The sequence below is a fragment of the Lutjanus erythropterus genome, chromosome 7 (assembly GCF_056507025.1).
Source record: "Lutjanus erythropterus isolate fLutEry1 chromosome 7, fLutEry1.hap2, whole genome shotgun sequence".
NCBI classification, from domain to species: Eukaryota; Metazoa; Chordata; class Actinopteri; order Lutjaniformes; family Lutjanidae; genus Lutjanus; species Lutjanus erythropterus.
Window position 1 is genome coordinate 38,488,047 of NC_139323.1, and position 112,098 is coordinate 38,600,144.

General features: G+C 39.9%; 3 protein-coding genes across 5 annotated transcripts; 1 reads left to right on the forward strand and 2 right to left on the reverse strand.

Annotated features, from left to right (window-relative positions):
* Positions 1-2,316: 2,316 nt before the first annotated feature.
* On the reverse strand, positions 2,317-47,275 carry ap1m3 (adaptor related protein complex 1 subunit mu 3). The gene is made up of 12 exons (XM_084723711.1): positions 47,026-47,275; positions 35,185-35,341; positions 34,480-34,547; positions 33,225-33,355; positions 26,209-26,356; positions 22,988-23,114; positions 15,372-15,514; positions 12,175-12,246; positions 11,712-11,870; positions 8,917-9,042; positions 7,361-7,436; positions 2,317-3,251 (listed from the first exon to the last, which is right to left on the reverse strand). The coding sequence occupies exons 1-12, from the start codon at positions 47,065-47,067 to the stop codon at positions 3,229-3,231; spliced, it is 1,272 nt and encodes a 423-aa protein (XP_084579837.1). The 5' UTR covers positions 47,068-47,275; the 3' UTR covers positions 2,317-3,228.
* Positions 47,276-50,090: 2,815 nt separating this feature from the next.
* Positions 50,091-59,880, reverse strand: c7h1orf210 (chromosome 7 C1orf210 homolog). Of its 2 annotated transcripts, none has more exons than XM_084723712.1 (4): positions 59,735-59,880; positions 52,858-53,463; positions 51,603-51,797; positions 50,091-50,739 (listed from the first exon to the last, which is right to left on the reverse strand). In XM_084723712.1, exons 2-4 carry the CDS (start codon positions 52,913-52,915, stop codon positions 50,537-50,539), a joined length of 456 nt encoding a protein of 151 aa, XP_084579838.1. In that variant the 5' UTR covers positions 52,916-53,463; positions 59,735-59,880; the 3' UTR covers positions 50,091-50,536. The 2 variants fall into 2 exon arrangements, with proteins under 2 accessions (XP_084579838.1, XP_084579839.1); XM_084723713.1 differs by having other exon boundaries at positions 59,724-59,872.
* A 17,797-nt stretch (positions 59,881-77,677) lies between these two features.
* On the forward strand, positions 77,678-110,147 carry tie1 (tyrosine kinase with immunoglobulin-like and EGF-like domains 1). Of its 2 annotated transcripts, XM_084723714.1 has the most exons (24): positions 77,678-77,996; positions 79,869-80,162; positions 80,342-80,452; positions 80,617-80,772; positions 81,952-82,083; positions 83,180-83,356; positions 83,482-83,610; positions 83,838-83,983; positions 86,317-86,461; positions 86,575-86,733; positions 87,241-87,381; positions 89,244-89,546; positions 91,366-91,656; positions 92,676-92,869; positions 93,039-93,185; positions 93,276-93,339; positions 93,532-93,642; positions 103,419-103,609; positions 104,867-104,980; positions 105,304-105,374; positions 108,046-108,086; positions 108,303-108,399; positions 108,494-108,593; positions 109,174-110,147. In XM_084723714.1, exons 1-24 carry the CDS (start codon positions 77,933-77,935, stop codon positions 109,243-109,245), a joined length of 3,450 nt encoding a protein of 1,149 aa, XP_084579840.1. In that variant the 5' UTR covers positions 77,678-77,932; the 3' UTR covers positions 109,246-110,147. The 2 variants fall into 2 exon arrangements, with proteins under 2 accessions (XP_084579840.1, XP_084579841.1); XM_084723715.1 differs by lacking the exon at positions 89,244-89,546 and having other exon boundaries at positions 77,679-77,996.
* Positions 110,148-112,098: the final 1,951 nt, after the last annotated feature.

The following is a 112,098-nucleotide window of genomic DNA, read 5'->3' on the forward strand; positions in this document are numbered from 1 at the left end:
ATTAAGTAAAAATGCATTTCCTGCTAACCATTACTAGCTAACTTCCAGGAAAACGCAGGATGTGCTGGATACGTCAGAGAGAAATTCCCACGATCCGACACTACAACACAACATCCTCAAATCACATCTTTTGTTCTTGTTTTAATGTGAGGGAGACCCATAGCAAAATAATTTACATGTTGTGTGTTTAAGACCTTGAAATAACTTTGATAGTTTTTGTTTTTCATCAAGCTAAACATGTTTCAGTGTGTGATATCTGGGGTTAAATTCTGATATTATGAGAGCTCAAAATAGATCAGTCCACTAATAAGTCAATTTTATGATATATCATATGTCAGAACTGCAATTCATTATATTACGGATTAATCATAATTTGTTGAAAGTCTAGTTAGGAACTATGTACAAAAATCATCTTGCAAACAAAAGGCAACAGTCTTCCAAAACATGGTACAAAATTGTTTATTTCCAAATATATCCCTTTACATCCTATCGACAAATAGTAGTTGATAAATTAAAGACAACACATGATAACACACACTTATTAACAATCCTCATTGGTGTCTGAGAAATGTCCCCACACAAGATAATGGAATGATTGTAAGAGAAGGTTTTGTACTGAACAGCAGAGATGCAATAAATCGACGCAGGACTCTGTTCTTTGCTGTTGGCAGTGCAGCTGAACTGATGTGCTGCAGTGCATGCACAACAGAGGGAGTGAATTACACCACAAACTGCTTTGAAGACATACAGAGGCCCGCAGAGGTCGACACAGGAAAAAAAAATAATAAAGGAGTCATGGAGAAACAATTACTTCAACATATTGTCAATATTCCCAGATTCTTGCAAAGAAATCCCTTCAGGTTATTTTACCTTTGTCCTGCCCCCTCCTCCTCAACCCCCTGCTTTGTCCTCCAGATATTTTCCACGGGGGACTAACTACTACCGTATAAACAACAGATACAAATGTGACAAAAAATATTCTGCATCATGCTCGTTCCTTCAGCCTCTGCCTCAAAGCTGCGAGCTGATTTCGAGCACAAGGACAAGGTTACAGGCCCCACGGGAGTGCGTCGCTGGTATTATGTTACACTGCCAACGCCTCTGACAATATTGTGCCTTATTAATCATTGATCTGGTCGCTGGTGTTGGTTTCCGTGCACTGGCGATTATATTCACAGTGCTAAAGGTGAGGATACACAGGCAATTTTTTAAGGCAATGAACACATAATAAAGAGGTTCAGGCGAAGCATATGCCTTCGAGAGGGGTGAGGATTAACAGCCAAATTAAAATGAACTCTATATGGATAATAAAGTTGACATTAGGGACAAAAAAAAATATGAGGAATAAAAACCTGCACAGATAAAGATGCTGGCAATGCCAAGATGTGGTGTAGTGATTAAAGGGATAGTTTGGATTATTTGAAATGAGGTTGTATAAAGTACTTATCCATAGTGAGTGTAATTATCTACAGTGGATGGTGGCTGACAGTTTGGAGGAGTACTGGTGTAAGAAACTAAGCAATGTATTTCTGTGAGCAGGATCAGCAGCAAAAAAAAATCAATATCAGTTTAAGTGTTAAAGTTTAGAATACTTTCATGGCTTTGCTTTGCCCTCAGACAGCCTTTTCCATCAGGAAACTGTGGTTATATAAGTCAAACATCATTCTCTTCAAAGAAACTAGACTACATTGGCAGAATATGGGAGTTTCTGGTCCACCGCTGCCTTGATCTGTTTGTTTGTTTGTGTTACTGCGTGACTTTGGTGTTTTAAAAGTTAGTTTGGACTCACCAAATTCACAACGTAACACAAATAAAGTAAGAAAACAAGGCAGTGATACGCCAGCAGCTCCCACGTTCTGCAAGGTAAAATGGTAATAAAATCTGGTTGGCAAGAGAGAGCAATACACTGTCAAAAGAAAGTTGAGGCAACTCAAAATTTTAGGGCAACTTCATCCAATAGAGAATTTTAAGTCCAGCTCAAAATGTTAAGTTTTGAAATAAAATAATAAAAAAAAAAAGGTTTGCTGACCTGTAAATGTTGAGATAATTTACTTTTGTATTTCAAATGGATTTGAAATGTATTTTATTTGTCATTAAGTGCCTGAAAAATCAATTAATTGAAAAATATTAAAACATTAACCATTATTCACATTCATAATTTTTGAGGGTTTCTAAAATTCGAAGTTCATCTACAGAAGAAAAGTAAATGATCTCAACAAAAGATGAGTATTTGGTAAAAATTTTTCAAAACTTTTGAGTTTGAGTCGGGCTCAAAAATCAAAAATCTATGGCAGTAAGTTGCCTTGAAATTTGGAGTTTTCTCAACTTTTTCGCTTATAAAATGAAGAGGGTGTCTCATGCCAAGGTGAAGCAGTGAAAGTATTCTAAATATAGCGTACACTTAAATGAATAAGTGAGCCTTTTTTGGGCGGGGATAAAATATGTACATTGCTCTGCTTCCTACACTGACTATTAATAAGTACTTCACACAACCCCGCTTCAAATAATCCAAACTATCCCTTTAAAATCCTGCATGGAGCAACATGTAACTCTCTAAAGAAAATAAAGCGTCTGATGGTGCACATGACAAACTTTTGATTTAGAAAAATCACCCATCTGAAATATTATGGCCCTTTGAGACATAAAAATTGACAACGGTCCGTCACAGTCAGTGTATATTGGCACTACATAATCTGTTGGTTTACATGTTACACAGTAGAAAGCTACACGTCCTGCTGGACAAGCCAAGCACCCAAAAAAAGATAATGCTTCAAATTCAAATAACATTTCAAAGTTTTCTCTTTCTGAGGAAAATGTGGTTTAAAAAAAATGTCTTGTTCTCAAAATTCTGCTCTAAATTAACCTCGAGGGACATCACATTAAAAACGAGGGAAATGGGAGCTTGCCAGAACCAGACGGTGTCACAAAGTCATCAGTTCATTATTCACATATTAAAACGTTTTACTCTAGTCCTGAGAAACCCTTCCAAAAAAAAGTCACAGGTCAGAGGTGGTGCAACAGCCTTTCCCGTCTGAGTTGAGAACAGAGGAAGAGATGATGTCTTTCTTCCATTCAGAGTGGAGGAGGGGGGGGGATTTGTCCTCCTGCGCTTGTCCTTTACTGTCCAATGCAGACAGGGAGCCGGAGAAACAGAGAGAGGAGAGGAGAGGATAGAGGAAGACAGACAGAGAGAGAAAATATCCATTCGTCTAGCAGCATCTGTGCCCTTTAGTTTGTCCGGAGCTGGTAATCTGCCAAGAAATGTAACAGCAGAGCATTAACACAGCTTTCTTCCCCTCATCACCTCTGCACATCACATCACTGCCAATATGAGTCCTGCTAAATCCCCAAACAAGATCTGCACCAATACTAGCTGTCGTAGCACACAACTAAATCATATTACCAATATTTAACACCCTCCTTTCTTAGATAGACACTTAATTCTTTGTCAGTTAAGATTTTGTCTAGTCAAATAAAGTGGCAAATTCTAAGAATTACACTTATTGCTACTAGTATTAGCATCATCTCCCTCTTTAATGGGAAAAATCCCAAGACCAAACTACTGTGAGAATAAATCGTCATAACAAAGTGTTTATTTATTTCTTATAATAACATTTTTATCATCATCATCATGTAATCATTAGTGTGTGTTTGTGTATGACCACCTGGGTCACAGCTTGTCCACAGCTAATCTCACATACTACTGGACCACTGAGCCTAAACTTTTTTGTGCACATTAATTACTGCATGCTGAAGGACCTCTCATGGTTGCCATGATACACAATTTTATATTTATATATGACCTAAGCCGACTGCTGAGTCCTCGCTCCCTTTAACCATCTGGTAACGGCTGAAAATCTGCAAGGTTTTAACAAGGATTGCACCCCCCTATTAGTGTGGGATTCTCTAAATTAGGAAATATGGAAAACATGAACTTAAGCATTAAATAGTTCCATCTATAACTACTGCATAAGGGATATTATTACTTTCCTAAAAAGCCGTAATTGAAATGCAACAGAAAACAATAATACAAGGTCATTAGGAACAAATTTATTGACAAAGTCATGAAAACTTGGAATGACAGAATAAATCACATGTGAGATATAAGAAAAGTGTACCTCTGGAGTCTGTGGGACCTTCAGATGGTAGGACTAAGGTGAAGTATACAGGTCATTGAACGCATCACTATTTTAATGCGCTCTATATAAGCACTCCACATAAGGTTTATAGCTCAACAGCCCCTTAATAACAACCGAGTTATCAGATTATGATTCTTTCTGTGGCTTTCATTGTCCTTTAATAGGGTTTTAATAAGGAAGTAGCAATCTGTGAAACACGGCTGAACGGTCAACAGCACTCTCATTCACCAGTGAGAGAAGATTCACTGCTGACAGTGGTTCCTTATGGCCAATGCACTTTAAAAAGTCACTGATAAAGATTAATTTGCACATATACTGAACAGCCTAAAGCCCCACGTCATCACCCAACAACCTGCGCCAGACTTTTAACCAGAAGAAAGAGAGAGCACCTCACCCCTGTAGCTAACCTGCTCCAGCTCTCAGGATCTTTTAGGATTGATTTTAAAGTTCAATTATTTGTTTACAACCAGACCCTTGATGGTTTGGGACCGCTCAACATGACCAGTTCTTTGTTTCATAATCGTTCACAGTCTCTCAGGACCTCTGCTGCTGTTTTTTTTAATGCAAACTGTGACACAAATAAGAAAATCTGCAGCTCAGCCTTTTTTTTTTTTAACTGTGCACCAAAACTATTGAATACACTGCCCACGGCTACAAGAGATGCAAGCTCTGTGAATATTCTTAAACGACAGTTGAAAAAATATTTATTCAGCACCGCCTTTAACTAACTGCTGCTCTTATATTTAACATTTTATTGTTCTTATGTCTTCCTTGGTTTTAATTATATTTTTTAAATATCTTACAGCTATTAGCATAGCCACTTTTGGTTTTTGCTTGCTCTTTTATTTTCTGTTATCAATTTGATTACTTTGTTTTATTGTGCAGTATTTGCACTTATTTTAATTAGCTTGTTTTCATTTATTCTCTTATTATCTATTCGGTTTATGACAAGGTCCTGTGAACTACACTCCTGTATGACAGGTGCTAATTTGTTGTAGTAGTAGCATTAACATCAGTGACCAACTTCACTAATGCTCTTGTGGTATAATCGAAAATTTTGCAAAAATTCCTCCCAGAAGAAAAGAGGCTGCTACTACAGCGTATTTGGAGCAACAAATGCTGCCATCCAGACGACGTCTTTTTCAGAGACGTCCCTTTTCAGCAAGGCGATGCTAAGACACATTCTGCACGTGTTATAACAGTGTGGCTTTGTAGTAAAAGAGTTCAGGTAGTAGACTGACCTGCCTGCAGTCGACACCTGTCTGCATCTAAGCATACAGCATGTGGAGCGTTATGATGTGCAAAATACAACAGGGACAACATAACTTCAACAATTAGTGTCCTCAGTTCCCTTACTGAGTGTTGTTAAAACCAAAGATGATGCATCACAGTGGTAAACATGCAACATGTTGCAGACATCCCAGCTTTTTTGGAATTGGATTTGTGCTGCTGACAGTGTGCTGAACCATACAACTTAATGCAGATCGATACTTGCAAACTTCGCATTTAAACATTTTAACACATTAAGGACGTCACCTCAAAGATGCTGCTGCAGAGCGATGCCGCCTGATCACACTCTGACCACTGACAGTCTATAATAATATTCCGCTGTACAGCACGGCCGCTAAATGCCTGTTCATCACTCATTAATAAGTCAGCACAGTCAGTCTACAGTATCAGGATATTGTTTAATCAGTGTGAGTGTGTCTGAGTGAAACGTGATCGTCACCGTCTCCTCTCCCTCTTCCCTCCCCATGTTGCTGATGATAAGAGAAAGGTGATACAGGCCTTCTCTCCAGTCTCCCTAACTTCATCACTCCTCTTCCTCACTCATACTCCTCTTTTCTATCCCTCCTGCTCTCCTTTGCTTCCTTGCTGATGTTACAGCAAGGCGATAGTAACCTTGGCGCTCGGTGAGTGCCACCCTGGGAGCCTCCTGGCAATCTGTGGCATCATTCAACCTCCCCAGCCCCTGACTCGTACCTGACACATCCAGGTAATGGATATGATGGATGTTATAGAGTCAGGTTCATTCCTAGGGCGGACGGAAGGTATGAAACTTAAGGATTTCTGGCCGTGGTCCAGTGGAGGTACTGGGCTTCCATCTCCATGTCATTTCCATTTGCCTGCCACTGAAACTAGTGAGCTAGTAAGGAGGATTTTGCTGCAGTCTCATCAATGCAAGGTAGCTTTAATGTGGCAATATGCAATGATGTGTGATCTGTCCAACAATCTAGCGTATGTTTAAGGTAGAGATGACATTATTCCAGGTAAAATCTCTGGTTAGCAGGTTGATAAAAGTTCAAAGCTCACAAACGCTGAAACATTTCTTGAGGTTTGTCTCCCTTTAGTAAGACAGATGCGATGCAGGGAGGTTCATTCCCAGGGCAGTGATTTAATCTACAGATCCCAGGTGCCAGCTTTGCAAAAACAAGTTTGACTGCATTCTCTCAGCTTTACAGTAGCCCCGTCCAAATTTGGACAACTGAGACACAAACAGTTCTTACACCGCAAGCTAGCAGGCTTGTAAAGTTTCTATCCTCGGCATCCTGTGTGGTGTCAGTGTAAGCCCCCCCGAGGCCATGACTCACGGTGATAGAGCCAGGTAATGGATATGATGGATGTTTTACAGCTGGGTTCACTCTGAGGCCACACACTGAATATTGTTGCACAGAGGCTGATCCTGACACTCGCGCTCGCAAGGAAAATATCATATTTAACCTCGTGGTAACCTCCGACTTGCTAATGGGTTTGGACTTTAGACAGAAAAAAGCAAGAGCCAAACTGGAGTTCATAAATCCTACACAACGTGGGCACTGGATGTTCCTTATTAACATTCATCAATCATATCTTTTATAATGTCTTGTTTTTAAATGTGCTTTAATCAGGGGGAAAGCTCACTCACACAGTCCTAATGAGGCACACTGGTTGATTTTTTTGTTTTTGAGTGTTGAACTCTTATTAAATAATATCTGATGGTATTCTTTTCTGAATTTGAATTTTGATCGTTGATTATTAAATTATTTTTTCGATAAATATTAATTTCAAAGCAGGTTTAAACCTACAATTTAGTTTTAGCACCTCAATCCCTGACCTTTACATCTTAACGAGTTCAGCATGGTCAGATATGCTGAGAAAAAGAGAGTAGAGCTATCACAATAGGTACGCTGTGTGTGTGTGTGTGTGTGTGTGTGTGTGTGTTTCAGCATGTTTGTTCTCACCTCCACTTTGTGTGATGTAGCGCACCCATGGTAACGCCTGGTAACCGCTCTTCTCGATGATCTTAAGGTAACGCACCTGGGGAACACACACAGGTTAAAGATAGTTGCTTCATTTATTCACACACAAACACACACTTACATCTACTGTATATAGTGAGCACGCTCCAGTGTGTTTGATTTGACGGACCAGCGTTAATTCTTCTATTTCTAAAGCTAAGTTAACTGTTTAAAACATCTGAGATTATCTGGGAAATTAGTTTTTACAAAGCTGAAATGCATATGCCATTTTTCTGAGCACATGAAAGTTTTGTTTTGCGTGGTAGAACTTTATGTGAAGTTTAACGGACTGGTTGAACAGCAGACACTTTAACTTGTCAGAGCAGGAAAGACACGGGTTGGTCTTAATAACAGTGATTACAGCTCGGTTGCATAAAGTGTCCCAGTGACAGTGACAGTGAACCAGCGTGCACGATAGCAGGACTTCTCCTAAGTGGAATGCAACAATCATTGGTATGACATACGTCCACATATATGTTCAGGAACATTGGCATTATCTGTAGAGACGGGCAGATTTAATGCTGCTCCAGAGGAGGAAAGGGTTCGATGTGCAGACTAGGTGAAACTGAAAATATGGTTCATTTTTATGTTGTGCTGTCCTGCTAAAGAAAAAAAAAAAAAATCTCTTACACCCTGTAAGAGATTTTTTTTTTTGTTTGGTTTGGGGTTTGGTTGGATGATTATGAAAAACCAAAGTTTAGTTTAGTAACTGAATTTATTTGCCAAGCTTGGGAGAGAAGGAAAAAATATTCTGTTTAAGACTGAGTTGTAAAGTTAACTGTGATTTTTGTAATGAAAGGAAATATAATGAATTATTTTAACACTGCAACTGTATTTCTGGTGTCTTGGACGTCCATGAGGGTCATTCAGAGTAAAACAGAAAAACTGAAACACCTTAAGCTTGTTAAATCCAGGAAGAGATAATATTTATTTCATATATTTATTTGTCATGATCATTTTCAGGCACCGCTGTAAGTAGAGAATGAGCTGTCTGAGAATATTTGATTTGAAAATACTGGAACGTCCCAGACTGTGAGGACTGAGCAACTTATTTATTTAGTCTGTTTCCTTTTGCAATTACTCTGCAGTGCGACCATGTGTGAATGTCAAGCGGTGCATTGTCAAAACTACAGATAAAGGGAGACTATGCGGGTTTCGTCAGCTGATGTTTTGCGATCGTACAATTCAGAGTCGCCCCCTCTTCTCGGCTCAACCAGTGAGCAAGGCAAGGCAGAGCGATTTGAATCAAGAGAGGGAGCTCCACACCACTGCCCAAAGGTTGATACTCAGAATGTCCCAAATACAGTAAAATAAGAATTTAGAGGCAGAGGACAGGGTCACCGCAGATACAGAGGCCACCACACATTTCACAAGTGATGAACAAGACCAATTTCTTTGGTATGAGTCTACATGTTTTTTAGGAAAACACAGCATAGTGTACCTTTAAAAACGTAGGACTAAGGACAGATTGTGTAATGGGTGTTAATAAATGGTCCAACCTGAATCCCAGACACAGTGAAATAGGGGATCTCAAAGTTAACTGTGATCGGTCTCTTTGCATCCAACTCTTCACTCTCCACACTGGGAAGCCCGAAGTGCGCCCTCATCATGTACTCCTTACCACCCTACACGTGCAAAAACAGAAAGGAGAAGAGGCCACAAAGCTGTTAGTGCGTCTGGTAAAACATTACACTCAGAGTGACGCTGTTCACAAAAACCTTCTGATAAAACACTTAAGTCTGTCTGATGAGTTCTGGTCCCACCCGTCTCACTCCAATTAATACAAGGTTGTTTTGTCCAAAAGCAAAACAAACTTTGTATTCCTGGCAACGTGAGACAACTCCCATGTCGTAACAAGGTGAGTTAGATATCAATTTATGGGGTTTAACATCTGGCAAACTTACTTAGGCTGTAAAAACAAAAACAACACGTTAATCATTCTTTATGCCAGCAATTCTGTAACATCATCTGAGCACGTGTACAAGTTCCTTAGTCTGAACTGTGGATTTACTTGCTGCAAATCAGTTACAATTTTAACTTTAAAGTCCCTGAAATTTAGTATTTTTACTGTAGCATTTAATTTGTTTGACAAAAACTTTTTTTTTTTTTTATCAGGACTGTATAGGTGTGGTTTTATTGGTTTTTATTGACAGTCAAGTGTTGGTCAAAGTTTGTACTTTGCACCCCGCTCAGCTCAGAGAAAAAAACGGAAACTTTCTGCTGCTGTAACTGGCAGATACAACAACTGTGTGTTCATGTAAGACCCCATCTGTCATACTAAGAAGCTGATTTGGAAAATGTGTTTTCAGAAAGTTTTATAAATGAAAGAATATGAAAACTTTGAGCTGATCTATCTTAGTCTATCACAGCTATATCCACTTATATCAGCATCATTGTTTTTCTTTGTTGGGCATTCAATGTTTATTTGATACTTTTTCTTAATATATTCTATAATTTATTTCACTCTGTTTGTGTTTGTTTTTGTTTTTTAGCTTTTAATGATGGGACATCTTTTAGACAGACAGGAAATGGAAACGCAGGCTGGAATCAAACCCACAGCCGCTGTTCATGTGCATGATGCTCCACCAGCTGAGCTACTAGGGCAGCTAATTTGTGTTTCTATTTATTTATAATTATTAAAAAATACCAGTTAAGGTTTACTGTGTCAGTGTCCTGATATCATTATGGACAATAAAGTTGTTGCTGTTATTGTTAAACTGTAAAATATCCTGCCTTCATTAAATATATTTGTCACAAAGACTTTTGAGGGATTATTGCAAAAAAAAAAAAAAAAAGTGTTTACGTTCTACATTCTCTCCAAAGAAAATCAGCCATCTGAATAATTTACTTCCTGATACTGGCCCAGGCACCAGAAATCCTGTATCAGTCAGGCCCTAATAAAAACATGATTTTTTCCCCTTAGCATTACACAGCTGCTGTGAAAACTTTATCCTCGCCTACAGATGATGAGAACACCAGGAATCTGTAAAAGACGTACACAATCATGCTTATAAAATGGACTAAAATCCTTTACATACTGTTGATGTTACAGGAGGACGGTGTTTGAGTATCAGGGCGGACTGTGGATGAGTGTGTTTATCGCTCTCTTATCACAACAAGCCACTGTGTCATCTTTGTTTCCTCGAAGCTCCATCAAACATTACAAGTTAAGTATGGCTTCCTGTGAGAATGTGCACTTTTATGGCGTCCAAAGGTTGACAGTGACAGAGAAAAATGCACCGCAGAGTCACACACGAGCTGGATAACAATACGTCACCGCCGACGGCAATTCTTAACCCTCCCTGACAGGCTGAAGGTGTAATGAATTACTGAGGGGATATCAGAACTTGACAGATAAAAGGGACCTCGGCTGAATTAATGCTCTACCAGTTTTTTAAATTTCCCTTTGAAGAGTTTATAGTTTGGTGACAGCAGAGACTGCCGACAAAAATGTGAAAGGAGCAGCAGAAAATGGAGAGATAAAATGTGATCGTGTGTGTGTGTTTTTTTTTGTGTGTGTGTGTGTGTGGGGGGGGGGGGGGGGGCTGATCATAATGTGATAAATAGCTGCTGTCTAATACCTGTCAGAGTCAAAATATGATTTCATTTTCTGACACTGGGGCTGGTTCAAGTTTATATAGACATCAGGAATCATCAGTGGTGGAAGAAATACTTTGAAGTAACAGTCGCGATACCACAGTGTGGAGATACTCTGTTCTATATTCCACTTTTTATAACATATATTACTGGATTATAATTATTCATGCAGTCATGTGTACCAGGGCTGTCCTGACCTGAACATTATTTTTGGGCCTTCAAAGATTCAGTGAGAGATATCACAGAATCATTATTCACAAATATCGGAAGGCAACACAAACTATCATAAGTTCCACAAATCTATTTACTTATATACTTTGCTATTATTGTGATTATGAATGCACATGAGTTTAAAGTTATTTAGATTGAAATTAGTTAAAAAGTAACCAACTTTGAGTAGTTTATTAGAAGAAAACTTTAAATTTATACTTAGGTTTTTTTTTAACACTAATAGATTTACTTGAAGTTGAGAAATATTTCAGTAAGTACACATTTTCAGAACTCTTTTCACCACTGGCAAAAATATTACGTAGCCAAATATGAAAATACCTGAGTACAAGTACCTCAAACTTGCGGAGTACTTGAGTAAAAGCACTAAGTGCAACAAAGTAAGTGCAGCGAGACAGTATTCTTCAGCAGCATCAAAGTGTACTAAAAGTATTTTTAGGTCATAAACTGTGATATTTTGTGGACTAACAGGGAAAGACTTGATGTTCCACTGCACCACGTTCTTCTCAGGCACCCACTTGGTGCTGCCTGTGCTGGTCTTGAACTTGGGTGAGTCAGCATCGCTGGGCACTGGCACCAGAATGGACACATTGTTGGCAGTGGAGCGGCTCTTAAACTGACTGCGAGCCTGCGGAAGGTGACAGAGGACAGAGTTCAAATGTCACAGATGACCTTCATGAAAAAAAAAAAAAAACAGCATGCACATCCAAATTCAAATCAACGAGGTCTTCATGATTATGCACAGTGCGGCTTGTTATTTTGAGTCTGTGCGGACGTCACTGCCTCAAAACAGATGGTAAGCGGTAATCCACCTGAGAAGCATGTGTCATAAATAGTAAATAAGTTTCAGAGAAGGAACTGGATGAGCGGATAAGGACATGGTGTGTGTTTGTGTGTGTGTGTGCTTGTGTTTGTGTGTCAGTCATCATTACCTTCACCTTGATCTCCACACGGCTGTGAGAGAACTTCTCAATCACGCTCTCGATCCATATGAGAGGCTTCACCTGTCAGACAGAGAGCCGGAGCGGACAAGGTCAGAGGGGCGAGCACTGAGCTGGACTGCATCACTCCGACACTCATCACCAGAGCGACACAGTGGAAAGGACACAGAGAGATTGTGTTTGTACAAGGGAGACAATAACTGTTAAGACAGCTCGCAGTTCACATAGATTTCAGTCACAGCAGCCCGACTCAAGTATCTCTGGACAGCATGTATGTCAGGAGCAGTAGGATAACTGAACCACTATTTATCATGAAACACATAAGATATCGTTAAAACGGTGAATTGACATACATATCCCCAATTCCAAAAAGGTTAATAGACAAAAACACAATGCAATGATTTGCAAAAACTTTATGCAACTACATACACTACAAAGATGAGATATTTAATGTTCAAACTGATTCAATTTATTGTTCTTTGTAAATATGCACTCATTCTGAATTTGATGCCTGCAACACGTTCTTTTCTCTTTGCATGGTAGAGTCTTAACTTGCATTTGTAGATGGAGCAGCAAACTGTGTTTACTGACACTGGTTTTCCAAAGTGTTCCCAAACACACGTTGTATCCTTCATACAATTATTGTGGGTTTTTAATGCGGTGCGATCTGAGTGGTAAAAAGTCACAGGCATTATCTGAATCTTTTAATGATGTTATGGGTTGTAGATGTTGAAATCCTTGAATTCTTTACAGTTCTGTGCTGGACTATTTGCCCACGCAGTTTTTCACAAAGTGGTGAACCTCACCGCCCATTTCACACCTGTGAATGACTGAGTCTGTCAAGGATGCCGCTTTATCTTTAGGTTATGTTCTTAAGGTTGACTTTATTGTCACCTCAGGGAAGATTGTTCCAGCAAGCATTTACATCAAAAGAACAGTACAAAAGGGCAACATATCATCCACAACGACAGCGAATAGAAAACACTAGATAAAAAACAAAAACTAAAGTCCACATGTGCAAAATGTGCCAGAGTAGTGCAAGGACTGCAGTCAAGTTGGTAGTTATATATATATATATATATATATAGTAGTCTATAGAACTTGGAATGAAAGAGGCATTGAGTCTTTTAGACAACACAGAAAGTTAAAACAGATTCAATGAAACTTCTGTAAAAGAGCATCATCATCTCAGTGCAAACGTCAAAGGAGTCTCTGTTTGTCTGCATGAGATTCAAAAGTCAAATATTTGTAGGACCAGATCGAAACACACCACATGAGGACAAAAAGTATGTTTGTGTGGGACACTGTGAGACACTGGGACACTGTGGGACACGTTATTAGCCTAAAATTTTGATATTAAAAAAACAAACATTTCTCTTCTGCTCCTGAGCCTGTAACATCTCTATGCTTCGCCCTCTGGTTGATTCAGTAGAACACAATAGAGAACAGATAAGTAGTTTTCGAGTCTTTGATGTAGCTGCATTTCATTTTCTTTGTGGTAGTTTCCGTCACATTCTGCCTAAATCTGCATTGCATGTGACTTTGTGGGGACTTGCAGTTTTCCCGTTGGGCGTAGGGTAGCAAAGACAGTGACAGATTAACCTGCAGTTCACCCACGTGTGTGCAGTTTGACATCACACACAGTCCGTGATGACAGTCTTCCCCGCTGTCTTCACAGCTGTTGGATAAAATCCAGATTTTTTAGAGAAAGTGTCCTACAGTGGTTTGACTTTTGAAAACCAGGGCCAATCAAAACGTGGGGCGTTGTCTCAATATGTGGGTCGCAGGATGAGGAATAAAAGTAAAAAAAAAAAAACCTGACAGACTTGTTTAGTCTGATTTCACAGAGAATCTGACCCGGTGCCCGACACTAAGGATAAGAAATAGCTGATTTTCTTGCGGTCTTCTTAACTTATGTAGGTCATATAGAGATAACCAATAAAAAACTAGTAGCTTAAGTAGACTTTTTTTCTTCTTTTTAGTTTTTTATTTTTTTTGTTTTGTTTACTTGGACATATGGGGGCGGAGTAAAGGGACGGGGGATATGATGATACTCAGTGTACTCTGTTGCTAGATACTTCACACTGATGTAAAAATATGTAGAATAAAGTAGGCAATATATTTTGCAGCAACAAGTCTGGGATTGTTCTCTGTTTAAGATTTTTTTTTTTTTTTCATTTTTTTGCAGATTTTTATTCATAGGACAGCTGAAGATATGACAGGAAATGGGGGAAGTGAAAGAGAGAGAGAGAGAGAGGATGACATGCAGCAAACTGGCCACAGGCAGGAGTCGAACCAGTGGCCGCTGTGGAGGACCGACAGCCTTGGTACATAGGGCGCACGCTCTACCAGCTGAGCTGCAGGGGCGTCCTGTGTGTGCCTTTTTACTTAGGTCATGCTATCTGCAGGCTGTCTAAAGGTGGAGTGGAGAGGGAAATGATGTGTTGCACCTGCACCGGCTGGCCCACCTGTATTTAAGACAGCTGAGGGCCGTGCTCTGATTCTCTCTTTCACCACAGGTACATGCCGGGGACACACTCCAAGTGTTATTTTTTGATCCTTACTTTTACACACACCCCATGATGTACTCACCCATACACCCCTAGCACTGCTGATCTTACTGATTTCCATGTTTTTTTTGTTGATGTTAATTTGTAGTGTGAGCTTTATCTTCTGTTGCAAGAAAGAGACAACTTTTAACAAAGACTATACTTTGTTTTTATCATAAACTTGACCAGAAGTTAATTAAATACATTAAACAAAAACAAAATGCAAAATATTTTAAACCTAAAATAAGAAAAAAAGGGGTTCAAAACACATCATATAAAATATTTCCATATTGCAAATTATAAATTACATATTGTCCACTCCTACTTATATAATTGATAAGTGGTTTGTGTGTCCCACCATTCCTCCAATCTGCATTTTTACAATCTGCTCCAAAAGATGTTCAGGGTGCAGACCTCTGCATATAATTTTTTTTATTTCATTGTTTTTTTCTCATTTCATTACTCTGAAGTTTTATTATTTACTTTTGAATCCTTTATTTTGAAATCCAGAATCTTTTACTTTGAAATCCATAACTATGTAGGTGGTGTGTGTGTGTGTGTGTGTGTGTGTGTGTGTGTGTGTGTGTGTGTGTGTGTGTGTGTGTTAACAGGAAACATTTGTCTGCGTGTCCTACTCACTGTAGTGTTGAGGCGGTAGGACATGAGCTCGCTCTCGCCGTCGGGGGGGATGAAAGAGATGGTGCGATCGTTCTCGAAGCGTGACAGACGGACACACTGATGAAACTTCACATCCTCCAGCTCCACCGTCTTACTCTTCTCTCCTGACACACACACACACACACACACACACACACACACACACACACACACACACACACAAACAATACACACAGAGAAATACACAAAAAAAGATTTAGAGCTTTCCACGCAGCCTTGGGGAAATCAAGGTCAAGGTAATGATGACTGACAAACATTCACTCTGTCTTTCTCACGCACACACACACACACACACACACACACTGTACGCGCAGTGTGCCAGTGAGCTACCAAATCCATCTGCCCTGTTCTTGTCCCCCACTGAACAGTTATTTAGCTGCCACATACACACACACACACACGTACAAACACACACACATACACACACACACACACACACACACACACACACGCGCTAGCTGCCTTCAAAACCTGCTGCCATCATCTTCTCTCCCACCGAAGCCCATTCAGCTGCTGCACAAACACATCCACACCTGCACCAACACAAAAGAGCAGATAAATATTAAACTATCAGCCGGTCTGACAAAAACACGCATCTGTCACTGAAATCATTACTCCGCCAAGAAAAACACCACTTTGTTTGTTATCAAGTGAATGATTTGTTTTTTTCCGTGAATTTAATCCACCTACTACACTAATATTCAATTGTTATGGTCTTATTTAATGTGATACACCTACAAGGAAGTCATTATGTCAGTGGGAGACGGTTTTTCTCACTACATCATTAGTAACATGACTGCTAAAGTGCACAAGAATTTGTTAGCTGAGGTGTTTCGAACCTGCCAGACACAATGAGATGAGATGTTAATCTCATTAACCTACAGTCAATGAAATCACAGAATATTAAAAAACAATCCTTAAATTTTGAGGATGATTAAAAGATGTTGCCAGGAAACCTGTAAAAGTGACATATGTTCACATATTAAGTTGGCCAATGTTAGCTAAACGCGAGCTAGCTGGCGAGACAATCTACATCAACCATTAGCTAGCAATTTAGCTGCCGTCAGCAAACTTAAGATGTGACCCTATATGTTGTTTTTACAGGAAAAGGAGAAAGCTCCTCCCTGGAGCAGGACTTGGTCCATTTCCCAGTGCACAAGGTGAAACCTAAAAATGGCTTGTTTTTAGTTATTAATAAAATGCAAAAAGACGTTTTCTGCACTTGCCAATTATTAATGATGTTTCTGTGCGATAACCTTCATCAGGCTACACCAAATACATAAAAAAGTTCTGTCCAAAGGCATTTATTAGTTTCTGAACAATTCTTTTTTTTTTTTTTTTTTACTGTACAGTAAAATTCTCCGCTAATGTATCTCTGAACTGTCTCGTTAAAAGAGCAATGTGTAGCGATTTCGCCTCCAAAAATGAGTACGGCAGTCCAAATTCTGAGCCGGAGCCATAGACTGCACATTGAAATCCTATTTAATATACAATCAAACGAGCTGTTTTCTCCTGCCCTATCCTCCACAAATTTGAGGAAGCTCAGGCAGGCTGCAGGAACACTGCAGGAGTGCAAGACAAGTGCAACACTGTAATTTAACAATAACAAGTGACAGTGAGTCCTACGCTGTAAGATGACAAGATGTTTATAACTGTCAGTTGTCTGTCGATGATATCCTGAAAATAAAGGAGTGCTGCTCTGAAAATAAACACTCTGGAGTTGGAGTTCAGTAACTGTCTGTCTCACTTCCTGCCAGCATAATGCTCGATTTAACCATTAAAAACATCATCCCCCTCTAAAAGTGATTTCTCACAACTCATAAACAGACACTTCCTCATTCAGCGAACATTCGGGATTAATCTGAACTCTAATTAAAGTGAATCAGGCAGACAGCAGTCATTCCATCTCCAAATACAAACTTCAAAGGAGAACATGAGGCTTTCAACTTGGCACATTTCCTTAACCTCTGATGACAGTAAATATATGACAGATTTCTCCTTTACCCAAATCAAACACATTTAGGTTACTCTTTGTGAGCTCCCTTTGATAACTAATGTAATATTTTTTCACCTCAGTTCCACTGAGCCTCTACTAAAACTGTTTGGACCCCTGGGGAGGCCCAGCTCTGCATGAGAGTTACTAATACAGCTAACAGAATACAGCTGGTGCTCTACCTGACTATCTAACCTGTGTTTATTAACCTCTGCTGGAGTCCTACGGAGGCTGCTATAGACAAAAATCAGCAGATTGTGTCGGCCAGACCGCTTTCTCTGTGAGCAAAATTAGATTTCCACCCAGTCCAGACAATTCCTCTCAAGGGTGGAGCAAGAGTGCAGCGCTGTTGCAATGGGCAGTTGAAGGTGCGACCTCCTTAATGGTTGCATCTGTAGTGTGCTGGAGAACGGGCGATGTTCTCCTCCTCTGCGGTTAATGGAGGGTGCTGAGCGGTGGAAAACTGCTGTAATGACTGTGGGCCTGTGGGCCTTCAACTAAATCCCCCATTCAACCGTCAACTAAAGTCTGCTTCACCTGCTCTGAATGCAGCCCCCGGACCAACACTCAGGCCTGCTGGAGAGGATATGTGTGTGCACTTGTGTGTAGTTGTGTGTGTTTGTGCGTATGCAACTTCCTTGTCATTGTTCTCTCTCTTGAGTGTGAGTACGTGCACAGGTTTATGCATGTTGGCTTGCAGCTTGCTGGTTTCTCTATTGATTTTGCTTTTATGTGTGTGTGTGTGTGTGTGTATGTGTGTGTGTGTGTGTGTGTGTGTGTGTGTGTGTGTGTGTGCATGTGTGTGTGTGACATTTCCTCATAAGTGTCGACCGGCTGAGGTGAAGTCTCACACTCTTAGAAATAAGGGTTGCAAAAAGGTTCTGCTGGAAAGGCTGGGGTTCTACCAAGAACTATTTTGCTTCCGAAGAACCCTTTTTTGAAGAAAGGGCTCGTCATGGGTGTTTGAAGTCTGTGGGTTCCATCAAAAACATTTTCATCACAAGAACCCTTTTTGGAAGGAAGGATTTCTTCAAGGATTGTTGAAAGCCTTGAAGAACTCTTTCAAGAGTTCAAAGAGTTCTTTAATGTAGAAGGGTTCTAGATAAAATTCTTAGAATATAAAAGGGTTCTCAGTACCCAGTACCCTGGGTGGGTTCAGGAAGGGACTCTGGACAGGTTCAAACCTTTATACAAGGTTCTACCGGAAACCAAAAGGGTTCTCCTGTGGGGACAAGCTGAGGAACCACCTTTATGTCTAAGAGTGAGGAGAACAACACTCCTGGACAAGTGAGGCAGGGAAGCCCTTTGAAACGTCTTGTCTCTATATTTGTGTTTGTTTTTATGTCAGTAACACACACACACACACACACATACACACACACACACACACACACACACACACACACATACACACACACACACACACACACACACACACACACACACGCACACACTTGCATGCAACATTATCAAGTAGACAAGAAGGAAAGGTCAGGTGGGACACTCTCTGTCATTGCTGGGACCTCTGGGGCCGGAAGAAGAGACAGGTGTGTGTGTGTTCCTGTCAGGTGAGGATTGAAGATGCAGCAGTGTCTGTCCCTGGTGATTCACCTTTAAAGCTGCTCTCACCTGTTTCTGTGCTTTTAATGCACAGCAGCAGACAGGAGGAAGCTAATCTGTTTTCTGTCTGCTGTTGCACAGTAAAAAAAACAAAAAAACAAAAAGAGAGACAAAGGGAACACGAGGAAACGTTTTATAATGACATTTGGAAAATGTTTCTGTCCAAAGCGTCTTACAGTGCTGTGATAGCACTGAGAGCGGCGGCCAAAGACACAATTTAACAAAGACGTTTTAGCATTTAAATTTTAAGGGACAGGGTGAAACTTATTTTACCTCATTTTCTAAATATATAAGGCTGAACAATGTATTCTTGTTTATACCTTGAAAAAATTTGGTGTACTGTGGACAATTTCCACCCCAAGTTTCTTAAGGTATGATTTATTGAACATATAAGAAGGGGGAGGTGTCAAAAAGATGTCCAAGGCTCAACATTGAGGACTGCCAATCATTTAAGTATCAGGCAAAACTGCTTGGTAATTATTGGTCACACCTTCTCAAATGACATGATACGATAGTACAAATATAAATATCTGCATTTTGGACTGTCTGTTGGACAAACAAAAGTAATCAGCTCATTAACTGATGGTGTAAATTGTTGTTAATAGTCATTAAATGTCCTTATACAGACTACAAACCTTTCAAAAATCATCATAAAATAAGACTAAACACTCACTTCCAAAAGATTCAAACAAATGAACAACTCTGCTAAGGAAATTAGGATTCATCTTAAGGACGTGTGAAACACTAGAACTGCAAATAGTTTGACAAATATTGTGACTGCAATATAATTTTCTACTTTAATTTTCACAGGGAAAAGAAAATATCAAAATTATGATATTGTGAAATTTGTTGGGGTCTGTATCAAACGAACACGTGTGACCAGGGCCTCCCTGCAGCACTTCATTATCATGCTGTTTAGTCACACATTTCACCTTAATCAAAAAAATGCAGCTCCTGTAATTTGGCCTGAAATTAAATTACATTTGGCCTTAATGTGATTTAGGTAATATTTAAATTAATTGTGCAGCCCTCGCAGACACTCAGGGGTTACAAATGACCAGAAAATTTCAATAAAAGGCCATTTGTAAGCAAAATAAACAAAACATTTAAAAAAAAATGTTTGGATACAGAACTGCTCTTAAAACCATCTCATTATATATTATGAATATTTTCAGAGGATACGGATGATAACGAGTCTTTTTTCTAACCGCCAAGAGGACGATCACAGTCTCTTGGCCTAGGCTGCAGCTCCTCACGCTGACACAATGGAGGGAGGAGGCTCAGGATGTTTATTAAATGGAAAACATAACTGCAAAGCTACAGTTGAAAACAGACATAATCTTAACTAAGTGATCCCTGATAAATTTATGCGAGCTAAGAGACAGTGGAACAGTTCATTCAGATTTATTTTCTCTGAACACCTCTTCACTTTTTCTTCCTTTTTTTTAATATTGTATATTTATCCATTTTCTCTGGGTTCATGGACAAAAGTAACAATTCATCTCAGTTCATGGGGACTAAGTATGGACTGTATCTGATGTATACTGACCTTCACCTTGTGCCTTCATCTGCACCATATTTATTTATATTCTCATTTGGGTGTATTTTAACTGTGTATTTAGACCACTATTGTCAGTTTTTGTGTATTGTAGCGCAGTCTTTTATTGCATTTTAATGTACGTGGCTGTTACGACAATTTAAAGTCCCTCTGGAGATTAATTAAGTAATTCATCTGTCTTGTCTGTCTGATAAGAAAATACCATGAACTTGGGTGATAATTCTCTCTGTTCCCTGTAGTGATCATTCTGGACTTCTGCCAGCAGAGGGCAGTGTTAAATGATTTATACTCAGCCTCACGGTTTGGCTGCCTCCAGCTGTGATAAAATGTGCAGATCAGGCAAATATGATAAACACCAAAATGACTGCCAAATGATATGTAAAAAAGTGCAACTGCTGAGGATGAGAGTGCAAAACCCATTTTAATATTTGTATAAACATGGAGTGGGTGTGTGCTGCTTCTATCTGTCAGGGCGTTTGTTTGATCATTATTTCTGATCATTTTTTTTTTTTTCTGCGGATATGTTATTTTCCCAGACTGCAACACACAGCGGGGGGATAGTGGGGCTGCATATACAGGATATCCACAGACCCTCACCTTTCATCTGCAGGGCTGTAGCCTGGGGTGAGGATTAACTCTGAGGCAAAGAGGCGAGACAGTGACGGAGCCTCTCCCCTTCGGTGAGGAGCGGCAGGGGGGAGGAAATGTAGGCAAAGGAGACGGAGGAAAAGAGGGAGAAGGAGGAGAGGGTTGCGGAAACAGACAAGGGGAGATGAAGCAGTGGGAGACATTAATGGGAAAATTGGGAAAGTAGGAGGAGAGGAAAAGGAAGATGAGAAAGGATGAAAGCTAAGCTGAGAGTGGGATTTGCAGAAGTGAGGGGTTTAGACAGAAAGAGGAGGAGAAGGAGCAAGTGTGAGGGTGAAAAGTGCTCAACCATTAACTGGTAGCATATTCCCTCATAGTTTTTGTTATTCTGGCAAATTTCTGAGGCAAAAGTACATTTGGGTTGAACTGTTTATCCTTCAAGATACAATAAAACATCCCCTGTTGGCAGTTCACAAGTTCTCTATCAAAAATGTCAAATCTCGGCAGCTTGAGATAAAGAAAATTCACCGCAAATATTCCTCTCACGTGCCGCTTAACATAAGAGTCTGTTGCCGTCAGCTCACAGTGTGAAATAAAGTGCACCGAGTCAAAGTGAAAAGGAACACAGATAATGAGATGAACTTATGAACCCAACAAGCACACCGCTATATTAAAGCTACAAAATATTTCAGTTTTCAAGAAGCAGCCAAAACATGATGTTAAAATGAACTGTTGTGTGCTCTGCAGTGACTCCAGAACGAAGGGTACGTGTTCTCCAGGTGGTACGTTGACGGTTACCACATGGAGAGACTGCAGCTCAGCCAAAAATAGAGATTAGGATTTGATCATTCCAAAAGGGGAACACCATCTATGAAGGTCGTGTCTACAGAAGTTCCCAAACTTTCTCAGCTTAAAACCCAAAAGAGAAAGTTGGTACCTCCCTGGAACCCATACAAGTCAGCTGTCTATTCATATATAGGGATGCACCAAATGTTTGGAAGCTTTGTTCGTTGCCATGGTACTTGAACAGCAAAATTAATATTCAACTACAGGTCTACCACCTACGCTCTGCCTCTGCCGCTACTTCGAGGGAGCAGCTTCAGCACGAGCTGAACACAGAACGACAAAACATCGGCAGCACGAGAGACGAAGGATGGGACGCACAGCTTCTTTGCATCCAGCATGTGTGTATGTTCAAGAGAAAGACAGAGAGAGGGGAAGAGAAGGTGGAAGGTGGACCATCCCCTCCCCGGGAGAAGCTTCAAATATTCGCTGTTGATTACCGCCAAGACTTTAAACCCCAAAATATTTGATTCAAGACAAGAAATATACGAACGCAATGGTTGTGAGGGAAGCAGGGAGGGCTGTCATCATCACACGGCTGTGTTTGATGTCAATTAAATATTGCACATGTGGGTCAAGTGCAGGTTAACCTGTCACCGTCTTTGCTATCATATGACCTACGGGCAAAACTGCAAGTCACCACAACTTAACAAGCTCTGCAGATTTATGCAGTATAAGATTTAAACTACCACAAAGAAAAGGAAATGACCTTCAACGATGACTGACAATCTACTTATCTGTTGTCTATCATTGCTACTGAATCAGCCACAGAGCACAGCATGCAGATGTTAAGAGACAGACAGCAGAAAAGACATTTTGCGTCCTACATAAAGACACTCCCACATTTAGTTTGTTTGGATCAAGTCACCTTACGTCCATGGATTGCTTGGCTGTATCACTTCCTCATAAATGCTTTTACACATTTATGACATGTGAAGGCACAGACACTACAGACGCTGACTGACTGTTACTCACTGCCTGTGATTTCAAACAGAACTTTGTCGTTGAGGCCCAATCGGAGTTCAGGCATCCCTGACAGGACCACTTTGAGCTTGATGGTGCCCACTATTTCACTCCGCAGGACGCTGCCGTTGGCGCTCACCTGCAGACAGAAGAGAAAAGCATTACGTTAAACATGAGAATTATAAATTTAGATGCACACTGTGATCAATCAGAAATATTCTAAATGGTATGATATCAGCTTTGCACTCAAGGTTCAACTGAAAGTACACACATTTTACTGTTAGCAAATACAAATATGTACTCAAAGTTACTTTATTTACTCTACAGATCAGCAGTAAGACTCCTGCTCATAAACTGGGAGAAACAAATAAACCAACTGATACTCAGATCAGCCTTTCAACAGATGCAAACAGACCGAGGGACGAGCCTGAGAAACGCTCAGTGTGCAGCGTGAGAAATGTAAGCGAGGCGTTGATGTGAAAGAGGATGAAGAAACTCTGAAAACATAAAAAAAACAGTCCCTGGTCACAGAAAAGGAAGTGGCGACTGCAGCTCTGCAGCGGTGCTTCGGTTTCCCCTTGACTCATAAAAACCTGCTAACTGTCCTCGAGGTGTTGCTTCAAGGACGTGAAGCTTCGGGGGAAAGTCATGTCTCTTATTTTTTTTAGTGTAAAAGACATATACAAATCTGTTCTGTTGTTTTAGCTGCAGGAAATATGAGCTCTTGTCTTCCTCACTTAAAAATATGACATTTTCCTTTAAATCTCCTGATCACACTAAGATCAGGGGAGATAAATGTAACAACTAATTATTAGAAGAACAAAATAACTTATTATATTAATTTTTATTATATCATTAGTTAAAAATTCTGCTAAATTTATCAAGAAAAACATCTGTATTTATTATGAGAGCGTAATGTTTGTATTTTTACTAAATCAGAACATTTTACAGCACTTGCAACATTATGAGTGGGTGGAGATCTTATCAAAAGTTTCAGTTATTGTCTTGTCACATCACTTGTTGAGTATTCATTCTGACTTACAGTAAAAACCTGATGTGTCTTCATGTATTTTGTCTGCTCAAGTTGCTGACTAACTTTAAAATTTAGTACAACTGTTTGGTTAATCACACCTCGCTGCACACAATGAAGGAACATAAATATCACAAAATATTCTACTGAAAAAAGAACAGAGGGTTGTTTGTATTAGAGACCGCTTCCTTCTCGATTCAATTCAAGGAAAGAGGAAAACTGTTTGGAGGAGTCAAAACATGCCAGAGTTTTGAAGACAATTTTAGCTCTGACGCAGACGCTCAGCCTCAGGGAAACACTCCGACCATTTAATTTAAACAGAACTGTTAATGAAAACCTGCCACTAGTGAATGATGGATAAAACAATGGAGGGTGATGAATAAATAATGTAGAACTGTGAGTCAGTCACAGGAGTTCCTGATTAGTGTTTTCTGGGTGTCTGCAGCACACATCTGGGCATTTCTTGCTTGTTTTGATCTTATTAAAGATTGAAAAAACTGATTTGAAAACCAATAAATGCATTCAACGTTATATTTTGTTGACTTTGGAGGCCCCTATGAACAAAAGCAGTTGTTCTAACTACTGCCATAACTAAAAACTCATCCTCCTGCTTATTTTAACTGGGTAATGTACTACTTAATTAACCCAGGAAAATGTAAAGACAGGCTGTAATGTAATGCTGTTAATGGTTTTCATCTGATTTCAGAATCCGACCTGGCAGCTTCGTCTTGCTGACTGTCTTGTTTGCTTAATCTTTTGGTGATGTAGGTCATATAGAGACATTCAACTGGGCCTGTTTCAGTTAAAAACACCTCTTTGTATATTTAAATAATAATAATATTGCAGTGATAACAGTGTTAGATTGCTTGTTGTACCTGTGAACCTGCACTGTCCAGGCTTAAAGTAACATGAACAGATGAAGCACTTCAGCTTTGGTTTTTAAGTTTGCTCTGAACTCATCTCCAAAGAAACAACCAATTTACTAACAGCCTCACTGTGCAGCTTTTATTAGGACTGCACAGCAGGCTATCTTATGAGTATTAGGCAGTGATATCTTATCTTGTATGTTTAATATTTGGTAGCAAAAACACTAGAGCTAAACCAATAAATTGGACAGATTTGAAACAAAAATGAAAGTACTGTAATGCCAAAAGATATATCAGAGATAATTAAAAGAAAATTCTGCACTGTCATGCAGATGTCCAGTCAGTGTTGATGGTAAATGTAGTCTGTGGGCTAAAATGGCCAAGAAAGCTGAGCTCTCCTGCTCACAGAGCCGTGCCAGCAGAGCCTACATGTACCAGGATGCACTGCATCCAAGCTTCTGACACCTACAGTGTTTCACCACCCGATTCTATAGATATCTGTTGTCCAAAACATTGCGTTAATAGCAATGACATCACTATGACATCACTGGATACAGGAAGAACAACAGATTTCACAGCAGGAGAACTCAGCTTTCTCTGTCAATATAACACACACTGATGGATTCATGTCTTCATCTGACTACATGGACAAGAACATCAACACTGAATTGACTTTCAAATAAAGTGGTGAATTTTCCCTTTAAGAAACAATGATTGTTAGTTCACAGTTTGTCCACCTCAGACCACTAAAACTGTTAAAAATAAAAGAATACATGTATCAGCAGAAATATTATTATTGTTTTTGTAGCTCTCTAATATCAATATTGGCTTTAAAAATCCAGCGTCAGTCAGACTCTATATCAAAAACATCCTGGCAGAGTTTTCTCCATCCTGGACACTGAATGTCAAAAACAAATAAATCATGCTGCAGAAATCACCTACAGTTCAGTGCACCTTTGTATTAAGTCAGTAAGATGCTGGCGTGTGCAAAATCTACATCACTGAACTACACAGAAAAATCTGATTATAAAATGAAGCGCTTCATTTGGAAGGTGAGATAAATCTTACTGCATTTGCAGCAACGTATGCATGATTCCCAACAGCAAGGTGACTTGACCACTGGTATCTATTAAGAGCCTTATTCTGATGATGGAAGTGATCTGCCACTGTTCAAGCTTTCTACTATCATCATCAGTAAAATATCATGGACAGGGTGCTAATAGACAATGCATGAAATACAAAATAAACTCTTTGTTGCATCTTTGTTAAATCACTTTTTGCTTTCTGAGAATATTTTTTGTAAGATACGATGCTGACAAAGTAAATACTGTCCTCACCAGCAGATTTACTGACTCAATGACATCCATGAAAACTTCGTTCTTCCTGTACTTGATGCCCTCTGACCGCCAAGACACGGCATTGGTGACGGTGGCAGGAGGTCGAGGAGCCCCGACTTCTAACTTATGACCCTGCTGGGTGATGTACCTGAAAGAGACGGAGGCAGAAAGAAGTTTCACAAATTCAGTCTCTAATCCTCCTGAGTGGAACGCCTAAAACTAACGGTCAAAGTCCTCGCTGCGATGCCCCAGGAAGACACACAACTTCTAATTTTGGAGAAATAAGATTCTTAATTTGAAGAAATCTGCAACAAACGGTGAGTCCAATCTCTCCTGAGGAGTCTTTTTATATTTTGCATTAATCACCCCTCATGACTTAAAAATAAATGAGCTGTTCCGGTGTGAATAAATTAAGGAAGCTTGGTATTCATCTTGTATGAAGATTATTCATGGATGTAATTGGAAAATGGAGATTTACATAAACCCATTGTGACTGCAGCCACAGATAATAATGGGACTGAACATGCGTTTGTTTACATGATATTAAACTATTAACTTAGGTAAATAAAACCAGCAGCATCAAGTGTCTTAAAGGGTTTTGAGCCACCAGAAGACGCTTTAATAGGTTTGAAGATTTGAACCTTTAATGGGAGTCCTTTCTATAAGAAATTCCATCGTTATATTTTTGTTGATGGTGCAAAATCTTCTGTTGGTATTTAGATGTGTTAGCGATTAAGGTCGAGATGTGAGAGGATTTTCAGTTAATGCTCATCAAGCCATTTAGTGACCGTCTGAGTCGCAGATAGTGGTATTGCTGCCAGCAGGTTCAGTTAGGGTTGCTCAGCTCTGATCTCCACCAAATCTTGCAGGGAAATATGTCTTTTTAGCGGCTAACTTTCCAGGCATTTGGTGCCTGGGCAAGCAGGGTTTTTGGAGCTTTTTCACTAAAAACAGCTGCCCTCTGTGCCTGGAAACGATGCCAGCGTGAGCTGTGAGAGTGAACCAAAAGAGTAAAACCATCTGAAAAATGCTAAGGCGCTCCACAGAGACTTGAGGAATCACAAAATCTGGTGTATTCATGTAATCCATTGCTATTATAAAAACATTTATTGGTGCAGCTTTGAAATAAATAAAGATGCAAGTGCATTCTTCTGCACTTGATTTGGCCTGTTTGCAAAAACAAATCAGTTCACTCTATTTATACATGATATTTATCTGTTGATCCATCTATCATTCACTGCACAGAGCTGTAAGTTGTTTCTCAGTGTGCAAGATGGAGAGCCAATTTGTTTCAACAATCCTCTGACTGTGTCCAGGGAGACATAATGACTTGTTATGAGAATAGGAGGGAGCTGTAATCAGATAAACAACATGTGACGAGGCTTGTTTTTACCCAAACACCTGCCCCCTCACCACTGTTTACTTCTCACTGGCCTCGTTTTCCACTGCAGAGCTGTCTCCTAAATGTTCACCTGGAATTCAATGCCTGAAATATTCACTCCAGATTGTGGCTATTAATTTGTTAGCAAGCTAACTGTATGTTGGCAGCATGAATTTTGTAACAGAAACAATAAATCAGATGTTTTTACAGTGTTTGACACTCGCCTAAACACTATTATTCTAGAAATGAGTGTGAGATGATTTATACACTAACCTGGACAGGCAGCATTTATAGAAAACAATTGGTGCTTTAGACACTTTGTTATAAACATTGTGAATTGCAGCTGTTGACCTGCACTTGGACCTTCTGTGGAGAAGTGACTAACAGGACAGGATACAGATGTTCTGCAGCCTCTGGTCTCCCTAAATTCAACTTCGTCAATTGTGCAAACGAAAATGCAAGCTAATATTTTATACTGGTAACACAAAAAAAGAAAAAACAGACAGATTGACAAGCAGATCCATCTCTAAAACAATCTTATCTCTTCTCTCTCTGTCTGCTGTTTTCTGTCTTTCTCCTCTCTTTTTTTCTCAGTTGTCCCTCACCTTTGTTTTTCCCCTCACAGGCCCGAGCATTTCTCTCACAGCCAGTGACTTACTGACCCAATGTTCCACATGAATCTGCTGTCCTCAACCGCCTCTGTTACAAAAAACAAAAAGAGGGAAAACTGCAAGGCCAGCTCTAACTAGCTAGCTCCAAACTTACAATTCAATTCTGGAGGACTGCATCTGTTTGGAAATTCTGGAGCCCCAAAAAATCTGTCTGCAACAAGGCGAGTGAAGTTGAACTACAACTAAAATTGTTTTAATGCAGACAAGGTGGCACATTTCAATTTTGGTACTTATTTAGAATTAAATCTTTCCACAAATGTCACTTATGATTCCCCATGTGTATGTGTATGCATGAGGTGTTTTTTTTTTTCAGTTTACTAAATACAGCAGCAGGAACGGTATGTGTGTTCCATATGCAGTTTCTAATTTGAGAGACGGGATGAATGTTCCTATGCACCAGTCAAACAGTCTGGGTATTAATAATGTGTCTGTCTTCTCCAGACTCACTTCCAGATTGCTCTGCACTACTGGTGGCCAAAATTGCAGAAATCAGTTTGTCACACTAACATGAGCTGCTGCTACATATTTGATATCAAGAATCTAAGGATAGACTGAGACACATTTGTGATTTTGGGCCACTGCGACGGCGCCGTCGCTTAGATCGCTCTGCTGTTGCTGTGCTTTCTGGGGTCTACTTCATTTCAGTGCACCGGTGCTCTTAACATGTAGCGATGAGGGCAGTGAAAACCACTCAGCAGCAGCAAACACATCATATCCCACAACACATCATTTCCTATTAATCTCCCTTGTTTGAGTTTGTATGAGCCATGTGGTCAAAGTAGGCGTGTGCACTGCTTTCACCACTTGAAAGAAACTGGCGGTACGATACGCATCATGATACAGGAGTTACAATTCAATATACTTATACTGTTAGCAATGTGATATATTGCAATTTTTCATCTAATGTCATGAAAACTGTCATAATATAAAGAAAAATCCACCAAACTGCACAAAATCTGATTTTTTGAGTTTTTTTCTGAGTTTTCTTTTTCATGCAATCAAGCGGTCGGGGGTTTAAGCACAACACAAAGTAAAATCTTTGCATGTATCATCATATCACGATCCAATGTTTTTGAGAATCAGCACAGTATCACAAAACATAATACTGTGATACTTAAGTATACTGATATATTCCTGCACCCTTAGTTTAAATGGTGTGCAGACTTTGCCTACTTGGCGCACAGCAGGCACACACCGGCGCTGCGGTAATGATGCAAACCCTGTCTCCTGGGCTGCAGACCAATTAGGAGCTTAATCAGCACTAAGTAACACACCTGGGCCTTGTGTGCAGTGTGAATATCAGCCAGACCTCAGGAAGATCTCTTCATCCCACACACCTCTGTGTTCTGGCTTTTGTTTCTGTTTCTTTGTTTCTACAGCACAATATCCATGCAGCACATCTTCACTCATCCACCGCCTTCACTACTGACTTTACAGATTCCTCCCAGTCCTTGTGTTCGATTATTTCCTTGTAAAAATTCGTAAACCTGTGGTGACATTACAGTTCACACTGAAACATTACTACAGTATATCAATTATTGAAAGCAGCCTCTCTCACTTCGACATCATTTAAGCGAGGATTTAATGATCAGAAGCTTCAGTTTTGTTTCCACGTGCGCATAATACTGCTGCAGCAACACACCCATGGGCGCACAGGTGGGCGCAAGCACATTTGTTACGCTGGGCGAGAAAATAACAACCATGTTGGTCAGAACATAACAACGACAACTGCAGTGTGCGTCACTTTGCACCAGGCAGAAGATAGAGCCCTTAATCTTTTTGGCCACTGTGGGGCAGTGGAGAGAAGTTGTGAACTGAAAACTGTGATATGTTGAGCTTGTCAGCAAACAGTTGTTTATTCACACACGCAACACTCATGGACCTACATTATCATGCATTGAGAGTTTTGTTTCCAGCAACCTGGTGAATGTAAGTCCAACATTCACTCTGTTTTTATCTCCACAAACTCCTGAGGGAAATATCTGGCTTGTTAGCAGCTAGCACTGTGTTCACCAGCTAGTTGCTAACTAGATCAAACTGCAGTTTGCTTAATGACAGCCTTTCAATGAGCTCAAACTTGCTATAAACCTCTCTAAAGCCAAGGGAAGCTTCAAGGATAATCCTCTCTAGGTTCATTCCTTGATTTATGAATGATTAATGAATTCAAAATATTGATTAAAGCCGCTCTGAACTGAGTTAATTGTGAGGTCAAGTGTCATGAACCTTAAAGCCAATTAAAGCCAACTGAACAAACCCAGACACTACCTGTGAGGTCTTGTTTTCAGTTCAACTGTATATTTCCAATCTAATGTCAACAACCAAAAATGCTAAATAAACAAGTCTTGGATTGACTGACGGATTGAGGCAACATTTTTCTCCCTTGTTTTCCGTGCCAGTTCCTCCCACCTACAGGGTTTTGAATGCATGTTGACACACAGCAAAAATCTGAAAGTTGTGAAAGATGAAAGGCGGCGACAAGTGGGCTTGGGGTCGACGTCGGGTTGTTTTGTTGCTTTGCCGTTTGTTCTGTTTTGCCCCGATTCTCCTCAGAAATGCTAATGAAAGGATCTGGAAGCGGGGGCTGGCAGCAAACTGACAGATTAGCATAACAACAGCAATCATAACAAACACACACATGCATGAAGGTTCATACGAAGACACACAAATGAACACACACATGCATATGCATCTCTGCAGTCTATCTTGCTGAGTCTCTTGAATCCACCCACCCACCCACACACAGACACACACAGACACACACACACACACACACACACACACACACACACACACACATACACACACACAAAACACATACTTTTACCAGGTAGTAAGATTTGTGAGGGGAAAAAAAAGTGTTTTTGTGTTGTTTGGGGCATGAAAAGGTCAGAGCACTAGAATAGCCTGCAGACACAGAGACACAGTGAATGTGTGTGTATACTGTGTGTGTGTGTGTGTGTGTGTGTGCACAAGAGAGAAATAACACTTTTGTGCGTCTCCTTGGAGAAGAGAAGAGCAGGGCTTTTCTGTCTGAGAGTCTCGAGTGTGTCCAGCTGACGTGTCATTGTGTTTGAGTGCCAATAGGAGCCTGGTAATTATCAGGCCTATTCAGACACCAAACACACATAATGTACACACACACACACACACACACACACACACACACACACACACACACACACACACACACACACACAATTCAACATCAGCCAAGCTTTGGTGCACAAACAGCACACAAAATTAAACATCAATCATGTTACTGTAAACAAAGCACCGTGCAAATTTGAGTGTTTCAAATATGAAGTTCACCATTAAAGGAGAAATCTATTATATATTTACTGAATAAAATTTTTTATTCTGGGCTGGAATGTGTGCTTCAGTTTGTCCTTGATCATATTTATCAAAATTAAAGGAGCGTGTGCATGCAACAATGAGCACAGCAGTCCTCATACCTTGTTGGTGCCATAGGCTGTATATTAAATAGGTTATAATCCTGACAGCAGAGAGGAACTGCAGGATGCACACAACAGATGCACACAACATCATAAACAGACAATAAGAAGCGAGGATGAGTCCTACACTGTAGGTTGAACTTTTAAGAGTCAGTTGTCTGTCAATGTAAAATTAAGCCTGTTATCCTGGAAATTAAAGCCCACTGCTTTAAAGAGTTAGGTGGGTACCTGTCTCACTGCCTGCCAAAGTCCACTAACATTTTGCTCAATTTTACATTAATAAACATGAACACCTCCAACAAGATTATTAATGATTTCTTACAACAGACCGTCAACAGACATTTACTCATTTGGTGAACATTTGGCATCAATCTGAACTCTAATTTATGTGAAATAGACACACAAAACAGTTAATCTGGTCCACAACAGATATTTCTAAAGGACGACACCGCGGCTGTAGTGTTGTCAGAGAAACATCACGGTCATTTTATGATTTATTACAGTGAATATTTCTCCATTAAAATTAGTGCCAAATACTCACAGAATAAGCAAGTGATAATGAGTCATAAGAAATCAATAATCCTTTAGAGGGAGTTGAAGTTTATAACGATTAAATTGAGCAATATGTTAATGGAGTCTGGCAGGCAGTGAGACAGGCAGCCACTGAACTCCAGCTCCAAAGTTTTCAGGGTAACAGGCTTAGCTTGACATTGACAGAGAACTGGCAGTTAGAAACAACTGTTCAACTTACAGTCGTCTCTTGTTGCACTTGTCTTGCTCTCCTGCAGCCTGCCTGAGCTTTCTCACATCCTGAGAGGAGCAGTGGGGTCAAACAAGTCGCTTCAACTGCTACATACTGCTCCTTTAATTAGCAGCATGTTACTACAGTACTGTTAAGTGAACGCTGAGCTTTTCCCGGGAAACAAATGCCTAGAGGAGGCAAAACAACCCACTGTATTCTATGGACGCAAAACACTTATGGAGCCCAAGAAATGGTGGTTGCTTCACTTCATTTCACTCCCTGAACAAAGTTCCACCAGTCTTTATGGTTTTAGTCACCAGCTGCACTTTGTTGAATGAAAAACAACAACAAAAAAAAAAAGCCAAAGACACTCAAAACAGATTCATTGTGTGCTCTTACTCCATATCTGCTGGTCACTATGAAACACAAAGCTTTTATCTCAGTGAAAAACTTTCATGTTTTGTTCCCTGATGGATGATACAGGTACCACTTGAGCTAATGTGGCTGCATTAAAATCAAACTGGAGTGCAGCAATTATGGCCTTTGAGAGTCTGAAACTTCAACCTCATCAGTCTGATTAACGCTCTACTTAAAATGCCAGAACACAGCGCCAACACACATAACTGATCCAGGTTTTGTTACGTCTACAAATTTAGACTTCTCTTATGGTGGCACCTTTACAAAAATAAATTCTACAGAAACACCTTCACTTTTAAGGGGCAGTTCACTCCAAAATCATTAATACATATTTTTCCTAATAGTTGTCTTACTCTTGTAGGATCTTGCTGTCTGTTGTCTGAGGGAAACCAAAGTCCATCACTTCGTCCATCAGCTCGTACACTGTCACAAAGTTGTCACGAATACTCTCCTCTTCAAGCTCCTTAAAGTACTCCTTAAATACCTACAGGCACAACCAAGGAAACACAGTTTGACACATGTTATACTACAGCTGATATATTATTTGGAAATCTTTTGGCTGTTGTCACGATTTTTGCTTTAAGTGTAAATTAATGCCATCTACCGGCTGTATTCAAAAAGCAAAATGCTGCGTTTCCACTGCATGACACGGCTCAACTTGACTCTTCTCAACCTTTCAACTTCATTTGTGGAAGTTGTGGATGATGGCGTTTTTTTTAGCATCGTCTTGGTCGAGGTTTTAACAAGCCGAGTCAATAGTAAAAGGCAGAGTGAAAACACTCCAGTTCACTGACTGTTCAGAGAGAACAGTCACTAAAATTGTGGCTTGCTAAACATAGACATCCTGCATGCCGACTGCAAATTGTGACCACGATTATTTTTATTCACTCAACCCAGATTTTTGAGTAGAATTACTGCTTCAAGGTTTTATGCCTCTGTCAAGCAGTAAAGTTGCCGTTTACATCAAATATATTCCACTGGATAATTTCCAGACAGTATTTTTACAGATTAGTACACTGATAAAGGACTGATAAAGAGCTGAACATTATGTCACAATGGGGTTGACCTTTGACCTTTCAGGTATGCAGTGTTATCACTTCATCGGTTTATCCTAACAGACAGTTCAGTGAAATGTTCTCGTAATTAGATTCTTGAGTTATTGCCAAAAACATGCTTTGTGAGGTCACAGTGACCTTTGACCTTTGACCTAATCAGTTTATCTTTGAGTCAAAGTCTTCAGTTGTACCAAGTTTTAAGAAATTTCCTCAAAGCGTTCTTGAGATATCATGTTCACAAGAATGGGACAGACAGACACACCGATGGACAGACGGTTGTTGCAGGTGCAGAGGCATAAAAATGGCTGCCAAAAATGGTTTGCGGTTTAAAAATCAAGCAAAAATTAAAAATCAAGAAAGGCACCTGGTACCAAAAGTGCTTAGTCGAGTCGAGCTGAGTCATACCATGCAGTGAAAACAGTCTAAGACTTACAGTTGCACCTCACGTAATCTGGTTGGCCGGTCTCAATCACAGAAAAATCATACTATGATCAGTGAAAATACTACTTTCTGATTCGTCTACAACAAATCTGGAACATATACACAGACATACCTGGACAATTTTATAAAGAAAGGAGTACACCAGAGCAGCGTTGGCATTCTTCTTCGTCATCGCCACCACTACAGAAAAAGACTGTTAAGAAATAACTGTGCATCTACAAGTGACAGACACAGTATCTGTGTTAAAAAAAAAACCCTGCAAATTGTTGTGAACCAGAAATGGACAAGCTAGAAACATGTAGTGAACATTTTTAGCTACTGTGAGTGGTTGTGAGATGAATGCAATGACATACAAAGTTAGCAGGATGCATCACACTCACAAGCAATTGAGAACATGGCCACAGGGAGGTAAAACAGCTCAGTTGTCTAATGCAGAGCGCTGGGAATAGCACTTACTCACAACTGCAATATCGTGCTGAATTAATAATGTGTAAGGAAGTTTGACTGCCCAATCTCACATTAGGAAAGGAGGATATACAGTACAGTGCATAACACATCACAGTGAATCTGTGTTCAATTTTTCAGCTGGCTGTGAAACATGGTGCGATGAAACAGAAGCAGAGGATGTGCCTGCTGCAGAGACCTGGAGCACAGAACTTCCTACAGCTAATGAACAAGTCCGTTCAGATCTATATTATATGCTATAAATCTATACTATGCTTTAAAAAACTGTACTGTAGTAAATTGGTGAATTGACATAGGTTCTTTTTCAAAAGACACAGAGAATCACATTAAGACCTGAACTCAAAATGGATACAGTAAAGGTTGCTGTGTTTGATCCACAGGAAGTGCGAGGAGCCATGGCTGACCATAGGTGTCATCTCAGCGTCCTCTTCTCTCTTCAACAGGATGGGCATGAAGTGGTCGATCTCATTCATGTCCATGTTCCCCATGTAGTTACGGCAGATTAGCACCTGGATTCAATGTGAAGAACAAAAATATAGAGGCAGGAGACATTATTATAGAGGTGCACAACCCGGTCATTAAATATTCATGGGTTTTGGCCAAGATGCCAAAGCTGAGCAGTCAGATGCTTCAAGAAGCACCGGCTGACTACAAACCCTAACCTCAGGGATGGGAATGACTCCATTTTCCAGGGTCATCTCAAAAGAAAATGGGCAAACTGTGTTTCCAGCTTGAATATCTGATGATAAATGATGAATGGCCACCTTCTCAACATGAAAAAGGATCTTATGCCGACTTCAGCAGAGAGTCTGAAGAGAGTCTCAGGTTTGAAACGGAGGCGAACAGAGTGAAGAAACTTAATCAAAACACTGGTTAAAGGTTTAGACGTCACACAGTTGCACTGGGCCCTCGCGCTCTGAGGCAGCGGTTCCCAAACAGGGTGCCGAGGGACAATGGTGTGCCGTGAGATAAGCGCAGGTCTGCTGTTCATTCTGTGACAACCACACATTCTTATTGCAATATTCAACCATAAAAAGTTAAGAATTCATTTTAAATTTATTATATCAGTACTTTGTACACACTCTGAGGCAAATTCTATACCCTAAAAAAAGTTCTCAAAGCAGAGGTTTTGGGCGTTTGCGCAGGATGGTGGGAATTATTAAGTGTGACACATCAAAGGCCCTGATTGACTGACTCCAGGAACTCTGCATCTGATTGGCGTGTGCCTTGAGTTTTTGGCTTGTCCTTTGGAGTCCGTCGGGCAGAAAAAAGACACACAAGTTTAAAACAATGTAGCCGTCACTGCCTAAATACTACCATGCGTCCTTTATGCTAGCATGGATGTAGCAATACTTCCACTAGAGGGCATCGCTCAAAGTCAAAAGCTACCCCAAAGAAGAAGAAGAAGAGTCAAAAGTTTCTGACAACATGGCGATGCTGGAGGAGGTTGTAAAAACGTACCTCTTGAGAAAGAGGCAGAAGCGGAGGCAGTGTTATAGACACCAGTGGTCAACAAAACGTCATTTCCAAAACTTGAGGATTTAAAAACTTCTTCTTCATGTTCGGCGGTCATGTCTTGCTTGAGTGATTGGCTACACAGCAACACTTCCCCCACAGCTACCAGGCGTACTGCTTCCTTTCTTCCATATCCTTAAGCTTTCAAAAAATGTGCACAAATATGAAAGAAATGAATGCAGAATACCGACTCTGTATGAGTATCTAACCTAGAGCATGAGCCTTTAGCCTTGTTTCAGTAAAACCACTTTCCTTACACATGCCCACAGCATTTGAGCAAACTTTGAGGGCCAGCTGTCCCAAAACTGTATGGAATATCAAACATCCAAAACAATAACTTTTTTCCAGCTTGGTCCAGAGATGTCCTGTGCCAAATTTGGTCATGAATGCTCAACATTTGTAGAAGGAGTGGCGAAAAAAAATTGATCAAGACCAAATGGCGAATGGATGGATTCGTACGGACCCAGCGATCAAGACCAATTTTGTTTCTGAGACTTATGGTTCAAAAGTTACAGGGTATTTTTTGTTATAGCGCCACCATCTGGCCAAGTCTTCGCTTGGGTCCTCAGCAATACACCCAACAAATGTGGCATCAATCAGATTATGGTTTTAGGGATATACAAAGGACACACATACAGACAGATATCCCTTCCTTCAGAGTTGGACGGCTTTCCACAACCCTCCAAAAAGAGCAAGGACCTGTTTGTGCTGTAATAAAAGATGGCCGTGGGCTTATAAATAAAGCTACCAACCTAGTAAAACACTTGTAGACATGTCTATCAATGCAGCCTTTCCCAGTACTAAAAACAGAGCCTCTTATGACTGCACACGTTCTGTTCTTTTGTCTCAAGTGTCACTAGAGAACTTGATATTTCTGCCTGTTCTTTAGTGGGTTTCTCCTCGAATGACTGGCTGAATGTCAATGCAAATGCGGAGTCTATGAAAGACACCCTCTTTCTTTGAATGTAAGAGACTGACACTCTGACATTTACTAAACACACATTTACTAAACACACAGTTGAACCGGAAGTCGGATGCCTCCTGGGCGCCTGCCTAGGGAGGTGTTCCGGGCATGCCCCACTGGGAGGAGGCCCCGGGGAAGACCCAGGACACGCTGGAGTGACTACGTCGCTCGGCTGGCCTGGGAACGCCTTGGGGTCCCTCCGGAACACCTGGAAGAAGTGTCCAGGGAGAGGGAAGTCTGGGTGTCCCTGCTCAGACTGCTGCCCCCGCGACCCGGCCCCGGATAAGCGGAAGATAATGGATGGATGGATGGACAGTTGAACCACTTTCTGCAAACAAACTCCACTGAGGACGCAATGAAAATATAACACAAAAGAAAAAGAACGACACGTGTCCACACAACAAAAAGATGACCCAGAAACTCAAGTTACACTGCAAAACACCGCACTTGTGTTGTGTTAAGTCAACACCAAAATGTACATATTTATATCAGTTAGTCTAGTTGCAGATTGTGTTTAAGACTGACGTTCACAACATTTCTAATCAACCTACAATGTTGACAAGCATAATTTGATTTAGCCCTGAGAAATCTACACATTCACAACAAGATGAGTCAGCAGTCTTGCTTGAGTCTAGACACACAGAGTGAAGTGAAGAAAGAGATCAAAGCTTCATCGCTTGAGGGATCTAGATGACACACACTCATGCACAAAGCTTCCCCCCTTTTTTAATAGAGGAGGTTGCTGCATGGGGGTCACACAGGGGCAGATACAACAAAGGCCAGAGGAAATAAGAAATAAAAAAAAAAGGAAATGCCAGGAAAGTAAAGTAATCTAGGGGAGAAAAAAGGATATGAAGAGGCCACCGCTCTGCTTCTGTGAGAGGAGACTGAAACCACAGAGCGAAGAGTTCAGAGGTCACCGCAGAGAGAGAATGAGGTATAGACAGTTCTTTGTTGCAGTACTGAGGGCCCCCGGAAAAGCATACAGAGGATTCACTTTGTAGTTCTGGAGGTAAACTTTGATAGAAAATCAAAGAGGCAAAAATATTCAAAACTGCTAATTCAGGCTTGCCATTGTTGTCGCTGGTTATTCCGTCAGACGTCTGTCTTCAGGGCACGAACAGGACGAGATCAGCAGGTTTCATGCAGAATACATACACACAACCAGTACTGATTGACTGAGCGAGGTGGGGCGCTCAGTTCATCGCCAGGCTGACACAGCAACAATTGTTCACACTCACATCTGAGCAGTTTTCCAATTAACCCATTCTGTGTGTCTTTGGACTGTGGGAGGAGGCCGGGGCACCTGGAGGGAACCCATGCAGTCACGTGGAGAACACGTCCGGCCACGGAAACGCCTCATCCAGCTCCAGCCTGTGGGGTTTCACCTCTGAACCTTCTCGCTGCGACATGACAGTGCTCACAACTGCACCACAATGTGCACCTTGTTAGCAAGTAAAAAGTTCTTTTTTTTTTCAAAACAATGAATCGCTGAGTCAGTCCACTGAAACTTAATCAGCAATTTCAATACCTCTGGGCATGCACAGATACCTGCATCAGGTATCACTGAGATACTGTCCTCATACTCGTCCTCTTAAAACTACTCTGACCTCATCACACCCGATGTAGCTCCTTCAGCACAAGCAATTTGATAAAACATGTAAAGAATCAGCAGGATGCAGAATTCAATGAGAAACGGCAACAACAATTTGTTACAAATTACAGTTAAATTCCAGTCATTGTAAGAACTGTAATGGCATCATTAAGTAGTAATCGGTATCGGCAAGAACCTAAATGTAAGTACTTGTACTTGGTCTGAAAAAAAAAGTGGTATCCCTAGATACTTGTTTGACTAGCCATTTATTCATCAAGGAAAAAGATAACTTCAAGCTTCAAGTTTATATCATTTCAACTGAATATCTTTGGGTTTTGAACTGTTGTTGGCCTGAAAAAACAAGCAATTTGACAAATTATCTTGTGGTTTTGAGAAACTGTGATTCCACTAAATGATTGATCAATAATTGCTATTTGCATCCGTTTATAAAATGCACCCTTTATAAATTAAAAATGCTTAACAACAAAGCAGTCATCCACAACACACACTTCAGGGTTGTTTCAGTATCGATGCCACTACTGGAAAAAGCCTCAAATACTTCCTAAAATTCTGGTATCGGTATCAGCGAGTACACAGGTCGATGCACTGATACCACATCATTTATTAACGCTGCTATATGCCTTCTTTTTCCTCCCAGGATGGCAAAGTCATGTTCTGTGGCATTCAGTCTTTCTGTGTTTTAGTTAAGTTTAACCTGAGCAAGATCACACCTTCATGATGTCAGTGGTGGAGAGAGTACTGAAAATCTGTACTCAAGTACAAGTACTGTTACGTTGCTAAAATATTACTCAATTACAAGTAAAAGGTCTGGTGTTAGAAATATACCCAAGTAAAAGTACAAAGTATTCAGCACTAAAACTACTCAGAGTATTAGTTACTTTTAATCATTGATGTCAGTCACCTCTCAAAACTAGAGCTGCATTTTCCTTATTCAACAGTTGAAAACACTAATAATCAATTAATCATTAATAATTTGTAAGATACTAAACATGTTTCCCCATTTGCAGTTCTTTTTTTGGTCATTTTTTTTTCTAAGGATGTTTACAAATGGCTCCGCCAGAAAAAAACAATGTAATTACTTCCGTGTCTGTTGATTAAATATCCATGAATACATTTTTAATTTGTAAATTCTCAACAGCAATTCATTGATTTATGATTAATCATTAACATCCTCACTCCAAATGTGTGTTGTCGCAGCATTTTGTTTTGTTTTTCATTTATGTGTCGTTGCTTTCATTGGCCCGTTTGTGATCAGATCATCTGATTGAAAGTTTTGGACATTAATTCAAACTGTACTCAGTACTCAACTATGATTTTAATAGTAACTAAGTAGATCACATCTTGCAATGAATACTTAAGTATGAGTAAAACTACAGACTTGAAAATCTACTCACAAAAATACAAGTACCCCCCAAAAACACTACTTAATTACAGTGATTTGAGTATTTGTAGTAGTATTAGTCACTTACACCCCTGACAAATGTTAAATGATAAATAATAATAATTCACAATTTTTTAAAACACTTGTCTTGTATCGTGTACTCAGTATCGGCAGATAATGCAAAGTTCAGGTATCAGAATTAGTGTCAGGAAAGAAAAAGTGGTATCGAAACATCTCTACACTAAACAAGGGCCTAAAAAAAATTGCAGAGCGAAAGTGAAACACCAAGACTGCGTGTTGGTTTCACAGACATATCAGTTACAAAGATCAGTGATGACTTGAAACTTCTGAGTTGGAAAAAATTAGTTGTAAAGAGCAAGACTACTTTCTGATTAAGACCAGACATCAAGTATCATTATCACTGTTTCAGTAACTCCCTGAGATTAAATCAAACACATTTACAATGACAGGTTTCTTACCGACGGCTCCATCAGACATTCTGCTGTTTCTAATGACCTTTTCACACCTGAGAGTCAAAAGCAACATTACGTTGTCTGGATTTCATTTGGTTAGTTTTAAGGTGGTTTCACAACAACCTTACAGGTGTGAAATCTCCCTGCTCCTCACTGTTGATGATTTTAACTCCAGCTTCACCATTTCTGTCGGCTAACTCCACAGGTGAAAACTGGATTTGATAAAAGATAAAAGCTCGGTGAAACGTAAGCGGTTCGTGCCGTATGAGGCTGGAAGCTGCGACAATTATCCCAACTACAATCACGAGAACCATTTAGAACAGGTTATGTCTCACCTTTAGGATATTTGTCGGTATTCGTATGTATGTCAGTTAAACTCAGATTAAAAAGGAAAACATCAGATAGCAGCGTACATTCAGGAGAGGCAGAACACATCAAACAGTTCATACCTCACACAAACAGTTAGCATATTTCATGCCCCAGAGCAGAACGCAGCTACTTAATAATCCAGGTCTCATTAAATTCTACTGTGAGTGTGTTACTGCCAACTTTAGACTCTGTACAGGCTGATAAACTGCGTCGGCATTTACAAACATTTACTACAAATTATATTACAACCACATCCTTTACATTCAATCATATATGACAAGTAGCTCAAAGGGTGGTTCTTGGTAGAACCTTTAATAAAGGTTCCAATTGGAGAGTTCTACCAAGGACCCAACACAAGACGTTCGAGAAAGGTTTCACCCAGAACTCCCTATGAGAGGTTCATAAATAACAAATAACCCTTTTATGATGTAATGGTTCCACCCAGAACCCTCTCCACGGGTTCTAGCCAGAGGCTTTCCACCCTCTTGGAGGTAACAAGAACCTAACCAGAAAGGTTCTGCTGAAAACTTTTTTTTAATATTCCAAGTTCTACCAAGAACCCCTTTACGGTACAAAGATATTATCTAGAACCTACCAGGGGAGTTCTTTCAAGAACCCCTTTATATTCCAAGGGTTTTATATAGGACCTACTCAGGGAGTTCTATCAACAACCCTTTTATATTTGAAAGGTTTTATCCAGAACCTACTCAGGGAATTCTACCAAGAACCCTTTTACGGTCCACATGTATTATCTAGAACTCACCAGGGGAGTTGTTTCAAGAACCCTTTTATATTCCAAGGGTTTTATCTAGAACCTACTCAGGGAGTTCTACCCACAACCCTTTCATATTCCAAAGGTATTATTTAGTTCTCACCAGGGGGGCTCTACTGAGAACCCTTTTATATTCCAAGGGTTTTATCCAGAACACACGCAGGAGGTTCTACCAAGGACTTTTTTACTTTCCAAAGGTTTTATCAAGAACCCACTCAGGGGTTCTACAAAGAACCTTTTAATATTCCAACAGTTTTATCTAGAACTCACATGGGGCATTCTACTGAGAACCATCTAACATTATGGTACCAGGAACTTTTAACAAACAATCCTTGAAGAAGTCTTTTTTTTTTTTTTTTTTCCAAAAAGGGTTCTTCGGATGAAAATAGATTCTTAATGGAACCCTTGGTCTTGCAAAGAACTCTTGACAAACAAATGGTCCTGGGTAGAACCTCACTCCTTCAGGAGGAGCCCTTGTGGAACCCTTATTTCTAAGAGTGTAGGACTTAAGAAGCCATATTCAAAATGGTATTTTCTAGCACAGTACTTCTTACTGTGGTGATCCGTCTTTACTGGAAGTCTTGAAGAATCACTGTTTTTGTTGTTCTGCTCAAATTTCACAGAAACAGAAACAAGATCTTTCCTCTTAAACCCACTGGTGACCTTATCCTTCACCAAGGCATATTCATCCCGGGGATTTAGGGGAAGTTTGTTAGTGGGACACAAAAGGCAATCAGTGACTGTTTACAGTGTGTGAAATCAATAGGAACCACTCACTGACCTCTACAGTCAAACAGCAACCAGAAAAAAACCCCAGCAGACTGTATCATCACTGGAAGGCAAACAGGAACAGAAAAAGCTTCCACAAAGCTCTCGTCAGATTGTATTACTCATCACCCGTTTGGAAAAGGATCGCAAAAGTAAATGCTCATCATCACTCTGAGAAAAATATTGCAGAATAATGATGATATGTTAGAGTCAGTGCTGCTGGGAGTTCACAGTAGCTGACTTATAGATGAAAATAAAGACACATTGAAGAGATGCAAGAACACAAAAAGACGCCACTGATGGTCTCTCAATTGCAGCCATTTAACATTGTGCACGCTCACAGTGCTTCTTTTTCCAAACAGCAGCTCTGTGAGGCTGCACAGAGGCACAGCAGTGTATCGAGCTAAAACCCAACGTCAGCATGTTAAAGGGACAGGTCGTGTTTTTTGAAGTAGGGTTGTATGAGGTAATTGTCCTCAGTCGGTGTGTCATCTACAGTAGAAGCAGCAGAAGTGCGCAGTATATTTAGAATATTTTCACCACTTTACCTTCCTGTCGGACAGCCTTTTCTGCCTGGAAACAGCCTTCATATAAGCTTGCTAAGCTTGCTTGTCTAGCGCTGCCTTGACCAATCAGTTTGTTTGTAATATTGAGTATCTTCTGTGTTTTAAAGGGGCAGTTCGGATTTGGATACCTCATTCAACGCCTCTCTGAACTAACCATCTAAATATGGCCACAGTGATGATGCTAAAATGCTGAAGTTTAGCAGGTATGTTTACCATGTTTACCAGCAAAGTTTAATGAGTCTGCATGCTCAAATTTGATAATTAATAAGCACTAAACACAAAGCGCAGGTAAGGCTGATAGCCATTAGTTCTGCAAATGTTTTGTCATAAATATCTGCAAAACACGAGGCTACATGAGAAGTGAGGAGATCAGCAGAGACGGGAGGATTTGTCCTCTTAGGACCACAAACGTCTGCACCAAATTTTATGTCATATCTTCTATTGTTTTTTTGGAGATATTTCAGTCTGGACCAAACTGGCCGTCTCTGGGGAAAAAAAATGGGAAAATCTAGGTCTGACCCAAATGCTTCAAAGCTTCTACCATTACCATGGTAACCAACGTACAAATCATTATTAAAATGGTGGGGTTTTTTGGGGGGCATTTGAAGAGAGGAAAGACATGTTGTGTCAGCTACACCAAAAAAGAGGTTAAAGACTGATAAAGAGTGAGAAATGGAGCTCTTCTCTGGCATTTCATCAACCACCAGTATGATCAGCCTGATATTGGTCTATCACAGCTTTATTGATCTATATCCATATATGTTGTGCCTATATGAAAACTTTTTTTCCCCACACACTTTAAAGGCAACATTTTACATATATTTGAACTACTGTCTTAATTTGGGTTTAAAACAGACACAGATTTGGTCTTTATTTGTGCGTCAAGTACAAATCTTTAAACTGTAAAATATCTTGTCTCTAATACATATCTTTGCCACTGATGATGCAAAAAAATTACTATAATTATTAAAAAATACAATTCATGTTTATATTCTGTATATTAAATTCTGTATAAACAACATTAGCAAATATAGACTACCGTTATCGGAATGTGTTTTTAATTTCCTAATACTGGTATCAAAAAAACCCAGTATCGGCTGGGGTCTGCGTAAAACCTGTGCATATAAAGTAGGCAGGCAGGTGTACATCAGCAGACAGAACAATATCTGCGAGCAGAAAAGTAAACACGAAAACCTGTCAGGTTGACTTTTGAGACTTCGGAGGCGAGGATGGACCAGACAGTGGCTGATGTCTTCCCTCCTGTCCTCATCTCTCAAATGACTCATTTACAATAAAAGTATGACAGCCACCCCAGTCAAAGCTTTCAATATTTGTGGATATTAGCCTCAAAAATGTCCTAATAATCAGTTTATACTTGTAGCCCGAGTATGAAGAGACTGAACTGATAAATGAGTCAGTCTTGTCAGTCAAAATACAAAAGTTAAGAGCTGTATCTTCTCTGGATCCACTGCTGTGATGAAGAAACGTGCTCATGACAACCCAAAACGTCTGCTTGAACATGTCCTCTTATTAAAAATTCTACTGTGAAGCACTGGGAACAAATGACACCATGCTGATTTCAATAGTCTGACATTTCAGTCTGCAGAGCTGGTCCCAGCAGCCAGCAGTGTGCGGCCGAGTGCCCAGGAGCTACAGCGTACAGGGTGGAGGGACAAAGGGCAGAGGTGGAAGCTGGCTTCTGCAGCAGCTCTGTGTTTTCAGCTGCATCTAGAAATAAGTATAATGGAGTGACCAGTCTGTCTGGACATGACTGGTTTTGGCTGGTGTCTACAAAGATGCCTACATGATTATTTTTATCCACGGTGCCATTTTCAATATTTTAACCCTCTTTTGCATTCTAGCTTAGAGGATTTTTAATACAGCAGCTGATTTTTCTGCTTTCTAATAGAGGACAGAGGCCTTTGTCCGGTCAGGACAGAGGGAGGAGGAGGAGGACTGTAGGTGAGGAGCTTTCTGACTCGCCTCAGGCCAGAGATAGACAGATAGATAGATAGGGAAAAGCAGAAAAGAGAAAACCTTTAATCTGTACAATCAGACATCCGAGCTATGAGGGACTGATCCTTTTCCCTGATGGGTGTTGTCAAGCGTAAGGCTTCTTCAGCAATTCCTTTTCTTGCCCTCAGATAAATTAACCCTGTGAGATTTGGACGTAAAATCAGAGCAAGTGAGAAATACTGAAAATTCATTCCGTACTATGGAATACATACCATAAAATGTAAATGCATGTTTTTTTAAAATTTCAGTTGCTATTAGGGCAGCAACTGTGAATTATTTTAATTATATAACTAATTATGAATGTCATGTTTTGTTTGACCAGTAATCAAAACCCCAAAGATATTCAGTTTACTATGCTATTAAAGCTGCAGTAGGCAGTTTATTTTTAGCATCATTTGGCAAAAATTCCATAATAACCTTGTGGCATATAATGGTATATAAGCATAGAAGTGGTTTGGGAGAAAACTAGACTTCTGCTCCTCCTCTTGGTTCTGTTTTCAGGCTTTAGAGAATCTGACAAGTTGACAAGTTGGGAATGAAACTCAACAGTGAACCATCTTTCTTCAGGGTCTCTTACTGCACATTTAAAACTGAAGCAACTTGCAGAAAATTAATCAGCAAGTATTCTGATAGTTAATTCATCATTTTTAAGCAAAAAATGCAAAAAACAAAAAAAAAATCACTCATCTCAATCTTCTCAAATGTAAATATTTGCTTTTCTGAGGCTTCAGTAAGTGAACATCTTTGGGTTTTGGGCTGTTCACAGGGCCATTTTCCACTATGTTCTTACATTTTTATAGACCTAGTGATTAAGCAGTAAAATAATCTGCAGAATAGTTGATCATTTAAAAAAAAAAAAATAAATAGTTAGTTTGCAGCTCTAAAATATAGAGATAAAAATCCTCACATTTGAGAGGCTGGCACTAGAGAATGTTTGGCTTGAAAAAGAAAAATGACAGTGAACATTTACATTTAAAAAAAAAAATGTTGCTGATTAATATTCAGTTGACTGCTTTATCAAGTGGTCTTAAAGATATGGTCCGGGTGGTCCAGGGTCCCCAGCAAAATGAGAAATAGCATATTTTAACTTTTTATCACATTTTTTTTAGAAGCTGGAACAAAAAGAGAAGAAATAGGATGACTGTTTTGACTGATTGTAACTTATACTGACTGACTAGGAAGACGTTATTATCTTCAACAATAATAAATCCTCTCAAATTGTTTTTTCTAGGTATAATACGCATGTATTGTAAGGTCCTTTAAATAAAAAAGTTAATCGGTTAATGTTGCCTACAAGCTCTCATGTCCAGACATAATTTCTGCCTGTATTTTCATCATTTCTTGTTATATTGGTGTAATTTATCTGGATAACCTTCGTCAGCTGCAGGGAAGTTAAGTTTTAAACTTTGAAATAGGACACATCACTGACAATGAAGGCTGCATGGCTGCACAAGAACAAGCCCTCATTCTGTGTACAGTGAACATTTGTGAAACGAGTTTGGCCAGTTGAGCCTCTCTTCCTGACTGCTCTCTTATATCACACACAGTAGTAAACTAAGTCTGGTCTTGCAGGAAACTGAAGTAGTCTGGGTTTTTTTTTTTGCACAGTTGCTTCAAAACATCAATAAAAATTAAATATCCTTAAATTCTGTGACATTTCTGGACTTTATAAGAGCGATCCTACTCCTCTCTTGAAGCAGGTGCTTCCCTGATGTCAACTTCCTCTCCTCAACAACAAGTCGCCACAAACTTACCTTCCCCTTCAGGTCGAGGATAAATATCGCCGACGCCGACATGTTGGTGGAGAAAAATCCTCGAGAACAAGAATCAGCCGAGATTTAAAAAAAAAAAAATCTGGGTCTACTGTAAGAAAATGGGTCACTTAAAGGGAATAATGTTCGCTCCCATCATCCTCCTTCCTCCTCTCCTCCTCTCTCTCTTCAGTCGCTGCTGCATTCAACTGAAATTCGCTGCTTTTCCGGACCCACAATCAAGTTAACCGCAATAAAACAAACACAACTTCCTGCTGTGAGCCGAGGGAAGTTTTTCCTTTCATTCACCAAAGATTAAGCATAAAAAAACTAACTGTATTTGAGTCATTTTTCAGATACGTGATTTTTACTTGAGTAATCCCATTTTATGATTTTTTTTTACCAGCCTGATAGCCTTTATTCCACAGCTACAGTTACTTTTCATATGAGAAACAGATATTATAGACATGATTATACATATACTTACAAACAATATATAATATATAGGCATTTGAAAATGTTTCATTGTTATAAAACAGTTAAAATAATCTCCAACTCCACCAACATTCAAGAACTGCTGATATTAATGCATTAAAAGTGGACCTCCATCCAAGCACATTTCAGTACAAATAATTCCGTGCTTTTAAATAAGTTTTATTTTTAATAGATTATTTTTCACCATGATAACTGCTTTTGCTTAATCAAAAAACTTAATTAAACTTAATTTTGAATAACAGGTACAATTTCACAATAAAATATAAAACCAAAACACACAATGATTTTGTGAAATATAATACATTATTTCAGATTAAACTGTCTAAACAGAATATAACATAATAATTAATAATTCAGTTAAAATAATAATAACAATAATAATAAACAGATGTAAAACATTGTTATTAATTTGTCAACAACAACAACAACAACAAAAACAAAAACAACAACAACAACAATAATAATAATAATAATAATAATAATAATAATAATAATAATAATAATAATAATAATAATAATAATTACATAGAGGGACCCGTACAGATGGTACCAGATATGTTTCATATGGGATTATACATATCACACCATGAAAATGTTCCAAACCACATGTTTCCCATCTGTAAAGAACATGTTTAACATGTGAAAACAGATATATCACATTTGAAATGTATGTGTTTTTTCTGTAATTTTTTCTCTAAATCTCTCAGCACTGATGAGTACATGCATGTACTAATTAATTAAGAAATCCAGTTGTACAGTGTAATCCCTTTAGTGTTTTATACTGAGGTGATGAGGCACATCAATCAAATAATCTTCATTTAAATTAGGCGCGGTGGGGTGCGTTTGTTTTAATTTGTATTACACGCATGCACTTTTATTTTGAAGGCGTAATCGCTGTTGTTCCGGTTTGGCTCCGCCTCGTCCGTGTGAACTTGACGCGCGGTGTTTCCGGGTTAGGATCTCGCCTGACAGCCGCACGCGGACCTGTCAGACCGCTCTCGTCAGCCGGACGCTGTGTGAGGCTCCAGGCTCCTCGTCCAGACACAGTGTCAGGCTTCATTACTGCTGCTGAACCCACTGCTGTAAACTTTAAACAGGAAGGTGAGACGGTGTGTGACGACGAGTCCTGTCTGTGAGCACCACGACCAGAAACTGTGGCCCAGTCCTCACAAGTTAAAGTACGTCCATTGTTTGGATTTAAAAAAAAATAGGTTTGACCCGTGCAGGCAGTTCAGGTGACACTGATTCTGATCTGGATCTTAATTTGAGGTCACACTGTTTGCAGTTTTGCAGTAGGAGAACAGTGACTCCATGCACAGCTCCAGTCTACTGTTAACCCTAAAAATAGCAGTCAAGTGGTAGCCTAAGTAACTAATTACAAGTAGGCTAATGCTTTTACTATAATTGAGCCGGCCTACATTTTATATGTAGCAGCAGACTTGGCTACCTTTTCTGAGAACATTTAACAATCTCTTAAAGGCATCTTGTGCTCAGCTTTTGGAAAAAGCAAAAATCACAACGTACAGTGAGACCGTAAGAGCACAACTGAAATGATCATTTTCTTTGAGGCTGGTTTCTCTTGTCAAGCTATCGATCTGTCTGAAAGCTCTCTGATAAATGAAATGAAATATGGTCACCACTCTGCAGAGCGGCACAGAGACTTTATCTTAATCAGATGCTCCTCAGAGTCCTCAGAGCTCCCTACAAAGGCCGAATTGATCCTCAGTCACATTGTTCACTCATGCATGCTGCATCTGCACCTGTGCTTATGTGTGATTTGCGAAACATGACGGTGCAAAGTGAAAAGTTTCTGTTTAAAATGTCCAAATCAGTGGTACTCAGACTTTTTCAAATCATGACCCCCAAGAATATCCGTAATGCAGAAAGTGAACTCGGTTGGAGCTCAGAAAATGCAAAATGCAAATGCTACTTTTATTTACTCTTATAATGTTTTAGTTTTTTGTACTGGTTTGCAGTGGATTTGTCCGAGCTGTTCGTAAACACACCATTACCAACATCTTGGAATGTTTAAGTGTCCCAGCACAGCAAAATAATGACAAAATAAGGAAATACATCTCTGCAGTATCAGTCAATACAGTGTTTTTAAAGAAAATGTTACCTTTAACCATTAATGAAAGTGACCTGTTTTATTTAGCATATTTTTAAATGCTTGTCCCTCATGTTGAACGTGATTAAACGGCTGAGAGATGCTGACCGGCTCTCGCTCTGCACTGCTTGCAGCAACATTTGATTTTATTTTCGAGGACCGTCTCGCGACCCCCTTGGGGGTCCCAGCCCTCAGGCTGAGAACCACTGGACTAAATCATACAGGGATATTATGCAAAACCCGTGCTGTCAAATTAACTAATCAATGAAGCAGATTCAACAGATTCATATGGGATTTTTCAATTTTCATATTTACAGAGACCCTTTGATCTTTTTTTTTTACTGTTTAAAAAGGAAGAAAACGATTTGCTGTTTCAGGACGAGATTTGATTTGTTTGATTATCAACTATAGCTGAGAACATATTGTAACTGTTAGCGTTACTTTTGTCAATATATTGACAAATAAGTCATGACAAAAATGAAAATTTATTAGGGATGTAACAATGTATTAAACATCACATAGGGCTGCCAGTGATCCATCATCTGATAGAGGACATTTTTTTCAAGTTGTCATTTTATCGTGGTGCTATCATATCTTAGGATTTTGGTATTGTTACATCCGAGTATATTCTGAAATTATATAGCTCTTCACTGAGAGCCACGGACATAATAACGCAACCTTGCATTAATTCATTCTTTGCTGTTTTAAAATAAAAATGCTCCTTGGTATTTACACTTTTATGCTTTCCTTAGCTTAACCAAAGTTTCCCAAGTTCCCAGTTTGTGACTGACAATATAATTTTTTCTCCAGAAAACGAAACAAAAACCAGCAAAAACAAAGAAAAGTTGGGAGTGGACTTGGTGGTTCAGTTTGGTTTACAGAGCCGAGGGTGTTTTTAGAGAGACAGTCCTGTCAGGCGATGGTGAATTCGATTTCATCCATCTCCTCCTCTGTGTCCTCCTCCATGTTCTCCGCTGCTCTTTCAGCCCTCGCTCTCTCGCTGGCCGGGATGTAGTTGTCCTCGATGAAGCCGTCGTCGTCTTCCTCGCTGACAGGAGGCAGACAGTGAGGGTTAATCCCACGCCCCCCCTGCATGGCAAACTCCACCTCCAGACCTGGAAGCAGCGATAGAAACAACGAGTTGGACTGCATCAAGATCAACAAGCATCAAAAGGTAAATTCTATATGTCATTCATACTGATGGTGGTTTAAAAAAATGATGATCAATGATCAAATACGGATCAAGATTTTGTTGCCGCATTGTCTGTTTCTCACTTTAAATGTTTTCAGCAACATGATTTAGTATATTGTTTAGCCATATTGTATGAAACTTTGTGGCCACTTCTTTTTCCTGCTGAACAGCTGAGACAAAACTAAACACCGCCCAGTGCTCTGTTTGCAAAAAGCCAAGCTGGTGACCCACATAAGGCCAAACTCGAGGCTTCAGAAAGGTAGTGCGCTAACCACCAGCTGACGTCAGTGGGTTTACATGTGTAAAGCACAAGAAGAAATATTCTGATGAATGTTACTGTATTTAGGTCACAGTTGAATTGTGTGAAGATGCGTGGACCTGATGTTACAGTTACATGTCTAATGAGCATGATAATTTATTATTCTAGATGTTAGCCACGTCTTTTCTGATACTGCGCCTACGTCTGGGAGACTGTTGGTTGATGCTGGACAGGTGTTTAATGTGACGCTGTGCAGGTTGCAATCAGATGTTTTTTCAGCAGAAAAAAGCTGCTGTAAGACTGAAACAATGAGCTGACAGACATTAAAATGCTCCATGAGGCTCAGAGGAACTGAAGAATCAGCTGATAAGTCTTTGTTCGTCACCTTCATGTTCATCCCTGTAAAATGTGAAAGTGAAGCACCAATACAAACAGACTCTACATGCTGCGTATCAAATAAAGCAGCACTTTTATCTATGGTAGAAATAAAAAAAAAAATCAGGTTGTTTGATGTGTAAAAAACAAACCTGACTGGTCACACTGGCTAACGGTGTCCATCTCCCTCAGCCGCGTGTGCCTGTAGCTCGCCAGGTAACGCCGAACCACTTGGCATTTGGCCAGTAGGGCGATGATAATGGAGACGGAGATGGCTGTGACCAAGACGGCGACCAGGAACTCCCAGTTATGAGAAGTATGTTTGCCTCCCACGCTTGTCGAAGTGTCTGCAAGAGAGGAACATGGATCACACCCTTCTTAAGCAATCTGTTATGATTGTGAAACAATCCTTCACTGGATGGTTTAAGCATGAGGAGTGACTGATGAAGGTCAAAGTAAGAATGTCAAGGTGAGCCAATCGGAGGTGAGGGTAGGGCGGGTCATGACTTTGCTCTCTGTTAAGTTGTTATAGTTCAGTGCCTTCCAGATGAGAGCAGCACATCTGGGTACTTTGTTCCTGCGTCATGCTTCTGCCCATTTCTGCGTGAAAACAGCTACTCTAATCGACTGGTGATCAATACAAATTCTGAGGTGTTTGCAGTCTAAACCTTAAGTTATTGGGAAATTAAATCCTGTAGCCAGTTAGGTGAGCAGTTGTGCCATGTCTTTGCCAGTTGACAATCAGTATTGTTAGAAAGAAGAAGAAAAAAAAAGAAAAGAAATAGGGGTTGATGAATGTCTGCTTCCATCAAAGTGGAAGAACGACTCCACCAGGTGGTCAGATGTGGTACATCCTCACATACACAAGTTTGTTTTTTTTACTTCTAACAAATGTAACTTTTTTAGAAACTGTTTTGCTGTTTTATTAGTTTGTCAAATGTGGTGTTGTGGTTTTTTAATTTGGCGCCGGCACGTTAATAGCACTTTTTTCACCCAAAAGGGGGGCGTGGTTGATGGAGGTGATGTATGGCTGCTCTCATCAAAAAATGCCTTTTTTTTTTTTTAAGATAAAACTGCACATTTTAGAGTAGCCTTTTACTGAGAAAAGTCCAAGACACACCTGTAAACTTCTTGCTGTTTAATCAGCGACTCTACATATATACCCTATCTGGATTTATCTTGCTTACTAACACAGATTTGAACAAAGTTGCAAATCGTTTGTGTGCACAAGGGAAGGTCTTAGATGTTTTAACTTGAAGTCATGAAAATGGGAGCAAAAACAAAAGTGTTCTGTTTGTATTATTGTTGAGTGTATGAGAACGGCAAAACCCCAAGCCTTGTTTTTTCTTTTCCTGCGGATGGATGAATTGTTTCTGTTTGACATCACAGATGTAACTGAATTCTTACCATTTTGTGTTGCTGCTGGTTTGGTTGTAACTGACATGCCATTTGTTGTTAGTTCCATCTGGCCTTGCTCTTGTTTGTGCAGTCTCTTTTGAGATGTGGCTTCTCCTGTGTGGCTCAGTTTGCCTCTTGTTTGATGAGACCTCTCTGTTGCTCTGGGGCACCATCAACTCTCACATGAAGCCATAGATCACAGGTGTGTGTCACACATCTGTCAGTCAAAGAGCAGGTTTTTGTGACCTGGTAATTGGGCGCCTGTCTTTCTACAAGACCCGGCGGACACGTGAAACTGAAGCCTGAGAGGAGGTTTTAATTCCTTCACCAGCTGAGGTTTTGTGATGTGCGCAGCTGGTTAGTGCTGTGTTGTCTTCAGCGGGTAAAAAATAGACGGGATCCGAGGGAAACGTTGCAGGGCAGGCATCTCCCCAGATGAGGGAGGCAGTTGTCTGGAAGATTTCTGTTGACCAGGAGCGAGTTGAACCTGCAGAGCTCCACTAGGTGGCAAGGTTGAGTGACAGGGGAATCCTTGGTTCAGAAACAAGTGAAAGGTGGCTTTGTCATCCTGAGTCAGAATGTGAGCCAGTGTCCTCTTGCTGCAGTCAGATGAGTCTTTAGAGAAAGTGTAAAAATAGTGAATTAAATCAGCATGAATCTTCATTTTACACACTTACGTACAAAGATTTCTTGCAGAAAGAAAAAAAAAGTCAGATGCTTCTGTATCCCATGTGCATGATGGCTTTGAATTGTTTTGGACTCTTTGTGCTTGTAAATGCATATTTAATAACTGAGCCACACAAAAAAAAAAAACACGAACAATCAAATGACCTAAATATTTCACTTTGTATGTATGAAGAGTGAGAGTGTCATCATAAAAGGAGACGCTGCCTGGGTCCTCTAAATCCAGAAGTCAAAATTGAGCGTGAGCTGTCAGGAGCTCAGGAGGATATCATCCACAACAGGAAAAGTGTCTCGCAAACAGGAAGTCCCTCTGACTGTAGGACCTTCCCCTCTAGGTCTAGCTGGCACAAAACACAAAATCACTGATGTGTGACTGTGTATGCGCCACAGCTTCCCACAATACAGGAGCGACATGCTTAATGATTCTCAAAGGACAATAAAAGAAAGCTGACTAGACATTGTTTGCTTGGAGCAACAAATTCAAAGGATTTAGAGGCATCTGGTGATAAGTTTTGGAGATTACACACACCTCGCCTCACCCTTCCCTTCCAAGCGTAAAGGACAACCTGCACTGACCATGAAACTCAGCATCTAAGGTCGTCTCTTCTGATTGTTTAAGATTCAAATCATCAGTCGGAGGCAAATCACTCGACTGAGATTCTTCCAGTCAAGCATTTTTTTTTATCAGTTACAGTTACTGGATGAAACAGATAAAAGCTTACAAAAACACAGAGGGATAACATTTCAAAGAGGAATTATAAATAAGTGGAATAATAATATGTTTTTATATTAGCTGGCGTGCTTATAAAAAAATCCTAATTGCACTGGTGAGAGAAGGTGAAACAGGCCGCTGGTAAACAAGATTTAGCTCTTGTTTTTTAGCTGCATTATTGTTCACAGAGCAGTGCAACAGCATGACAGGCAGTTCAGAAGATTTCATAAAAAGTCATCATAAAAACTTTCTGGCTGCTCAGGGAATGTATTTTTTTTAACATAAGCCAAGACATTCAAAAGATGTCATTTGGATGTGTATCTTTGCTCAGTGGACTAGCCCTGTGTTTAGTTTTTCTGTTCTTGGCCGCTGTTGAAACGTGGCGGTTTCAACTCTGTGGAAAAACGCCCGCTCCTTCTGTAGATGTAAACGTCTCATTCTAAGGTAGCGAAAATAAAACTGTTCTTATTTTTAAGTGGCTGTACACTAATGAAAACATACTTTTGATTATCTTGCACGCTGGTCTGCTGATTTTTTTTTTCAATGAAATTTCATGTTCCCATGAAAACCGGCCAACAAATGAAGGCAACGCAGATGGGAAACGACATTAAATGTGACCAGCGTTGCGTTTTGAAGGAATAAAAACATTTTGTGAAATATATTTGCTTTTCTGGCAGAGAGACGAGAGAACCACTCTCAGCTGGAGCCAGCAAGCCAGGTGGATTGGCTGAGCTCAAACACTGGAAACGGGAAAATAGCGAACCTGGCTTTGTTGGAAGATAACAAAACTCCTCTACCAGCACCAATAAAGCTCAATAATTAAGACACTATACCTTGTTTGTTTAATACATATTTTAAAAAAAAAAACAAAGTAAACAGTAACCTCCCAAAGTCTCTGATGGTTGCCTGGAAACTTCACCCAGCCAGAATAACTTCAAAACACAAAAACCTCCCATAAAAAGGTGATTTGTCATTTTTCCACTTTGGTTTTTGAACAGATTAATCAAACAAGATTGTAATTAGTGGTATGAATTAACTGGCTGCTGGCTGCAGAAGAAAGCAAATAAGCATATATCCCATGTTATAGTACTTTTCCTATAATTTAACGATAAATAACTGAAATCATTTTTGGATTTCGAGAACCGCGTTTTCACTTGCTGTGGTCTGGTTGAGCTGACATCAAAAACAGTGATGATGTTCTGAATGCAAATAAAAGCCTGTCATCCATAGAAGCGTGTGTCTGACAGAGAGAGGACCGTTGTGTACAGCTGCTTGCAAATTTGCCAGATTTGCATGCATGAGTCTACAGGTTGACCGCCTGTTTTCAGGAGAGCTGTGAGGATGCAGTCAGACAGGTTCACTGAGCGCTGTAGTTTATGTTTAACATGCCTTGCTGCCACCTGTATTTTTGTATGCTTTTGAACTTTTGACCCTTTTTTTGACCCGTCTCCACTTTCGTTGATCATTTTCTAGTGTGTTTTTTTTCATCATGTTAGGACATAAACATTATATATACATATATATATATACATACATATTTTCAGAGTTCTGGTACTCAGAGTAAACACTGAAACAAACACCTCTAAATATTACAATAAAAAAAGGCCATTTGTTATCGGTACTAATGTGAAAGCTTATTTTTTTTTCTTTTATTTAAAGGACATTGCATTTGTCTTGCATTTGCACATTTCCTAAACTGCTTTACGATGAAACGAAGCAGATCCAATCGTAAATGCAGAACTAATTAAGAGTTTGGGTTGTGTCCACAGTTCTGTGTTAAAGAAACAGGGAATAGCTTTTTAGAAATATGTTCATTTGCCCTCTTGCCTGGAGTTGGATGAGATGATTGATACCACTCTCATGTCTGTCCACTAAATATGAAGCTAAAGCCAGGAGATGGTTATCGTAGCTAGACTGAAATGGGGAAACCGGAGTGAAGAACAGCAGGCTGCAGTTATGTTTCAGAAATTATGATTGAAAACCTCATTCTCTAAAATGTGCTTCTTGCATTCTGTTGTAGTCATAGTAGATTAAAATTTGTGAATCTCTCCCTCCGTCTTGGCTCTGAGGTGATTTTTCACAGCGAGAGCGCTGAGAAAAATCACCTCAGGTCCGCCTGCTTAGCGCCGGCCATTAGGCCTCTTCCTTTTCGTCTTCTACAGCTATTCTCCTCAGCGGTGTTGGCTGTAAACACGGCAACAGGGCTGCCTTTATCTCTTCCTGTTCTGTCCTCACACAGGCAGAGCACAACAAAATATACACACCAGGCAGCGCAGGACCGGGAGCAGTTGGAGAGAAGCCTGGGAGCCAGAAATCTGTGTGTGTTTGTGAGCTCCATGTTTGTGTTTTGTATGGGAACATGCACGTGTAAGACGCTGCATTTGCATCTTTGTCTGTAATAGTGTTTGAATATTATCCTCAAAGAGAGGAGTCGGATTTTCTTAGTCACTCTTTGTTTCATTCAGTGCCCCAAAATGCGAGCTGAGTGTCAGTTTCTAGACACTAATGATGGCCAGAGGCTGTAAAATGTTCTTTCTGTCATCAAACTGAATTAAACATCAAAATTATGTTCTGTGCAAGGAGCATGATCACATCCCTTTGAACAGACAAATTAACTGTAAGCAGTGGTTTGAGATTTGATTACACTGGTTGAGATACAGTGATGGAAAATAAATGTACCAAAGCATTTTGTTTAAGTACTAGTTCTACCCCTTACAAAAATGCAGCGTCTGCTTTTGCTTCCTGTCACATTTCAAATGTCAGTGAATTATTAGCGCTGCCACCAGCCAATGACTTTGCCCTACATAACTTCTAGGATGGTTTGAGGCCCAAAATATGGGAAGCCGTTGTGTTGAGAACATAAAAGGTCCTGTAAGTCACTGTGCTGAGAAACTTTCTCAATGTAACAAGAAAGTATTTTCATCAGTATGAGATACTAAATCATTAATTTGAGAAAGTTTTAAATTATTTTGCAATACTAAGTAATTATTTTGAGATATTAAGTCATTATTTCGAGATGGAATAAAACCTTATTTTTTTCTTCTTTCCTGACACATTAACCGTCTATTTTTGGGACCCGTTGGATGAGACCCAAACCCTTGACTAATCTACCAAACATATAATGTAGTTAAAACTCTATAAAGTTCCACCTTGGCAAGACTAGAACAGTAAAATGCCACTCACACACTGATGCATCAGTCTAATAATGTAATACGTGATAATTTATCAGCCGTACTGCTATCAGTTGATACTTTAAGAACATTTTACTGATAATACTTGTGTACTTTCACTTAAAGGGATAGTGAGGTTGTTTTGAAGCAGGGTTGTATGAGATACTTCTCTATAGTCAGTGTATTTAGCTACAGCAGATGGTGGTCATCAGTCTGGAGAAGCAGCAGGAGTATCAGTGCAGGAAGCTAAAAGCTCTGGACAGAGTCTGCAGCAAAGTGCTGGGCAGCACTTTAGCACTTTTCCTCTTATGTACCAACAGCTCAATTTGAATACAGATAAACAACTTTATACAAAAATCTAATGGTATTACATCCGAGTACATTTAGAAAACAACACAAAACACACTGGTCTCATATAACCCAAATCAAACCTGTCAAGCAAACATCTCTCCCTCTCTCTCTCTCTCTCTCTCTCTCTCTCTCTCTCTCTCTCTCTCTCTCTCTCTCTCCCTCTCTCTCTCTCTCTCTCCCTCTCTCTCTCTCTTTCACTGGCTAAGTCTATCATAGATATTCACATGAAATCAAAGAGCCGTCCTTCAGTTGACCCTCGCCCAACAATCCACAGAGCAACATGCTGCAAGCCTCCTTCTCTCCCTCCTATCCCACTGCCAAGATCTGTATTTGTGTCCTGCTTTGAAACTGTGTGGAGGAGTCAGGCTGTGCCATTGTTTGTCAAGAATAATGGCAGAAGGCCTGATGCAGTGCACTGAGTTAAAAAACAGCTGGCAGACACTTTGTTTATGAGCATGATTATTTAACTCACACTGTAAATCAAGTGCACAGACTTGGATGAAAACTTCATCTTTGAATAATGATTAGCCTTCTGTACTTTTCTTTTCTCCCCCCTTTAATTTGAATTGAAGCAAGGTCATAATAGCTTAGGTGACGTGCCCTGAATGTCATGTTTGGTTTTTGCCTTTCAGCTCTGGAATAATGGCAGTGTCAACAGAAGAGCCACAGGAACACAATGAGTGACTGCTAAGTAACGTTACACTAATGCAACAACACACTACATAACCTACATCATGACCACAAATTATGGTATTTGATATTTAAAGATTAGCTTAAGCACCTGGTTCTTTCATTAAATAGTGTTAATCTAAATGTGTGCTTCATAGACTGGGTTGCACCAACAAAAGTTCATTTAATCAGAGTTTAGTAAAACTAAGTTTAGAATGAGTAAATACAGATTTAAAATGAAGCTGAGCTGTCTTGAATAATTAAAAACTAATCTCAGTTTAAAAATCCAAATTAAGTGATTTAAACTGAAATGAAAGTTTATGAATGTGTTTGATTGCTTAAATTAAAATAAATAAAATTATAATAAGAAATTTGAATCTTGTCAAAATGTTACGATACTTGCTAGTGAGCTAAAAAGTTAACAAATTGTGACGTTGTTTGTGTGCTAGCTAAAAACATTTCAAAAAAGTTAACAAAATGTTACATTGTTTGCATGCTGGCTAAAAAGTTTTCAAAATGCTTGCTGTTTACTAGCTTCCACTATCCATCTCCAACTGGCAGCAATTTTAAAAGTTAAAACTTATGAATGTAACTTTAAAGTTGTGAATCTGGGTTTAAAGTTTTGTTACAACATAATTACATTTAATCTAGGTTTAGAGTAAAAACTAATTTGAGGTTGTTTTTAAAAAAAAAGTCTCTTAATTTTAAGCTCGTTTAAAAGTTTGGTGCAACATGATTTAAAGTTAAACCATGATTTAACTGGGTGCAACCTGGCCTTGCAGAGTGCAAACATAATAAACAAGTGAGCTGCCAGAGGTCTGTGTTATTGTTTTGGGTGAAAACAACAAGTAGTCAACATGCAGCAGGTGCAGGAAACGGTTTACCAGCTCATTGAAATTATAACACTTTGGTTGTGGGTCTTTTCTGTATTTAGAAAGAGTGACCTCCATGAACTGATCACTGAATAACTGCAATATGGATCAATTTCTAGGATTATTTCTGTGTTCAGACTTAAGTCAGTCAAGTAGATTTAGTGTGTCCTCCTTTTTGGTCAAAACCTGAAGTAAACTTATGCAAATTTAAAGATTTGTCATTTATTTTCAGGCACATTGTGATTTTTCACTACATGACTTGATAATTACTATATTATCAGCACACAAGATAAGCTTTAACCCAACAAGCAAGTCAATACAGTCATATGATCTTTACATAGTGCAACACAGTCTGTAGATGAGACTGTCAAATCTCCCACTTTTACAAGACCAGCTGTTTATTTCCAGCTGTCTTACCTGCCGCTCACCTGTCCGTGTAGTTTCCCCTCAGCTTCAGCGAGTTCACCTGCCGTCTGTCACATCAGCCATGACTACATTTTCTTTTGCTTTGTGTGTATAATGGAGAAATCTTGTGCAAAGGTTGAACGAGCTGCTTCCCAGAAGGACAAGTTAATGGGTAACTTTGTAACTAAGGTGCGCTCCCTCCCACCTACTGTTGCTGCTCCCTGTCCAATGGCACAGCAGACCTGGTCAGAGGCAATGCTGCCAAACCAGGAAGAGGTAAAACATGACTTATGAGTAATATGTCATGTTTTAAATTGTGTGCATTGGTAACTGAAGAATAAACCAGTCAAACCTGCTTTTTTGCAAATAGATGTTCTGTTGTGTTGATGTAGTTCCGGTGGATAATCAAATGATCTTGTTTGATATCTGATTTCTGTGGCTTCTTACAGTGTGTGTGTGTGTGTGTGTGTGTGTGTAGTGTGCTGTCAGGCGCCACACCTCGCTTTGTTTGTCTAAAATACAAACTCTTCTCTCAGCCCTTTTCAGATGAGGGAGGAAATCAGACAAGATACAGTTTGTGGCGACGAGGAGTTTTGTTTATTTAAGACGTACGGCCCAAGGGGAGAGAACAGAGCTCGGGTGGCTCCGAGAGGAAAAGCGAGGTGACCCTGAAAACAATAGGGCCACTTCCTGACCACTCGGCAGCGCACTCTGCGTCTTCATATCTCCCTCCCTGACTTTTCCTCCTTCCCTCCCTCCCTCCGTATTGTTCCAGGATGCTTCAGCTGTTGTCTTGGGGCAGATGGACGGGACGAGGATGGGTCGGGGCTGTAAAATGATAACTCAGCATCAGCCCAAAAAAGCAGTGGTGTTTCCAACCACAGATAATGGGGGCTGTTTGCTGACGGCAAACAGTCATGTGATGCATTAGCTGTTCAGTATTTTTAAGAAAGGCCTGATCATTTGTGTGAAACTTTAACAGTCATTCTGGGGAAATTCAGTGGCAGAACTGAATCGATTGGGATGAAAACAAAGCTAATAGAGATGAATACATCAAACATGCCTTGGCTGATTTTTTGGCCACTTGGGGGCAGCAGAAACAAGCTGTTAACATCACTGACATATTATTACCTTTTGACTTGATAACAAGTTATGTATTTACACGCCTGCAGCTTTTTCTTCATGTCAGATCATTCAGTAGGTTTTTTATTTTTTCACAGTTTTGCAGAAGCTACAACAATGTGCCACAGTGGTGACTGCGATTGTTTCCGTGTGATCCAAAGAGTGTTGCCCAAAAGTCAAAAGTCCAAAAGTCAAAATGTATTGGAAAAAAAAGATCACAATATATTCTACGTCAATCCATATCTGTTAGCATTTTCAAATCACACGCATTTTATTAAAATACTGTGCTTTCTGCACACACCTGAAGGGAAGCACACACCTGACATAACAGCACTATAAATGACATTAACACTGACAAAACTCATTTGAAAAAGACTCAGTTATCTAATATGATGAATCTGTTTATTCAAATTGAGTATTTTTGGGTGATAATATTCATTTGGAGATGTTTGTGAGTCAAATATTCACTCTCCTTTTAGCTCTTCTTCACTTTCCACCAACTTACAACAAAAATCTTTGGGTTACGTAGGTAACCTCGATTCTCAGAGTGTTCTGATTATCAACTAAAGTCTCCACTGTGTTCCCCAGCTAACCACTAACTTTCCCTGTCTGCTGTTTGGTGCAGGGCTGGTAGACTCAGCAGGTTATCAGAGTTTTTTCTTGAGAGCAGTTTGAGTGAACCGAAACTTATTCCACACTTGTGTGTCATGAAAGTTTGGTGGTACGACATCAGTTCTTTCACTGTCAGGTTTCAGTGCTGTCTTTTTTGTGGAAATGAAAAGGAGACACAACAGAGGGAGGAGGGAGCGCTTGTTTCGTGTGAGCGTGCCATGCAGGCAGAGGCAGGGGGAGAGAGAAAACGGGGGGAAGTAAGAGCGGCAGTTCATCGATGCCAAAAAATGAAACACTTTCTAATGAGATGTATCGATACGCTAGTGCTGCACTGATTTTTTTTCCAAGTCATGTTCTGCTTTTTGCCGATTCAGGCCATCTGAACCTGTGCACTCATGTCTTACACAGTAAAGGCCAATGCATCTGATGCATCAGGCTTTAATGGACATCTGTATCATGTGGGAGCATTAAGATACGCTAAAAATAGCTGTTGGGTAAAGAGGAACTACAGAACTTACTTGATAACTCAGTATGTTTGCTATTACAATTAATACCCTTCACATTACACATAGTCATTTGTTCCATTGTTAATATGAAAATATAATGCAAAAGTCAAATAAAGGAAGGTGCACCATCATACGAATCTTACAGATTTAACGTGCAGGAGTTTGGTTGTATTTGGTTGTAAAGAAATGCTGCAGTTGTTTGATCTAACTGTTGTCGGAGTTTATTGTCTAGTGTGCCAGTGTTTTTGCATCACAGCTACCATCCTGACTGCAGCAAAAGGAAAGTCAGTTGATTTAAAAATTAAACAACCTTTAAGCCGTTCGGCAGGTGGTGGCTTTCTGCAGGAATAAAAGTCGAACATCAACCTAAATGAGCACAAAATTTATGAAGATTTATGCGCACTGAAAAAAACAAAACAAGCCCGATTGTTTTCAGTTTGTTCACAATGTTTCAGTCCTCATGGAGGTCTGAGAACCAAAACTGTGTAAGCTCCCGCTGCCAGGGTGAAGGATTTTTTTATAGCGACAGTTAATGATCCAATGCATGTGCTCTGTTAGACTTTGTGGAGTTCAGAAAGTCCCTTGTCCTTTGTAGCAAGCGTCCTCTAATGCACAGAAAATAAATCTGCGATGATTCCCTAATCATAAAAGTGTTTAAGTTTAAGATTTTTCAAAATGAAGATAACCTATGAGCACATATTTAATATCAAATGGTTTGATAATAACGTCTTCAGTCCGTTTACAGCAGGGAAACATTAACATGGTCAAGGTCATTAGTGGCACTGTTGGAGCTATAATCAGAGTCTGGATCAGATTTTTGGAGGAGACCAGGGGCTTTCCCTGCCTTTTCTCCCGTGGGATGTTTACTGTTTGTCCTCTCGGTGAGGTGGTGGGGGTCTCGGGTCACGGCTCCTTGGGCAGATGAGAGGGCCTCGCTCGGTCTTTTAAGAGGAGGGGAAATAACAACACGTGTCGAACAGCACAAAACAATGGACAGCGGGACAGTGGAGGAAAAGCTGTGTGACAAACAAGCCGCAACTGCCCCTGAGGTATCGAGGTGAGACGATCCACCGCGCTCGGCGGGCTGGAAGCTCACAGAATTCCCTGCCGTGTCCGTTGTGATGCGCAGCCACCTCAGTGTAAATTTTACAAGGTGATAGCTGCACATTGCTCACATTTTTGTGAGTTTGTGGGTCCGTATGTGGCCTCCATCTGGAAATGTGATAATGTGAGCGAGGGTCTCTTCACATCTGCTTTAAATCTGTAAATCTGTTGATGAAACAGCTGCAGTTCTATTTAAATTCAGCTTTATTCTCTGAGTGGTCTTTTATTGTAATGACTTAAATGTGATACTCTCTGTCTGAGCTCTGATTTCATTCATCAAGGTGCTGTGTGACATGCACCTCTACGAATTAAAAACAGCCCCTTTCATCTTTTTCCTCCTCCTTATCCTTCACTCTGCCGCTGTGATGACCCAGTTTCAACATGGAGGTTGTTTAAGTTTCATCTCATTTAATCTAATATAAGAGTTTCCTGACTGTATGCGCTCAGTGGTGTAACGTTACATACCTCACCAGCTCCAGCATGCAGAGCGAAGACCATGAGTCTGTATTTGTTTGGCTTGAGCTCATGCCACCTCTTGCAGGTGTAATACTCTATAGAAAGAGAAGAAATGGATACTATTAGTATCAGACTTCCAGTTTCTCTCTTTGATGGTGGCTGGTTTATTTTCTTACCTTTTACTCTTCAAGGTGAATGAATACTCTTATAAAACAATTACTGTATCAAATAGAATAGAATAGATGCTTTATTGTCATTGCACATAAAAAATACAACAAACCTTCGTTCAGCAGCAGCTCCTCATAGCAGCTTATAGTATAAGATATAATAATTTAAGATAAAATAAATAAATTAATTGATAAATAGTAATAAACACCTATTCCAGAGAATTGGGACAAATCATGTCATGACAAAAAAAACTTTAAAAATTAATACCAAAACTTGCTCACACTAATTCTATTTTTTTAGTTCTTTACGTATGAAATAAATGTGAGTTGTAAAATGTTTTGGCCTGTTTTCATTTTTTAATTTCCAGATTTGCTCTGTGCCAGAAAACACACCCAGACAAGACAACTTCAGACACTTAAAAAATGTCTTCAGAATCTAAAACTAACAATATCTACTGATTACATACGTATATAAAATGTGCTATTATAATCATCTTTGTTTTCAAACTATATTTAAAAAAATTTTAAAACAATATTTTCTATGAAGAGATCAGGTTTTTTTTAGGTTAGCTGCACCACAAAGACCTCTGTTTGACTTTCTGGTTTTAAAAAGACAGGGATGCTGCTCAAGCACGGGTAAACTTTCTATTTTCTGACAATTTAATTGAATAATATTGCTATCAAATATGTCTCAGCTGTAAAACGTCAACCCTGTAGCACTTCTAAAGCAAAGCTAAATGAGAATTATGGTTAAAAAATGTGTATTGGCTACTCACTACAACTGCTGTGAAATGAAAAGGTATAACATTTTGTCAATTTTGTCAGATTTTCCGTCTCATGGAGTTGACATCTATGACATAACTTGGTTCTCTTTAATACTGAATAATGTCTTTGTCATAGTACTTCAATTTTCAATAAAAATGAATGAATGAATTAATAAGAATAGGTCAGAGGTCCAGTCAAAAAAGTGGACACGCCCCTTTATGTGACATCAACTCCATCAGATGACTTTAAACTCTGTCACAGAGAAGTTTTTTGTTTTATTCATTAAATATATGCCTATAAGGATTTATATGATGAGCACTGGTCAACTAAAAAAACTCTAATATGTGTTTTTTTGTGTTAGAATAACAACCCGTTACAAGGTTTAAGAGTCAGTTTGGTCTTTTAAAAGATATTTTTCCAGCATAGTTGAACAGCATCAACCTAAAAAACTCTTCTCCTTTGTCCCAGTTTTCAAGAATCAGTAATATTGCACAATTACACCTTTAAAAATGTGCGTTTAAAAATGTGCGTTTAAATATGTGCGTTTAATGACCTGAATGCTTCGTCAGTGAGGAAAATGATTTATCCACATGGTGTGTTAATCAGTAGTTTTCTATTACCTGACTGTTTGTTTTGGATGTCATGGTTGTGTGAACGTACCTTAACAATTTGCTGACTGATAAACTCTGCAGAAAAATGCTCCCACAGGCTCAGAAACACCTCCTCTGTGGCTCGCTGCGTTATACCTCCAACCGGTTACCGTGGACCCGCTAACTTCGGGAGATTCATGTAAAAGTCAACACATTTTTAATAAGCTCCAACTGTGCATTTTTCTAATCCCTCTGTGCACGCTGGGAGAAAATTTATGCGAAAAGTGAGAGTGCTGCAGGATTCAGTAATGGTTCAGCGAGGAATTTGCGTTTGAAATGTCTCACATGGCGGTAGTAATGACGCAGTGTGAAAGACTTACTACTGCTGCTCTTTCAGGCCTTGCCTGCAGAAGAGATCTGTATCTGTGACTCCCCGTGCAGGTGTCCAGTCTGTGAAATTATTTAGGGATGCACATGACTCGGCTTTACACCAATACACACATTTCGCTGTTGGCTACTTGTTAAGTCACTAGATCCATTTTCATTGGCTGTTGGATAAATGCCACAAGAAAGCTTAAAAAGCCGTTTATATCTACAAATGCTGTGCAGGAACCTGGTCTATAATACAGAACCAGAACCAGTTCACACCATTATAAAATATTCATCTTGTTAAAAAAAAAAGAAAAAAGTTTCCATTTCACACCGTCACATTTAGAAGTTCCACTTACACACAAAACACAAAATGCCTTCTGTAAAGTCAGCATTTAGTTTGTCCATTCTGGTCTACTGACAAAACATGGTGGTGCAACACGGCTGCCTCTGTGGAAAAGAACCTGCTCCCAATATGAACGGCTCATTAGGTAGGTGTAGGGGAGACTGGGGATGTTAGTAACACTTTTTGTTTAAGCGTCAGTAATTTGTTTTTTTTACATGGTATCCATATTTGATCATTTGTTCTATTGTTACAACCAATGCCATAACTGTTACGACTGTCCCCACCCAAAAACAGCTAACATGTAGCTTTTATTGTGCAAGCTTGAAGATAGCATGAATGCAAAGCATCATATTAAACTGTGGAGTCTCCTACTTTAGGTTTAGTCACCAGAAAGTCAAACCCTTACAATACAAAGAATGTCAAAAAATCTTAGTACAAATGTTAATTTCTTAACTAAAATTCACTTTTTTGGACCTAAATTCTGCAGTGTTGCTCACAGAGACATGGCACTTCTCCTGTGAGCTCATAACAAAAATGGGAGTGTACCATATTGATGACAACAACGTGGCACTAATTGGTGTAAATTGGACTGACAGTGTTACAACTAACCCTCTGTTACAATAATAAAAACATACTTATGGATATTACATTTCATTTCTGACATATTCTGCCAACAGATCCCTGTAAATCTTGCATTCTGGACCTTAAAGCAGCAAACTAACAAGTGCCTTTGCACACAAAAAACACTTGCACTTGATTTTAGCTTCTTGGAGATTAAAATCCAACCTCTCTCACTAAAGCAGATGTGCCTTGTACTCAGCAGAGCCGCTGTAGCAGAGCAGCAGTGTTGCATGCACAGAATGTTTTAAATCAACTTCCTTGGTAAGTGCGGGTGGATGCATGCTTTGGCACGAGCTCTCTTTCGTCTGTCCCTCCTACTGATGGGAACAAGAACCTATGGGTTGCAAAGCTTCGCAACCGTGTCTCTGTGTTTGAGTTTGTGTGTGTGTTGAGCAAACAGCTATTAGACAGGAGCCGAGACCCTCCACCTCCACCCCCGCCATCACCTCCACAGGCCTTTTCCTGCCTGTAGGGTGATTCCTGCCCCTGCGCTCCCTCCACTTCCTTCACACACATATCAGCCTCCAGCAGCAGTACCTCTTCCTGAATCTGGCTCAAGTTCTCTGGACACCCTGGACAAGCAACAACAGCTCATCCATCTCTCTCTGTCTTTTCTTCTTAAAGCTTTGTTTTCTTCTTTCTTAAACACTCCAAGTATTCCCTGACTCACTTCATCATTTTAACTCATCATCGCACATCGTTTCCCCAGGTAACACTTTCTTGAATTGTACATCCGGGCCCTGTGCGACTTTAGTCTCAAGGTACATTTACACAAAATCTCTGCCTTTGCATTTTTCTGCCTTGTAGCGCAGCACTCCCAGGGTGTTATTCAACTTCCTTAAAAAAAACGCCTATAATATTCCAGAGACACGCTGGCTAGATTCGGCACCACTCCCTTTCCACAATTTCCTTGATACCCATGATCCGATGGGACAGATATTCTATTCCTGTAATTAGGATTTGCAGCACTAACTTGCATAATAATAGTAATGAAAAAAGCAGCTGTTCCATGTTTAGTTTCTGACTGTAGCAAACAGAACAAAAATATTGTGCCGGCTATAACTTGAACTGCAGCCAAAACTGACCAAACCAGAGAGAGATTAATGGGAATGATGGCTCTTCCAAAACCTCTCATTCTCCTGGGAGCTGTATTTGATGTGCAGAACAGTTCAGATTCTGTAGTTTTACATGTGGCTTTCACCTTTATAATGATTGCAAAATGATTTCTCCTGATCTCAAAGGTGGGCACTAAGGTGGGCACTTACATTACTGTTCCTAAGTAGAGTTTTCAGGTATCTCTGCTTTACTTGGGTTTTTTTTTTTTACTTTTTAACTACATTTTAACACAAATATCTGTACTTTCTACTCATTTTCATAACAGGCTCATAAGTTTACTACTAGTACTATAAGAGGTCAACGACATGCTGTTATGATTACAGCTTCCTTAGTCTGATCCAGAGGCTTTCCATAACACCATTAATGAGGTGTGTGTCTGTGTGTGTACAGTACATCTACCTGTGCGAGGTCAGTAGTGGTTGTAACATCAACATCCATCATCTAGACTACATGGAGGGTTTGTTTGGTGTCAGACCGGAGGGTCAGCCTGCCCTGCATCTGGTGTTGGACCCACATCGCCCCATCGCCATTCCCAGCGCCCCAGTCTCACCCCAGGAGGCGCACTGGACTGGGGTTAGTGGGGGTGTCACTCGGGCTCAATTCAGGGCCATGTTTTGTTTTGTTTTTTTCCAGTGTGGGACCGGTGAATGAACAGGAAGAGAAAGTTTAGGAACATGTTGCTTCATCCCAGTTACATTTGTGTGAGTGTATCTCTGTGTCTGTAGGAGTGTGTGTGTATGTGTAGTGTACAATAGTGTGACTCATCGGATATAGACTGTGGGTATAAGACTGCAGTGGGGCGCCTGTTTCAGGCGGCATGCAGCGTATCCGCTATCTGCTTTTTCAAAGTCCCCTGCAATACAGGAAACAACAGCAACCTCCGAGCTAGCTAACATGCTGAAAATGGAAAATTAGCACCTGGTCACTAACAAACGTGAACAAGCTGGCAGCTGTTACCTTTTCTTTGGCAGGGATTTAGCTCACCTTGTGCAAATGTTTCACCAAACCAAGTTCCCTTCAGACATGATTTAGCACGGGCACTGCGCTGCATCCAACGCTTAGCGCGGCTCAAGACAATTGTGAGAGGTTTAATGAAATTCACGCCTCTCTTGTCCTGCCTGCTGTTTCTTTTGTCATCCCTGCAGTCAGAGTCCAGGTTAAAGCCGTTGTGAATCACCTCCGTAATGTATTTTCTTTCATCAGATTGGCCTCTGTCAGTCTTGGAGGCCGTGTTTGATCCTGGTCTGGCCTCGTTCACCGGGAGGTTTGTGATCCCCGATCCACTCCGATCCAGTTCCAATAGCTGCATGGCTAACTGAGCTAACAAACTAACAGCAGTAACACTCACTGTCCCTTATTTATTGGAGTATGAATGAAGCACCTTTAAGAAGCTTTATGTAAGATATGCTAGAGTTTACAGTAGGATATCGTAGTAGATGTTAGATGGCATAGTGATAAATTAAATAAACTTTTCAGTGGTCCATGACTGCAAGTCAACACACTGTAGAGAGTTGCTTAGTCCTTAAAACAGCAATACGGACACATTTCAGTGTCATTAGCAACCAACAGCAGTAACTGTTTTACATGTTTTAAAGGTCAGAGTTCAAAGATTTTATGGTTTATCAACATACTGTGAAGTAAACACATAAATGTCACAAAATGATCAACTAGTCTTTTGAGCACCGGCAGTATTTTTGTCAGGACAGGTAGGTAAACTTAAGTCATGTTTCTCAGCCTCGTTACTCATGCATTTAGCGGATAAGATGCTGGTTTTGTTTGTCAAAAAGGAAACTTACAAGTCTTTTTTCTCCAGCTAACAACAACATGCACGCTGCAGCTTTCCAGAGGTCTTGAAAGATTAATATTAAAAGTTAACATTAAACCAGTGTGGTCCTCCTGTCAAGGTAGATGGGGTGCCGTCATGGGAGCCATTGACGCAAATATTATCTTCCACGTTAACTCCTGCTGAGTGTGAAAGCAGCTAAATAAGAGCTCAGACATCACAGATTAATATGAGAAAGCTACAAACATTTTTGTGACAGTATAAAATAAGCAACAGCAGACTTTTTAAAATGGGATGAAGGGGCTGGGCGATATGGACAAAATTAAGTGTCACTATTATTTGATCAAATACAATACCAGTATTTATTGATTTCATAACAGTAACATGATGCAGATGAATAACATCTTTCATACACAGTTATACCAGCTTGCATATGTAGCTGTGAGAGCTGACATATCTCAAACATTTCTTTAAGTGTTATAGAAATAAATGCATATCCTGACAGGTGCTAGTTCACATTTCCTTTCCTTCTTTCACAGTATTAGCTGCTGCCAGCTGGAATTTGGTCAACATCATGGCTTGAAGTTGTCTTTGTGATGAAAGTCTTGACTCACCACGTTGTAATGAGACTGCTGGTGGAGCCGGAGGAAATAGGGAAGATAGAACGCAAGTGGTTCTTCCGTGGGGAACTTGAAACCTGAATCATGAGGACCTTAAACCTGTCAGTAACTCACTTTGTATCACCCTACAAAAACTAAAGTAGTAAAGTAGTGTGTGTGTGTGCCTGTGTCAAGGGGTGAGGGATTATAAATGAGTATACATCTCTGCAAGCGTGTGTTCATATTTATATAATCTAGAGTCGTATCACCTTACAGAGATAAGACGATATAGCACACAGCCCACAGCTCCTCCAGTGTATCTTATCACTCGTACACATCCTGCTCACCCTGCGGCCGTGCTGACTTTGTGTTTTCTCGTCCCCTGTCACTTCATTTCCTATCGTTCCATGTGTCCATCCATCTGTTTGAGGCACGTTCCCCTTAAGGTTACTTAAACGGCACTTCTTCATCGTGAGAAAGTATACAGTGGAAAGTGACAGGAAGTATGTGGGAGAAAAGGAAGCGTCGTGCGACAAAGGCTCGGAAGCAGCGTCCTATTTTTTTTGTGGTCCGAACACACTCCTGTCTTCATGTCCTTTGGCCAAGGAGGTGGTTCAGTGTCCCATATCATTCCTTCAGTGCTGCAACTCTTCATGACCAGTGTGCAAGTTTTACAAGAAGTTATTAACAGAATATGGCAGGTGGAATATAATATTCATAAGCATGTTTTCATTAGAATGAAAATAAGAATAGTTGTGTTTTCATTACCTTTGAATGAGCCGCACTGGGTGCAGGTTCTCATCCACTGGAAATCAGGCAATAGTTGGCTTTTTTCCATCAATTTGTGAGCAATCATGATCTGATTTTTAGGCTGCACACAGCATGAGTCTGCAAACAGCAGGGCACAGTGAAGGGAGTTGGTTACCTTGGCTTGCAGAGGAGTTTTCTGCAGCCTGTTGCCTGCAGCTCTTCATCACCACGACTGCTCCTTCTTGTTCATCTCTCACTGCAATATTTCAAACTGATCTTCTGTCAAAAAGTGCAGAAACAACTGTTGTCTTGGTTTATAGACACATTTTTGATAAAAAAAAAAAAAAAAGACATTGCATTTTCTGTGACATCTTCAAAATAAACACATTTAATGTGAAGCTGCAGCAGTAGGAAATGTTTAGTATGCATCAATAGAAACAATACAATATTTTTTTTCTGGGAATTCCTCCCATTTGTAACACTGCATACATATAAGCATTGCTATGATTTCATCAGTGGTCCCTCTGCAGGCCAGATGGGAAGCTGGATTTGGTGCCAGCTGATAATCCATATTCTACACACTTGGAAAAAAGAAGACACTCTGCCAAGTGAGCTACTGGAACACACCAGCAGGTGTTATATTAACCATCTTCACAATCTTAAATTAGGGTGCATGCTAAAAGTAGCATGTCTTTCATAATGGTTCACTGCAAAAGTCTTGTTAGTTTTGCAGTGAACCATTATGGTGAGTTAAGATCAGATCAGATTTCATGACAATCCATCCAATCATTGTTGAGACATTTCACTTAAAACTACAAATGTCAAATGTCAGTGGATCACTTCAGATTTTTTCAACTTTTTTTTTTTAATTATCTATTTATTTATTTATTTATTTATTTATTTATTTATTTATTTATTTATTTATTCATTTATTTATTTATTTTTAACCAAATCTCATTGCAATCCAGAGTCTCACACCGATCATCTGGGGATTTCTAAAGGCAAAGTAGAAGCTTGAACAATAGGAAGTGCACACGCTACAAACCTATGCCTCTTTGATCAAGGACAGTCCTTACCAGAAATTATTCCTCGCCCATCCTCACCAGAAAATTGTGCATGTTAGTCAATTGTGCAAGCAGCTTATTCCAATCGATATATGCGTTTATTGTTAGGTGGTGATCCCTAATGACTGACTCCTGTCAATGATGCCCAACAGATGACATCCATCACTAGTGGTTTTAACCCAAATCACAATGTTTTCCTAACCCTAACCAAGTAGTTTTGTTGCCTAAACCTGACCAAACTGTGTGTAATGTTACGGGAGTTATGTTACGTGACATACGTAATGTAGTTAAGGTCGGGTAAGCCTGTCGCTGCTGGTTCTCTCCACTGGTCATATGTGTAATTTTGGGAGTAATTGGCAGTCAACCTTTGCTGTGTAAGTATGAGGATGTGGTGACTCAGTAATAAACACAAAACTTTTGTTAAACTCTTTAATTGTTTCCAAACCATTGTCCTCAGTCTACTGACTGAAGCATTTAACGATTGACTTGTGAGTCTTGGCATCCATGTTTGTTAAGATATTTTGGTTTGGCTAAAGTGACTGGCAGACCAGCATTACCATTCTTGGAGCTAACATAGCAAAAAGAAATGTGTGAGTTTGGGTCCATTTTAACCAAAACATTGATTCTGGCATAGATTCCCAATCTACCAAGAAAAATTGGAAACCTGGGGGCTGTGTGGTATTACATTGTGGCCACACTCAAAAATGCAATTCACCAAACACCCACTTGCCCAACAGGAACATGACTGTCTGACCGCCTCAGCTAACTCTGTGGGAAATGTAGCTGCGGTGATACTGCATCAACCTGTCAGTTTGTCACCACGTAAGTGTTGGAAATCTCAAACACAGACCACATGAGAGTGTAAACACCTTCAGAACCTCCATTGAAATAATACTGGGGTTATCAAAGCATTAGAGCACTTTATCTTTGGGGAAATCCGACTCTGTAAGACGGGGGTTGCTCTAATAACGCTCACACACATGTTATATCTTAAAATCTCTTCGTGTCTATCATCGCCTCATTCACTCTATAGCTTAAAGGTTTTTCTCTCATACACACAAACACTCATGTAATCACATTTTTAAGCACACATGATTCGTGTCTCTGTAGGTCTCCATCCATGGGAAGGCTTTCTATCAGACAGCATGGGGTACACTGGGATGGAGGTCAGGAGTTTGTAACTGCAGTTGGGGAGGAATCAAGGGGGGTAATTTCGGGGGGTCTGAGAGGTGTGAGTGACACCCTTGCTGAGGCTCCCAGGGCCCAGCAGGATCAGTGCGTGTGGAGCCAGGCCAGCTTGCCACACAATGAGAGGAAATGGGAATTTAATACAAACTTTCTCACAAAGTCTGAGAGACCTCCCGCCTCTGTTGCCGGTCTCACTTCCAGACCCCCTCCCCCCCACCACCACCACCAGCTTTGCCATCACCACCTCCTCCACTACAACCACAACAAAATGTCAGAAACCACTAAAACATGCCCAGGAGTGTGCTGCTGTAAATTTACGGTTTGACACAATTTAGGTGACATTTTCCCAACAATCTGTCAGCTCACCACAATGACTTTTCTCAGTGGAGTTTGTGAAAAATTCAGCTCAAGGGTGGCCTTGTAGACTGGTACAGATGATACAGAATAAAATATCACAGACAAGGATAAACATGAGGAGTCCAATTTTCCAATGAGATTATTAAGATTACTCAAAAATCTGACTATATAGTTACAGTCAGTGCTGAAAATACCTTACATAGATCGCTGGCTGCATGACACAACCCACTGTCAACAAGGACGTCACAATTTATTAATTATTACAAGTAATTTATAAAAGAGTCAGGATCCACTCATGGTTTCTGCCTGTTTAAAAGAAGGTTTTGCCTTAGTGCATGGTGGGAACTATTGGGTGTATTAGTTTTATAAAGAGTAAGGTCTAGACCTGATTGTTGAATGTTGGTCCCCCAGCTCCAATAATTAGAAGGTGTTAACTTTCTTTTTTTATATAAATCTCAAAATCTTGATTTATCCAGAACGATTGGCTCTAAGCACCAGCCTTTCAAGTTTAAGGATGATTTAAAACAGTAGGTGACATTTCCAGCCACTTTCAACCTGTGAAATGCAGATTTTTATTAATTAATTTTAGTTTACAGCTCAAAAACATGCTTAAGTATGCAGTGCCTCTTTAAAATTGAATTGAATTTAAGCTGGAGTCGAGGGACTTGGTTTTGATAACGAGAAAGAGTAAGCGTGATTTTGAAAGGATTTCTTTTTTCTTGTCAGATAATTTGATTTATTGATTGCTGTCATGATGTAAAGTGAATTTAAACAAAGAACAAAACATGCTTCTAAAATACGCTAAATAAAATAAACCTACCGTAACTTTAGGTTATGCATTTATTTCTACCAGTTCATCTCGATTAAAAGATGCATGCTGCTCCTGAACCCTGTATCGTAGTGTGCAGGCCTGAAAAAGATTGTTTGGAGGCTTGAAGAAGATTGCTCAAGATTTTCACCTCTGCACTGTTATTCTGCGTACTGAGGCACTATTGTGCTTTTTGAACTCGGCCAGGGGACACACTGAGCCCGATCTTTGTCTGGTAGTGCCATAAAGCAAGCGGCAGACACTCTAACAACAAACACAGTTCATAATTACTACAGAGTAACAAAGACCTCTGGATACAATGGCTCATGTCTGAGGAGCACAGATTGTCCTGCGCTCTGCATGTCCACCCCACCAAAATAATTTCCTCCAACTACACACACACACTTTATGTACACACACACAGTTACACAACACATGCATGCTTACAGTCTGTCGCTTCCCTCTCACTTCAGTGCACCATAACATGTGCACACACATGTTCATGCACACACACACACACACACACACACACACACACACACAAGCACCCACCCCTGGTTTCTGGCTGCTGACAGCCTTAATGCAGCCAGAGGCTGAAGCATCTGTGTTGACCCAGCCTCTGGTCTTTTCCCTTTTGGCTTCCTATAGAGACTCCGCCAAGCTCTGTCTGCAGCACGCAAACACTTTTTTGTCTCTTCTCTGTTCGCAATTTTTCCTTGGCTCTTCTTCTCATCTGTTTCCCTAAACTTTAATCACAAAGCCTACAGAATTCGGCTAAACCTGCAAAAATGACCAGAAAAGACCCATAGTTGCGTTTGTTGCATATTGTTTTATTGTCCACCTTTGACAAAACTGTACATATGCATCTGGTGCAACCGCAACCATGCAGTTAGCAATTTTGCCTTGACAGTTCAGTATCATTGTTTTCACTGTTGAGTGTGTCCCGTCTGCAAGTGTGTTTGAAGTGTGTGCAGAGGAAATAAGAGGGTCTTTTAAAAGAAGCTGTTCTGGCTTCTGAGCTTCGCGGGTCACACTGACAGGTCAGACGGACAATACAGATCTGAGCTAAACGCAGGCGCCAAGAAGCTTTGTTTGCCAAGAGTCAGAAGGGAAACACTGTGATTTGTAGACAAAAACAAAAAAGTCCAACCTACATATTATGCCCATTTCTGTTTTCATTTGATTTCTTCCTTTTTTTTCATTTTTGCCTCAGCTAATTTTAAGTTAGCTGAGTAATTTTAAGTTAGTAAGCTAAGTTTTTAGTTTGTGATTCACTGCACTGTTTGACATGGTACTGGGTAGGATTTGACATTATTCACTTTTTTTTTTAGATTGCTTTGCTTTACAAAAAATAGATATTATTTTACTTTGTGTTTTTTGACAATTCAGAATCCAATAGAATATTGGCTATAGGCTAAAGAAAGTCACGTGAGCTCCTGAAATTGAAAACAGGAAATCTCAGAACAATAAGAAGTTGAGTCAACTTCAAGTCAATTGTCTGAAGTCATGAGGAAATGTAAAGAAAACATCAAATCAGCCCAGTGGTTTTTGCAGAGAAAATGAGAAAAGGCGTGTGCAGTTGTTCCAAAGTGAGACAGTGCAGCACTTAAAAAAAAAAAAGAAATTGGGGGCAGAATGGGCAGAATAGACACAGCAACAACAACAAGCATATTGTTCATCATTTCCTGAGGCTGATTGATTATAACGGTGAAGGAAAAGAGGAGGGCAGATCATAAAAGCTGCAGGGATTGTAACCAACACATTGAAGTGAAAGAACAAAGCTGTTGCATTTGGCAAAACATGATACCAGCTGCTGCTGCTTCTGGTATCCTACAGTATCTCTGCAAAAAAAAAAAAAAAAAAAATGCAGTGTCAGCCTCAAAGTATACATGGGCCATGAGAGTAGTAGAGAGTGTAGGTTCCCATATAAATGCATCTAAGATATATTTTCATGAAATGTAATGCTGAATTATCCAAAATTTCTGACATTGCACACTAAAAATAAATAGTTTGTTTCAACTTAAAATAGTTAGTGTCCAGGCTGCCTAAAAGTTTTAAGGTGACTAAATTTGAAAAAAGAAGGTAGGTAATTTTGTAATGATTCAAAACAAACTTTTCTGGTCAAATAAACTTGATAATAATTTAGTTGTACTTGAGAAAACATGTATAATGATAATTTAAATTTAAGTTAAATCAGGTTTGTTTTCCTTTTACATTTTCTCAGTCTGAAAAGACTGGTCTTCATTTCAGACAAAGAGCTTAAAGAATCGGTAGGATTTATCTGAGCTGTCTGTAAATGCACCAGAAAGATACTTTATTGTTGAGTCTCGTTCACAGGACATCAAATACCAACATTTTGGTTTGGTAAAGCGGTCTGAGCACAGCAAAATAACCAGAAAACAAGAAAATAGAGGCAGGCAAAGCCAACATCGCACACTTCTAGTGAGGTCATAAGTGATGATTGAAAGGGATTATGTTTCTGAGTATGTACAATCCAATGAGGGATTGATGACTGAATTAACCTTCATCGTGGTTTGCAGTGTCTCAACTATTGTGGAAAAAAAAGGAGATGTAAGGAGAGTTTAACTTTCCAACAATGCATGCTGAGAAGTCTGCAATGCCATCATGTTTCTTTATTCTTCTTAATTTAATAAGTTGATTGAACTCTGTGCAGTACATTCATTCAACTCATCATTTCAAGTCCAGAGTTTTAAAGTTAGAAGAGCTCATTTTTATAAGGTCTGAAGTGTTCTGAAAACAAGAACTAGAAATTTTAAGTTTACTTGACTTAAACAAATAAAACTTGTAAATTTACATCATGTCATCAGAGATTAAAGAAACATGCTAAATTGAAATATTTGTTTCTCTGAAAACAGCGCAAAGGCCTCCTTTGAAATTTCCGTTCTGGACTAGAATTAGTGTTTGTGTCTCCCCATTTCATGTTAATTAGAGTTAAATTAATGCTGAATGTTCACTGAATTAGTCAGTGTCTGTTTATGAGTCATAAGAAAATGAACTTTTACAAGGAGTAGATGTTTATAACGGTTTGAGTCTGGCAGGCAGTGATTGAGCTCAGACTCCAGAGCAGCATTTTTGTAGCAATAGACTTTTGTTTTCAGGATAACAGGCTTATCTTTACATTGACAGACTATTGACAGTTATATACAGCTGATGGATTAACAGTGTGGAACTAGTCATTGCTTGTCAGTGTCAAATTATAATGTTGTGTTCATCTTGCTCTCCTGTGTTCCTGCAGCCTGTGGGGAAACAACTTGCTTATGGTCTGTATATTAAATAGGATTTCAACTTTTCAACACCATTATACTCATTGTTGGACGTGCAGTTGTTGATTGATGATTGAGGAATAATATAATAACGATTGACATTGACAATATTATATAGAGTCACACAAGATTAAAAGCATAACCACTTTATTATTTCACTACTGAAAGGAGACATTTGTTAGATATTACAGAATAACTTGCAGGCACAAATACAGTCACAGTGGTTGGCATTGTACTAGAACAAAAAAAGTGACAAAGTTTAAACTCATAAATACATTAATCGGATCGGGAGCTGGGGGGGGGGGGGTTGTTCTGGAGCGCCAGCAGTCCTCCGCTGTCTGGTGACGCTCTTCCTTCCTTTCCCACCCAGAGAAAGCTGAGCTTTACTGCTCAGTCCAGCTCTGAGTTAGTGTGACGGACCGTGATACCATCTCTGAAATCTCTACATGACCGCTGTATTTGTTACCGAAGAGTTTTTTACACCTGAACTGGAGCTCTGAATGATTCGCCACGTTATGCGTAAAAACGCGCACCACTCGTCGTGACGCAGCGTCACCGTTTTGGATGTACAACTCCGTCTGTAAATCCGACTGAACAGCGACAACTTTTTCCCAATGAGGATTATAAATATCATGAGGATTTTGTGGGTGCTTGTATTCTGCTTCCTTGGTTCATCTGGTAAGAGAGAACTTATTTTAAGGCTGTTTGTGTAGCTCTTAAACAGATCAAAATATTAAAGCTGTTATTTATTTTTGAGGAATGTGATAAATATAGCAAATTTCCCACATGACTCTACACGGTTTTATTGTTCTATTCTTTTTTAAATACTTAATATTTTCTAAGTCATAAGTATAAGCAGTCATAAATGCCCTCGGAGTTGAGAGTGTAGATGTCTGAACCCTTTGGGGAAAAAGGAGCTCATCCATGTTTCCTGCCATTGTTCTGTGGATCTGAGGGCTAAAATACCAGGGAGAAGGAATGCTGAACAAACTGACATTATTGGGTTTGGCACTTTTATTCAAATACCTACAATCCTTGAGGCAATGTTTTGTACAAGAGGGACTGATATTTCCACGTTTCTCAATCCGTACCTCAGGTGTCAGTGTATGAAATGTCAAAGAGTCAGTTTTATAATGAAAACACTCCAACCTGTGGCAGAAACAGATACTTGTGGACTACAAAATACATTTTAGTATAATTTTATACTGTTCAGATGATCTACAGCACAGTTTTGTGTGTCATGTGTCTAGAGAGGAGGTGATGAAATGTATTTGTTTAATCTTAGTGTGATTTCTTTTGACACATTTAGTCTAGAACGTGTGCCAAACTGATGTTTTCCATTATGACCTAACTTCAATTTGTCAAAACGGGATTCATTTTGATTTATGTATTCTACTGAATCCAGCACCCAGATATGTGAAAACAGTGGCATTAAACAGCATTGTATGAAGAGGGAGCAGTACAGTGACGTGTAGAGATGCTGAGGCAAATGTGACCTTGATTTTTACTCCAGCTGAGCAAGATATTTGTGTGTTGTGAAAAAATCCTGTGCGCCTGCAGTGAAAATGAACAAGACCGTAGCGTATACTGTGTTGCTGTGTGAGCCAAAAAACTTTAGGATTTTATCATCATATTTGTGAGCAACAGCTCAAAGTAACCAAAGAGTTTTGTAGTTAACTTCAACATTTCCATAAACCCTCCTCAATAACAGAAACTTGGTTACTATGGTAACCAAGGGTAGGACAAGGGATGCTACTGTGAGGAAATTTTCCCAACAGTTAATAAACTCGCATAACAGCGGTTAAATAAACTTGTGATAACACGTAGCAATGACATTTAAAAAATCTGAAACTTTAGAACATTTTATATTTAACATTAAACCTTGTACCTTTTCCTCTTACATTGAACAAAACATGGTGAAATTAAATTATTTAAAAAAAAAGTTATTAAATTTTGAGTTGCCACATCCATCAAATGTTGCCCACAATGTATGTCCTCAATAGTTGTCATCCATAGATGGGTTAAAAAAAAAAGGCTAACATTAAGTTCACACCATTTGTCAAAACCATCTTGGTAAACTCAAGTTAGCCTTAGTTTAGACAAGTTAGCACAAGCTAACACCATCATCTTAATTCACCAAAATTTTTAATTGGAAAACCTTAAAGCTCCTAATTTCACTTTTCCACCTGTAGTAGAGGCTGATTTACTAACTAGCATTAGCTACTAATAGTACTGTTCACTAATGGTAGCCATCAGTAGCTAACAATGGTGTTAGCTAACGGTAGTTTTAGCTAAGTTGTTTAATCCACATGGCTGATCCTGCACTGCTTTTACACAATGGATGCCGGATACGAAGTAAGATGCGATAGGATTCCAGCTAGGATTTGCATTTGTAATACCAAATTGGGAGAAAAAAATCTTAGACTTTTCCTATCTTAAGACATAAGATCAGAAGTTTCACTTTCCACTGAAAACCGAGTCAAGGTCGTTATGACTCTAATAACTTCACTGTCTGTCAGACTGTTTCAAACACTCTGCCCTGTCCCACAGATGCCGTGATCGACTTGACCATGATCTCCACAGCAGAGGTCACCAACGTCAACCGCTTCGCCATCACTTGTATCAATGGAGAGCGCAGCCCTGCCCAGGTTGAGCTGGACATCAAGAGAGACAACGAAATCCTCAAGTTCCCCAAGAAGCCAAATTTCACAGTGCATAAGCCCAGGAACAAGCAGGTGGTGGCCAGAGACTTTCGGGACTTTGATTCTATCGGTATCTTCTACTGTGAATCCACTCAGGAAACTCCCCCAGTGGAGACAGTTACAATGATCAACAACATTAAGGGTGAGTTCAGACTTCATAAAACCATGTTTTTTTTTAAGTTTCTACTTCCTGTTAGGATCAAACCTAAACTATGACCCGATTATCAGTGCTCTATGGTTATTTTAATCCTTCCAGATTGGATGGTGTATCGCGTTTGGAAAATAACTGTGTGTATCTGTGTTCCTTATTGTTCCTTCCAGCAAATTTTGTCCCAACTGACCTTACACTGACTGCTGACAAAGGAGAGACAGTTCATTTAAGTATGCAGCTACTTGGCTACCAAAAGAGAGACGTGACCTGGAAGTACAACGGTAAGCCAGAGGCAGGAAATTTAACAATCAATTACGAGACCGCCCGCCAATAACAACCATACACTTGCAGATTTTTGATTTTGGATGTTGTGCAAACAAGGATAGAGGACCTCACATTGGAAACTATGCCGTTAATGTGTTTTTTTATTTTGTCTTTTGCATAGGAAATTACTACTATATGACTCACTGGAATGATATGATCAATGACACTGCTGTACTGACAGTGGAGAATGCAGTTTATGCCAACCAGGGCATCTACAGTGCCAGCTACGTGGGTGACAGCCCGCTTCAGGGAGCTTGGATGAGGCTCATTGTCAGAGGTTTGTTGGATTCTAACATTCACACACACAGCCATGTGCTGAACACACTCACGGTCACATTGTATGAAGGGTTTTATGTGTCCAGTGTGTAAGATTTGCAGGGATTTATTGGCAGCAATGGAAGATCATTTTTGTAAGTATGCTTTGATTTGTGTATAATCAGCTGAAAAGAAGAATTCCTGAGCTTTTGTTACGTTAGAATGAGACGTTTTTATTTGCAGAGGGTCCTGTTCCTCTTCCATGTTGCACCGCCGTGTTTCCACAGTAGCCCAGAATGAATAAACCAAACACTGGCTCTAGATTCGGCCATTCGCCTTTTGTGCGAGTTTCACAGCCGCCCCAGGTTCTCCTACACGCATGGAACAGGAGAGTGACATGAGCTGTTTGATATCTATGAGCTCACTGCCAGATGCCACTACACACTGGTTCATTAAAACAGTTTCTCAGGTTTATTTATGACAGATTCTTTCCCAGAACTTTATCAGTTTTTGCAAATGCATTTGAGGGGTGATGGAGGAAATTAAAACAAGAACAAAAGACTTAGTTTGATGGCATCCTGAAGCAGCGTGGGATCAGTTTTAAACAACCACCATTCATATCTGACATGACTCACTCTGAAATTACGTTCATGGACGAGGTCACGGTAAAGTTTCATTCATGTCACGTTTAGTCACGTTCGCTGACTTCCTTCTTCGCTATCTGAAGGATCCTGTGTTTTCCCAGAATTGATTCTCTCATCTCTTGGCAAAAGTATATATAATACTTATATAGTATATATAATTATATATAATATATAATTATAAATTAACACTATTTTCAATTGCAGTTGGTTTTCAGCTTATTGAATTTGAGCTTGAACATGACATGCTGATATGTCTTTTAGTGAGATAGCACGTGTTTAACTTCCCGTTCCTCACTGTTATAAAGAGACATCAGCAGTTTCAACACCTACTCCACCCTCCACCTGCTCTGCTCTGAAATTCCCCTGTTGTCTCTCGCTCTGTCCACCATATCAAGTGTTTTTTTCTGTGCATTTTACTACATGAGTTCATGTCTTTATATGTAACTTATTCTACAGTGAATTATATAATATTAACAGACTGTCTGTGCTTGAAAGAAGGTTTATGTTTTGTACATTTTTTTACTGCTCTAAGGAAAAAAAACTTCTTTTCCCTGTAGACTGCCCCAGTAAGAAGTGGGGTCTTTACTGTGACAAGGACTGTCCGGAGTGTCTCAATGGCGGGGTGTGTCATGATGCAGACGGAGACTGTATGTGTCCTCCAGGATTCATGGGAACGCGCTGTGAGACAGGTTTGTACTGTGCTCAATACAATGTCCTCACAAGTATAGTAGCACAGGTGTGTTATAAACAAGCAAGAGAGAAAGAGAAAGAGTTTATATGTTTATAAAGTCAGATTTCCATCAAAATTCTTTAGACCCACTGTCTACATGTTAACCACATGGATCAATATGCACAAAACTTAATGTTACTGACCACAAGCTTCTTCTTGGTGCAAAGCCTTCAGGTAAACAGATCACAGAAAGTCTGTTTTCATGGAAGTTATTCTGATTGCATGTCTGTGGGATGTGAGGTTCCTGAAGGAAGCTGCTCTGGGCCACTTATGTATTTGATTTAGCTTTTAAGTTTTAAGTTTTAACAGTCCAAAAGTCTGTCGTATCAGTACAGCTGACTTAAACACAATTTAGTCATATGCGTATGCCACTAATTCAGGATGTCATTCCCCAATGAAAATATGAATTTCCTTAATGCAATGCAAATCTTTACCACTCTTATTGACTAAATTAGCACAGAAATGAATAAGGAAACACCCGGGAAAATCATGTTGGTAGGTTGGTCAACCATATGTGTTTTGTAGTTTTTGCTGTTAACTCTGTTGAGAGAATCAAAAAGAATCAAAGCGTCCCATTTTCTCGTATCTGTGCCATACTGAGCCAAAGTGGGTCAATTTCAACATAGCAGTTTTCATTGTGAGTGCCTTGAACTGTTAGTACATGTTATGGACTGTATCATGCTCATGTTCATTATAATTTGCAGTATTTTCAATATCATGGGCTATATGATGTTTCATTTAAATGGCAGACATTGGATCAACATTACATCTTCACTGTATTTGGGTAATGACTGTGCCTAAACAGTTCACCTTTGTACATATTGGCAATGACATTTTTAATTCTTCTGAGCATCATATAGAAGCACATTGGATATTGTAGACTTAAACAAAATGCAATCAAATGTAACTATGAAATCAAAATCTGCAGGTTACACGAGTACATTGGCACATTGGCTCTGTAGTGTTTTGCAAGGCGGGTGTAGGCATGATACAGCAAAACTTCAGAAATTAAAATAAACACATTTGTGAATTTGTCTTTCTCTGGTGGCCTGCAGCCTGCAGAGAAGGAATGTTTGGTCGAAACTGCCAGCACTCATGCGGCTCCATGTTTGGGCGAACCTGCCAGCACTCATGTGACCCCGAGCAGAGCTGTAAGGGGCTTCGCTTCTGTCTGCCGGACCCTTACGGCTGCTCCTGCTCCAGCGGCTGGTTCGGGAGCCACTGTGAAAAACGTGAGTACTACATAACTCCGGTTCACCTCTGCATTAAGTAATGTGTGTGTGTACGTTTTAATGAGATGTTTTTACTTTTGTGTTTGTCACAATATGCAGTTTAGTTTTCTGTTTTCTGTCGTCAGCCTGCCATAATGACATGTATGGACCAGACTGCAAGTTGAGCTGCAAGTGCCAGAACGGAGGAGTTTGCAACCGTTTCAGTGGATGCCAGTGTCCCACAGGGTGGAGAGGACAGCACTGTGAGAAGTCTGGTGGGTATTGACATGTCATATTAATTCATTCCTTCCAGCTCTGCCTCCTCTGTTGAATGTACATTATATATTCTTTCTCTTCATCCATCCACAGCACATCTCCATTAACCCATTTTATTCCTATCCACTGATTTATAATTCTCTCGACTGCCACATCCTCTGTCACTATCCACTTTGTCTCTTCTTAATCTCTGTTCCTTGCCTGTTCTTCTCTCTCTTTTTTCCAGACCGGGCTCCTCAGATCTTGGAATTGGATTGTAATTTGGAGTGGAATCTGAACTCCAGCCCCAAGATCTTTTGTTCAGCCACAGGCAACCCGCTGCCCAGCCATGACAGCATTGAGTTGCGGAAGCTGGACAGCACTGTGCTCAAGGTAGTGCATGCAACACTCCTTCCAGGATAACTTACAGTAAGGCTGGATAAAAACAATCAAAATACACAAGTTTGATAAAATGTAAGTCAAGATAGTCAGGAAGAGATTTCCTATAAGGCCACACATGCAGGGTGATCCACTATAGTGGCAAAGTGGGTGCAGCACCTTGAGGATGGGCCAAGGGTGCTGCAACATTTATATCCTTGGGATTGAGACCAGACTGGGTGAACAGAGCTCAAAGAAACGCTGTTACATCCCATCCCTCAACACAATCTGAGATAACTGAATCTGAGCGGACCAGCTAAACTAAAATTAGGCTGAACACTTAGCCAAAAGCTTAACAAACAGATTTTGGTTGCTTCTGGAATGAGGATATCGACCCCTGTCACCTTCACAGTGGTTTTCCACGTTCCTAACATCAGTAGATGTGTGATCTGGCTCTCTCATCAAAAGTATTCATGAAAACCAGAATAGAAAGTACCACTGCAGTCAGACCTGCGGGTTATGCTTTCTTTCTTTCTTTCTTCTCACATCAGAGAGTGTGTGCTAGCCTGCAGCAGGCTCACATGCTCCATTAAAATGCCTGCAACCTTTTTTTTGTTTATTTGTCCTTGTAGCTAATTTTAACTTTGAGGAAAATGAAAGAAAATCATTGAGTATTAATTTGCATTTATTGTTAATTTTAAGTTGAGTATTTATCTGTAAATCTGCTGAGCGCATGTAGGTTCAGAAAAAAAGAAATATAGAATAAGCATCTGTGTACATATATGCATGTTCGGGCTATTCGGGATTTGGGTTACAGTCGCCTCGGGGTGCCACAACAAAAAAAACTTTCCTGTGTAGGATTCCTGTGATGTAAAAAAGTTTGGAAACCACTGATCTGGTGGATTTTCATTAAGAAAGAGACAATATTATGCAACGTAATGATCCCAGCTTTAGTAACATGAATAGTATGACTTTTGGGGAAATAGACTATTTTATTTTCTTGTTGGGAGTTAGATGAAAATATTGATGTCACTGTCATGTGTTTGTGTTAACTGTGAAGCTGGAGCTGGGAGGTGATTAGTTCATCTTAACATGAAGACTGGGAGCAGGGAGAAACAGCTAGCCTAGCTCCTCCAAGTTGTCCAAGTTTAAAAATAGGTAATAATGAGGTATATGCATATAATAGGTTATCAGGTCATCAATTAACATGCTGTCTGATTTGCTTAATTCATACACAGACAGAAACAGGAAAAAAGGAAAATTTGTGGTTTTAAAGTGAGTTAATAATTTCTTGACAAGCAACAGTTGAACATTGTTCAGGAGTCTAGTCGTCATTTTGAGGTTGGAAACAACCAGTGAGGAATAAACGGTAACTCCAAATTGTTTTTTTTTTTTTTTTGCATTTCATTTTGTGTGGAGATTAAACAAACAAAATACAAAATGTTAATTAAGGAGATTTATCTGGGATGATTTTTCAACTTTGTAGAGAATCAGGCTAGCTGTTTACATGTCGTTATGCTAAGCTAAGCTAACAACCTCTGGGTTATAGCTCTGTGCTTAACAAACAGACTTGAGGGCCTGTGTTGACCTTCTCAGTCGTAACTCTTATCTAACGCTGAAGAATAATGATGCTTTCCATTTGAACTGGGAAGTCATAGTTTCAAGGCTTCAGTTGGAAATTTCAGCTGGAACTTCCCCTGAAGTGGGATTTCTTACTCAGAAAATTAGAGAAACCTCACTAACCCCAACCTCAAAATCCAAGATGGCTGCTGCAACGCATCAAAAGTAGTCAGAGCTGTTTATTAGCACTTCTGTCTTTTGTGTCTCACATTAAATCAGGTCCAGGTTCTGTCTGTGGACATGTTGCTGTGGTGTTTTTATGCACAAAATACCAGGTAATTATTTGTTACCAAGCACAGTGAAGTGTTTTTCCATCAACGAAACGTGGCCAACTCGTGTGTGATGTATTTCCAAGCTCCGACTTCCGACATTAAAATAAATTGGACTTTGCCTTTAAGATTGAGCTGAAGGTTGAGTCAGTCTCTGAGGAAGTGAACAACACAATGGCCTGACCAGATAAGGCTGTATCACTCTACAGTGCAGCAGTTACCACGTGTTGCCTATAAGTGACATGTTCAGTCTCTGTGTTATTCTTTCTGTGTTGCTTCCTTGATAATAAAAACAATCTGATAAAGAATTGTGCCAGCACTTCCCTCGGGAACTGAGAAATTTCTCAGGGTGACAACGTTCCTAACACTAATCCAAGCAGCAGAAAAAATAGGCTCAGGAAATGAAAATGTGGTTTTCATCGTTCTGTTGCTGTTGTGTGTTGCGTGTTTCACTCTCAGGCCTCCCGTACTGTCATGGATTCTAATAAGAGCACAGCCCAGTTTGAGATCCCCCGTCTGAGCGCTCAACAAGGAGGGCTGTGGGAGTGCAGGGTGTCCACCAATGGAGGCCAGGACTCCCGCAAGTTCAACCTCACCATTAAAGGTCTGTGTGTGTGTGTGTGTGTGTGTCCCGTTGAGTAAAATTTGAAATAATGAGCAGGGATGAAAATATGTCACCGTGTCTAATTTTTAAAACCTTCTGCTGTGTCTTCTCAGAGCCCCCTGTGCCCATCACTGCTCCCAAACTGCTGGAGAAAAGGAGTAAGCAGCTGCTGGTGATGCCGGTGGACTCCCACAGAGGAGACGGCCCCATCGTCTCCACCAGGCTCCTCTACAAGCCTGTGGGGAACGGAGACTCCTGGTCCTCCATCATAGGTAAGCAGGCAGAGATATCAAAGATGTCATTTAGTCAGTATTCATCTCAGAAAGCAATAGTCGCCATTATTTCAACACAATATAAGATCAGCCCCTGCAGGATGATTCAAGCCCTGCATCATCCTGTCAGCATTTATTTCACAATAATAATTATCCCTTACATAATACTTCTAGAGATGTATGTTTTTAGAGTTCCTGTTCATTCATGCTACACACACATGCAATGCACATAATTAAATTCAGAATCTAATAAGATAAAAAAAATCCCATGCTTCCTTTTCAATGTCTTCAAGTGTATTTCTGTCATATGTGATACATTTATCAACAATAAAGCTAAAAAAAAAAATAACAGAACAAATAAGGAAAGTTGTGAAATTTGAAGAAGCTACTGTCTGCAACATCTGTGCATGTAGCTGTTGCCATAGCAATGCTTAAACAACATTTAAGTAAAATGTTATCCAAACATATCTTAAATAACCATCATTTCCTACCTCCACTTTCTTTCAGTTTATAGTGACAATGAGCCCATCACGCTGATGAACCTGGAACCTTCAACAAGCTACCATGTCCGTGTCCAGCTGAGTCGTCCTGGGGAAGGCGGGGAGGGGGACCCGGGGCCGGAGGCCATCATGGAGACCGACTGTCCGGGTAAGACCCACAGATAACTGGGCTGTCTGGTTCACGTGCTTACCCTGCATGAGTATGTTTATCTGGAACTCTTTCCTGGGAACAAATGTCTATAGTCTGGACCGCAGCACTTGAGCAACCATAACTGTCTTGGTTAGATTAATAGTAAATTCTCATCATTTTTTGCTGAGCAGTGGTTTTCCCAGGCCTTAAGGAGCCAGTTGTCTTTTTCCCGGTGAGCAAACCGTGTCTGTAAACATAGAAAGACGCCAGTGGACTGAAATGATCTGTGGACCCTTTCCTAAAATAAAGTAAGACTCTATGGGATTCACACTAAAATAACCAAAATCAACCTTTGTCGTCAGTCAGCAAGGAATCACAAAACTAATCAAGAAGAGTGAGAATCTGAGTTCAAATAGCAGAATTTATTTCTCAGTGATTGTGGTGCAGAGAGAGAGAGCATATCTGAGTGTGTGAGTGCAAGAAAAGATTATGGAAAAAAATGAAATGACAACATGTGGTGAGGTCCATGTTTAAGATGGAACAAATTGTATCTCTTACAGGAATGTAGGCCTCTTGCACAAGCATAAACTAACTACTACCACAGAACAGTTTAAGACTGTGGAGTGAGAAGCTGTATTCAAAATGGCATATGATGCAGATGAGATCATGCATTAAAAAAGACTGTATTTAAGAAAGCCATTCATCCATGTTTTCAGGCTACTTAAGATTGTCCCAATTCTGTACTACTCACTAACTGTTTCCAGTGAACTGTAAACTTTTTTATGTTAATATGCACAAACTCACCATATTTCAAGAGTTTTTACTGAAAGGAATTGATACAGTTCTTGCCAGCTGAACAGTAGAATTCAACTGAAATTGAACAAAGGGACAGTGTGTTTGTTTATTTTTTCCAGCTGTGAGCTCCTCCATTTGCTTTGTGCAATGTGTTGTGGGAGAATAAGGTGCATCACTATGCTCTAAAAGCATCAGACTCAAAAATCAAGGGTGAATCACTGTTCTGAGTATGATTTACCTTGTTTTTCCCCCCTTGTAAACAGACAATATACATAAAGCCTGCTTAGAATTAGTATGTAGTTTTGATTTGAGGTGCAGACATGCAAACACTTTCATACCTTCAAAGTGTCTCTGGACTTAAAGGTAGTACCTTCTTGTTGTGAGCTAACAGTCCTAGTGACTATACCACAGCCAGTTGACCCTTCCTCAGACCTGCCCCCTTTTTGCTCTGTGCTCCATTAACTGTCGAGCAAACTTGGCACCTTGGTCAACTTCCTATTTTCCTGTGAAGTGATATCTTAAGGTTACTAATGTTAGCAAAATGCTAGCTAAGTGGCTAGCTAATGTCAACAAAAGATCCCCAACCATCTTCAAAGTTTGTTTTTCAACGCAGACGTCAGTGTTTCCCCCCGGATGACAGCTTTCGGAGGGGCAGGTGGATTTCAGCTTTTTACTGCAGTACAACAAATACAACAATCGAGTTACAACATTACAGGAACCTGACAGAACACCGTCGGTGACTTCTGCACCGTAGCGACAGCAGAAACAGCAGAGAATGAGTGGAGCGGCAGGAAGGAGAAACACATAACTTCAAAAACTAATAGTGAGATGAGCCTAGCACATGGGAGGAAACAGGAAAGGAGACAGTTGAGTAAGGAACCAACCTTGCTCAACAGTTATTGGAGCACAGAGCAAAAGGGGTGGGACTTAAGAAGGATCAGTTGAAATGTAAATTGAAGTACCCATCCAATTAATTTTAAAGTGCTTTATCCGTCCGTTTGAAGCAACCGTTACTGACCTAATGAGAGAAAGTCACAAGGAGCTGTCAGTCCCCTCAGCTCATCCTGTGTTCTCTGTCGCTGCAGCGCCCACACTTCAACCTGAGATTGACATCAGTTCGGTGGAAGGCCGCAACGCCACTGTGCGCTGGCGACTGCCCGCCAACAATGGCATTAATGCCGCCACAGCCAGTGGCTTTTTAGTGCAGCTCTCTGGGCCGCCGCCCTACAATGAGAAACCACTGGAGAAGACCACCCTACTCAATGTGCTCTCCACAAAGTTCCACAACCTGGAGTACCAGCAAGACTACACTGTGGTGGTGCAACTCATCAACTGTGGCAGCAAGGGGCCGCTCTCCAAACCCTACCAGTTCCGCATCCACAGCCAGGGTAACTCTGCTGTTAATGAGCTGCATGGAAAGCTCCTTCTAAATGTTTCTAGATTTTCATTCCACTTTATAACACATTTACAGCAGTTGTGTGACAAAACATGAGGTAACACAATAAAGAGTATGTTAAAGTCCCACATGTACAATCCAAATACCACAAAAGTTGGGACGCTGCATAAAATGTAAATAAAAACAGAATTAAATGATTTGCAAATACTTGTTTTCCATACTAATTTTTTTCCCCCGTATGCACTCATTCTGCATTTGATGCCTGCAACACATTTAAAAAAAAGTCGTGACAAGAGCAACAAAAGACTGGGAATGTTGTAGAAAGCTTAAAAAAAAAAGCTTGAGGCTTTTCACAGGTAAACTGGTTAATAGGTAGCAGGTAACCGTATCAGGACTGTGTATTAAAGGGGTGTCCTTGGTTGTTCACAAACATGGAGGGGGTGAGGTTCACTGCTTTGAAAAACTGTGTGGGAAAACAGTCCAACAGTATGAGAACAATGTTTCCCAAAGCAAACCTGCAAGACATTTGTGGATTTATAATATCATTAAAAGATTTTGAGAATCCAAAGAAATCTCTTCATGTAAGGGGCAATGCAGAAAACCAACATCGAATACCTGCGACCTTTGACCTCTCAGGCAGCACTGCATTAAAAACCGTCATGATTGTGGAAATGATTCTACATGGGCTCAGGAACACTTTGGGAAACTGTCGGTGAACACAATGCACGTAAAGACTCCACCGTGCAAAGTGAAAGCCATACATCAACAACATCAAGACACTCCCCTGGACTGGAGCTCATCTGAGACGGACCAACACAAAGTAAAAAAGTGTAGTGTGGTCTGTCCACATTTCAGATTGTTTTTGGAAATCATAGATGTTGTGTCATCCAGACAAAAGAGGAAAGGGACCATCAAGATTGTTACCAGCACCAACTTCTAAAGCCACCATCTGTGATGGCGTTGGGGTGTGTTAGTGCCCATGGCATCATGGGTAACTGTCACATCTTTGATTGCAGCATTAATGCTGAAAGGTATATGCAGGTTTTGGAGCAACGTATGCCATCATCCAAATGAGGTCTATTTCAGAGACGCCCCTGCTTATTTCAGCAAGACACTGAGAAGACGCATTCTTTCACAATCCAGTCTCCCACTGAAAATGTGTGGTGCATTATGAAGTGCAAAATATGACACCGGAGCCCCCGAACTGTTGGGCAACTGAAGTCACATATCAAGGAAGAATGAGAAGAATTTCACTCTCAAAACTTCAACATTTAGTGTCCTCAGTCCTCAAAGAAGAGGTGATGTAACACAGTGGTAAACATGACTTTGTCTGTGTGGAACGTGTTGCAGGAATCAAATTCAGAATGAGTGTATAGTTAATCAGTTTGAATACTACATATCTTGTCTTTGTACTGTATCAAACTGATTATAGTCTGAAAAGTCTTTGCAAATCATTGCACTCTGTTTTTTTTTTATGTTTTACACAATGTCCCAGCTTTTTAAGAGTGTAGATTAATTTTAAACACTCAGGAAAAGAATAGGATTAGTGTTTGGTGACTCTCTCCCTGCCCACAAACCTAAAAAGAAAAAGGTTATCAGCTGATAGTTTTGTGTCTTGGAATAATCCAGTTTAATATGCAATCAGTGAAGATCAGTTAGTTAGAAAAAGATCCATCATCATCCAACAATTAATGCAACTAAACCCTTGTCTTTGGGATTAAGCATAAAAGCCTTTGACTGGAGTAGTAAGAATATAGTTTTACAGAGTCACTGTTGATTGCCCTAACTATGATCATCTCTGTGTGTCTCAGGTCCGTCATCCCCACGCAACGTCCAGGCCCTGCCTCTGTCCGTGTCAGCCATCCAGGTGAGGTGGCAGCCCCCCGAAGATCCCAATGGAGGCATCATTAAATACATCATAGAATACCAGCCAGTTGGCCAGGGGAGCCCTCACCCTTGGGTGGACACAGACGATGGAAACAAGACCACCAAAGACGTGACAGCACTCAACGGCAGCACGCTCTACCAGTTCAGAGTGAGGGCCTTCTCCAAAGTGCCAGGAGAGTGGAGCAAGTTTGTTCAGGCGATGACACAGGGAGATGGTGAGTGGGGAAGTTATTGTCTGCTGCTCACCCACTTTTGTGCACCATTACTACGGTATGATCTAATATGCTGCGAAAGAGATCACAGGAAACGTCTATGACACGTAGATACTGTTTGGTCTATTGATTTAGAATATTTTCACCACTTTACTGTGCTGTCAGACAGACTTTTATGACAGGAAACCACTGGTACGGAAGCCAAATATAGCACTCTCCAAACCCAACAAAGTCTATTGATAAAATCAGTAATTTTACTTTGCAGAACACAGGAGTTGCCGGTCTGTCTTTGCCTTGACCTGTTCGATTGTTTGTGTTATTGTGTGACTTTGGTGAACCCAAACTATCCTTTTAAAACACGAAGGTCACACAATAACACAAGCTAACTAACAAAACAAGGCAGTGGTAGACCAGTAACTCCCATGTTCTGCGAAGTAAAATTACTGATTTTCCCAAGAGTTTGGTTTGTTTGGAGAGAGAGCAATATTTGGCCTATATTCCAGTGGTTTCCTGTTGGAAACGGCTGTCTGATGGCAAAGTAAAGTGGTGAAAATATTCTAAATATAGCTGACACTTAAACTGATAGTGATTTCTTTAGGTGAACCTTTGATAAGTGATTTGTCCTGTCCTGTCCTGAGCTGATCCTGCCCAAAGCAGTTCAGTGCCCCCGTACACTTCACCTAGCTGGGGGCAAGCTCACTGACTACCAACAACTACCTCATGCAACCCCACTTCAAATAATCAGAACTATCCCTTTAAGGACTTTCCATGGTTTCTTGGATGCATTTATTTTCCCGTCAAGCTAAAAGTAGCTCCCTGTGGAACATTTCTGACTGTACTTTTCCCAGGTGGCGTTGAATAAGACCACCCACGCAGGGACAGGGATTTACTCAGGATAATAATACATAGACAGCCTATTTATCCACACTATCTGAAAATCATTCCATCTCCCTTCATGTTTTTCTCTCCATCTTCTGTCCTGCCTGCCTGTCCTCCCTTTTCATCTCTGCCAAAAAAAAAAGGCCTTCAGAGTTTAACCCCGACCACCCAGGGTGTGGCTGGGAGGCCTGCTGGGGACAGTTACCAGCTGTTGGTGGCAGTTGTGGGCTCAGTAACTGTCACCTGTGTGACTATCCTGCTGGCACTGTTAGCGCTTTTCTTCATCCGCAAGACGCTGCTCAACCGCCGGCGCACGTTCACCTATCAGTCCGGATCGGTAAGATGTTTTTAAATCAGAATTTTGGAAAGCTGAGGTATTTTCTAAATCCTGGTTGATATCACAACTGATCTCACAAAAGCTCAAGTGTGTTTTGAGAAAATCCTACTTTAGAGATCTTTAATATGTTTGTATTTATTGCCAAGCTTATGACTGTTTATACCCACAGGGTGAGGAGACTATTCTGCAGTTTAACTCAGGAACTTTGACCCTGACACGAAGGCCCAAACCAACGCCAGAGCCCCTCACCTATCCAATCCTGGAGTGGGAGGACATAAAGTTTGAAGATGTCATTGGAGAGGGAAACTTTGGCCAGGTGTTTAGGCTTTTAATGTACTTCCTGAATATTTCAAAATGTTTCGGTCACTGGGTCAAACATTTAAGCTAATGGCTGTTTCAAAACCAGGTCATCAAAGCCATGATCAAGAAGGACGGCAATAAAATGAGCGCAGCCATCAAGATGCTGAAAGGTAGCACATTAATACAAGCACTCTCAAACAGATACAGATACTGCACATGTATCACACACAAACACAGACAGAATATAATCCCAGCGCAGTGCGTTCTTTGACTGATGTGAAAATTTCATTTCAAAGCTGCCAGCTGAAGCTGCTTTGCTTGCACTTTGTTTAATGATGCTGTGTGTGCTGATCCTCCTGCAGAGTTTGCCTCGGAGAATGACCACCGAGACTTTGCAGGGGAGCTGGAGGTGCTGTGCAAACTAGGCCAGCATCCCAACATCATCAACCTGATCGGAGCCTGTGAGAACAGAGGTGAGTGAGCGACACCTAGTGGCCTTTATGGATATCGACGTGCTTTTGAGTTGTGGCTTCTGGAGACACTGGGAAGAGCATGGCAAGTTGAGCCAGTGGGTAAAACAAGCCACCCCCTCTATCTTGAAAACCCTCCAAAACCAACCATTACAAAAGTAATCATGTTGCAACAAATTAAGGAAGTATAGTTCACATTACTTAATTCATTGTGGACTCAAGCATGTGGAAGGAGTGTTAAGCAAACCAGAAACCAGAGTTTTGTAATAATGGTCTGGGAGTTGAACATGCTGGTGATGTTGGGAAATTTTAGCCAATTTTGCCTCCCAAAGTTTAAATAGGCTACATATGCACAGAAAAACCTGTGTATCAAATTAATATTTCTTATATTCTACAGGATGGACAAGTAGTATAAAAGAAAGGCAGAGGCTCAGCTTCCTTGGATGATCTAAAGAGAGCAGCAAGGCAAGTAGTCTGTGGCAAAGGACCTTAAGATAGACAGTGAAGAGGTATAGCAACACCACAAGTGAAAGAGAAGTTCCCAGAGCAGGTTGTGTCAGACTAGGAAAAGGTCATCAGATATTTGATGATAACATGGAGGTTGAATTTGATTGCCACGTCAAGAAACTTCCAGACCGGATGCCCTAGTAGTTCAGTTGGTAGAGTGCAGGCCAGATATACAGAATCCTCATCAGGGACCCTCAGTTTGAATCCAGCTTGTTGCACTCTGTTGCATGTCTTTCCCCTGTCTCTCTCCCACATTTCCTGTCTGTCCTAGGCTGCCCTATCAGGCTAAACAGCCCAAAAAATAATCTTTAAAAACAAAAGACACTTGCAGGTCGGTTTCATGGACTAACTCTCGTAAAAGGCAGAGAACCTGCATTTAAATTAGAAACCAAGAACAGCATTTGTATTCATGAGATCTGAGCCAAGCATCCATGCTCGTTTTTCTTCTACTCTGAGGCAGGCTGTGACATGAAGCTCAAGCCATAATAATTCGATAACTTGTTTTAATTTTCATCAGTGCACAACAACCTGAGGTATATGGTACCTGTCATTTGAAACAAAAACTTTTTTATCAAGCAGTCATATCATCAAATGTAAAAAGTGGCTAATGTTACCCCGTTCTGTTGATAAAAGAGATTCATGAGTTGAATAAACTGTTTGGAGCAACACTAATAGTACTTAGTATTACTGTAAATTGAATTTATTAATTGTGCCATGTATTGTAGATTTCACTGGCCAGATTTGAGATTCTGCAGAGATCTATCACTGTTGCATCTAATTTCTGTAATATGCTACAGTGTAAACCGATTACAGCATCTCTGTGCCTTATTATTTACTGTATACAGCATATATCTGAAAATTAAACATATAGATGCTTTAAATTTAAGGTTCCCCTGCTAGCCTTCTCTGTAGCGTTCTCCTGTATCACACAGTCTTTATCAGTGGATGGTGTTTGCTCAGTTGTCATGGAGATGGATCCGTTGGTATCTGAGCTCCAGATGTATTTGCTTATGTCAGTCAGTCATATATCAGTATTGACTTTGTAAAGTACTGCCTTTATGCTGATATACCGTTCAATGATCCTGACCAGATCCTCCTCCTATCTGTCCTGACACAAACCGATCGTACTCCTGTGTGTATCACTGTGAAACAACAGGTTAAAATCTTCCTGCTTGAGATCCAAACAGATACTCCCATCTGATCCTCTGTCATCTGCACCTGGAAAGCACCAGGTCTAGCGTCCAATCTAAATAAGCCTTTGCCTGCCAGAAGCATTTTGCACTATCGCATTTGTTTGATTTGTCCATGAGCCTCACAAGCATACTGCTGTGTCATGTGTTTATGTCTTTGTATAAGGTTTCTTTGGCCCTGGTTCTTACCGCAGAGTATCGGTTTCCCACAGCAACATCTGATGGCTTCTGCATCGAATAATTGAATTGCTTTTGTTTGATCAAAGATTGATAACATATAAGAGAGGAAGTTTAGTATGGAAAGAACAGCGGTGAGGACATTAGCAAACCAAATCAGCTTCAATAAATAAACGTCTGACTAGTTCAGTGCGTCCCTCTGACCAGTTTCCACTTTCAGGTAGCACTTGACTGTTGTTTAACGCTGGTTCACTTTTTCATTCAGTGATCAGAATAAACTAGAACAATAAAATCTCTCTCTTTCACAAGTATGTAGTCAAAAGGTTTTAAGTCATTGCCCCAAACTTTTGTCATTCAACATGCCTCTGGTTTTCTTGTTTTTCTCGCTTGCTTTGAATTGGAATAATCAATATGGACATATTAATGGTAGAAGTAGTCATATTATCCTTGTTTTCATGTATGTTAGGGAAGTTTTGATTCATGATTTTGGTGTTAAAAGGATAGTTCATATTATTTGAAGTGTGGGTGTATGAGGGATGTATGATAGTCATTATCCATGTTCGACACGCCCTCAGTTTTGACAAGCTGTGGACAGGGTCAGCAGGGAAACACAGCAAGAAATCTGCTGCCAGACAGCCTTTTCCAACAGGAAACCACTGTGATATAAACTAACACCCTCTCCAAAGCAACCAGACTCCTCAGTCATTTTACCTCGCAGAACATGGGAGTCGCTGGTCTACCACTGCCTCGATTGTTTGGTATGTTTGTGTTGTTGTGTGACTTCGAGGTCTTAGAGTGTTAGTTAGGAGTCACCTAACAAACACAATAACACAAACATACTAACAGATGGAGGCAGCGGTAGACCAGCAACTCAAATTATCTTCAAGGTAAAATTACTGTTTTGCTAAATGGAGTCTGGTTGCCTTAGAGAGAGCAACATTTGGCTTTTATAACAGACATTTCTGGATGGAAAAGGCTGTCTGGTGGCAAGGTGAAAATATCCTAAATGAAACGTACACTTAAACTGATATTGATTTTTTTAGGTGGGCCTTTTTTTAGGTTTTGCTGCTGACCTTATTCTACATTTTCTCTGCTTCTCCAAATTGGGGGGTGTGCTGCCTGGCATCTGCTGTAGATAAAACTCTGACTGTGGATAAGTACCTACTACCCCTTTACTCATTTCCTACTAATAGTATTTGACAGGTTAACACACACATATTCAATTCACAGCATGGAAAGACTGGCTTGGTGCTCAACTTGCATTGTAAAATGGAGGAAAGGAGGAAGGAAGTAAGATAGGAAGGAAGGGTTGTTGTAGGCAAGAGAGGCAGCAGGAAAGCAGGCTGAAAGGTGAAAATGGGAAAATAAAGACGGAAAGTGATCAGAAGAAATACATGTTATTTCTGTGTCATACATTTTGCAGGTGTTCCTCCTGCGCTGCCTCTCCCTTTGCTCAAAGAAAAGCTAATTTACTGCAACAGAGACCATCCCTGGCTTGCAGAGGTAACACAAGCTGTTACACAACCGCTGTTTCGGAATTTGGGGAGTTTTCTGCTTCGTTTTTTTCACGGTGTCAGGCTTTCATTCATTTGATCCATTCCGCATCTGTCTGTAATTTAAAGAAGAGGGGAGATATAGAGTGTTGTTCTCAGCTCATACCCTGTCTCATCTTACAGAGATCTGGAATAAATTCACTCTTCAGATATCAGTGTTGTGAAAGAATGAGGTGTGTGCAGGAGGAATTCAGCCATGAACTGTTGAACGGCAGGACAGGAGGAGGCCAGGAAGATATCTGACAGATACTCAAATGTCAAGGGGAAGATAAAGATCGAAAAAGCATCATCTCAATAAGCTTTTATTGAAAAGATGTTTCTCTAATCTCTCTGGTGAATATATGCTGATATACTGCCATAAATATACATAGTATATCTCGGTCACAGGACAAAAGCTAATTCATTGTTTGATTAGCACTATAATCCACATACAGTATATTATTCTGCAAATATTCTTGAGGGCAAGACCTTTTACCGTTTCATTCTGAGAAAAGAAATAATTTTGGAACGACGTTGCTGGAGGAAACACAGCATGTCCTGATTAACATAACGTCTTGTAGCTGAGAAGCATGATTGTATTCAGTTCCAGTTCTTTGACTGGTCTATCCACCGCCCTCTTATTCTTTCCTTCCACATATGGTATTAACAAATTGTGTTGGCACTGTCTCCACTCTTGGTGAAATCAACATGAAACCCTTCCAACAAGCACAAATGCCTCATGACCTGTAGGAACTCTGGCTGGAAGCCGTCATCTATTAACAAAGCCTCAACCATCTGGTTGAGCTCTGGGAGGATTTCATGAAAGACCTGGTTTCCCTCTGTCAGTGTCAAGACAGAACTGTAGAAGGCCAAGCCCCCCACCAGCTGTAGCCGCATCGCTCCCCACCCCGACGCAGGCAGGCCAGCCAAGGCTAAAGTCACAATTTTCACTGAGAAGAGGAAGACACTCTTATTGTTAAGAGTCTGGCTGAGGTGCTAACAACTTGTACAGATTGGAGATCAAAAGTTTATTAGCAGCGGCCTCAACCCCATTAATCCACATGAGACTTTCCTGTGATGTCAAATATGCATTGTCTTTCCAACGCACCTGCGTCTGAGAGAGCTGGATGTGGAAATAGCTTATTTGATCAAATATGTACTGTCCCAAAGTGAGTTTAAATTTTATATTAAAACATCAAATATCATGAGGGGCATTTATGGCACATACATTCGTTTCCATACACTCCTTTATTTAACAGTGTACAATGCAGACTGTCATCTTCCCAATGCAGTGCTGAAAAAGTAACTATTTATATATATATTTGTTTAGTACTTGTATGGTAAACTATACTATATGTAAGTACAATATATGTAGGGGACATATTATGCAAAATGCACTTTTTCAAGGTTTTCCAGTGAAAATATGTGTCCCCAGCCTTCCTTCAGACTCCCCTGATATGAGAACAATCCTCTCTCTCCCTCTCTTGCTTGCTCCACCTTTCAGTGAATGTCGGCCAAAACGCTCCGTTTAGATTTGTGCCCGGCTATGACGTCATAGCCGGGCAAGCGCCTCCTCTGAGCCGGAGACACTCCCTGTGCTGCGTGTCTGTACCGCCCACTGAAAACCTACGAGTCCGCCTCCCGGTCGCCATTTTTTTCTCCGTGAACGCTACACAGGCAAACCGCGATGTTGAAGGCACAAGGAAAGCACAACAAGTCCTCTGTTGTTGGCTGCAGGAACGAGCACAAATGTCTGCATTTACTCCCGTCATATGACCCACAGAAGACCCAGTGGATTAATTTATTAATTTTATTTTTAAGTAAAATGTCCTCACAACACCGGTAAGTGTTGCGTGTGTGTGCGGGTGCTAACCATTTTACTTCGGACTGCTTCTTCATCGACGGTCGGTACAAAGCAGGATTTACTTCAAGACCGAAGCTCAAGGATGGATCAGTACCGACTGTGACATAACTGCAGACATGGCAGCGGTAAGTTTTATCATCTTTATGCTGCTTTACTGTGTATTTAGCCGCTCATCCTGCCGTTAGCATCGCGGCTAATATGTGTAGCATCTACTGTGTGCTCACACGCTGGAGTATAATATTGAGGGAGAGTCAAGATAATCTGTGTGAACGTTAAGCCTCATATGAAGCCAGTTAACTAAACAGAATAGTAAGTTGGATGCTGGTGACTGCTTTTCATGTCAGTTTTTGTGTGACTTCATGCTGCTGGGTTTGTGTTATCAGCTCTGTTGTTATGGACGCTTCCTCTCTCCTCTGCCTGCTGTGTAGCTTAGATTAGCATCAAGCTGCTAACTGTCTCATACCTGAAATGTGTAGCGACCTGCTGCAAAATCAAGCCGAGAAACTTGAATTCAGACTAAATCAGGCGTTGTGATTAGCGCAGGTATGCAGTTGTGTTTATCTGTGCTTAGAATGTAAGAACCAAAATCAGAAAATAAGTTTAATTTCTCCAGTTCAACAGCTTCCTCACCAACATCACCCCCTCCTCTATTCAGTGTTTACGGTGCTTCAACACTGATGCGCTAAAGGACAACAGTACAGTAACAGTAGTCCTGCATTACATTACATTACAAACAACACAGATGGGGTGCAGGACATGCAGGAGGAGGAGAGGGATACGTCCATAATGACGACTGTTTTGCTTTGATATCAATACAATTCATAAAATCATGTGACTACTCACTTTTTACTCACAAAAACGGCATAGTAACAATGACCAAGTCACACTCATCAGCTGTTATTATAAATATATTAGGCAATAGCAGTGTATGATTGCATATTTTGTCTCAGTGGCATTTGAAAGACTCTTGGTGTTTCCATTTCTTGGAATGCTGTGCAGGTAAATGAAAGTGTGGTTACATTTAATTTGTTAAAAATACTTACTGTTGTTCATTATTTACATCTTTGATTTTCTCTGTACTGCTGTACTTTCAGACTCTGCCTGGCTGTTATGTATTACAGTGAACCTGTTGACAAACCACACATCACATCTGGTGGACACCAACTCTTAAAAAGTGCACTTCCCAAAGACCATGAGAGGAGCCTGTAGAACAAAACCAGTGAAGACTGAGCCCATGTTTTGTAAGTGTTACATTCTTTTATTTGTAACTAAAATTAAGTCATGTACATGTTGTATTTACTGTATCACTGTAACAGTTGTCGTAAAGGTTTCAACAAAAAAAAGAAATAAAATAGAAAATTAATAACTTATATAAATACACACATAAACATAATGCACTGACTTTTTTGAAGTTTAAACAAAATCTTTCTGTAATATTGCACAGGATATGTGGCCGACTTAATGGACCCCATCTTTGAGAAAGTGTTTCTGGACCCGGAGCCAGACAGGGATGAAGATCCAGAGGACATGAGTCCACAGTATGAGGAGCCAGACAAGGAGAAGGTCATTGCCAGCTGTGTGTCCTGGTTCAACTAAGAGGTCTGAATCCAACATAGAGGCCCTGGGCGTCAGGAAACGTGGTGCGAATCCTAAGAACCAGACAGGCTTTGACGAGGAGTGATGAGGAAACCTATAGGCTGGTACCTGTAACGAATGAAACATATGGAAAAGATGTCCAGTTAACAGTTTAGCCTCAAAAACATCAATCTTTGATGTGTCAAAGTTTTTTTTTCAAATGGATTCAGTGAATCTTTCAGTTTACTGTCATGGATGATAGGTACATCATTTGACATGTTATACGATGTGATATATGCAATTCAATAAATGCCTCACAGTATGTGTAAAACTTGTGTCTTGTGAAGTCATGTTTAATATGAACAGTATCTGTTTATTTTGGGGTGTGCTTCTCCATTCATGGTGTTAAGTGAACACTGTAATGTTATGCCAACTTAAGTAATGTAAAGCAAACTGTAAAAAATCTGACATATTTATCTTCATAAATACAACTAACAATATTGTGAAAATCTTTTCTGTCAGTGTCATGAAATAAACCCTGACAGGATGATGCAGGACCCTGACACAAAACAGAGGGTCTTACTTCATTCTGAAGAGGTTTATTTTACAATACTGACCTGCTCACTGTACATTATCCTGCTCAATATACAATGACTTATCACAATCAGAATCAGATATACTTTATCAATCCCAGGAGGGAAATTGGTAGTGTTACAGTTAAACTTATTCAAGGAAGACTGGAATATAAGTATATACATATATTTCTGCAAATATAAGCATATAGAATATAGAAATTAAGATAAAAATATTCTGTAGAGATAAAGCTTTTAAGAAATAAAAATAAAATATTAGTATACGTGCATTGTGAATTAAACTATATACAACAGTAGAAAAAAAACTAAGACGTGTAAGAATATGTCAACATATGCATTTGTATGTAAGTGATGTACAACAATATATACAGCAGTGGTACACATACTAGTGTAAAACAGTATGCTGAAGATAGGGACAAGTGTTATAGGATACATGTATTATAATGAGAGCATTGGTTGATTTAAATGCTCATATAAATAAATTAATCTAGAGTCTATTCTATGATTTGTTGTGAGCATATCCACAAAATTTAGAAACGTAAATATTTCAACAAAATATTAGGACTATGAAATTCAAACCTGAAAGACATTAGACAAGCTGTGATGGATGAGCAGGAAGCTTTGGCAAATTTCAAATACATAATACTGGAACAGGTAAATTGTTGCACATTATGTGGAGACAGCACAGTGTAGTTTACAAACCACTGCACACAGCCTTGACGTCTGAAAACTGATGATAAAATGATAATAAATTATACAGACAGACTGAAATTTTTTATATATACTAAAACAAGTTCAGTATTATGATAAAAAAAAAATGTGGCTACATAAAGGACTATTTTGATAGTCATCTCTGCAGAGAATATTGGAAAACAAAGATAATTATTGTCAGCAATCATCAAAATATGTCAGTAATTGGGACACCTGTAACACTTGTAGAGGTCCTTTGTCCACAGAGTATTAACGTGTCTCACCGGAGACATGACGGTTAACTATATACACATATTATAATGTCGCTTATTCGCCAAAATTTCCCTCAATAATGAACAAGCGGAGTGAGCTACAGTTAGCATTAGCTACCGAGCTAGTTACATTTTAACGTTGTACCAACACACACATCGACTAACTGTAAAGTATCAAGACACACAAAGTTGTAGACTTACCATTTAGACACGTCCGGCAACATCCGCAGTGTTTGAATTTCTGCAGGAGCCTCCTCTGGATCAAAATTAGATGTTTAAAATCTACTGCGTCTGACAGCAGCCATGTCCGTCATGGCGTTAAGCGTAAACATAGCAGCCAGGACCGGCTGATTCAAGCCACGCCCACCACCAGAGAGGGGCGTGACTAGTCACAGCTCATTTGTATTCAAAGCTACAGGCACAGAAACAGCTCGTTTTGAGAGAGGCTGAAATAGAGGGGTATAAAGACACGCTGATCTGCATGATCCGAGTGGTGTTTTATGAAAGAAACTTCGAAAGCATGTTTTGAGGACCTCTGAGACTTATAAAAACTTATCAGAAAGGGGCATAATGTGAGACCTTTAAAATAAGTTTTATGCAAATACTTTTAGTGTACTTTTTTTGTTAAAACTTTTTTCTTGTACTTTTACTTTAAATGCAGGACTTTTACTTGTAACGCTATAATAATCATCATTAATAAATAATAAATTGATAGTTAATTAAACTTAAATTAATAGTTATTTTGCTGTTAAGAAACAATGAAATAATTAATACATGTATGTGCATAATCATTATCAACAATTATTTTTGTTTACTAATTATTAGTAATCCTTTACTTTTCTTATTTTATCATTAGCTTATGTTATATAAACTAATTTGTTTATAAAATATATGTTGTATCTAATAGCCAATAAGAGACGATCACAATTACATTGTGATTATATTAGTAAACCAACATTTTACATGGTATATTAAGTGTTAATGATCACCATATGATCAGTAAACCTCCATCACATGGAGAGGTGGAACAGATTAGTATGTAAACTGTCTATAAATATTATTTAAATGGCTATTGTAAAGTTGCAACTGATGATTATAATACCTTACATACTTACATTTGTAACTTAGGAACGTTGCGTTACATACATGAACTTAAGTAAGTAACATACTTATTTTAACTCAAAGCATGATCTTTCCCAAAACTTGCCCAAGTACTTTTTGTGCCTGTATTTTGAAAGTCTACTCAGATGTTGCGTATTTATTATTGCTAACAGCCTTTAACTTGTAACACAGTATTTCTACACTGTAATATTACTACATAGAGGATCTGACTACTTCTTCCACTACTTTCCTGATGTTCCTCCCTCTGTCTCCTCCAGGTTATCTGTACATAGCCATCGAATACGCTCCGTATGGTAACCTCCTCGACTTCCTGAGGAAGAGTCGAGTGCTGGAGACCGACCCTGCCTTCGCCAAGGAGCACGGCACTGCGTCCACCCTCACCTCCCAGCAGCTGCTGCAGTTCGCTGTTGACGTGGCAACGGGGATGCACTACCTGAGTGACAAACAGGTAGGAGGAAAAGGGAAGGGAATGTGGGTGACTGCTTTTATATTTCCTTGTGTGGATGGATGAAGTACATTGTCTTGAAATTAAAGTCGCTCATGACAGGCTTTTCATCAAATTAATGTACTAAGAAATGTATTAAAAATGTTAATTAAATAACTTGCAACAACAACTAAAGATTTAATTAAGTTTCTAGTGGCACAGAAGCGTAATAATGTAATAAAAGCAGTTATAAATTTCTTGCTGTTAGCAACATAATTAAAATTTTACATGAACTGCCCTTACTATTTCATAAGTAATATACTTGATAATGACTCTGTGCCCTCATGAAGACTCTGTTGACTTGAAATGCATTGGCATATCCATGAATTATTAAAAGATTTTTTTAAAGTTTATCATCAGATTGTCACAGATCTCACCAGACTGCTGTTCATTACTTTGCACTTTCATTTTCAGCAGGGTGGACAGTCATTGTTTTATTTTCATCTAATTACTCATCTAAAAACTCAAACTTGAAGAGCACCTGATCTTTTTTTCTTTTTTGGAAATTTTGGAGTTTCCTACTACATCTTTTTGGCTTTCAGGCAATAAATCCATTCAGCATTTGTCTATTAACAGAATATATATATATATATATATATATACACATATATAGGTTTGTTTACAGCTCACATACTTTCTTATTTTACAGAAATCTGGAATAAATTTCAGATATCAACACTGTGAGAGAATTTGGTGTGTGCAGGAGGAATTCAGCATTGAACTTTTAAATGGCAGGATAGGAGGAAGAAAATGAACATATAAAATATCTGATCAATAATCAAATGTAAAGGGGGGAAGATAAGTTTTATTTTAAGTTTTATTAAGGAGAAGAAAGCGCAATAATCCATAATCATTGGCCCTGTCCTTGAACAGCACATGATTTGTCACTTCTTATTTTACCAACACTATTTTTTTTTTACCCAATGCAGAACTCCATATTTAGATGATGTAATAAAGCTGATGGTGTTTAAAGTACAGTAATTCAAAGGAAGCTGCTATTTCATTTTACTCTTGTATCATCAGGATGGTTACGCTTCATTTTAAGTAATAACTGCTTATAAGTGTGATGATGTGCTTGTGTGACATTACTATATTAGAAGCTTGTTTATGTCTTTGGTCCATTTAGAAGTACGTTTTATAATTTCAGAATGCTCCTCCTCTCCTCTCCTCTCCTCTCCTCTCCTCTCCTCTCCTCTCCTCTCCTCTCCTCTCCTCTCCTAGTTTATTCACAGGGATCTGGCAGCCAGGAATGTCCTTGTGGGGGACAACCTTGTGGCGAAGATAGCAGACTTTGGCCTTTCCCGCGGTGAGGAAGTTTACGTTAAGAAGACAATGGTGAGTAGTGTGGGTCATACACAGTTTTTTTCAAGAAAATGTTGATTTTGTTTCCAGTTTCAGCCAACAGAGGGCACTAGTTGATTGGGGGACAAGTATTTCTGTACCACACAAAGAATATTTCCATTTCATATATTTCTTGGTAATATGTAGAACAATATTTATGTTTTTTAAAATCTACTCTCTTATCTACTTGTAGTTTGGGTTGTTTTTACCTCAAAGACCAACTGAGAGATTCTGATAATAAGATAAGCCTACTACACTACATGTTGATGTGTCAACACAGCAGAGGGTTTGACATGAATGTTATGTCTGGCTTTCAGGGGAGGCTGCCTGTACGCTGGATGGCTATTGAGTCCCTGAACTACAGCGTGTATACGACCAAGAGTGATGTGTGAGTTACAGTATCAGATCATCTGTTTACCTACGGTAACATAAATCTTGCTTCAGCTCTCGCACATGCTGCAACAGGTGGAGTTTTTCAGAGCGGGGCACGCTCACAATGTTTGTCACGCCGGAGCTTCACTGTAATTTGAAACTGCTTCACCAAAATGCAAAAATATTTCTGAGAAATTCAGGGGAACATGGAGCAACAGGGCTAAGTGGTTAATGCACGCTTCCTGAAGAACAATCTTTCAACTCAATCAACAACTTTTCAAAATCACGATTCTTCTGTCTCATGTCTTGTTTAGCTTTCACAGGAACCTTATTAAAATTGTTTCAGCCACTAGTGAAGATCTGATTGTGTGCACCGCAAAACTCCCACCCACAGAAAACAACAAATCATCCGCCTGTCGCTGGTGGGGTGATAATAGTGTGCTGTGTGACTGATAAGCACAACCAGGAAGCCTTGGTTACGACTTAGCAGACAGACTGAGATGTTGGTCTGTCAAGTGGAGCCTATTTATACACAGCGGAGAACAAGTTAGAGGCGCGTAAGACAGCTAACGGAAGATGTGTGGGGTCAGAGAGAGTTACAAACAGTAGTATAAGGCAGAGACAGAGAGCAAGACCTGGGACAGAGGGACATGTTGTCCATGGAAGAGAACAGATAGCCAAGGACAAAGGGACAGGCCGACAGCATAAACAACACTTGTCTGCCGATTTGATCTACCACACGGCATTGTGACGTACAAAACTGGTGGTTTTTCTTGTGAAGTCAGTTGCTAATCACATTGCAGGAAAGCTGGTGGTTTCGTGCAGTTGAGACACTCGGTGGTTCCTTATCAGTTTCCGTACATATTTATTTGATTATTTAAATTTTCAAATGGAGTTGTGCATTTTGCCTTTGCAATTAACTGTTCAAGAGGTTTTACATGCAACAGAAACATGCTGATTCATTTTAGGGAGACTAGACTAAATACTGGATTTAATCGTTGTGTATAAGTATATATGTACTGTAGACTTGTGGGTATGAGGTTTTTTGCAAAGTAATAACCACAACAGTAAGGACAGTTCTCCCCAAAATCAAAAATACGCATTCTGCCTCTTATCTATAGCAGTATACGTTCATGTTTTGGTGTGAGCTGCAGAAACTTCACAGCAAAGTCTCTTTTCAAAAATCGTGACCCAGTTACTCAAGATAATCAACAGACCTTGAGCAGTTTTGTATAAGGAACTAGTTTCTTTCTACCAAACTACACCTTCCAACGCTATCACCCACTGACATAAATAAGGACAGCCCAAAACTGAAGCCAAAATATCCCACATACTGCTGGTAACATCATTTGGAACCAGCATTGGAGAGTGTTTGTGAGATCCGATCCACACAGACAGCTGACTCAGTCATCATCGTGGCATGAAATCCCCATTTTTATATAATCAAATAACTAATTAAAACCAAAATGAACATTTGAACATACATCAGCGTGAAAAGAACTACCTGAAATGACAGAAAACATCCATGTGCTATCTATTAACATTGGGGAGACTTTTAGGGAACTCTTGTGTTGTCCATGATCTCACCATGCAGAAGGAAATAGGGTTGGGCAGATAAACGATGACATCGTCCATCATGATCGACCACTGACCCCCGCAACCATTGCAACATCCTGATTTATGCTGAGATACTTGCACCTGATTTACTATGGGAAAAATAGCTAAGGCTTAGCTAGCTTAGGCTCAGATATTTAAAAAATATTCTTTTTATTTGTTGCTTAAATTGAATTTATTTTTATTATGTTTATGGCTGAAGCACATTACGGAAAGACAACAACAATATCATCATCCACTGCGATGCTTCACTGTGGACATCACCATATGCCAGTTTGGTAGACATCACCCTAAAGCTCAGCTGAGAAAGACTGTGTTAATGTTTGCATCACACAAGCCTCTCATCCATGAGTAGATGCACACTTCGTTCTGTGCGTTCATATGGTTTTTGTCCCATAGGAAGAAAATAGTTCTTACATGAAACTGATCACCACAAAGCGTGTGAATTATCTTGAGTGACTGGGTCATGGTTCCTGGAAAGAGACATTGTTGCTGAAAACATTTTGACTGACACATTGAGCACCACAAGCTCCTTTATATTCGATTTCACCACTTTATAACCTCAGAGGCCTCGTTCAAAACACAGGAATTAAAAATACTTGCAGGCTTATCCACATGATGAATGATTTATACTTACAAATTAAGTTGCACAATCGCTCCTCATCTGCTTTACACCTCCTGAACCCACCATGCCTTCATCATCCTTGGATTAACAATCCTGGTCAGAGACTCTGGAACATTAAATCACCTTGGAACTGTATCCCCTGTCATCGAATTTGCCTCCATCGTTCTTTGAGGCTGTGTCCCAGTCTGATAAGGATGCTAACTAGGCTAGGTAGCTAATAGCAGCTACAGCAGTGTTAGCAATAGTGCATCAGTTTACAATAGTCCATGTCACAACGATCCCCTGGACTTAACAGCCCTATGATGGATAAATAGTACTACAGATAAAGAGAATAATATGTATTTTTGATTTTGGGGTGAACTGCCCTGTTAAATTAATAATCATTTTTAGATGTTACTAATATTTGTATGTCTTCCTAACATTTCTGTCTTTGCATCTTCTCTCCCAGGTGGTCGTTTGGTGTCCTCCTCTGGGAAATTGTAAGCTTAGGTAAGTAAGCCTGACATGAAGCCAATGTTTTCAGTCACAGGAGCTTCATCATTTACTCCTATTTACTTAATTGCTAATACTACAGTAAATACAGATTTACACTTGCCAAGATATCCTAGCCTCAGACGTCCATCGACCTCATCATTGTTGACTCACATTCACGATCACCATCACCACCGTAACCATAAACACATTTTCACCCTTGTGTTTGTGCAGGTGGCACACCATATTGTGGCATGACATGTGCTGAACTTTATGAAAAACTGCCACAAGGTTTCAGGATGGAGAAACCCAAAAATTGCGACGATGAGGTGTAAGTATTAAGCATTTTGCACCTAAAGGCTTGCTTATTCTGTGTTTATTTCCTGCATTATACTGTGTTCATCCTTGTTTCTCTCCCTGTCCAGCTATGAGCTGATGAAGCAGTGCTGGAGGGACCGGCCCTATGAGAGACCCCCCTTCTCCCAGATCTCTGTCCAGCTCAACAGGATGCAGGAGGCCAGGAAGGTAATACTGCATTCACACAACATCGGCAGAAATGGAAGAACGAGAAAAGTAAAGAAAGGCTTTTAAAACACATACCTGAGCTGTGGCCTTTTAAATCACAAAGACTCACCAACCAAAGTTCTCTCTTATGTGCACTTTTACTCCAAAGAGGTAATTGTAACACTATAGAAGAAGTTTTTCAAAATGTGTGCCGGATAGTCTGACACGCATAGTCAACGCTAAATAACCTCTCCACCAGCGCACTGGATTGTGTTCACTCATAGAGAGGCTTTCTTAATCATGGGGAATTTCCTCCGATGGCAAGTGCAGGTGGTGGTAAATCTTTCAGTGTTTCCCCTGCAGGTGGCGAGCAACTTCTTTTAGACATAATGGATAACTTTTTTGAAAACGTAACTAAAGAACAGAATTAATATTGCAGAACTAATGTGTTAGGTTACTTTTTATAAAGGAAATAAACCAAATATTTGTAAGTGTTATTCTGCAAAGCGTTAGGTGGAGACATCATACTTCTAGCATGCACCTCAAAATTTATTTTTTTATTAAAAGAATCTTAAATCACAAGTTTCTATCTATCATCCAGGCCTATGTGAACATGGCTCTCTTTGAGAACTTCACCTACGCCGGGATAGACGCCACAGCCGAGGAGGCCTGACTACCAGCCCCCCCAGACCCTAGCATGCCACGTAGCCCCAAAAGGAAGTCCCGAGGATGGTCGCCGCGTTACTGCCACCTCCCTGCCGCGCAGCGTCGCGACAGGAGGACCAGGCGCTCCACCAGAACCACCCAGGTATAGACGGAGGACTGTGAAAGGACACTGTGTGGAGGAATCAGAGGCATTAGGAGATGAGGAGCATCGCCGGGCCTTGGATGGAGAGGTGCGAAGCTTTTGGGAATTACCTACCTACCCCCCCCTGGAACTATAAACCAGTCCCTGAGAAAAGACACAACATTGTACCTTTTGCTGTGACAAAGGTTACAATGCTGGACCCTTTTCTCTGAGTGATGAGGGGGCGCGACCAATATGGAGCTATGTGACTTGCTGAAACACCACGGGGTCTGTGGGGTGTCAGCGCTAGACTTTTTTTTTCTTATTTTCTCTCCACTGCTCTAAACTGAGAGGGAAGTCTTTTCATGAAGATGAAATTAAAAGGACACACAAACTTTCAAGTTCTCAGACAGTTAGAAAATGATGGAGGACACACACAATGTAGCACTTAAAACCAGCCTCATTCATGCCATCTGTGACTTTTTTACTGTTTGCCTATCACTGCCATGTGAATGTAACTACTACTGTTTGTATTTTGTCTCTTGTTAAATGACACATAGATGTATCAAACGTCTCCTATTCAAATGTAGCTACAGACTGATATACAACCATGACTGATGCTCAGTGTGTTGCATGCAAAGTTCAACAACAAGAGTACACACTTAGAAATAAGGGTTCCAAAAGGGTTCCTCCTGAAGGGCTGAAGAACCTTTTCTTTTCTGAAGAAAGAGTTTGTCGAGTTTCTTTGTAAGATTAAGGGTTCCATTACGAACATTTTTTGGAAGGAAGGAACTCTTTGGTCAATAGTTTGTTAAAAGTTCTTTGTAACAAAATACGAAAGAGTTCTTGGTAGAACCCCTGGGATGGGTTCTAGAGAAAACCCTTAGCATATAAAAGGGTTCTCAGTAGTATCCCCTGGGTGGGTTCTAGATGAACCATTCGGAATATAAAAAGGTTCTCCGTAGAACCCCTGATTGTGTTCTAGATAAAACCCTTAGCATATAAAAAGGTTCTTGGTAGAACCCCCCAGGTGGGTTCTTGTTAGCCCCCTTAGAATGTGGAAAGATGAGAACCCCCAGAGAGGAGTCTGGGTGGAATTATTATACCATAGAAGGGTTCTATGTAGAACTTCTTGTATGGGGGTTTGAGTGGAATCTCACAGATGGTTCTGCTTTATGATGAGTTCTAGGTAGAACCATCTGAAAGGGTGTTCTACCAGGAACCAAAAAGGTCTCTCCTATGGGGACAAGCCAAAGAACCCTTTATGGTTCTAGTTAGAATATTTCTAAGAGTGTCGTTTGGAAAATGCAGCTAATACAGGTCAGATGCACAGGGACCATTCTGCTGAACTGTTACCATCTACATGCAGTAACCTTCTTCAGCCTTTTTCAGCACTGTATCTAACACACGTTTAACTATTCAAACTTTGTACCGGTCAATCTCAGGCCATTTTATTTATTTTTATTTTTTTACAAGGTTTCTCAATGGAAGATTGTGCATTTTTGTTACAGGTCTGAAAGTAACAGCACTCAGTTTTTTATCATAGCCTTAGGATAGTATGTCGCCATATGGCATCATTACTAATAGCACAAGAACACTTAACACCTCCAAGTGGAGACCAAACCTATCGTAAAAAAAAACATAACATTTAAAAGACTGAACATTGAGATTGACATTGATATGCTTAGCCACACTTACATTATGATAAAAAACAGAAAATAGAGGAACAGAATTTATTTTTGACATTCCCATGGCTCTTCAGGAGACTGAAGTCATCAAGATCAACTTCTTCTTCTTCTTCTTCTTCTTCTCATGTGACTCGTGTTACTTCCCAATTTTTTAGAGAGGGAGAATGAAAGGAACGTAAATATTAAACAATATGAATTTCTGATGAGAAAATATATTTAATCAACGGCATCTAATCAAGAACAGCAACACAAAACATCTGAAGATTTTTGAAGGATTCCAATCAGTATATTTCACGGTGAAATGTATTGCTGGGGGTGGGATAAAATCCTGTTATTTCAGTGTTCTGGGCAGTCTGTGCAGGTTTTAACTGATGCATCTTCAAATTGCAATCAGGTCAAAGTGCCTGATAATATAATGTTCTATTCAGATACTTTTCATGTATAATATGCATGTGTTGTCTGGGGATGGAAAAGACATTCAGCAGAATGGACCACAGCAGGTCTAACAGCTATCACCATTAGAGTTTATTTTTTAAAACTATGCAACCTAACATAATGTATGGTAATATATCCACCGTTAGAGAATGTACAGTATATTTTCATTTACTAGTTCCCTGAATAAAGTTTTTGTGTGGTGACTGGAATCACCATTTGCAGAAGTCCAGTTTCAGTTAAAACCGCAGTTTTGGTGACGTAGATGACATTAACTTCAGCAGATATTTTTGTGTTGTGTTTTTGTTGTTGTTTCTTGTCTGCTTAATAGTGAGCATGGCGGGAAACCACAAGCCAGGCTACTGGGGCCCAGTGTCCTGAGAGAGTTCAGGAACACCGATCTCCCCTGCTGCACAGAGCTGATCTGTCACTGGGTTTCCTCCAGAAACCAACCGCAGGCCCAGAACTGTCTGTCAAATATGGTGTCAGTGAACCAGCTTCCTCTTGACTTCAACACGCAGACACCGGCTATTGAAAAACACAAATGTGTAATAAAGGAACCTTGAAATGTATTTTTATCCTGTCTGAAAAGCTATCTTTTGAGCAGCCTATCAAACAC

Coding starts and splice junctions, on each gene's coding strand:
- tie1 (XM_084723714.1), top strand. CDS start 77,933: ATGAGGATTATAAATATCATGAGGATTTTGTGGGTGCTTGTATTCTGC. Junction 86,462..86,574: donor GTTCAACCTCACCATTAAAG/GTCTGTGTGTGT, acceptor GTGTCTTCTCAG/AGCCCCCTGTGCCCATCACT. Junction 104,981..105,303: donor TTTACGTTAAGAAGACAATG/GTGAGTAGTGTG, acceptor TCTGGCTTTCAG/GGGAGGCTGCCTGTACGCTG.
- c7h1orf210 (XM_084723712.1), bottom strand. CDS start 52,915: ATGGAACTAACAACAAATGGCATGTCAGTTACAACCAAACCAGCAGCA. Junction 51,798..52,857: donor ACCAGCAGCAACACAAAATG/GTAAGAATTCAG, acceptor CCTCTCTTGCAG/ACACTTCGACAAGCGTGGGA. Junction 50,740..51,602: donor TAGCCAGTGTGACCAGTCAG/GTTTGTTTTTTA, acceptor CGCTGCTTCCAG/GTCTGGAGGTGGAGTTTGCC.
- ap1m3 (XM_084723711.1), bottom strand. CDS start 47,067: ATGTCGGCGTCGGCGATATTTATCCTCGACCTGAAGGGGAAG. Junction 26,357..33,224: donor GACAGCAAGATCCTACAAGA/GTAAGACAACTA, acceptor CGTCTCTTTCAG/GTACATCACCCAGCAGGGTC. Junction 3,252..7,360: donor CTACATCACACAAAGTGGAG/GTGAGAACAAAC, acceptor ATTTCTTGGCAG/ATTACCAGCTCCGGACAAAC.